Below are 143,005 nucleotides of genomic sequence, written 5' to 3'. Positions count from 1 at the left end.
CCTATTGATTAAGTCAGTCACTCTGGCCTGAGGTTCAAATCTATGCAAAGTATACCAGTAAATTGTCACCTTGATTGCCATTTTTTAAATCACAAGGGTTTAAAAAACACAACTATGTTCGAGTCTTTTGTGCTACATCTATTTCAGAAAATGCTCTCTTAAAGATGACTTAAGGAGTCTCGCAGTACGTAGATTGGTGGTACGGCAGAGGATACTTTTCTATTTATGTGTAACTTTAAATCTCTTGTAATAGACAGTTAGTGATAAGAATTTGGGTGTTAGCTGTATTGTAATTTAATTCTAGTCATCTTTATGTGTTTTTAGGTGTGTTGTTATCAGAGCTTCAATGCAAAACTAGAAATGCTCAGGTGTTACTTATTAATTGCTAGGAAAGAGGGGTGCTTTCCCAAGAAGGAGAATATTCACACTGCAACTGATTATATTTTTTAAACTTTAATTATACTACCAGTTTTTAATAGCCAGTCTTGAAATGATGCTCACCAATGCACTGGCTGATTTATAAATATACCTATTGAGAGGGAGTTTGATTACCATTGCACTGTTCAGTAATTAAAAGGGAGGCAGAATATATATTGTTATGCTGATTACATGTTACCCTTTTAACTGGTGGATTTGAAGATACATAACAGAGTTTGAAAAGAAAGCCAGCATTTTCAGATTTCCATCTTCGCACTCACTTTTCAAATCTCCAGCTCACCAGCTCACCAAAAACATCAGGTTTGTAAACATCTTACAAATATTGAGTGGTCTGATGCTTTATTTCTTAAGGTCAAAATCCTATGAGGGATAAGACCGAAACTGGCAACGAAGCAGGTGACATTTTTCTCCCGCTGCATTCTCTTTTGATGAAGACATTCTGTATTATGCAAAAACCTTTTAACCGAGTGGAGGCTGTGAAAGTCTGTGACAACGAGCCATAGATCCAAGTTAATTAATTATAACCTGCCCACTTATCTTAATGACTCTTTGAAAAAAATGATGGCGTGTAAGACACAATGACCTTGAGGAGGGAATGAGCGGCGGTAGAAAAAGAGGTGATGTCTTTAGCAGATTGTTCAACTTCTTGGGCAATTACTGCACTGCCACATTTCCAGAAGAAAGATCCTTTAAGTGTGTGATAAAAGGAATAACCATCTTTGATAAGACTCTGATGTTCAATGTCAGTGGGAGTCCATTAGAGAAAGGTGGCATTCATCTAAAATGGAAGTGACCGTGTCTTTTCATATTTTAAGCAGCTCATCCATTCGCATAACGTAGTCATGGCAGATTGAGGTGAATAATCCCTCCCCCAGCTTCACATTTACTAGCAGATTTTAATTGAAAGGGGAGTTGTCTTCTTCAGCTTCTTGCATCTCTGAAACATCTCCCACCAGAGCAGTTCTGGATTATATTTTGAAGGACGAGTACTGAGGCAAGAGTCTGTCAATCTATTGCCGAACATGTGTTTCTTAATGAGTGTAAAGGTCAATTTCAGTGTAGGGATTTCAGTGACTCATTACATGAAGAGGTTCATTATCAACCCATTTTGTAATGTTCACCACTGTGTCGTCAGCCAAAACATGTTTTCCCTGTACAGTAAAACTGATCCTACAGAATCGTAAAGAAATTTAAGTTTGAACATATATGGTGGTTTGCAGGAACATTCATTGTTAACATTTATTTGGGTTCATTGTCCTGCCCACTGACACTTGTGGACATGTGGACAGGATGAGTCCACATGTCCTTTACTGTTTACTTTACTGTTAGAGACTGTGAGACTGCCAGATGGATCAGAGAGCATCTTCCTGTAGTGTTTCACTTCCTCCTTTTTTTGTTTTTTGCTCATCCGTGGTTTTGCAGAAATGCACTTAGCTGACATTTGTTCTGGCCATTGAGTTGCTTATTCAGGATATTTTGGCTTCGTCTTTTGGACAGTGGAGTCATGTCGCCCAAAGCCGCTTCAAAAAGTTCACTTTACAGTTTCACGTTTTGACAGCAATTAAATCGTATAAGTTACTTCTTTTTATGATCATCTCAAATGGCACACAGGTAAATACAATTGGAAAGAAATCCTTCTTGTACTTACCATCAGTTGAATCCTGCCAATGTGGAAAAATACACTTGGCGACCCTTTCAAGCTCTTATGAGAACAAGGCCCTATTCTAAGCTGCCTTGTCAACAAAACCAGACAGAGCCAGTTTTCCTCAAGCATATCACAAGTAATTAGGACGCCTCAAGGTCTTATAATCTTCATGGCAGTCTGAACCTTTTCTTGCGCCAAAGAGCATAAGAGGTTGAAACGGGCCACTTTCAATTATTTAGCAGATGATTTAACAATGACTCAGAAGTTTTAAATATTCATCTCTACCACAGAGTTGTTGACAAAAGGGAAAATACAGAACGTGACCGGTCCAACACCAGATCCTCTTATCTGAGTTAGTTTCAATTCTGGAAAGCGTTCTTATATGAATTACTCCACCAGCTGTTCATCAGGTGGGTAATAGAGCTAGTCTAAATCCTTCACAAAGGCAGTCATTTTGTAAAAGCACTTACTTTAAATTCAGCCAACAAAACAAAATCCACTGTGGCATCTGATCTCTTTAAGCCACTGAAGCAAATCAAGCCATGCCAGTGGCAATATTCTCCAATGTATAATACATATATATATATATATATATATATATATATATATATATATATATATATATATACACATATATATATATTCTCAAACACCAAAGCATTGCCTTCAAAACAACATGCAGTAGAGAGGAGAGAGCAGAGTTTAATAGAGGGTGTGCAGCAGTTGACACGATCACTGCTCCCTGAGTGGCAAACAACATCTGTCATCCCGGATTCACATGGAAAAACAACATCGAAACAACTGCTTAAATTGTAAAGAGCTGCTGTGCATCAGACCGCAAACAGATTCAGAAAGAATTGAGGCACAAGTATAACAAAGGCTGCTGAAAAAGAAGAGAAGCCATGTGAGGTTAGAATATTCTTTTTATAGTGTAACTTCTGAAGGTAATAAAATCAGTGATCAGCTTAGCGAACTTTCAAAATGTGCAACCCGACACAGCTCTACTGTACTCCTCCTCTCCCTCTCTTATCGACATTTGACTTGGATTTATATTCACACAGCAAAAGAAAAAAAGACCAAAACACTAAACGATGCATAATGCAGATGCTGTTGCCTTCTGCAAATACTATATGTATATCACACACAGAATAGTTGGCACAATATTCAAAACATGTCTGTGAAAGGTGAGATCGGAACGCTTTTTACAGGGACGTCAGTCTGATTTTGTCTAGTTACTGCATGTCATCGTAATTGCTCGAGAAACTATTTATCAAAAAGTTCAGGCTTAAACAATTACTCAAACGTTTATAGATGATGTTGAAATTGAAGAAACCAAAGAGGGTGAACATGAATATGAAGGTCGGCGTTGATGATGTTATAGTTCGTTCCTTCTTCGCAATAAGCTGACTGGACGTTTACTCTTTCAGTTAAACCAACCACATTCTGCCCTCAATTAAATCAATCAAGTCGATGCCGTCAAACTTTAAATCTGCTCTCCTGTCAGTTGTCATTTACATTCACATTTAGCAGACACTTTTGTTATTCATACACTGATTGCAGTGGCGCCGACTAGCAGATCAGGAGCAGTTTGCGGTTCAGTATCTTGCCCAAGGACACTTCGACATGCAGACCAGGGGAATCGAACCGGCGACTTTCTTTCTGATAACAAGACTGGCTCTACCCCTGAGCCACAGCCACTCCTCAGTGCAAAATTGTTGCGACCCTCCTCTACCCCAGTGCCCATGTCCACCTCATCACATCTAGATCTTCAGCCATCATTTCTTCATCTCTATCCCATCACCACCACCGCCAGCATCTAGGCTCCATCAGGGGGGTTCCCTATACTACTCACGGCTTCACCCTCCCTGCTAAAGTACAATGGGGCCTAATCACCAAAGACACATATTTTTCATCCGATGTGCACAGTGCAATAAATATTTAATCCTCCAAAACTAAGTCTGTTATGAGTGAAATAAAAAAATACAAAAACTTTACCGGTTTCCATCAATAGAGTGGGTAGTAAATATTCGAAGGAAGACTTTTAAACTCAGAAACATAATATCTATAAAGTAATTATACAAACTCAGAGATACATTTTTGATATATTTCCATATAACCAAGCTATCCACGAGGGGAATAAGGTCCCGAGCACAGAGTTTGAAGCAAGAAAGGTAATAGGTAGGGAAAGTGTGTTTTAATTTGAAGGGGGGTTTTTTTTGTTCAGTTAATACGGTCATGAAAATCTATTGGTGGATACTTTTCTCCTCTTACTTTCTCTACTCCCCCAAAACTGCATAGTGTACCAAGCGCGTTGCACTTGGAAAGAAATGTCAATGATGTTGCTGTGCTATCAACTGCTCTTCACTAAGAGAATAAATTCAATTAATCTAATGATAATATATTATGCAACATATTCATTGACAATAATCTAGCACAACTCTAGCACTGATTATCTGCAAACGTATGCACATTTTGATAGAACGTGAGAAGGGACTAACATGGTCAGAGCGTGTTTGTGATGCATTTGAGCTCCTAGAAGATCACTCACACAACTCAGCTGTGCTTGCAGCCAGAATCCGAGCACAGCCTACTTGCAATGTAAATGTAATCAGACTGAGTCATTTGACTAATTGATTGAGCTAATCTTGATCACTTCAGTTGCTCACTTCTGTCTCATTAGTCTTTGTATATAGTCTGAAAAGCATCTACTTTTCCAGCTGAAATTAATGAAAGAGACCCAAGAGTAATAACAAAAGAATCAAGAAATGACCTTCTGCCTCGCTGAAGACATCTCAAAAGACGTTACAGGGAGGAGGAGTTGGCAAACGTCTCACTGTTGGTCTGCTGGAATCGTTGTTCAACAGAAAACTGGCTATTTTTGCAAATACTGAAGTTAATCAGAATGCGTGGAGAAATTCTGGTGAGGTTTATGGTCAGCCTTTCAAGAGTCATAAATCCGAAGTGAAATGAGCAAAAGCAGCTTGTAACAGATTGAGACCATTGTTAATGAAGCAAACATGCCACAGAACAAGTCTTACTGTAATCTCCTGTTTCTGTACAAATAATCAGTTGCCAGAATAAAAAAATTGCATTTTACGTTTCTGCAAAACATGGATAAAGCATTTCCAGACGTGGCTGAAGCAACAAGACTAGGTTTTTTAAGCCAAAGCATGATCTTCACCCGACCCAAACTAAGTGTTTTATGCCTAACCAGACCAAGTGCCAAAGTATCTGTTTAGCAGAAAGGTACGTGGCCGACATTTGTTCTGACGACTGGGTTGAAACCTCCCTGTCATGTCTAATTGTCACGGGCGCTGTTTGTTTGCTGACTTGTCACTGACGTTGAAGTCGACTTTGACAGAGACTTCCAGACACTACTCTTGTGGAAGGGGCACAGGCTATTCGATCTGACAAGACACACTAACACATCAGACAGCAGGTTATGCTCCCGCTGTCTCAGTGGATCCATCATCAGTTGTGGGTGTTACAGCGAACAACAGGAATGTTTGCACCCACCAGTTTTTGACGGTTTGAAACGATGCAGAGACTTTAGTGTCCCTCAAATTGATAAAGACAAATTGCACCCTCTTCTTCTGGAATGAGTGGAGTTAATTAAAGTGCACCACTCCTGATTTTGTGTGTGTGTGTGTGTGTTTCTTCACCTTTTTGCTGAATAGTTCCCACTGAATAGTTGCTACCTGAGTATCAACTAGATTTATAATGCTGCCACTGACAGACTTAATTGTGGGCCAGATTTTGACAAAGGGCATGACCACGAGGGAACAGAAAATTGTGTTAGTGGAGGCCGAAATTGTGCTTGCATCAGCTAATCAGCTATCAGTTAGCCAAATCAATCTCTGACTGAAAGCCTGAGAGACGGATTCAGATTACCCTGAAGAGAAAGAGAAAGACACACAGACATAGACTGATAGGAGAAGGTCGAGGGGTAGCTGCTTCCCCCTTGATTACCACCACCAGCATGAGCACCTACAGTACAGTGCAGCAACACAATTTAGTTTATGTTAGCGGACTCCATTTCTAAACTCAAGTTTAGCCACTGCCCTGTTAAGGTATTGTGAAAGTGTTCAGGCAGATTGCAGGTACACCCTTGAACAACCCCACTTATCTGTACAAGTAGAGGACTTTGAAGGAGGTCCAATCAATCCTGGCAGAATCTAGCCAGCGCCGGTTCAAGAAGTCCAAGGTTCTTCCGTGTGACTGCCAATCACTGATACACTCAAGTACTCATTTGTCTCAGCTGTAGTGTGACTTTTTTTTTACTCTTCTTAAGAGGTTTGTTTGTTACGTGATTACTGCTGGCTGTACGACAAATTGCCTCTCTGGGATAGTGATGATATCTGATGATAGCTTAAAAGCCTATACTGTCATCTTTAGTGTTTATGTGAATAGATTAGTGCAGTATGTGCAGTCTCAGAGCAATAATCGCACATTAGAGTTCTTTCTGAGCCAATATCCCTTCATTGAATCCCTGGTTTGGTTTGTGGCTGAGCTCAGGTTCACCAGCAACTCATTTACGCTGGTCCATGCAGGGCAGGTGTGTCTATATTTCTGAAATGGTTTTAAGAGTCAACCGAGACACTGACCTGAAAGCTTGCAAAAAATGCAAAGACAAGCAGATTTGGATCTTGATTCTATATAAAATTGGCACAATCAGCACTGCTCCCAGTAGCACATAACTCATTTCTCATTTCTCACTTCCTGCAAAGATCCTACAATGAGCTATATGATGTAGTACAGACGTTCAATAATTTTGAGTTATGGTTTCTTTGTTTGTGGCAGATCGGCAAATGCTAAATGTGGTAATAATTAATTGATTTCATATTGTTACACTAATATATACACTGTTCATAAAAAATTGGCAAGGTTAACTGTAGGTTACATTTAGATCACTCAGATATTTGATTATATGCCCACGTTAAGAGAAAACAAGGTAATGGTGTCAAACTCATTTAATATTTACAAGGACTTCAGCCATAACAGAACAGAAAGGCAGCTGTGTTTATAAAGAGATGATCATAAAAGGTGAGTGCACTTGACAAACAATGGACAGAATTTTTTTGTGAATTCTTTCTAGCTCAATGACTGTCGCTGGCTTATAGTAATTATCCTTGTCATGATGTTGACATTCAGAGACAAACACTGACCTCTACTGTGGCTGCTGTGCTAAGTCAAGCACCAAAAGTGTAGTACAGATATGTATTGTACTACCTTACATTAAGCTCCTTTCACTGTGTTTTTGCAGCTGAAAGTACTACAAAGTACTGGATACACTGAGGGTTATGTTTGGTGACATAAGAAATCTGTCATGTTTTGAGGTATTTCTACACTGGATGTCATCTGTGTGGATCTCAAGATACAGAAATTACACAGCTGCTTCAGATTAACGCATCCTGTACCCCGAAATGCTGATCGTGAGCAGTATCCTTTGGACTTTCACTTCAGATCTTTTCATCTGAAAGAATACTGTTTCATCCCTCCTTTGGTCTTCAGTAGTAATAGCTTCCGAAAACAGCCACCACACAGAACAAGCTGTCCTGCGGAGGTAACAATAGGCACAATTAATTGTAAAACAAAAAACTGTCTTTCAGGTGTTTTTTTTTGGTTTTTGTTTTTCACCCCCCACATCGTAATAACCAGAGCAAAGGCACTTACGTTCATGAAAACATCTTCTGCATAGTTGTCTGTGTCAGCATCCCATAAACACCTTGAAGACATCCTGGTAAAACACAAGAGAAGACAGAGCAGAGAGTGTCTCAACATGGATTCATTTAACCCAGAATTAACATCACCATGTTTTAAAGTATACAGGGTATTTATGTTTTAATGTTGATGATGTAAATCAGGGGAGAAGAGCGGAGGCATTATCAGACCTAGATGATACTACAACTGAAATATCTCTTAAATAATGCTTTTGAAACTCTAATCCTGCAGTAAGATGGAAGACCACACATTCAATAATATTAGTTTACTAATGCTGTCAGCTCAGTGGAATTGTTTTATAAAATGTCCTCCTAATACTTTTGTATACAACGGAGTAAAAGTTCAAACCTGCATTCCACAGACAACAGTGTACCCCACTTTGCAAATTCTGACAGATTTTTTTTGTTTACCAGAGCTCAATGATCACTCACTTGACTCCTTGTCCTCGCTGCTCTCCGATGACCACCTGCACAACAAGCTTATATCTTTCAAATCCTGACTCTGTTGAAGAAAAAAAATGAGCTGTCATGGTGTATATCAGGAGTTGCGAAAACACTGTGTAGGGACAATAAGCGGATGGTACTAATATGCTTCATTTCAGTGTAGCATGTACATAAGTAAGACATTTTCCTAGAAGGACTTATTTAACTTTCTGCTATATTTGTGATGACAAAAATCTTGGTTTTACTTGGCAAAAAACGTCTTTTGCACGTTGCCTCTACAATCAGGAGGATAATGAATGCATATAACCTTCTATGCAACATTTTCAAAGTAATCTAGTTAAACCCAAGAGGGAGCATTTGTGTTCCAACTATAGCGCAGTCAGAATTAATTTCACAATCGTGTTTTGTTTACATTTTATTTTGTTGAGGGCCACTATTCTATAGCCATTCCACTGGTATTATGAACATTAAATCAATAAATACACATATTTGCACTGAGAACTCTGTTTTATTTAATCTAAATAAAAAGCAAACATTAATTTTCGCTGAACAATCTGTTTGAAATTTGTGATTTCCTTTATGTGTTTGGTTTATCTCTGTTCCTTGCAAGACAGTGGTGATACAGTATTTTGTAATTCAATTTATTGTGTTTGATTGATATTTGTAAAAGCGAAAGTCAACATACATTTGGTATTATGATTGTGTCTTTTATATATATCTAAGTAGTTATCTTGAACGATCCTTTGAAGCAGTCCTTGGAAGTTCTGTATTTCTTGGTGATGAGACTAGAGGGAGAAAGCATTACTCACGCTTCACTTTGTCTTTAATGGTTTCTGCCAGTGAGCGGGACAGCTCTGGGACTTCCTCTGGGTCGTACTGCATCCCTGACAGTCGCTCCCTCACAATCTCACGAATACACTCCTTCACAATGGCTGGCTTAAACCTCGAAGATAGATCAATGGGAAGATACAAGACAGGAAATTGACTTCCACAGGCCCCAGTGGCAGCAGTGCATCAGACCATATTCGTGTGGCTTAGAGAGTTTACAAAGCGTATAGAAATCTTTAAGTAAATCATGGTTGGGTACATTTTTATTTATGAACCCCATTATATGTGTTTTATATTTTAAACGTATGCGGTTTCGTATACTCCTTGAACTAACGCTTGGTAGCAGGTGGAAACGTTGACCTTACAGTTAACTAGCTAACGTTACTGAACTGACACAAGCATAGTGGCTAGCTAGCTAACTTACAGTATTGACCCTAAATACGGTAGCTAACGTAAATGTGTAAACGGTAGAGACAAATTAGACCAACGCTGGTCTTTATGGTTAATTTAGAGACGGCACTACAAGTTTAGCCACGCAAGAGGGCACTTGGCTTTATACTGTCTAACTTAAATACTGGCTGAAAATCTTTCGTTAGCAATAAACTCGCTGGCTAAAAGCTAACTCCCCCTGTTGTAAATCATATCTATTGGCTTTGACTCACTCACTTGTGCTGGTGATTAGGTCGTATGAGGTATGTGTCCGTGTCCGTCATCGCATATCAACTATATAATGACAATAACAGCGAGGACATGAAGAAGGGAGATGTTGCTAACAAGCTAACCTTTGCAGAGTTGTATCCGTTACCATAGCGACGCCTTTTCCCAACTTCCGGTTTCAAAATAAGAGGGCGGTAAATACGTTTTTTATGGGTTAAATTGAGTATTTATTTATTTTTTTACCAGTACTCATAAGGTATTTCTTTTCATTCATATCATTTCATTTTCTTATTCTTTTTTTTCTTAAATTTCTTTTAGCTATATAAAAGTCTTGTAAAGCCTTTTTTCTCAATACGTGTCTTGTGTCATTCTCTCATCTTTCTGAGAAACAGGAATAGATTCCGTTGAAAGCTCCAGAAAATGCACGAAATTGAGAATTTGGGCTCTGTTTTATTTTATTTTCCTTTTTTTTTTATTCCTTGTTTCAGTGTTTCAGTAGTGGTTTTTCAAAAAAAAACTTTTGTCATTGCACTGTCATCATTGTTTGGTCAATAGACCCATACAAAGCAACTGAGGACCACTGAACCATATTTTTGAAAACTGAGCAGCTCCATCGGCTGAGGAATACTGAGAGATGTGGTTGAAAGCTAAAGCTAATAGCCAATAAACTATTCAAACCACAGAGACGTTGACTAAGTCTTCTGCCTCATCCAAATCGCTATTAGATCCTCAGACTCAATCTGTATTTCTTTTTATCTTTTTCACACTTTTCTTTCTCAGACACGTATAGACTTTGATTGTCACCATCACTTCCACCGTTTCCCATCCCTTACTCCCATGTGGAGTGGTATCGGTCCTGTGTGGTAACACCTATGTATTGGTTCCATGGTGTAATGGTTAGCACTCTGGACTTTGAATCCAGTGATCCGAGTTCAAATCTCAGTGGAACCTGCTTTAGGACCAGTCATTCATAAACGACCTTACAATTAAAGCATACCTGCAATGATAAAATAGGATGCTGATGGCCTATTAGAAGCTAGAGTAGGAGGTTTAATTGAAAATGTATCAAGGGTTAGCGTTACCAGTTTAAGAATTATAAATGAATCTACCACAATGTCTACATGCATTAAAGGCATGCACTGTTGCCATACTGGACATTTCATTGTGTCAAAAGTTGAGGCATGATATATATATACACACTATATCATGACCTTTTTATTTTTCAGAAATAAGCAGTGAAAACACAGTTCAATTTTGAATCAACCTAATGACAGGGCTCACCTTCCCATCTGTATGTGCTCTGCCAAAGCAAGAAGCTGTTAAGTGTGTGTTTGTATATTGGTTAAAGCTGCATAAATCAATTTCTGGCCACTAGAGGGCACAATAACTCCAAAACATAGTGACAAACATTCAGCTTCTGCTTCAAACATTGTTAATAAACCAAGCAGATAACACAGTTCTACAACAGACAGCATTTCTTTAACAATCTCAGGTTCCACCAAGACTGGATCTCAGATCACTCAGATTCGCTCTTTCACCTGTCTTTTGCCTTTTTTGCTGTAACAATACATCCAGTTATACTGGTCAGACACCCTTTGTCAGGCAAAACGATCCTAGAATTTGGAAATGCATGGTCATACTAGGTATAAACAGGGTCTTACAGTTTGTCCTGCTGCTGTGAGGATCTTTGGTGTCGTAGAGGATCCTGGTGCTAGGGCTGTGACAAGGAAATGCCTCTTCGCTGAAACTGACTAAAGCTTGTTTGCCTCAGTTGTGGCTGACCTGAAAGTGCTGGCTGAGTGCAGCAGGGAGTACTCTTGCCTCCTGAAGAAGCCCTTTAGACATAAGCATGTCTGGAGGCACTGCAGTGTCCTGGAGTAGCACAGAGAGCTCCCGCCACCTCCGCCTGTTGTGCTGTTGGATGATGGTTTCATGGTGTAATGGTTAGCACTCTGGACTTTGGTGGAACCTACTTCTGATCATGTAATGAGCAATACAGCAACAGCATACTACTAAATGTATTATTTGTCTCTGTAAAAATCTGCCATACTGTTGTGACATACCTGTCACTGTATCCTGGGCTTTGTGATGTCCAAGGTTAATGTGATTGGTTTGAAGTAACAGGCAAAGAAAAATAAAATTATTTTTCCCATTGGAAACCAGGCCTCTTTTTAACACCCCAAAAAGATAAGTCTTGTTATGCAAGACCAGTTCCTGCTAAACCCAGTAAATGCCATAAGCTTCATGTGAAAGTAGTAAAACACTCAGATGAAACAAACAGATAAAATATGCATGAACTGTTTTGAGACTGTGTCTGTCCGAAGATTAATATGTTGGTTAAAGCTGCATTAATGGAATGTTGGCCACTAGAGGACAGAAGAATAAAAAACAAAAAGAATTTCCTTCAGGATTAATGAAGTACAAGTTTAACATGCCATGATTCTGCTTGAAACATAGTTAATACATCAAACAGTTGAAACTGTTCTCAAAGACTGACAGCACTAAGACAACTGTTGACAGTGTGGGATTAATTTCATCACACTCCTTGCTTTAAATTAGGTTCCACCGAGATTTGAACTCAGATCACTGGATTCAAAGTCCAGAGTGCTAACCATTACACCATGGAACCTGTACCACAGTATTCTAAATTACAAGGTGAGCTCTTGAACAAGATTTCAATAGCGAACGATAATACGACAAGAGAAAGTAAGAATAAAATATAGTGCTGAAATATCAAACATACATACATAAATGTGATGTATGTTCAAATGTAGTGTATAGTGCACGGGCAATACCATATTCTAATCCTGAACTCTGTGTTCCCCGCTGCAGGTCTGAAGTGTAACTTGGGTTTAACACTCTAAACCACAGTTCAGGGCCATACGCAGGATTTTAGAAATACTGAGGTCCAAAATTTAAAGAAATGCTATGTAGTAGAGGATACTAGAAATTTTGATAAATTGAGATAAATATTTCATACACCATAAAATAAAACCCAGTGCCCTCAATGCTGTGCTCTGTTTCCTGTTTTGTATTGTCTGAGAGTGAGGGTGGTCTCGCTGGTCTAAGTGTTTGAGGCGTCTCTTTGTTGAGGACAAGTGGAACTAGACAACAAAACTTCAAACACAAGCAACGACAACAAATTATGATTAATTAAGATGTATAATCGAAGGTGACATAGACTGGTTGCAGGGGTGATTCTAGGGTCAGAGCTTTAGGGGTGCTGAGCACCCAATGAGCCCCACTGCCACCACCCACCCATTTTTCACACAAAAACAAAAACTATGTCTGTTAAAAAATAACTTTATCATTTTAACACTGGTTCAACTAACTCCAAAAAACTCCAAATAAACCTATATCTATCTATCTATATCTATATCTATCTATCTATATATCTATCTATCTATATATATATATATATATATATATATATATATGTATATATATATATATATTATAGTCAATTTATTGTTGTTGTTTCTCACCTGGTTCTTCCTGCATGCTCTCCCTTTCCCTTTCTCCTTCTCCGTCTTCATCTTTCTCTCTTTCCCTTGGCACTGACAATCATACACAAATAAATTGTTGGCAGGAGAGTTGAGGTCAGTTTGTCATGTCACAAAAATGTTATGGAGACAATTTACAGATTCTAAGGATATGATCAAAAGGTTCATAGAGGCATGTCATTTAAAATATCTTTATTATTTGTTATTATTATTATTATTATTATTATTATTATTATTATTATTATTAATAGTGCTGTTGTTATTATTATTATTATTATTATTATTATTAGTGGGTTTAGAAACACAATAATTGTTTTAATCACAAATTCCTTTCACAAGAGAAGCTGTATTCTCCATTGTGGGTTTGAAATTAGAAAAAATAAAAATAAAAATAAAAGCAGGGGACCATTGCCTACGTAAGTAATTTGATACAACATACAAATAGCTGGTTGATAAAAAAAACAACAACAAAACAAGACAGAGATGATTATGGACTGTCCCTAGTCTCTCACCTGAATCCGTCTTTTTTCTTTTAAAGAACTGTTGTATGTTCATTGGTCACTGGCAGGTCACACACACACACATACAGAGAGAGAGTAACGCTAGAAATTATCTTTCACACATCTCATACCTGTGTGTTATAAATAGCCTATATAGCCTATATATATATATATATATATACATATATATATATATATATATATATATATATATATATACATATATATATATATATATATATATATGTATAGGCCTATATATATATATATATATAGGGATAATGTATAGAACGGCGGTCACTATCGGGAAAATAAGTCCCGACAAGACAAACCGATTATTACACGGTTACTTGCCAACATGAAAGAACATTTGACACAGTGTGTCTTTTTACAATTTAAAGGAGAACTTCGGTCGATTTAAACATGCAGCTTCATTGCTCAAGCTACCCTTGACTTGCCAGTACCGAAGACGCGAACGCTAACAGCATGGGGTCAGAACTTTACACTGTGTTTTAAGCGTCTTAACATGCTCCACATCTCACACCAAAAGTTATGCAACATCAGCAGACACCTTAGCACACACCACTGTAGCGTGTATGAGTCAAACTGAATAAAAAAGTAGTTAAAACAGTGTGTTAGACCAAACTAGTCAATCCGTCGAGCGTGCACTTACTCCCTCACTGGTGGAGACGGAAACGTAATCCAGCATTTTCGTGTTTATGTTCATAATGTACATGTCCATGTTACAGCCTGTCATGAGCCATGAGCCTTACAATAGCCTGTGAAGCCTGTTAAGTGCACACTCGATGGATATGCTAGTTTGGTCTAGCTACCAGAACACACGGATGTCAACAAACAGGTAAGTAGCTCCTTGCACAAGTCTTCGGGTGCTCCGGTTAGCCACCTTAAAGTGAAACTCATTTTCAATGGGAGTGCTTGGAGCAAATTAGCGATAGCATCAAAATCGCTATTTTTAAAACACTAAGACGGCTCTTGAAACTTTGCTCGTAGTATCACCAAGGTCTCTACACATGAACACGAGCATTGAGAACATTGTTTGTGTACACTGTGTTTGCCTAAAAGAAAGTTTTTGAACAAGAGACCCTGGTGATACTAGCCTTCTTACTGTTTTAAAAATAGCTATTTTGATGCTATGGCTTAAGTGCCCCAAGTGCATGAAAAATGAAATAAAAAAAAATAAAATAAATAGCCTTAAAAAGTTCAAATAAATAAATGAATAATGTTTGTAAGTTGATATTGAGAATTTAAAGTTTGTTGTAAAGCTTGAACTAGGCAGAGGTCGTTTGACTGCAGAACCTGTGCTTTTACTTTGGATACTTCAAGTACCTTTAGCAGATTATACCTTAAGGTAAATAAATAAAGGATCTGAGTACTTCCTCCACCATCTTCTTATCATCTTATACTGACTATTGAAAAGTGACATGTCATTATATAAATAAATAATTTCTTTAAGATTACAACAGTAATTGACAAGGGTGTAGGTTTGATTTTGACATTGGTGGGAACATAGCCAGTCACCCCTCACCACGCACCACCAGGGGAGAAAAATTGTATGCGTTGTTAAGCAGTGTAATGACACTAATGACAGACGAGGAGGCTGTGTAATAACGATCTGTACTTTACCTCAGTCATAGTGCATTACATTACATTATACTGCAAACCACTGCATTAAACTTTGCAATATACATAGATTAACAACAGCTGTCTACAGCTGGACCAGTTTCCTTAGAAATACACCACATTATATTACTAACCACTCTGTATGACTGCATGTGAAAATATGCAGGCAGGCAACATCACAAAGTTAATAATTACACATTTTATATTTTGTGTATAGACACATTTACATTTGAATTACATTACAGTGTTATAGCCTATGTTGAGTCCTCACCTGTAACTCCACCTGGCCTCTCCCTGAACTAGACCTACAACCAGGCAAGACTGCTGCAGCACCCTAATAAAATAACACATGATGCCAGGCTGAAATTAACTTTGTACAATGCATTACCTACTGTACATAAGCAGTTAAACATATGCAGTAAAACATTTAGTATAGCACCTGTAGCCCTGAATCTTCGCTATATGAGCTACAACCTGGACGGGGTTCCTCTGTCACCTGATAAATAAAATATTGATTCTATGAGCAGTGACACAGCACAGCTCAAATCTCGAGGAAGATCAGTAGTATTCACTAGGCCTACTTTTAATATTACAACTAGCTAACAGTTAAAATGAAATTAACCAGCATGTCCTTATTCAAGTTCACCTACTGCTGTGACCCTGCCACTCCACCCTGTCTGATAAAGGGGACGGCTGCATTGCTTCTTCTGTCACCTGACAAAGTAACAAATCAATCACCATTAAGAGTGAGAAAACGGTTGGAGACAATGTTTTGTATTCATTAGCGGTGGCCTATGAGGGGGGACTTTTTTCCTCAGATAACTTACACTTTTTGAAATAGCTTTTAATGTCTTCCACTAGTGTTGCACGGTAAACCGATACTAGAAAGGTACCGCGGTACCCAGGCGTTAAGAACAATACTTTTTCACGTTTTATTAGTATCGGTACTTTATGACCTTAGTGCGACAGCGGGGCACCGTGTCTGTGTGCAGTTTCTCTCTGCTTCCTCACTGTCTGCAGACAGAGTGGGCGTGGTTTCACGGTGACAGTCACAGAGCAGAGCGAGACGGACGTGTTGGCTCTCTTGGTCATTACGGATTTAAAGCATCGTTTTACAGATGGGCTTTGTGGTGTCCGTGGGCTTGCCCTTACTGTCGGCAACGTTAGCTAAATATTTCCATATTTCTCTCCATGCGTCTGCTTCTTCAACAAGCCTAGGACGGTCGGCAGGAGCACTCATGCCACTTTCAGCTGACAGACATGCGGACTTGTTCAAAGAGTTCAAAGAGCTGCAGGTTAGCGATAGATAACATAAATATCCCCCGGATGGAAGTCAAGCGAACTATTTTCACCATCAGAGTTGCACGAGGCAGTCAGGGGTAAAGCTAACTGTTTAACAGTCCGATGTGGTTCCACACATCTCTGTATGCAAACACAACGTTCACACTGGTAACATGAACTTCACCATAACATGCGCTGGTGTTCGCAAGTATGCTGATCAACAACACCACTTATAAATGATCAGTACTAGTAATATAATCATAGCATGTACATTTTTGTCAATAATTCACAATATATATTATTAGAAAATGGTGTGATTAGAGCACCTCCACCAGGTCTGGGTCATTTGTGTTGTACTTTGGTGAACTAATGTAGTTTGCAGGCTAATAATCCAGGGTTTGAACTTTGAAATGAAATGACATGACATGAAATGCAATTTGCAAATTTCCCCTTTGTGGGATGAATAAAGTATTATCTTACTATATGAATTGCCAGACTTACAGTTTATGTCATTTATGTTCATTATTTTTATGCTGAATAAAATTGTAGTTAATGTGCTAAGCACTGAGCTTTTAATGGAAAATCAGGTTATTTAATAATCTCTGAGAGCAAACAAGACAAATGAACAAAACAAGAAGACACTTGTCTTCTTGGATACAGAAGCTATAAAGCTCAGCAGCTTTTGCAAAATTTATATTTTATTTTGACTTTTGAAGTGTTTTAGTTAATAAAAATAAATAAATAATTTTAAGTTCCACATTCTGTTATCTGATATTTTATTCCATTACTTTTGATGATGTTCTAGTTTTCCGCCATGGTATCGTTTCAGTATCGGTATCGAGATATTTTAGGCAGGTATCGTACCGAAGTCATAATTTTGGTATCGTGACAACACTATCTTCCACCTTTCCTTTGCCCGACATCCTTGGACATGTGTGTCAAACTCATCTTGTCAACACTGGCAAAGCCTGCAAGGGAAACAACTTGGACAGCCTACAGGGAGCTGAGCCAATCAAAAAACAGACCTGTCTCAAAGATATATTTGGGAGGAGGTGCCGAAGTGGGAAACGATTTAACCCTTTGTGTGCCGCATGAGGCGCATTTTTTCCCCTTCAACCTTGATATTGGTGTGGACAATTAGCCATCGTTTGAGATTGGTATGGACATGTCCATACGGTCCATATGCAATTCTACACCTATGGTTATTTTCCCTTGCCACTGAAATGTTGAGCTTTGATAGCTTTTCCTGTAAATACATAACACAGTGGATCCAATTCACTGCAGGTTTCATCATGATTTTTGAGCTCCTGCTTTCATGCCTCTTCAACTGCAGCCACATCAGAGCATATCTCATGTAGCTTCACTTACGTGGGGAAAGACCATAAAATGCTTTTTAGAGGCAAATTCAGATTATTTCTGGCTTCAAGGATCAATCTGTAGCTTGATAGCAGCGGGGATTGCTCTCTCTTGACACATTTGTGCCATGCAAATCTCCCATCTTTGGTTGATTTGACTAAGATAGGGTTGGATTTTAACCACACACATTTAAAAGGAAAAGGCTAGGCATTTTCCACATCACACAGTGTAGTCAAAGTCAAAGTATTTTTTCTGCATCGTCCAACATTTAATGTCGCTAAATGTTTTGATGGACTACACCATCTAGTCACACAAAACTAATCCAACAGTTTTGCCTCAAATCTACAAGAAGATGTATTGGTGTAATTAAAGCTACTCATTTTGAATTCCAGATCAATTGTGCTTGTGTCAGAAAGCCTGAAGGGTAAACACCATGTTCTCATTTTAATTGTCTGTCTGCAGGCCTGCAGGCTAACATGAGGGAATCGTTTGCATGTCTGATAATACCGCACTAATGGCCTAATAGTGAGACACATTACATCCAGTATTGATAATCATTACCTACAGGCCCTGGGAGAGGTATTACAAATATAGTGATTGATTTACTCGCTGTTCTAACATTATACCTGCAAAAGAGGTTAAATGAGCCATTAGACCATAATGTTTTTTGTATTGCTTTTGCCAACAAGTGTCTACATGCATAATTCTCCTGACAGAGATTAAAGATGTAAATCAGTTATTACATTTTAAACACCATTTACTCGACTTGTTTAGTTCCTTCGATGAGAGCAAAATGTGAATCAGGTTAGTATGCAAATAGCGAGGGCGTCCATGACGTTGGCATCCTCAGAATGATTTGGTGCACAACCAAGAACAATAAGCGGTTTTTAATTGCGTTTGATTGTTTTGTTGGACAAAACAGAGGTTCAAATTGGATTCTAAGTTGACGTGGAGCCATGCACAGAAGGAGGCTGAATTTCTTAGGAGCTACTCTACACTCAATAAAATGTGTGCTGTGCCCCGGTTTTAATGTAACGTCATTTGCCTACCTCTCAATAACTAGTAATCAAGCCGGTGACCTCAAATGGCTCCTTCTGGTCCCACTGACACAACGACAGGGCGTGGTCAAGGTGAGATGCATTCGTCAGAATTGCAGCGAGTCGATAGAGAATCTAGTTAGGAAGACTACCATGAAATACTACCATGAAAAACTAAAGAAGGGAGAGGCTTTCTAAAAACGAGTGTGTCTGATCACTGTGGGGCCTGTGAGCTCGGCATCTGTGATTATTGAGATTTTGAAAAAAAATGTAAGTCAGCCTTTTATTATTTATTGTTAAAAGTAGTAGTGTATTTGATCTTGAAGTCTTTATATTTCATCAAGAGTTTTAAATATGTTTTATTCCTAAAAAACATATTAGTAAAGCCTCAGACTTTACCTGCTGCCATTCTGATTGATTTCATTCCCTCCTCTATTCTATTTCTGTAATAATTAAGCCTATGTAATTTTTCTGATTTATTCCTGTTGGCAGTGAATTCTTCTCTTAAATATCGTGTAAGCTCAAATGCAGCCTTCTCATAAACATAAATGTGAAACCTAGCAACAAATGTATTTGTGATTTGTGCTGTGCAGAAGCAGAGAACAGCTGTAGTTGCAACTGTTTATTTTTATTGCCATTGCTCCGACATCACAAGTTAATGATTGCATTATTTTGAGATAACAACACTCCTTTTTTTCTGGGTTAATTATCAAGAAAACCAGATGATCCACATCTACTGATACATAGTTTAATAGTCCAGTCAGACACTCCAGTTTCTTTTCCCTGTGCCAACGGGAATATTTCTGGTTTTAGAGTCCTGAACAATAACAAACCTGCTTTAGGGTGACCTCTGCATGTAAGCCCATTGTTTCTCTCTGCCCTGACTCTACATTACACAGAATTGACAATTAAAGCTTTTTACCAACACAAGTGATACTGCTATTGTTACATCTATCCATGGTGGTTTAGAAATGGCATCCTTTCACGTAAACTAACGACCGCAGAGTGCCTTTAGGAGAATACTGTGGCTGCTGTGTAAAGTCAAGCATCCAACGTTTAATACAAATAATACATCACAGGCTGTTTATATACTGATACACAGATCAGTGGCGTTACTACTAGTTATTACTCTCTGACATCATACCTACAAAAGAGCTTTAATGATTACTGGACCATAGTGTTTTTACTTCCCATTAAGTGTTTGTGTGCTTAATTCTCATGGAAGAGATTAAAGGTTTATGTGTTTATTCTATATTCTTAAACATCATTTACTCTGGTCGTTCCTTCACAGAAAGCTAAATGTGACCCAGGTAAATGTGCAAATGGGGAGGGGCGGCCAGCGGCCATGATATTGGCCTCATATAATAGTCATTAATGTACAATCCACCCTCATCAACACTCTCTAATCTGTCCTAATTGCATGAAAGATGGAGAAAACTGATGCAGCATATTACCAGCAGGGGGCAGAAGAAATTAATTTCAGTTTCTTTTCTCTCATGAAACACATCTTATTTTCAGTTAACTCAGAATTAACTTTGAGTCGGTGATGATCATGAGGCACGCGTCCCAAACAAAGTATTGTGTATAGTTATATAAGTATATTTCCATTGCATTGACTTTCCCTTCTCTTAATTTATGTGTATAATTAATAATAATACATAATAATCAGGCCACTTGTCAGTCTGATAACTGCTGTTTCATGTAATCATCTAAATATCTGCAGTAGCAAAACAAGCTTCACATTCCCCATCACATTAATAGCACAAAAACAAACCTGAAACTTAAGGAAAACACTTAAGTTTCATTTTCTCCAAAGTCGCAATTGGCTTCCACGCCCTCACAGGCTGTTTATATACTGATACACAGATCAGCTGACATCTCTTCAGCTGATCTCTCTTCTGCAGCCACCAGCACCACTGACACTGACAGGATGGCACAAACAGACTGGACAACTATCTTCGGGGATAAAGCGACAGATCTCGAACAAGGAGACTCCTGGCATCTGGAGTTCGATGATTCTGTTGAGCCTAAGTCCCCAAAACCGGGCTGGAAGGAGTACATCAGGAACACAGGTGCAAGGTCGGTGGGCTGGACTGCTGTATAAAAAGTATTCTATAATTAAGCTTAGTAAAATACATATTGAAGTGGTTGCTTTTGGTTTCTTAATGTTTTGCCTGTATATGCATGTTCTTGAACTAACTACCATGTGGCTATTTGGGGGCATAAACTGATCAACAACAGCTAAACCATTCAAATTTAGGGTAAAGATTTGTTTGTTTTGGTCAGGATTAGGGTCAAGTTACAGTTAAGAATTAATAAATGTCAATTAGGGTCATGTCCACTGTGATAAAAAGTGGATTCTTTTGAAGGTAGAGATATATTAAGAGAAGAAATGATCTCACATAAGCTAGTAATAATGTTGGTGAAGTAATGCTTAATGAAAAATGCATTCATCGTTCTACAAAATGATTAAATACTTCATAGACAAACTTTGTGTGAGATTAAAACTGTTCATATCACTGAGGTGTCAGTGTGCTTTGCCCTCGATCTTGACAGGCTGCTATACGATTTACAAACCAGCAGATGTCACTGTGCTGCTGAGTATGTAGGCTGCAGAGCTTTTGAGCTTCATTCAACCATCACTAATTCAAGTCAATAGTTCAGTAAGTGAGAGATGGACAGAGAAATGTAGAGGAGAAAGAATATATCAAAACATTTCCGATGGCCTGGAGAACACAATTCCTGTTTCTCATGTGAAGTTTTAAAGGAAAGGGGCAGAAAATGAATGAATGAAAAGTGATAAATATAACTTGATGCAACAGATTTTAGCCAGAGGGTAAATTATCCTATGTTGTTTTCTGCGAATGCAAAGAAAAATTCTAATTAATTGACATAAAAATGCATTTGCAATTTAGATTTTCGGGGGCAGGGCCTCCAGAGACCTGCTGTGGTTTTGAAATCTTCCCCTCTGTTTTTGAGGTCTCGAGGTTGGCAAGTATGAAGAAATGTGAAACGTGCCAGCGTACGTTTGTTTGGTGGTCATTTTGTCTTTAACTTGGGTCTCCCGCAATTTTCCAGGTTCAGGTGCAGCAAGTGTGGGAGAAGCTGGCCTTCCAACCGGGTGATGGTGGTCTTCCACATGCACCTTATAAGCGGACAGGGCGTGGTCAAGGTGAGACGTATCCGTCAGAACTGCAAGAAATGCGCCTCAGCACCAATGGAGAAGCCTGAGATCCCTCCCGAGAACATCAGCATCCTCATGGACAACCTGGTGAAGAAGATAAGAATAAAATGCTACGGTGAAAACCTGGACGGAGGGTTCAAGCCTCCTCAAACCCTGGAGGTCAAAAGTCCACATGAGCCGGCCCATTGTGAGGCCTGCAAGCTCGGCATCTGTGAAAGAAATTCAGCTCCACACAATCCTTCAACTTATAAGTTTTTCTTTTAAAGAATAATATGCTCCTGTTTCATGGCTTCCTCTCGTGTATATATTGTTATAACGTTCATGTGAGCGTTCAAATTTGTTTTGTTTGAGTTTGGACTTGAAGTTAATGAATGGGCCGTGTCCTGTGTAACAAAAGATGGATTATTTCATAGAAAGAGATCATTTGAAACGTCACACTGCCTTTTTCAAGACGGAAATCTGTGATTATGTGATGCATTTTAGAGCAAAAAACTTTCCCTCACAATGTCTTTGTCGCCTTCTGCTATTGTGTTGTTGTAGTTAATGACTCTGCCAACTTATATAGAAAAAGAAATCACCAAATTTAATAAGGAAAAGTCACAGCGACAGTTTCAATTAAAATGTATGCCTAAACTAATATTAGCAAATTGTTGACTTTCCTTCCTGTCACTCTGTTCTACTGCTTTAGCTTCCTCTATAATGTGAAATAATCAATGCTTATAATATTCTCGTTGGCACTAAGTTAAACATGAATTTGTCTGCTCGAATGCATTAAACAAGCCTTCTATATAACTTATAATAAAGCTTAAACAAGCAAAAAACTTGAGACTCTGGGATTTTATGTTGGCAAATAAATTGATGTCAATCATTTATCATTTAAGTACAACTGGTTTTCAGCTCCATCTGTATTTCCTATCACACACGTGCTGCTCTTCTTACCCTCTTGTCCACAACAGTAACAACATAACAACAGCAACAGTAATCACCAAATTTAATAAGGAAAAGTCACAGCGACAGTTTCAATTAAAATGTATGCCTAAACTAGTATTAGCAAATTGTTGACTTTCCTTCCTGTCACTCTGTTCTACTGCTTTAGCTTCCTCTATAATGTTAAATAATCAATGCTTATAATATTCTCGTTGGCACTAAGTTAAACATGAATTTGTCTGCTCGAATGCATTAAACAAGCCTTTTATATAACTTATAATAAAGCTTAAACAAGCAAAAAACTTGAGACTCTGGTATTTTATGTTGGCAAATAAATTGATGTCAATCATTTATCATTTAAGTACAACTGGTTTTCAGCTCCATCTGTATTTCCTATCACACACGTGCTGCTCTTCTTACCCTCTTGTCCACAACAGTAACATTGGCAGGACAATTTACCAGAGCACAATATGTGTCATGTCATGTCATTGTCCATAACCGCTTTATCCCTTTTATGGGCTCGCGAGGTTGTTGCTGGAGCCAATCCCAGCTGACTCTGGGTGAGGGCAGGGTATTCCCTTGACAAGTCGCCAGCTCATCGCAGGGACCTCACTGATGGTAGAGGCTGCCGCGCAAGGAAGGACTTATGAAGGACTTATTGCTAAGAACTTGTCAAAAACCTACACTTTGGGATGGTGGCGGACCCGTCCTACCATCCCCAAGCGTTGGGAATGAGACTCAAAAATCTATTTTCATACAAATGGGACCTTTAATTGTTCTGGTTTTTAGCTTTATATATGAAAATTCTACTAATGTGAGCATGGAAAAAACAAAATGTTTGGATTTCAAACATTTTTCATTGGTGACACATAATGTATAACATAATGGTGATGAACGATGGAAGGAGAGGCCCACAAGGAATTTCTGCCTTCAACAGGCTCTAAAATCACCTCTGCACTCAGGTGATCTGTGAACAGCAGAATACTTTTTAAAGGTGCATGATTCACTGAAATAAACAGATTCTATTAGTTTGAAAGATTGAATAAACTGACCTTAAAGGACAACACAGTTTCATACTGTTTTATTTTTTCATTACATTTACTCAAGTACTGTACGATTTTGAGGTATTCGTACTTTGAGCATTAATTTTTTCTGCTACTGTATACTGCCACTCCACTCCAGTACGATTATTTTTTTACTCACTACATTAATTTGATTTTAGTTACTAGTTACTTTTCTTATTACATGCAAAAACAAATGAGTTACTTTTTAAATTAACATATATTTTCAACACTGATTGAGATTGTCGGGAAAAGGCTGAATATTGGATCTGATAATTGCCCAGGCTGATAATCGGTACCTATACTACACTATTTACATACATGTAAATATACTGTATAATTAACTTACCTGAGTAACTACATTAATATAACTTTAAGACATTACTGAAGTACTATTTGTATGGGTTACTTCTGGCTTGACTTCTGGGTACTTTTTATAACACTGACCTTAACGATGCAAATACACACAAAGCAGTTGCTTTGCTTTGCATACACACATACAGAGCTGCTCATCTTCGTTCCTGTGTGTCAATAGGCTGGATAGGAAATTAGACAATGCGCAACACTTTGAAACTAGGTGTGGATTTTCAAAACAAACCAGGTGTCCGGTTTCATCTTCCTCAAATGTACTGGCATCTCCTCCCTGCATACTTGACGAAACCAGAATACTTTTTTCTGCCATTCAAGTATTGCAAGTCAAATACCTACAGTTCAACTGAAACTGATGGGGACATTCTTCATCATGACAGCAACAGAGGCTCGCCCTTGTTTGTTCATCCTGAAGTTTCTGTCAGGAGGGCTGAGGACTTTTCCTCATTAAATTTGGTGATTTATTTCTCTATATAAGTTGGCAGAGACATTAACTACAACAACATAATAGCAGAAGGCGACAAAGACATTGTGAGGGAACGTTTTTTGCTCTAAAATGTGTCACCTTGAGAAACCTAATACATCCACTAGACTATGATTTATATTAACCCTATCATATACAATATTGTGAATACACAGCAACAATAGTAGTACAGCACACTGACATTGCACTTGTCCTCCTCATGTACTCCTTCGAGCCCAGATTTGGGCGACAAGGGACAATCTATTCATCAAACTCCAGATGCCAAAGATACCTGACCACACAGAATCCATCCTGTCTATGTCAGAGGTGCTGGTGGCTGAAGGAGAGGCAAACCCTGGCAGCTGATGTGATCTGTGATCCTACCTTTGATTTTGAAAAAAGTCAGCCTTTTATTTTATTTTTATTACTTTTTTTTTTTTTTTTAAGATTTTTGTCTCAGGCTGTAGTGTGTTTGCTCTTAAAGTATGGTATTATATTTTATTCCGAGTATTAATTATGTTTTGTTCCTAAAACCCGTATTAGCAAAGCATCAGACTTTACCTGCTGCTATTCTGATTTAATTCCCTCCTCTATTCTATTTCTGTAATAATCAAGCCCATGTAAGCATTCAGATTTATTCCTGTTGGCAGTGAATTCTTCTTTTAAATATTGTGTAAGCTCAAGTGCAACCTTCTCAGAAATATAAATGTGAAACCTAGCAATTAAATGTATTTGTGATTTGTGCTGTGCAGAAGCAGAGAACAGCTGTAGCTGCAACTGTATATTTTTATTGCCATTGCTCTGACATCACAAGTTAATGATTGCATTATCTTGAGATGACAACACTCCTTTTTTTCCGGGTTAGTTATCGAGAAAACCAGATGATCCACACCTACTGATACATACTTTAATAGTCAACTCAAACACTCCAGTATATTTCCTCTGTGCCAACAGGAATATTTCTGGTTTTAGATTCCTGAGATTACTGGACCATAATGTTTTTACTTACCATTAAGTGTTTGTGTGCTTAATTCTCATGGAAGAGATTAAATGTGTATGTGTTTATCATGTATTCTAAAACATCATTTACTCTGGTCGTTCCTTCACAGAAAGCTAAATGTGACCCAGGTAACTGTGCAAATGGGGAGGGGCGGCCATGATATTGACCTCATATAAAAAATGATTAATGCACAATTCACCCTCATCAACACTCTCTTCATCTGTCCTAACTGCATGAAAGACAGAGAAAAGTGATGCAGCATATTACCAGCAGCGGGCAGAAGAAATTAATTTCAGTTTCTTTTCTCTCATGAGCACATCTTATTTTCAGTTAACTCGGAATTAACTTCGAGTCGGTGATGATCATGAGGCACGCTTCCCAAACATAAACAAAGTATTGTGTATAGTTATATATAAGTATATTTCCATTGCATTGACTTTCCCTTATCTTAATTTATGTGTATAAATAATAATAATAAATAATAATCAGGCCATTTGTCAGTCTGATACCTGCTGTTTCATGTAATCTAAATATCTGCAGTAGCAAAACAAGCTTCACATTACCCGTCACATTAATAGCACAAACACAAACCTGAGACTTAAGGAAAACACCTAAGTTTCATTTTCTCCGAAGTCGCAATTGGCCTCCTCACGTTTACAGCCTGATATCAGATCATCTGTCATCTCTTCAGCTTATCTCTCTTCTGCAGCCACCAGCACCACCGACGCTGACAGCATGGCACAAACAGACTGGACAACTATCTTCGAGGATAAAGTGGCAAATTTTAAAAAAGGACACACTTGGTGTCTGGAGTTCGATGGCACTCTTGTGCCTGAGTCACCAAAGCGGGGCTGGAAGGGGTACATCAGGAACACAGTTGCATGGCCAGTGGGCTGGACTGCTGTATATAAAGTATTCTATAATTAAGCTTTGTAAAATACATATTGAAGTGGTTGCTTTAGGTTTCTCAAGGTTTTGTCTGTATATGCATGGTCTTGAACTTTCACGTGGCTGGCGGCAATGGCCCCGAAAACACAGCAGGAGTCAGGAGCAGAGAAAAGAAAGAATAAACTGTGAGATGATGCCCGTGTATCAGTCTTGCAGGTAAGTCCATGTTTAATCATCCTTAAATACGGGGAATGTGCTGCTAATGTGATGGTTAGCCCAGTATACACCTCGAACTAGCTAGCTGACGTTATTGCTAATGTTAGCAAACTTAAACATGTGATAACTTAGGTGCAAGCTAAATTGAGATTTTACTGTTAAACATTATCTATGCATTTTACAAGTTACTGACGCCAGCTAGGTGTTACTTTACTTTAGAAATTGGGCAGTAGTTTATGGTTTACTTTGACGTGATGGTGTTCAATACTTTCTCAGTAACAGTTAGCAGGCAGTGCACAAGGTAGGCTAATAATTCCTCTTGCTTCAGACCATTTATTACCATATAGTGTGCTGCTAATAGTCTTTAGCCAGGCATTTAGCAAAGAAAGCATATTTTGGCGGTAATGCATAATAAACCCACGACCATCTTTAGGATTGTCATTCAGTAGAATTGAGCAGAATGTAGGCTACGGTCTCACACACACATTAGGTGAGGTGTCAGATGTGCAGTGGGACACAAAATGTCTCTTGATAATGTGAAGTCTGAAGAACACAGACTTTTAGTGTTACTGCTGCAGCTAGCTTAGTTACATCTGAATGTGACAGATGCAACATGACAAAATGAACTGGCGTTTTGATTGCATTCATGTCAGGATGCAAAGGTGGCTGCATGCTTTCAGTTTTAAATGTTTATACATTTTTTTCGGTGTAAGATTCTTTGTTCAAACATTTTGTCTCTTTCTATGCTGATCCTTTTTCTTTGTATTTCTAAATTAATGCAGGGTCAATGCTGAGATAGTACAAGGAGGAGCACGTGGCCAAGAGGAAGATACAGATGATGAGCAACCGTCTACAAGCAGTTCAGGCACACATCAACCCCAGCTGGCCAGCAGGTCTGTAGACTCCACAACAGTACCAAGCCAGGATCAACCACCCTCAACCAGCAGTTTAGGGACAGATACACAGCAGAGACCCACCACCTCTGAAAGCACAAGTCCTGTCATGTAGAGTCCATCAGCAGGCTACAATGTAGAGGCCTGTGTGACCTGTTCTGTGTACTGTGTTTACAAAGTTGATTTTCCTTTCTCGTTTCATTATTCTTAGGTGTTACATTGTGATGCTGTTATTGTGTTATTGGTATGAAGTTATATGTTTGGTAATAAAAAGTTAAACTGGTAAAAACAAATGTTTTATTTCTTGTGGGGCTAGCAGGGGCACTGCATGTTGCTTTTTGGGTGCATTTGGTCAACAACAGCTAAACCATTCAAATTTAGGGTAAAGACTTGTTTTTTGGTCAGGATTAGGGTCAGGTTACAGTTAATGATTAATAAATGTAAATTAGGGTCATGTCAAGATTTTTTCCAGCATAGACACCTTTATTTAGCAGTAGACAGATAGGAAATATGGGAGAGAGAGGGGGATGTGACATGCAGCAAAGGACCTCCGGCCGGAATCGAACCAGGGTCAGCTGCGTACGCGGCATGCGCTCCAACCACCTGACCACCCACGCACCCAAAAAAAAGTGGATTATTTTGAAGGTAGATATAAATTGAGGGAATAAATGATCTCACAGAATATGATATGATACTATATAATATGTGATTTGCACAAGAAAGACATTATCATAGGTATATGAGAACATTTCCTCTTAATATTAAGTAATAATGTCATTGAAGTAATGCTTAATGAACAATGCATTCATCATTCTACAGAGTGATTACATACTTCATAACACACAAGCTTCTTGGACTTTTATTGAAGGCGTGTGAGATTAAAACTGTTCACATCACTGAGACGTCAGTGTGCTTTGCCCTCGATCTTGACAGGCTGCTATACGATTTACAAACCAGCAGATGTCACTGTGCTGCTGAGTTGTGGGCCTCAGAGCTTCATAGGCTTCATCCAACCATCACTAATAACGAGGAAGGAGGCTCTTTATCCTCCCATTTACCATTTCACAACATAATGAAGTCAATGATTCAGTAAGTGAGAGATGGACAGAGAAATTGAGAGGAGAAAGAATATTTCAATACATTTCCGATGGTCTGGAGAACAGAATTCAGTTTTAAAGGAAAGGGGCAAAAGATGAATGAATGAAAAGTGATAAATATAACTTGATGCCACAGATTTTAGCCAGAGGGCAAATTATCCTGTGTTGTTTTCTGCGATTGCAAAGAAAAATTCTAATTAATGGACATAGAAATGCAATTGCAATTTAGTTTTTCGGGGGCAGGGCCTCCAGAAACCTCTGTCCCCATCTGTTTTTGAGGTCTCAAGATTGGCAAGTATGAAGAAATGTGAAACGTGCCAGTGTACGTTTGTTTGGTGGTCATTTTGTTGTTAACTTGGGTCTCCTGCCATTTTCCAGGTTCAGGTGCAGCAAGTGTGGGAGAAGCTGGCCTTCCAACCGGGTGATGGTGGTCTTCCACATGCGCCTCACAGGTAGACAGGGCGTGGTCAAGGTGAGACGCTTCCGTCAGAACTGCAAGAAATGCGCCTCAGCACCAATGCAGAAGCCCAAGATCCTTCCCGAGAACATCGACATCCTCATGGACAACCTGGTGAAGAAGATAAGAATAAAATGCTACGGTGAAAGACTGGACGGAGTGTTCAGGCCTCCTCAAAACCTGGACGTCAAAAGTCCACATGAGCCGGCCCATTGTGAGGCCTGCAAGCTCGGCATCTGTGAAAGAAATGCAGCTTCAAACAAATCCTTCAACTTGTAAGTTTTTCTTTTCAAAAAGTAATATCCTCCTGTTACATGGCTTCCTCTCATGTATATATTGTTATAACGTTCATGTGAGCGTTCAAATTTGTTTTGTTTGAGTTTGGACTTGAAGTTGTGTGGAAAAAACACATTGTGTTGATAGAGGGACGATAACTAAATTAAAATGTTCTGTTCTCAAATGAATTGGTGTAAATCATTTATCATTTAAATGAGAGAATGAAGGCCTGTCCAACAAAACAATGTTATGTTAGGCTTTGAGAACCAATACAACTGTTTTTTAACAAGTCAGCTCCATCTGTATTTCCTTTCATACATGCTGCTCTTCTTCCCCTCTCGTCCACAACAGTAGCACCTTCACCAACAGCACCCTTTTTTGGCAGGACATCTTACAAGAGCACAGTATCTATGAGCAAATCAAGTGTCATATAATCTTTTTATAACAGTGACCCCAACTATGCAAATACACACAAAGCAGTTACTTTGCTTTGCATATACACATATAAAGTGGCTCATCTTCTTCATGCCTGTGTATAAATAGGATGGATAAGGAAATATGGCATGGCGTAAGTCTTTGAAACTAGGCGTGGACTTTCAAGAAACTACTTGTCCAGTTTCGTTTTCCTCAAATGTACTGGTAGGATCACCGAAGGCCATCAATCCCTCTATCTAGTTGACTGTATACTGTACAGATCAGATCAGCTGTCAGTGTTTTGCCTCTTCTTCAGCCACCAGCACCACTGACATTGACAAGGATGGCAATATTGAAAATGTTCTGCTCTCAGATGAATTGGTGTAAATCATTTATCATTTGAATGACAGAATGTAGGCCTGTCCAACATAAAAATATTATGAGGCTTTGTAACCAACACAAGTGGTTTTCAGCAAGGCGGCTCCGTCTTTATTTCCTATCACACACATGCTGCTCTTCTTCCCCTCTTGTCCACAACTGTGGTACCTTCACCAACAGCACCCTCTATTGGCAGGACATCTTACAAAAGCACAATATCTATGAGCAAATCAAGTGTCATGTAATCTGAACACAACATCTAAGCAGTATTATGGAGTCCCTAAGGCAGAGGCACATCATCAGGAGAGGTGAACCAGGCTAAAATTTCAGGCTCCCCAAAGACATTTGAGATTCTAGTGCTGCTGCCTCAAAATGAACGCTTTATGTGTTGATGATCACTGGCCTCATTATAAATGAGCATTTTATTATTCATTTAGATTTTGAAGGACTTATTTCTAAGAACTTGTCAAAAACCTACACTTTGGGATGGTGGTGGACCCGTCCTACCATCCCCAAGTGTTGGGAATGAGACTCGAAAATCTATTTTCTTACAAATGGGACCTTTAGTTGTTTTTAGCTTTATATAGGAACATTCTACTATTGTGAACATGGAAAAAACAAAAGGTTTGGATTTCATACATTTTTTGTTGGTGACACATCATGTATAGCATAACGGTGATGAGCGATGGTAGTAGAGGCCCCCCGAGGAATTTCTGCCTTTCACCCCAACAGACTCTAAAATCACCTCTGCACTCAGGTGATCTGTGAACAGCAGAATACTTTTTATTTTAAAGGTGCATGATTCACTGATATAAAGAGATTCTCTTCATTTCCAGGACTGAATAAACAAACTGACCTTAAAGGACAACACAGTTTCATACTGTTTTATTTTTTAACTACATTTACTCAAGTACTGTACAATTTTGAGGTACTTGGACTTTTGAGTATTACTTTTTCTGCTACTTTATACATCCACACTACATTTTTAAAAGCCAATTTAGATTTCTTCACTACATTAATTTGATTTTAGATACTAGCTACTTTTCTGATTATTTGCTGAGTCAAATGAGTGGCTTTTTAAATTGACATATTTTTTCAACACTGATTCAGATTATCAGGAAAATGCTAAAGTTTGGATCTGATAATTGCCCAGGCCGATAATCGGTACACATAGGCTACTACAATTATTTATTACATGGCTCTTCTTAATGCTGCAGAATGCTCCATTCACTTGAATGGGCCTTCCCAACGTTCGGTGGTCAGTTATTTTTGTATAATAATTATTTTCGTAATTATTATACCGTCAATTATTTTCATATAATTGACCGCTGCTAAGCATATTTGACCGTTGTCAAGGAAATTGGCCTTTTTGCCTCTGATTCACGTACTTCGTAGCACTCCGCGCTCTAAAATCTTCGCTCAACAAGAAGTCCGGTCACTTATCACCCCAGCATCTTCGGTTGCTAAGCGACATCAGCTGATCTGTAGTCTACTTCATATCGAAAAAAACGTACTCCTAGGCCACTAGTATGGATGAGTTTCACATTAACTTTAATATTCTTGGAAGATACTGTGATTTCAACTCTTGGCAAAAGGCTGAGTTGTAGTCACCGGTCAAGAAAAGAAAAAGAGAGGAAAGCAGCGAAGAGGGAGATGCGAAACGGCGTCAGTTTGGCGAACTATATTTCTCTGCTGAAAAACAGTATGAACAGTAACAAATATTACAAAAATTGTAAAGAGACACACTGCGTCAAGTTTTCTTTCGTGTTGGCAAGTAACCGTGTAATAAGGGGGATAATGTATAGAACGGCGGTCAGTATCGGGAAAATAAGTCCCGACATGACGAACCGGACCCCAGCGCAACGCAGACCAGCGTTCTATAGCCTACATTATCCCTTACATATACATACATGTAAATATACTGTACAAATAACTTACCTGAGTAACTACATTAATATCACTTTAAGACATTACTCAAGTACTATTTGTATAGGTTACTTACACTTTTACCAAATTAATATTCGAACACCATCTTTACTTTAACTCAGGTTGACTTCCGGGTACTTTTTATAACAGTGACCCTAACTATGCAAATACACACAAAGCAGTTACTTTGCTTTGCATATACACATATAAAGCGGCTCATCTTCTTCATGCCTGTGTATAAATAGGGTAGATAGGAAATTTGGCATTGCGTAAGTCTTTGAAACTAGGCGTGGACTTTCAAGAAACTACTTGTCCAGTTTCGTTTTCCTCAAATGTACTGGTAGGATCACCGAAGGCCATCAATCCCTCCCCTAGTACTGTATACTGTACAGATCAGATCAGCTGTCAGTGTTTTGCCTCTTCTTCAGCCACCAGCACCTCTGACATTGACAAGGATGGCAATATTTAACGATTATGAGTGGCATAATATTTTCCAGACTCAAGTAAAGAATCTCAAACAAGGAGACTCCTGGCGTCTGCAGTTTGATAGAAAAATTGTTCCTCATCGCCCAAATCTGGGCTGGAAGGAGTACATCGGGAAGACAAGTGCAAGGTCAGTGTGCTGAAATACTGTTGTTGGTGTGTGTTCACAATATTGTATATGATAGGTTAATATAAATAATAGTCTAGTGGGTGTATTAGGTTTCTCAAGGTTTGTGAATGAGTCTGATTTTGGACTTAAAGTTGTGTGGACAAAAACACATTGTGGCGATACAGGGATGATAAACTAAAGTTCAGTGTAAAGGCTAGTGGAGGTAGTAACAGAGCCACAACAGAGGTGAGACGCAATGGTGTGAATGAAAAAGCCAGTATTGCAGGACAGGTGTGTGTTGGTCTGATGTCATTCAGTCTGGCAGTTAAAAAGATCCTTCACTTATCAAATAAAAGAGCAATGTCCCACATTTCAACCCACAAAGCAAAGTTACAAGACCAAAAAACATTAATGTGTTAGCAGGTCGTGTCATCAGCATCTTATATGAGGTAAAGAAATACTGTATTTACACGTCGAAAAGTGGCTGTCATCCTGTCGGTCCTACCGACTCTTCCTCACACTTGCATCTGAAACTTGCGTCTGTCCCTAGCAGCAAGAGCCAGACAGCTGTTGTCTTTAGGTGATTATGTGATGCATTTTAGAGCAAAAAACTTTCCCTCACAATGTTTTTGTCGTCTTCTGCTATTGTGTTGTTGTAGCTAATATCTCTGGCAACTTATAGAGAAAAATATCACCAAATTTAATGAGGAACAGTCACTGCGACAGTCAGCCCTCCTGAGAGAAACTTCAGTGAACTTCCTCCCGGAGGCCAGTATCCCTCTCCGTATGTGGGAGCCAGGCAGGGTTGACTGATGGTGATGTAATGTGATGTAATGAATTGTAATGTTTGTGAGGATGAAAATACAAAGGCGAGCCTCTGTTGCGGCCATAGTGAAGAATGTCCCCATCAGTTTCAGTTGAACCGTAGGTATTTGACTTGCAATACATGAATGGCAGAGAAAGGATTCTGGTTTTGTTATGTAGGCAGGAGGGAAATGACATTAAATGCTGTTCCCATTCACCTTTGTTACTAGCTTCAATCGTACATAATTATTTAGTCAATAACTTGGCCAACTGACTCTTAAACCCAAATCTTTTTCCAAAAAGTGCCTTGAGAGCTTTGGTGGATCGTCATTTTGTCGAAAAGCCACTTCAGACTGTCTTTAACTTGGGTTCATTGTGATTTTCAAGGTTTAGATGCACTGATTGTGGAAGAAGAGAGTGGAATTCCAACTGTGTGACAGTGATCTTCCACATGCACCTGGAATCTGGACAGGGTACTGTCAAGGTGAATCGCCTCGGTCAGGAATGCATCGATTGCTGTGATGGTTAAATGGAGACTCCGGACATCTACTCCCAGAATATCAAAATCCTTGTGGAGAATCTGATGGAGGAGATAAGAATTCAGTGCTACAATGAAAACCGGTACAGAGCGGAGAGGCTTCCTGAAAGTCTTCCCATCACCAGACAACATGAGCCTTCTCATTGTCAGGCCTGTATTGAAGGCATTTGTGATCTGTAGAAAGACTTGAGTGTCTTATTTTTTAAATCGTTTGTTTGTTTGTTTGTTTGTTTTTAATCAAGGCTTTCAATTAAAATGTATGCATGAACTAATATTAGCAATTGTTGACTTTCCTTCCTGTCACTCTGTTTTACTGCATCAGCTTTCTTCTATAATATGATATAATCAAATGCTTAGAATATTCTTGTTGGCACTCAGTTAAATATGAATTTGTCTGCTCGAATGCATTAAATAAGCCTTCTATATAATTACCAAATAAAGCTTAAACAAGCAATAAACTTGCAACTTTGGTGTCATTCATTTATCATTTAAATATAACTGGTTGTCAGCAAGAGAGCTCCATCTGTATTTCCTATCACACACATGCTGCTCTTCTTCCCCTCTTGTCCACAACAGTAGCACCTTCACCAACAGCACCCTCTATTGGCAGGACATCTTACAAAAGCACAATATCTATGAGCAAATCAAGTGAAATTTAATCTGAACACAACATCTAAGCAGTATTATGGAGTCCCTAAGGCAGAGGCACATCATCAGGAGAGGTGAACCAGGCAAACATTTCGGGCTCCTCAAAGACATTTGAGATTCTAGTGCTGCTGCCTCAAAATGAACGCTTTATGTGTTGATGATCACTGGCCTCATTATAAATGAGCATTTTGTTATTAATTTAGATTTGGAAGGATTTATTTCTATTTATTTATTTCTCGTCAAAAACCTACACTTTGTGATAGTGGCAGACCCGTCCTACCATCCCCAAGCGTTGGGAATGAGATTTAAAAATCTATTTTCTTACAAATGGGACCTTTAGTTCTTCTTGTTTTAGCCATATATAGGAAAATTCTACTAATGTGAGCATGGAAAAAACGAAAGGTTTGGATTTCCTAAATTTTTGTTGGTGACACTTTATTTTTAGCATAATGGTGATGAACGATTGTAGTAGAGGCCCCCCGAGGAATTTCTGCCTTTCACCCCAACAGACTCTAAAATCACCTCTGCACTCAGATTAGTTTCTCTTCGTTTCCAAGACTTAATAAGCAAATGGACCTTAAAGGACAACACAGTTTCATACTGTTTTATCGTGTTTATATGTGGCGGACCCTGCCACCTTTCTAGCTTCGAACAGTGTTCTGGGGACCTAATTGTCCTCTAGGAACAGCTTGATTATTCAGTATATATATGTCTTAGTATGTAGCTATTATTAGAGATTAAAGACCACAACTGTTATGCTTCCCTGTCTGTGGTGGACAGGACCACCAGTGTAATGAGTGCTTAAAAGTGTCCCTCCCAATACAATTTCAATATGAAGGAATGAAATTGTCTGCTTTTCTACATTTTCAGTCAACTATAAGTTCTTTACCAGATACCAGAGATTGTAAACTTGTAGCAGCAGTTATGTTATATAAACAAAGGTTGTTTGGAGCCGAGTTATGTAACTTGTTTAATTCTGATAAAATGTAAAAAGGTTGGCAGGCAGGAGGCTCGGTGTGACACCGGAGGACACCTGTTTCTCACAGGCCATCCACCGTTTATTTGCGTACGTCCAGCAGGTGTGACCCCATTGCAGCTGTGGTCAATGTTCACCATCTGCAGGTCACACGCCGCGGTTCAACACCTTAACCGAGGTTTGTCTCTGTTTTGTATCAAACCACTGACAGGGAAAGTAGCCGCCTCGATGAATTTTCCGTTCCCCACATCATTTGCCAGGGGGTTTGTCCACATCACGCTCGGTTTACAGCGGCACTATGTATATCTTTGGCTGCAAAGCTGAATTTAGTCTTACAGGAGTTGGATCGCAAGGTAAGTGGAGGTCATGCTTTAGCTGTGTGTCCGTGGTTTTAGATGCCTTATCTACTCATATAGGAGACAACTTAAAGTAAATATTCCCATAATGCATTATGGTAACTATTCTTTGTTCCTTTCAGATTCTGAAGTAATAACTTCATCTGACATCTGTAGAGAGACGTGTTGACTTCATGACATCCAAGGACACTTCAGAGAAGGTAAAGTATCTTCTCAAGGTACATATTTAGAATTTCACAAAGTTATTTCCAAGGCTAAAAAAATTGTTTAAATAAATAAACAGATACATAAATAATAATAAATCCTCTCTTTAACTTATAACACTTGTTGCTTATATTCAAACAATTGTTGTTTTATTCTAGAGTCTCCCTCCATCAGTCCGGCCCACTCTGGTCATGTTTCTCATTCTTCTGCCCGGTAAGTTTTTTTGACAGGCACAACATTGAAAACTATGCAGGAGGTCTTACTTACATATAAAGGTTTGCTCAGAAACCATAACCAACAGGGTAACAAACCTGAAAAGGTGCATAACAATTTATACTGCATATGTAATGCATGTGCAATATTGTAAGAGAGATACCAGAAGATTTAAATCCCAGTGCATTAAAGCAGACATGAGAGATGATCCACATTTTGACTGGTGGGTCTGCTGTGCATGAGCAGCATATTCTTGGATGTATTTTTAATGTTTGAATCCACTCATCAGCTCTGTGCGGTGCCATCGATGTGAACTGCTCCGAGCCGACCCAGCCGGCCCTGCTGAAGGCTCTGGCCCCCATATTTAATCTGAGCGCCATACGACCCGTCATGAATATGACAACCCCCACCAACGTCAGCACCTTCTTCACCTTGTACGGGATACTTGGAGTGGTATGTCCAGCTCTCAGTAGACAAGTATGAGTGGATGATGCATTGTGCCTCTGGTTATTTTGCACGAGGACGGGCCACTTCTGAAACTCTTCAGATGAACAGTATTTTTTGGTAAATAATTGATTTATAAATGTATAATTAGGTTCATATATTTAATGTTGTCACCAGAGAAGAAAACACCATCTATAGTTCTGTTTTCAATTAAATATAACCTGAATTTAACCAGCTGATTAAATCACTCGTTTATGTTGTGGTACTCAGCTGAGACTCCGTTTAGGATTTGTGTCATCATAAAAATAAATAAATAAATGAATACATTAAAAAAAAATCTTTCTTGTCTCACAGGATGAAAAGTCTCAACTCTTGATCACTTTCCTTTGGCTAAATTATGTAAGTACTGCAATCACCTATCATTATTTCCAAATTTGGCATCATTGTGATGGCATGGTACATCACCTTCTGTGCACTTACACCAGCTTGTTGTTGTTTTAGTGGTGGAAGAACGAGTACGTCAGCTGGGACCCGGTCCAGTGCGGCACCAATAAGATTTCTCTTCCCAGAAACAAATTTTGGGTGCCAGACATTGTAATCAATGAATTGTGAGTTCCATCATACTTGACCATATCAAACCATCCGCTGTGTGTGCTGTACTGTACAATAGAGTCATCTCAACATGCTCTTGCAATACATCTATGTTGAGAGATAAAGCTAATATACTGTATTTGTCTCACTGTCAACAAATCCCATGAAAACAACAAAAGCAACACTGCTGTTTCCATCGTGGAGAGATGAACTACGTCCTTGATTTTGTCTTGTTACCCCTGACGATGTTTTATACTCCACTGCACTGCATTTTTATGCAACTGCATCTGAATTTTGGGTAATGCTCGAAAACAAGGATCCTGTGATAACCATACTTTGAGAGGTGATGAGTCCTTATAAGAAGATTTTTAACATTAATTAGATTGTGTAATTGTTTATGATAACATAATAAACATAGATTTTAAGAATTTTATGAACACGTGTGTGAATGTTTGGCTTATAATAGCAATACAAAGACAATTAGCTGCAAAAACCATATGTGTGTTAATCTAAATAAAGCAGCGAAAAAGCTCAATAAATATCTTTAAAAAGCTGTTATAAACAATTTTATGAAACTCACCAGGTTTTTATTCATTGACTTCTGTAAATTGTAAAGGTACTTATAGATGTCTATAATCTAACTATAACCATGTTTATGATGTGATTGTGAATGCTGATAGAGTCTAACTGATGTTAATTAACATCTGATGAGGACTCACGATGGCTGTACTACCTATTAAGTCGCCATGCCCTCATTTTGAAGACATGACACTCGTGTCTCCTCTGCTTTCTCCCCGTCCTGAAGCATGGATGAAAACACAGCCCCCGAGGTCCCATATGTGTACCTGTACAGCAATGGAGCGGTGCACGACGCTAAACCGGTCAGAGTCGTCAGCTCCTGTAACCTTGACATCTACACCTTCCCCTTCGACATACAGAACTGCACTTTGACTTTCAACTCCTACCTCCACTACTGTAAGGCACCCACTCACCAAGTATCTCACGTCTTTAAAGACCTATTTTGTTGATGCACAGTGTAACATGGATCTGCGCTTATATTGCTCTCAACTTTATAACAATGCTCTGTTCTTCTCTCCCCAGCGACGGACATAGAAATTTCCCTGGGGAAGTCTGCAGAAAACATCACAAAGTACTCCAAGCAGGTGATCACCACCATGGGGGAGTGGGAGCTGCTGGACATCACCTCCCACAAAAACACCTTAAGTTCTTCCACTGGTCCACACATCGCTGAGCTCGTATTTAATGTAGGTTCGATTGTAACGTCTTTATGTTGGAGTTAACGTACTGTAAATTGCATTTCAGGCTCAGGTTTGAGAGTGAAGGGTTCATTTTTCAAAAAACAGTTATCTCTGTTTTGAATTTTTTTTTTCCCTAAATCATGTTTCTTCCTGATTGCAAGTGAAGAGGACAGCGTGTGGGAGAAATTTGTCCTAACTTGAAAATAAAATTGGATGTTTTGTTTGATCATCATTTGGCTTGTGATATATAACTGTGTTACGAGTATCTACAATGCATGCTGATCAGTATGTTCATGTCATGTCAGATGATCTAAAGTTACACCCTCTTTCAACCCCAGGTGTGCACAGAGAAGTTACCTGACAAAGTCTTTATTTAACGTTCCCCCTCTCAGATCAGAGTGAGGCGCCGGGCCACCCTGTATGTGGTGAACCTGCTGATCCCCAGCTGCTTCCTCATCACAGTGGACCTCTTCAGCTTCCTGCTGCCCCCTCAGGCTGTGGACCGGTCCTCCTTCAAGATGACCCTCATCCTGGGCTACACCGTCTTCCTGCTCATCATGAACGACCTGCTGCCCATCACTGGAAACACTATACCTCTCATAAGTCAGTTTCAACCTGCATACGAGATGTGGAATTTGTTTACAGTTTACAGATTTTCTTTGCAGCAAATTTGGGAAATTAGCAGATTTCGGGCTTGTAGAATATGTTGAAATTGGCTGCAGTCATGATTTTCATGTCCATAGTTATGTTTGGACTATATATGCGTCTACAGTGTTTGACCAGCGTACGCAGCTGTCCACCTGTTGATTACACGGTAAAACTGTGGTGAACACGGTGAACACACATTCTGACTGTACTTTTTGTTTTTTGTCTTGCCTTCTCTTTGACAGATGTGTTCTTCTCTCTCTGCCTGGCTCTGATGGTGGCCAGTCTGCTGGAGACCATCCTCGTCACCAATCTGTTGAGCAGCTCTGCTAACTTCTCTCCCGTCCCTCGCTGGGTCCAAGTGTTTGTTCTGCAGATTCTGGCCCTTCTCGTTTGCATGCCTCAGAAGACTAAAGAACCAAAGGGTTCAGGTAAACAGTTTTGTGGTGAGTGAGTGGAAATTTAGGAGTGTAAGATTGCAAATGACTGATTAAGAGGAGCTGATCAGTTGGTTAATGACAGCAGTTTCTGAATTGATTTTGAAAAACGTCAAACTTTTTTTTCCTCAAGAGCGGGACATGAAACTCAACACTGTGGTGGCACAGCAAAAAGCTGCTAACGGGCTTCCAGGGGAGAAGGGGCCAGCGGCGGACAGCTTGGCCGTCCAAGAGCTGAGGAGCCTGGGCAGGGACCTCCAGGCCATCCGCCTCCAGGTGGAGCAGCAGCAGGGGGACAGCAAGAGCTCGGAGGAGTGGATGCAGGTGGGTTTCATCATTGACCGCCTGCTGTTCGGCGTCTACATCCTCTTCATCTCAGTCAGCTTCATTACCATCATGATAATCTGGTCCAACTCATACAATCAGTAGACGACCGCTGTCTGTTTTGAAGAGCTCCATTTGTGTAGCTAGTGACTCAAATGTTTGTTGTTTGATCAGTACGGGAGAATACTGCTGTGTGTTTAGACGATTTCTTTGTTTGGAGCCAAGACATTCACACATACTCTAACGTTACTGTATTATCATTATCATTATCTCATGTTTTTGCTACTGGACATTAAATTAGCTCTTCTAAGTTGACAAGATGTAGTTTTAAGCCTTTTGTGTTATATTGTGCCTGTCAGAAAATGGAGAAAACCGTTGTATACAAAATAAAATCACTTGAAAAAATTCATTCAGCTTTCGATTGATATTCATTTCAAACATAAAAAGTCACGTCCGGTCCACAGGCAACGGGATCAGAGCAACTTAACCATGTGTAATAAATAAGCAGCTGTCATCAGATCTTTTTAGAAGACCAGTTTTAAAGATCAACAACAAACATTTGTGGAGTCACACACAAACTAAAATAATGATTTGGCAGACTGAAAAGGCTACACTTAACTGCAAACTGACACTCAATCTAATCATTGTATACCCTGGCTGCAGAGATTTATTGAGGTCAGACACTGATTTTGGGAGATAAGGCCTGGTTCTGTTCAGCTTTCAAAATCTCCACAAGGTTTTTAGCAGGGCTGAGGTCAGGGCTCTTTGCTTAAATATAAGTTAATGCAACTTCCTGAATGTAGGTTAGTGGCCTTGAAAACAGAAATCTCCATACATTGGGCAATGTAGTGTAACTTGTATCCCAAATTTGATAAAATATATAGTATGTGGCCAATTGCAATAATATAAGCTGATTTTATGTGGAAAACATGTTTTCATAAAGAACACTGATTAGATTGGGAGTAGATATCTTGCATTTAGCTGTCTGATTGTGCAGAGCTCATCAGAGTGTAAGCAGGAGGGAAACATTTTTGTACCTAGATCTTCTTCAGCTGCTAGATCACATTTAAAAGGTAACTCCATCGATTTCACACATTAAAGTGTATTCCCAGGTCATGGGAATTACTACTGCATATGTGAGAATGTACATGTATTACATATCATCTCTTGAAGTGCAGTAAGTCTGCACATTTTTCCACCTATAATGTATTTACCGAACAGGTCTAACCACCAGCACACCATTCAATCTAACGATCACTTTTATCCTGACTTTAATGATTTTAGCAGTTATGAAATGGAACTATGTACATTAACAAATGTCTGCAATCACAAATTCAAGGTTCATGTAATTTTCTTGAGTATTCCCATTTAATGAATCTTTATACTTCTATTAAACCCCATCTCAGAGGAAAACAACGTGCATTCTACAGCTTTAGCTACTAGTTACTCTGAAAACTGCATTTTTTCCTACCCATCCTGTCCACTGAAAACCGTGTATCTAAATTTGGTTCTCAACCCACCTTAGACTAGCCGGAAAACTCATGGTTTCCTTGGTGACTACAAATATGATGATCTTACAAAATATGATGCAACGATTTAGATAAAACTACCAATACTATAAAGTAACCAGTACTAGAACATGAAATTAACCATCTACAGCAGCACAATGTAGCAAACACATGAATGCAGCAGTAACGTTATTCCAAAAACAAGACTTATATTAGTAAGACACAGCAACCAATTTTCTACAGAGTGAGTACTTTTACTTTTGGTGCTCAAAATTAATTTTGCCGATCATTCTTACTTCCTTGTAATACTGCGTTCATGCAGGACTTTTAGTTGTGGTGGAATATTTTCATAGTGTGTTGCTGATACATTTGCTAAGTGAAGGATCTGAATACTTCTTCCGCCACTGCTTTTTAGTGCCGCCTGTTGAAAGTCAAGCCCTCTAAGCTTCTGTTCATCTTCATCTCTGTCCTCATGCATGGTGAGTACAGCGCCTATACAGTGATGTGTACATACCTCCATACATGTTTATTTACGACTACTTAAATACATACACAGTATATTGTATTGGTATATATTGTCATTGTAAAAACAGGATTGACACAGTAAGAATTGGGGCCCTTCTGAGTGGTTTGATGAAAAAAAAAAGTTTATCTCCACCAACAATAAGTGATGATGAAAAAAAGAAAAACTGAAAAACATCGCAACGTCTTACTTTCAAGAAGAACGCATACTGTAATTTGCAGGGGTTACTTAAGTAACTATACAGTTTGGAGTTTGTGAAATTCTCGCTGCTGATACAGCCACTTTGAGTCTACTATTATAATTATGATGGCACATTACTTCTTCCCTCCGTAGCTCCGTGCAACTCCTTAATGCTGAACTGCTCTCAACCTGACTTGCCGTCCTTGTTTGAAGCTCTGAAACCGGTCTTCACCCTGAGCTCCATTCGACCTGTCATGAACACGTCGACCCCCACCCGCGTCAGCATCGACTTCATCATGTACGGCATTTTGGGAGTGGTAAGCGACCCGACATTAACTGAAAACAAAGTCACTGCTAGCAGACTTATAAATAACCGTTTCATTGTATGTCTTTTAACAGCTTTCTGTCTGCGTACAAACTCACTGTGATTTTGTCGCCCAGCAGTTCATCTTTTGTAGTTTCTTAATGATGAAAATGTCAGTGAAGAAGCAATACATACAATCAAATGTTGGTTCTTTTTCCAGGATGAAAAGGCCCAAATCCTGACTATGTATATCTGGCAAGATTTAGTGAGTACTTGCTTTACAATCAACTTTTTCAACACTGTTGTCTTGCAATTACAAACTTGTTGATCTCTCTCCAGCCTTAAAGATTTTGAAGTTGTCAAATTGGATCATGTCTTCATGGTAAATCAATAGAAAATGAAAGAAAACTGGATACTGCCTGATGTAATCTAACAAAAAAGGCCTAACAGACAACATCACAGCAGTTCAACTCTGACATACTGGGACCATCTAGGCCAAAGAGCTAATACGCCCACCAGACAACCCTAACCACCTGAAAACTCTGTATGTAGTAGGGATGGAACAATAAAAGGTTTTATCACTGATCCTACTAAAACATTACAATTAGTTGACTATGGTGAATTTTAATTTTCAGGATAATCGTGATTCAAGATAATCTTGACTATCCTCCCATAACTGACTTGAAAAAGCAGAGTAGCTCACCAACATTCAACATCAAAAGTCTTTGATGGTTTTTCACAAAAAAGTCTGTGATACAATAAAAAAAGTATTTGTTTCCTTACAAAAGGTTCAAGTGATTCCAGTATGTTTTGTGCCATTTTAGGAATATTTTGATGACAGCTGGGATAATATCGGAAATCGGGATAATCATGAAATGAAATTTTCACATTGTTTGCAGACATGGAGAAACGAGTTTGTCGAATGGGACCCAGAACAGTGCGGTACTACATGGATTACAATTCCAAGAAAACTTCTCTGGGTACCAGATGTGGTCATCAATGAATGGCAAGCACCGTCTTCTCTGTAGAGCAGCGCAGGCTCAGCTGTTTGTTCACTTTATACACTCCACTGTCTCACGTCTCATATTCACTGGGTTTTATGTCTTTCCTCATCCTGCAGCATGGAGCAGAACTCAGCTCCATTTGTCCCATACACTTATGTGTATCACGATGGCTTCGTGTATGATGGACAGCCCGTCAGAGTGGTCAGCTCCTGCAGGCTCGACATCTACACGTTTCCTTTCGACACCCAGAACTGCAGCTTCACCTTCAACTCCTACTTACTTCGTAGTAAGTAGAAACTGATCCGAATCCGTTAACTGCGCTTCAACAGTACTTGAGATTAACGGACTGAGATGTTTGTTGCATCTTTTGTGACACACGTTCTGTAAGTTGAATGTTGCGGATTTGCATTTTGTAAATCAAATTTAAAAGGGTTAAACCTCACCAGAGCTTTAATTATATTATATTTTCCTTTCAGTGACTGCTATGGAGATTCGCCACACGTTAACTACAGGGGAAATCTTACAATTATCTAAAGAAGTGATGGCGACCATGGGGGAGTGGTACCTAGTTGGACTCACAGCTGAGACATTACATACCCCAGCCTCGGATGGAGAGGCTTACCAATTTGTTCGCTTTTTTGTAAGGAAATCATTTAGACTGTAACCATTTAGACTGTAACCGTATAACCACACAATACAACACACAACAGGAAAGATGGCAGGCAGAGGGACAGGATTAATACAGTCTTTTAAAAAAGTGATCCAAAAACAAGGGTTTCGTCTATATTTAGTATTTGTTTACTCAATTATTTGGACAAAAATAATTTTAGGAGTGAGGCTGAAGAGAACAATGAAAATATGAATCAATTTCCGTGCAAAATATGAACTATTTCAGTGGCTTACAATTATTGCTGATGTCATACAGATCGTCTGCCTTGTCAAACATTGGTGTATTCTTATTTTCCATGAAATTCTTGGTCTGCTTCCTTTTTACCTACAAGACCACACCTTAAAAAAAGCACAGGGGGTAAGGGCCTTCGCTCTCAGGATTTATTTCTATTAACTGTCCCTAAAGTCCACATGATACTTAGTAAAAGGGCATCTAAGTATGCTGCTCCTTCAGCCTGGAATCAGTTACAAAATTGTCTGAATCTCCGGCAGCTCGCATCACTGAAGGGTGATTCTAAATGACTTGAAAGAAGTGTAACCTGGCCGTAGACTTTTTGAATGTTGATTCATTTTCAATGACTTGGCAGTTTGTTATCTGTCTTCATTTTAACTGATACATGTTTGTTTTATGACTGTGCAGCAGCCTGTCTTGGCCAGATTTTTCATCTCAATAAGTTTTTCCTGGTTAAATAAAGGTTAAATAAATTAAAATATGAGCAATATCTGTAAAGCCATTATGCTGTTGGCATTCAACACACAAAATTTCACTTTTTTACCTGTAAATTGACCTTCCAGGCTTGCATGTTGTGTTAAAATCTTAGTGTATTCAGCACTGATGTGAACTGGTGTTGAACCACCTAAATCTGAATATTACATGTCTTTAAATATGCTGTAGCTTTTAGAAATTCTTTAATGAAATAAAAAAAAAAACTTCTTAGAGTCATAACATACCTAATACTTACATATTTACATACATTCTTTTTTCACAGGCAGTGTTAAAAAGAGAAAAACACATGACTTATGGTAGAAAACTGTGTACATCACCATTAGCACCAGAAAAACGAGAGGTGAGGTTTACAAGCTGCTGTCGACTCTGCTGCAGGTCTCGGTGAAGCGTCGGTCCACCCTTTACGTGGTGAACCTGCTGATCCCCAGCTGCCTCCTTATCACAGTGGACCTCTTCAGCTTCCTGCTGTCTCCCCGTAGTGGCGACCGCTCCTTTTTCAAGATGACCCTCATCCTTGGTTACACGGTCTTCCTGCTCATCATGAACGACCTGCTGCCCGTCACCGGAGACAAAATACCTCTCATAAGTAAGTTGACAATACCAGTGTGAGTTAACCCTGTACTTTGAGGCTGCTTGTACACAGTAGGTGATTCTGTTGCTGTTTTTCTCAGAGTATGCAATCGACATTCACTTCATAATGATACGCTGAAGGAGAAAACATGTTTTTTGCCAATTTGACTTGTACTTGTGTTTGAAGCAACTTTGTAAACACTGATTGTGAGAGAGCGTGTGTTATTATTGTCCCAGATGTCTTCCTGTGTCTGTGCCTGGCTCTGATGGTGGCCAGTCTACTGGAGACCATCCTCATCACCAACCTGCTGTGTGGCTCCGCTCACTACTCTCCGGCCCCCCGCTGGGTCCGAGTGTTTGTTCTCCACATCCTGGGTCGCCTGGTCTTGCTTCCTCCAAAGTCCAGAGAGCAGGAGGACATGGTCATCCAAAACCCTGCTGCTCAAGGTAGGATATCTGACCTGCAATGTGGTTTAACACGAGCAAGACTATTCACGCAGACATGTGCGTTAGAAGATCTTTGCTCAGGTGTCAGAGCTGGCATCACCTTCTACCTCATGTCCTCCGCAACAGAAATAAACGTCTCCTCTCTGGTGGAAGAGAACAATGAGGCTCCGGAGCAGAAGGGGCCACTGGATGAGGACAAGGCCCTGCAGGAGCTGAGGAGCCTGGGCAGAGACCTCGAGGCCCTCAATCTTTGGGTGCAGCAGCAGCTGAGTGGAAGCCAGAGTGCAGAGGAGTGGATCCAGGTTGGTCTCATCATAGACCGCCTGCTGTTCCTCCTCTACATCCTCTTCATATCTGTCAGCTTCATTACTATGATCATTTTCTGGCTGAAATAATACCAATTATAATCTGTTAACAAGCTTTGTCAAATTACTTAACTTATATACTTGACAGAAATACGTGAGACCTCTGTTATAATCTATTTCAATGTTTTAAATGTTATTTTATTTAAAATGATCTTGTTTACAAGTGAAGCACTGAGTATCTGAAACCAATATCGGAGAGAGAAATTCCTGCTGACTCCTCTCTTGCAGCCAGTTCAGCAGCAAATATTTGCAAGCTTCAACAAGCGTGTAGACTTACAGTCGACACTGTTATGCTCCTCAGGGATGGGTTAAATGCAGAGAACACCTTTCACTACATTGTACAGTGTATGATTGTTTGTGACGAAAAGAGAAATTAAATAAAAATACAGAAAAGATTCTTCTGATAATCTCGTCTACACGAGAAAACACTACAGTGTTGTCCTCATGTCGTACAAGTTCTGTCTCTCTTGATACCACAGGTTATGCTTAGAGAGCAATTTCCCAATGACGTTTGTGACGAACATGATTTTTTCCTAACCCTGACCAAGCGGTTTTTGTTTCGCCACAAATACTGAAGGAGACAGACGTTGGGAGGTGTTGAAACACCTGTTTTTCCGCATCCCAGAAATGGTTGGAAATATCCCCATGGTCTCCTCATTAATAACTGCAGTCACCTGTGTTTGCAAAAAAAGCTACAACACTGCCCTCTTGGATTTTCCTATGTTAGATTAAAAAAGTGATGAAGTTCCCTCGACGTCGGCTCAATGTGCAAGGTTCTCTTCCGATGGAGAAAACTAATAAGGAATGTCAATTTTAAGCACATTTTTCCAAACCATGTTTAAGCATCAAGTTTTTCTCAAGCCATTTGAAGCAAGAGTCAGGTGTCAGGTGAAATTTGTTTCTAATTATGGTCAGGTGACCTTCTTTACTATGGTTGGAATGGTCGGTGATCGGCTCGCCTTAGGAAGCAAAACTACCTGATGAGGTTTTGGAAAGATTCATGCTTTGAGTTAAAATGAGTGTGTAAATCTACACAATGTGGCTGAATGTGGACTGTGCAACGAAGAAAGAAAAAATGCAATCTGATGAATGACTTAAGACATTGCCATGCTGTTAACACGCCATTTGTTGAGACCAGGCTGAAAGAACACGATGACGTGCCCTCTTGGTCGTCCTTCCAGTGGTGAAACATGTAGGCTGCCCCACTACAAAGTGTTCAGGACTGATAAACTGGTCAAATGAGAGCTTCAGCTTCACGCTCAGCCCCCTCTTCACAACGAGAGTCAACACAACATCTACACTACACCGCCTGTTGATCTCATGCTCTATTTTTACCCTTACACGTAAACCAGACCCCGACCTTTACCCTTTGACCATCAGGTATTAAGCAGTTAATGCTGACTGTTGATCACAGAGTCACATGTATTAAAATCAGCAATAAAATAAAAAAAACAAGAACAGCAAACAGCCCTGGAGTATGGACTAAATGTGTAACTCCCACGGGTGGAGGTGTTGAAAAATAAAATGGGTGAGTGGTTACTGGAGGTGTGGAACAACAAGTTCTGTGTTGTCCTGTGTGTGTGTTTATAATCCATCTGCGGATACTGTAATTTTGTGTTTTGCATTTCTATTAACGAGAACTGATTTTCCTCAATCGGACAGAAACATCTTGTCAATGTGAAGGCTGAAAAGCTCCTTTTTTTTTACTTGAGGTTTGCGTTTAACTAAAAAGTAAAATATAACCACAATTTTGCTGGTTAACAGGGCAACTATATGACCAGCCTGTTTATCTTCGTTTGTAGAGATTTAATCTGCATGTGACTGTGTATAAGTACTTTTGTAGTTTATCTTGCTGTGGAGACAAAACACACATGTGGGTCTACAAGTTAACCACATTTTATAGACTCATTTTCTTTTTTAGCGTTTAGTGATGATCGTGTTGTGGGTTGGATTTAAACATGTAGTGGAACTGGTTGAGGTGAGTGCAAGTCTCCAGAGAATTGAGGTTTAGTCGTTTCAGTGTCCTGCTAAGTAGCAAAAACAAGTGTGTGCCTTTCCTCTGCTGGTAGGAGCTGTCTCTGCTTTTGTGTTACACATGATTTGATCGGCGGTGGTGCAGAATAGTCGGTCCTTCAAGAAACATCCAGCATGAGTCCGTCTCAGCAGAGAGTCAGCATCCTCTCAGGTTTACTCTTATTGTCAGGTAATGATTCCTTTTATTCACTCCTTTATTGTTTGGACTTATTGTGCAGTTTATTTTTTGGCTGAAGCATGGTTATGTCTGCATCCTGCCATCAACACTATAATAACAGCAGTTCTGTTGTTATTTTAGTATTATTACATTAGTTAACATGTTTAAATGACTCTTACAGTGTGATGATATTGATGTAATTGTTCTGCTTTGCTACTTCAAATTTCACTTTACACATATCATTCCATATGAGAACAAATAAATGGAGAAAAACCCTGAAAACATTAATCCGTCTTACATCTATCGAGTATACATCTCATTTGTGGTAAATCATGTGTAGTGTTGATTTCAAAATAAAGGAATCTTTCACCTAATTTGAGTTGACATGGTACATCATGTTTGAAGAGTCACTGCTACCTAACTTTTTAACCTCAACTGCCATTATTCTTCTCACTCTTATTCTTCTCATTATTCTGTCAGTATCCTAACATCACACAGCAAATCTGATGTTCCCGTTTGTGATATAATGATTATTCAAAGCTCATTTTCAGCTCCATATCCAAATTATTCTTATTTTCAGATTTTCCATCTCAGTTCAAGTCTGCAATAACATTCTCTTTAGTAGCTTTGGAGCTAACAGATATGGTACCATCACTATGTTGCATTTGAACCGTTTTCAATCAAACCTGTAAATATGTGGTTTTCAAACTTTTTGTGTCCAAGGCACAAAGACGTGCCGGTCAAAATCTCAAGGCACACCTTACTGTTGCTTTACATATGAAAAAAAAAAAAACATGTGTTTCTCAAAATTTGAAATGGGAAAGTTTAAAAGGGCAGTCTAGAAGTAATGAAAGCAACTATCAAGTGTTGTTTTTATCAACTTTTTCCTGTCAGTGTCTCTCTGCTATAGTATACTGACCTGTAAAGAAGGCCACAGCGGTCCAACCTACGAGTCCATGCAGGCTGTGTTTGACCTACAGCCCTTCAGACCAGCAGAGAACCTCAGCAATCCCACCATAACCAACATCTCCTTCACCCTATATGCCGTCCTGGGAGTGGTGAGCGTAACGTTTTTTAAATCCATATTAGAGAAGTTCAGTGTCAAATCGTCATGTCAGCAGATGTTTGATGCACAAGAACTGTCAATCGCTGCAGTTGTTATAGAATATTACATTTCTTAATTTACTTGGTAGCAAGAGGTGTCGATCAGCTTCACATGAAGTTTACCTGTTTAATGTATTTCAGAATGAGAAAACTCAGATCCTCACCACTTTCCTGTGGCTTCGTCTGGTAAGTAGCATGAGAAGACATAACACCCTGTCAATAGATGAGATGCAGTCTGATGCAATATCATCATTTGCCTGTAACCACAGCAGGATCAGATACAGAGATTATAAAATTAGTAAGCAGACCTTTTTCATTTCATAATCAAAGTTGAGGATTGCGTTGTTCCTCATTCGTTTCACTGCAGTACTGGCACCATGAGTTCCTGATCTGGGATCCTGATGAGTGCGATGGCGTCACCAGGATTTCTCTCCCTGTGAAGAATCTCTGGTCTCCAGACATCATCGTGTATGAGTTGTAAGTTCTCCAGCTGTAATAAGTCCCCAGGGGGTCTAGCATGCACAAAATAAATGGTTCATTACAGAGTAGTTAGAGCTCCGAGACGGATGGGTGCACTTACCACCCTCTCACATCAAGTTTAAGCTTCAGTGTCACGGGTTTATGCTCACACCAATTCATTAACTTATGCAGACAAATGCAGAATAACTGTGACAGTTTCTCAAAACGTTTTTTCTTTCCCTGTGTTTTTATTTATTCAATCCTCATCTTTCCACTTCCAATGCTCCCAGTGTAGATGACGATGTTTCCCAAGCGTGTCCTTACGTCTACGTGAACCACACAGGTCACATCCGCTGGGACAGGATGCTGCGGCTCGTCTCAGCCTGCAACCTAAAGATCTTCAGTTTTCCCTTCGATGTGCAGAATTGCACCTTTACATTTGGCTCCTACATGCACACCAGTAAGAAAAGGCATCACCCAATGATAAACTCATCCAGTCATTAGCTTCACTTGGACAAATAGAATTTAAAGCTGGTTAAATAGTGGGCCAGAAAATGAAACTGCAGCGTCCTGCACGTTTTTGAGCTTTTTGCCGGAAATATAAATCTATATATACTCTTTGTTTCTTTGTCGCATTGTGTTTTCTCTCCACAGTAAGGGATGTGAGGGTCAGTCCAGCACTGACTTTTAAGGAAATGTCTGAAAACTCAAAGCGTTACCTGGAAGCCAGTGGAGAGTGGGAGCTGGTGGACATACTGGGGGATACCTCCATCCTCCAGTTTGGGATTGACGAGTGGGATATCATCACCTTCTGGGTGAGGAAAACCACTGTGTTTACTACTGTAATGTCTGCAAATGTAACAGGCACAAATAAAATGTCTTCCTATTACACATAGCGCAGCAAAGGCTCACGATTAACATGTTATATCATGTTTGTTTAATCTGTACTGAAGCTAAAGTGCATAACGTACAGACATGATAATGATATCAATCAAAGCAATGGGTGTATTTCCGAAAATGTCAATATATTATTTAAAAAGCAGCTATAACCTATATTTTGCACCATTGCATCAAATGATGAAGCCAAAACAATGTGACAGAGCTGAATGTCACATTCCTGAATCCTAAAAAAAATATATTATATACCTCAACACACATGAAGATGGCAAACATAAGCCAGTTAACACAGAATTAAGAACTTATAAAAACAGATGTATTCTCAAGAATATCCCTTTTTCCCTCCTGAGATAGTTAGGTTGTAACTTAAACATCTGTCAGTTATGAAAAGTAACCTACCATCATTTTTTATTTTTGACCTAAAAGTTGTGCACAGTAAAGATGGTGAGTCTCTTCACACTGATTCTTGTCCACTAGGTGGTCATAAGGCGGCGACCAGTGCTCTATGTGGTCAACCTGCTGATCCCGAGCTCCTTCCTCATGCTCATCGACATCCTGTCTTTCTACCTGCCCCCCCACAGCGTCGACCGCGCCTCCTTTAAGATGACCCTCATCCTGGGCTACACCGTCTTCCTGCTCATAATGAACGACCTGCTGCCCAGCACAGCAAACGGCACACCCATCATAGGTCAGACCACAGACGTGAAAACTCAAAAGAAATCACATCCAACTCTGCCAACTCTCTGTAGATTTATTTTGGCCGTCTCCTGGTTTAACATCAAGTTGATCCTTTTTAATCTCTTGATCTATCCCTCAACAAGGTATCTATTTCTCTGTGTGTCTGGCCCTCATGGTCATCAGTCTACTGGAGACGGTCATCATCACCAACGTCCTCCACCACAACTCGATGAAATATCAAGAGGTTCCGAACTGGGTGAGGGTGGTTGTCCTAAAACACATCGCCAACCTCATCTGCTACCAGTGGCCGGAGGACATCCAGGCCCCGTCTGTGGCACAAACAGATAAAACCGAAAGCTCAAATGTAGGTTCAGGGCCGTGGATCATCCCGCCGGCCAGCCAGGCACCTGCTCAGATCCCAGCCAGCAACGGAGGTAACCTAACATGTACAGATCCCACAACAGATCCCTAATATAACCTTTGTCAGTTGGTTCTAAAGGTTGCAGCTGGCAGTCACTGCGTGTAAACTGTGATCCCTCATCTCGCTATCTATCTATCTATTCTCCTACCAGGCACGGTTGCTATGCCTGAACTGCAACAGATCTGTCAGTACCTGGGTGACCTCCGAGCCCACCTCATCTCGATGCAGAAGGAAAGCGAGCTGCAGGAACAGTGGTGCCACGTGGGATATGTCCTCGACTACCTGCTCTTCCGCATCTATCTGCTCCTCATCTCCTGTTACGCCCTGGTCATCATCTCCATGTGGTGCATCTGGATCAGCCAGACCTAAGTGGACATGGCTTGGATTTGAACTTTGGCTGGTATTCAGTTCGCGGCCAAATCATAAGTTGTCTGAATAACAAGTTAAACAAAACAGTTGGAAAACCAGTGGGCAAAAGAAAGTAATAATTTAGTAATCGTTGTTTCTGTGTTTGTTTAAAGTTTGTTTTCTGTGTTTGATTTTGCAAAGTTAAGCCATTTGCATGCTGCACTGGTGGTTTGTTGTCCTGGAGGCTGGAAGATTTTAACTTCATTATAATTATCATCATCATCATCAACAGACAACGTTAACTATTCCCTTGGGTTAATTGATAAGTTAATTAACCCCCCTGCATTCTAAGCTCCAGACCTCTTCTCTGTCAATGATATCATTTAGCTTCTTTCTCTTGCTGTCTTCTTTCTCTCCATGTCAAACAGCGTAACAAGACCATGCCTGCCACCACAGAAAAATAACTGGCACAAATGTTCACTTTCAGTGGTCCCGATGCTAAAACTCTAGAGGTGCTTGTAGTCGTTGTTATCGTACAGTACCAAGCTGGGTACGGAAGCCCAGAGGGGCAAGATTCATTTTCTATATCTGATCTAAATTATACAACTCATAAACACAGGAGAGAAAATTATTTAGTTCTGGTTTATGTTGTTGCTATTAGTGATCATAAATCTGATGAGCGTCCCGCAGGGTTTGATTCTTGGACCCCTTTTATTAATGCAAAACAGTAATATCATTATAATATGTGGTTATATGACCTACTTTCACCATTAGACCTCTTTTCCTGTCTGATTACAAACAGCCTGATACTTAGAATACATTTCTGTTTCATTCCCATTGCTTTACCTGACTTGATTAAAGGTCATTTGAGCTGAGTCCAAATCAATCGCTTTTGACTCCAGAATTGCTTTATTTTCCGATGGAGATAATTTTGTGGTTTGTGGGATGTGAACCTGAAATGTTTTACGTAAATGAATGAACACAAAAATGTCCAAATAAACCCATGTATCAGAATATTGACATGTGGCATTCTGTCTTCAAATCAATCTGTATTGCTTCCGTTACTTGTCTTGTTTAAACACCCTTTAAACACCCTGATGTCCTGACAGCACGTGAGATGGTGGACGAAATCCTTATTTTATTTCTCATATGTCTCAAACTCTGTTTTCTTATGTAATGAGTAAGTATTATGGTCCTCCTACATAACTATTCAGCTAGCTGGCTAACATGACATTGGTATTGCTAATTTGTGCATGACAGTCCCACATTTTGACCTATTTAAATGTTGCATTTGTCCCTTTCGTGGCAAGTGACGCCAGTCCAGAGGCCTCATCCTGTCCTAGTCAGCAGCCCTGATTGACAGTACTTTTGTTCATGACTAAATCAACAGATAACATTCCCATCAGCCTCAGTTGTATTGTATAAGTGCTTAGCAAATATAAGGATCTTAAGACTATTGAATAACTATTGAGGCAAAGCTACCTACTCAATACCTACAGTCCTATACAGACTGACAGCTACAAGCCATACGCAAACTGTTGTTTGCTTTGGCAGAAGATGACTGAAAAACCTGTTGTACAATTCAAGCACACTGTATGCACACATCAGATCATCAGATGATGGTAATTTGCAAACAAATGCCCTAGGTCACGCTACCGGGTGATATATATATACTACAGTCAATATTGTCCTCTGGAGGTAGTTTCACACCTCACCTGTTAATCGGTAAAGTCATGTCTCTCTGTCAAAACGTCTCAGTCTGATGGAGACAACTGAGGACTACTTTTGTTTTGTGCTTTTCAAGATAAAGGCTTAACTTAGACTCAAAATGGGCGAGGTAAAGCCCACTGAGCTCATCTTCATCTGTTTCATGCTGCTTCACGGTAAGACATTTTGACTTTCCACAAAATCCGCAAAGACGAATGACCTGTTGGCAGGTCAGTTACTGCTGCACCTCCACGGTGGGAACTGTTCAAAATACAGAAATAATGATTAAGTTTTATTGAAGTCTCCTTAAATTAGATTATACACATTTGTCTAGATTAATTGTATAACAGCTACATGGCACATTAAGAAACACAGTTTGTGTTTATTCATTAATTATTTCTCACTTTTATTTTTCAAAGAGAAATCTGAAATTTCATGTCTTTCATTTTGTTTATTAAAAGACTATCAAAGTCTGGTATTTATTATATAGCTGGACTGATTTAAGAAGCAGTACCACCTATTTTATCTGATAAGGCAGCCTTTATAAACAGTTAACACGTTGTAACTGATGGCTTTTTTAATTATTCATTATTATATATACTAAAGTATTATTTTTTGTTTTGGGGGACATTTAAAAATATGCTTTTATTACTGGCAGGAAATGAGGGACAGAGAAAAACACAGAAACAGGCCATTAATAAGAACGAATTTGGTTGCCAGGTTGTGGAAATTAACGATTGATAAAGCCTTAAGCTTTAATTAAAACGCTTTTGTGTGTGACTCGAAAGGAATTTCAGTTTACAGATGTATCAGAGGAAAGAGGCAGTATAGTGACCAAACTACAGTTGCGTTCGTTTCATTTTTACCCCATCATCTCTGTTGCATGTGCTAATTATCTCATCATACGAGGAGCTGATGAGCTGGCGAGTTATTGTGAGACCATATTATTGTCGTACCAACAGCCATATTTGGTTCGCTAATGTGCACAGCAGACAAATAAAGATCTGCAATGCTACTTCTATGTACATGAGCAACCTCATAAATCTTGTTTTCTACTTTTCCTCTCATGAACTCAGGTTTTGTTGCTGCATTGAACTGCACCAGCCCAACCCCTAAAGCCCTGATACACGCACTTGAGCGCAGCTTGTTACCTGATAAACTGGTGCGTCCTGTGAAAAGCTTTTCAGAGCCATTGAACATAACCATCAGCATCACTGTGGTGGGGCTTTTAGGAGTGGTGAGTTCACACAAAACATTTTCATTCGAGCTTTTAGAAAGACATCGATTTAAATCCGTACTCGATGTTCATTACTGGCTCCGTCTCACTGACAGGATGAAAAAGCCCAAACTCTCACAACGGTCTTGTGGCAAGTTCTGGTAAGTTGTCAGTGCACTGACGAAAAGAGCAATTTAAAGTCTTTGGCCTTTTTTTTATGTGATAATATTGATTTTTTTATTCTTATCATCATTAGGTAACTGTTTTCTAACACAGTGAATATATCTTTGTTTCTGGATGAAACTTAGGAGTGGAAGATAGAGGGACTGAGCTGGGACGAGAAGGAATGTGGAACCACAAGGGTGTCCGTCCCCCGGGAGATGCTTTGGACCCCCGATGTCATCATCTCCGAATTGTATGTTAAAAGGGAGTTGAGTAGTTCCCCAAATTATCATCCAAACTGGAGTAATGAGTAAATTAAAAACCTGAAATGTTTTCGGCATTTGGTAAGCAATCTTAGCGTGGCGGAAAAACAGTATATCTACATGCATTTTTTGCTTTTTAAATGCACTTTTTCCATCAGTTTAATGCAAAACAAATAGGGCATTTAGTTGGAGTTCTTTGAAAACGACAAAAATGAGTGAACAGCTTGAGAGGGATTCTTGCCTTCACTTTCCCCTCTCCTATTAGAAATTAAACTAATTATTCACACATGTGCATATAGTTAATGTTCGTTTTTATTCTCTTCTTTTGCAGCATGGAAGAGGACAAATCTCCAGGAACTCCCTACGTCTACTTATACAACACAGGTCATGTATTTGATGACAAGCCAATGCGAGTGGTCAGCTCCTGCCAGTTAGTGATCTACACTTTCCCCTTCGATGTCCAGAACTGCTCTCTGACCTTTGGGGCGTATCTACACTTTGGTATGGCTGATGGAGTACAAACACACCAAAAAATCACCACGGGACGAAATGTAGCTGTGAATGCTAGAAAAAAGTCTAATGCAAACAGTGATTGGAGTTGGCAAATGTTGACTGGAGATTAACACAATTCTTAATCCCTAACTTGAGGCGTTGTGTTAGTGCTGGTAAAGAAACGACGCTGCAGGGATGATGTATTATTTCTGTAGGCCCCGACATCATCGTTCCCCTGACAGAAAGGGTGTTTACTTCCATTTTTTGATGGTTCACATAGCTTAAGCTAGCATTAGCCACTAAACACTGACACTACAAAAATAGCAACGCGTCAAATTTTACGCTTCAATGCATAAACTCATCAGTTCTCACACCAATGTCATGTCAGTTTACAATTTTACTGTTAGGAGTTAACTAGTTAGCAGTAGTGAGAGACAGTTAGTTTAGCAATAGGGAGAGACACAGTTAGCTTAGCATCCCTGCTGGAAAAACCAGCATAGACCAGCATATGTTGTGTTTTGGTGCTGGTATGCTGGTGACCTGCATCCCATGCTGGTGCTGGTATGTTGATGCTGGTATGCTGGTGAGGAGGAGTGAATTTGGCAGTGAAAATCCAATACAGGGCACAGAGTCAGTGAGGTTGTCACAGAACACCAAGTTTATTGAATATAAGCTTCAAACCTTCAAGATTTTGGGCTCATTTGAGGGCACCCGAAACAAACTGCACTATAAATGCAATACTTAGTTTGTTGCTTCCATTTCCCTCACAAGTTTAAGTTAACAATTTTTATAAAGTTTTTCTTTTGTATGTATGTACAATGTATGTATGTATGTATAATTTCTTCTGTCAGATGTTGAGCACACATTTGTTAAAATCCAATAAAATAAGCCATCCAGCTGACAGGTGTGGCAAATCAAGATGCTGATTGAACAGCACAGGTGTTCCCTGCTAGCATGGGCAGGGAACTTCCCATGCTGGTGCTGGTATGCTGGTATATTGGATTGGTGACAAGCTTCCTCAGCAACATCACCAGCAAGACTATGCTGGTAGGCCATCATAATTAATGGGACCTTGCTGGTGGACCAGCTTCTTCATGCTTCATCCACCAGCTAAACCAGCACCAAACCAGCATATGCCTGCATAGACCAGCATGTAAAATCGTGCTGGTCTATGCTGTTTTTTTCAGCAGGGATTAGGGAGAGGCAGTTAGCAGTATGGAGAGACACAGTTAGCTTAGCAGTAGGGAGAGAGACAGTTAGCTTAGCATTAGGGAGAGGCAGTTAGCTTAGCAGTAGGGAGAGACACAGTTAGCTTAGCATTAGGGAGAGGCAGTTAGCTTAGCAGTAGGGAGAGACACAGTTAGCTTAGCAGTAGGGAGAGACAAAGTTAGCTCAGCAGTAGGGAGAGGGACAGTTAGCTTAGCATTAGGGAGCAGTAGTTAGTAGTAGGGAGTGACACAGTTCGCTTACCATTAGGGAGAGGCAGTTAGCTTAGCAGTAGGGAGAGACACAGTTAGCTTAGCAGTAGGGAGAGACAGTTAGCTTAGCAGTAGGGAGAGACACAGTAAGCTTAGCAGTAGGGAGAGACAAAGTTAGCTCAGCAGTAGGGAGAGACACAGTTAGCTTAACCTTCCTCAGAGGACAAAGAGCAGCATTATAACATTTGATACACGTTATATGATACAAAAGCAAATACTTTTAAAGATACTGATTTTAAAATATAATAACACACATATATAACACACAGCTTGGACACATTTATTTAAACCTGGAAGTAAAAAGCACTGGATGTAATTAAACAGTAGTGTTGGTTGAATGCTAACGTTAGCTAATGGGCTATCTAATATGTTTGGTCATTTTACCTGTTAAATCTTTTAAATTGCTGATCAGTCAGGAAGTGTTGAAGTAATCACTTTTCAGAATGCGGTGTGTTTACATGACTTGCGATGAGGAACATGCTCTGGGTGTCGATGGTTGTGAACACAAAACTTCACTTTGAGCTTCGAGTAACTCAAAACTAAAACTGTTCTTCAAGCTTCGGACATCAGGATGATTCAGGGCTCCACAGCTGCAATGATGCTGCAGGAGTCCAAAGCAGTGCTGCAGACCAACGGGGAGTGGGAGCTGGCAGACATCGCTGTGGGTCAAACCACCCTGACGATAGACGTGGGAAGTTACTCTGAGATCAAATACTATGTGAGCACTTTTAATCATCCTTTATGACCCCAAAGCAAATCTCTGTTTGATTTGAAAGAAACACGTACACGTAAATCAGAAAGAGTTAACTGCATGTTTAGCTGTGTTCTGGAGCTACAATCATGATCATTATGAACATTTTAATGATATTTTTTATTATGTTATATTACACACATACTGTATAGAATTCACATTCACAGTCACATTAAGAGAGAAAATATAACTTTAATACTAAATGAAATATGAGTGGCCTCAAGGTCCAAAAGGTCAAAGAGGTTGTGTTTTCTGAAATGTGGTTGTGTTTTTTTAGCCTCAGGGCCACCGTACAATCCCAATCTTTTGCGATTATTCTGTTATCATTTTTCTGACAAGACATCAGACTTCATGACTGACATGAATACATGACTTCAGCGTCATTTCTAGCTCTGGCTTCACACAACACATTAGGGATGTTGGAAGTACCAACAGAAAAAGAGGCTGCCTAAGCCAAACCTTAGCAGTTAGATGGTTGCAGCGCATGTTTTTGTATGCCTTTCATAGTAGGTTTTTTACATGTATTCACTGGTGATTTATTAAAGCAAAAAAGTGAAAATCCACACAAAAATTGCCAGCGGTTGCAGGGTAACCTACCTCCAACATCAGAGAGAATTTAATCTTGATGCGTTGTTCTTTCTGTGCCTCCCTAAGATCATTCTGAGACGGAGGCCGACCCTCTACGTGGTGAACCTGCTGATCCCCAGCTGCTTCCTCGTCACGCTGGACCTCTTCAGCTTCATGCTGCCTCCCCACAGTGTGGACCGGTCCTCCTTCAAGATGACGCTCATCCTGGGCTACACGGTCTTCCTGCTCATCATGAACGACCTGCTGCCCGTCACCGGGGAGCAAACACCTCTCATGAGTGAGCGACACCTATGACAGTGTTACTTCTTTAAACTCAGTGAAGGGTGAAGGAGAGTGAGGGAGGAAAAGTTCTCTGGATATGGTACTATTTCTTCATTTGAAGTTAGTTCCAATTAAAGTGTACAGTGACAGTTTCTGAAAAATATATACTGCTGTTGAACGTTAAAAACAAACAAACAGAAAGTTCAGCAGTTTGGTTGCTGATTTGGTTTCCTTTCACATAAAACTAATCCATTCATAGTTGTGTTTGCATCTATGGGTACATTGCAAAAATCAACTGTTACTGGGTCATTCGGCAGACTTTTACTGGTGCTAACTTACCAAAATGTAAAGAAATATATTCAAACAAAAATATTGCACTACCAATATTTGCCTTACTGAGACATTGCATTTCCCTTTTACACATTACTGATATTCCGTAGTGTGGCGATTCTAGACTCTGACGGGGCCCTAGGCAAAACTTCACAGGGGGCCCATTGAGCAAGCGTTCATAACCATTATGTCATAAATAATATGACAACAGCTACATTTCTTTTTATTTCAAAGAGTGCCACTTTTGTGAATCTACGCGAAGTTGTGTCAGTATGTGCACTTTTCCGGATGGCTCAACACCTCTGGCCATGGTGCGAGGTCATCTGATATTAGCAGATGAGTGGTGGTATTACCTCCATTTTTTGTTTGTTTGTGGCTTTGTCTCCACTTTGTTGACATTAGGTTTGTTGATAATGCGATCAAGCACATGCCACATGAAGAGGGAGTAGGTGAAGTCAGGCGGGGCCCCCCAGCACGCACCATCATCTCAAACCTTATGCATTGACACTGCTGTTGTTTGAAGTTCGTCATCTTACGGGCCCCGAGCAATTGCCTGCCTTGCCTGTTGGCCGCCGGCGCCCCTGGTAGTGTGTACACTATGTCAAACTGAAATAAACCTCTGCACGCGAGGCAAGAGAGTAAACATATTCACCTGGATCTTCACCAGCAGTGGTACAACCCTAAATGCGTGCGTGCCACTGAGCTCCACGCTTCACTGAGTGTGTTTGCTTGAACATTAGGCGCTCTGGTTCTGCTCCAGGTCTCGTCATAAGACCTGCCTCCGGGCATATGGTCAGAATCCTGGCAGCTGTGATAATTATGTATACAGGCAGATGAATGAGCAGGTTTCTCAGGTTTCTAACATAAACATCATTTCCAAAAAAAGGATCCCCAAAAAAAAAAAAAAAAAGGCATGGCTGAAAAAGGTAAAAGCACACAATACTCACTGAAACGTCCTCCTCATTTTTTTTTTGCTGTTGCTGTTTCCCGCAGATGTCTTCTTCTCCCTCACCCTGGCACTGATGGTGACCAGCCTGTTGGAGACGGTGTTCATCACTAACATCCAGTTCAGTTCCAGCCAGTACGGTGCCGTGCCTCACTGGATCAGGATCCTGGTGCTGCGGTATATGGCTCTTTTGGTTTGTCTCAAGCCACAGAAACCGAGCAACAGAGTCACAGTCAACCTCAACTCATCTCCCACTGGTAGATATATAATTATAACTTGATTTTCGCTATAAATCACATGAGAACTTGACCAGTTAGTTGAGTCAATAACTGAAAGAACAACATGTTACGCACCAGGGAAAATGACACTGCTTTGTTTTCGTCACCCCCCTCTTGTCGAACAACTTCTAGGAATCATGATATTTTGTAAGAACAAATCTCCACGTGAAGTTCCTCATGTGTGAGCTGCAAAAAATTGTGTGTGTATATAAAATATTAGGCCTGTAAAAAGTGTTTTCTGTAGAGCTGCCTACATTTTCATTTTCTTTATCACCCCATTTTAAAGTGTAGCAACCCCAGTAAGCAACATTCTTAACTTGGTGTAAAGATGGCACAGGTTGGTGGGAAACTGTACAAAAGTGGTGGAAAGTGTTCAGACAATCTGTACTCAAGTACAAGCACGGTTACATTTCCTGAAATATTACTCAATCATACACATGCTTTTTCTTTGTTTTAACAGAGCCAGCCATGAATGCCAGCATCGCCAGCATCTCAGTTCAAAACATCTCTGATAATGCCACCCCTGAGAAACCCCCCGCGGCCCCTCCGGACCCGGGCCTGGTTGAACTGAGGAAGCTGAGCAGAGACCTCACGGCTATCCGCCGCCAGGTGGACCAGCACTCCCAGGGGAACAGTTCCTCCAAGGACTGGCTAATGGTCGGGGTCGTCATCGACCGTCTGCTGTTCTGCTTGTACATTGTCTTCATCAGTGCCAGCTTCATCACCATCATCTGTATCTGGGCCTTCAACGACTCCATTGGAGCATAATTTTTTTTTCCGGCAATAGATGCATGATATTGCGTTTGAGTCAAAAACACGCACTACAGAAGATGAAGGCCTGTGAACACAAACAAAAAGAGCCACAACCTGAAACCTGTAATAAAGTCAGATTGGCAGACTGACACAGTCTAACTGTAATTTACGCGTTAAGACTGAGATTTGACTACTGATTTCATTTTGTATTTTTTAAAGCATAAAACCAAAAAGAAGGACAGCATCAACAACAAACACAACTAAGAGAGAGGTTAATTGCTCATGAAGGTCTTTACATTATTTATAGAAAAACTGCAGTTACTGTGTTGAGATTTGAGAATGTCTTTTAATTTGTTTTTGGTTCGTGTTCAAACACACCATGGCAACGTAGCAACATAGCATTTCAATGCAAATCCCTCCACTTATGCGATTGGCTGCAGGCGCAATGAACATTCCGTTTGCAAATACTTGTGATTGGCTGGTTGGATGCTGGGTGACTAGCCGACTGTTCGGTCGGACCGACTTAATTCTAAATGCATGAAGGAAGCCTGCCTTTTAATATGTTCATTATAATTTCTGTGTGTTTGTTCGATTTCAATCAAACTTATAATGAATTAAAATCGTCTACTGCTGCTTTAATTGTATTAATAGAGGCGCTAGATAGAAACTTTGGGTTGCCTTTAATAACGTGTACACTACATACTGAAAATCATCCAGATCATCGTCATGTGTTGCTGTAAAAACAAGCAGTGAATGTTTAAATACTGATCCCAAGAAACATTTTCAAGATTGTCCAGCCCACACAGTTCAGCTTTACTGCTCGTCAGTTGTGGTCATTGAGGTTTAAGCTCTGCTGAAAAAACGATTATGTTGCGTTACATCCACTAGATCAGGGGTTCTTAACCTTTTCGACCTTAAGGCCCAATTTTTTCAGTGCAGAGTGGCCCGGGGCCCATTAAATATTAATACTGTATATGCAGTGGGGAAGCTAGTTTGCAAGCGTAGCATGTAAAACTACATGTAGTTCAGCCTGGCTGTAGTTTTAACAAACTGCATTTCTACTCCTGGAGAAATGTGGTTTGTAAAACTACTGCTAAAAAAAGTAGCTTTAGCAACTACTTATTCTCATTATACTCATTTAAATCAGCGTTAAATAAATCAACATATGATGTATATGAAACAAAATATAATAGCCTACAAAAAATTCACATACAAATATGCCTCTCAAGTTTTATTTTTTAAAGAACAAAGCTGACATTTTTGGTCAACATCACAGGAACTTCAGAGGCACTAACACTTCGGCACTAGAACTAGATGTCACATGAGCAGTCTCTCAAAGTTTTTATCAGACAGCTGGATCCATTTGGCACTATAAACATCTTTACCAACACTAAAAAGCCGCTCACATGCTGCACTAGCTGGGACACCAGTGTTGAACTTCTTCAAAGAAAATAAAATAAAATGTATATTATATAGATCTTTTATTTCTATATTTCTATATATATATATATATTTATATATATATATATATATATATATATAAATATATATATATATATATATATATATAAATATATATATATATAATGAAAACTCGTCTTATTTGCCAAAATTGTAGTTAGTACATTGAGTGGTTAAACTACAAAAAATTACCCAAAAAGTAGTTGAATTACTTGACGCAGCACAAAATATGAATGTAGTTTAACTACCAGCAAGTTACAGCAAATTGTAGTTAAGCTGTGTAGTTCAACTACATGTAGTTTAAGTCTCCCCAACACTGCATATAGGTTTAATTGATCTCACTCTTGGTTTGATTTGTATTCAATAATAAGTCAAATCCACTTACAGTTTAACATGGTAATACGTTAATAAAGTTGAATAAATAATACAATTACGTGATTATACGTGATAACCACAAAGATTTTTAATGAACTTCTGTCAACATATTGTGGGCATGGGCAGAAGAAAGTTTCACAGAACAGTTTCTTAATTTTAAAAAGGGTCCTGAATCGTCAACGCAGTAACATACAGTGACCACAGTTTAACTCACCAGTTTACCAGTTTAAGGCTGGTATGTAACACTGTTACTGTGACGATAAATGACTTAAATATTGAATCTGTGTCTATAATAACCACACCCTGACATGTAAATGTGACATCTGTCTTGATTCATTTAATTTAACTTAAAATATGGACAACTGACTGCATAATATATGAATCAGAAACAGAAATGATTTACAGCAGCTCCCATTCAAAGTCAAGAATATGCAGAAAAATAGTAGTAGTAGTCATAATAATAATAATAATAAACTATATATGCTGCATATTTATAATAGAAGCCTACTGCAACTGTACGTTTTTTTTCACCGTTTAACATTACTTTATACATTATCATTTTTTATAATGTTCTGTCATGGAGTACATCACTTCACTGCTAACAGAAAAGAAAGCAGCTCACTGCCAGTTACAGCTTCTTATCGTGATCTGCAGTCTTTGTTAATTTTTTGTCATGATTGTTATTATTAGTACCCATCAAAAATCACAGTTACATGTCAGGATGTGGTTATTATAGACATATTCAATATTTAACTGTCATGTATCATCACAGTAACAGCGTTACATACATTAACAGCTGTAAACACATAAAAACATTAGAAAACACATCATGTGGTCCCCTTTAAACGCTGGGTGGAGGTGTATATTTGGGTAAATAACCGCCAATGCAGAGCCTAATTTATTTTGAAAAAACATCAAGGAAGAAAACGTGACCACTGACACTGCACGTTTTTCTTCTTCGCCTTTTTCACGTGTTGCGCCCAGAAGGATGCCAGAGAATTCACAGAGAAGCTGGGGAAGTTTGTGACATTTTCATCCCGGAGTTTTGTGAGGAGGGAATTAAACGCCTGTCCCAAATAAACGCCTGGTCTGTTAAGTGGTTGAAACAAATAAACGGGCTATTATTTGGTATTTTACGTTTGTTCCCGCAGCTGAACAATAAATCTAACACAGCAAGAAAGGCGGGACTTAAGGCAGAACAGCCAATCATCAGCCGGCCAGTCCCAAAGCCGGTGTCATGTTTGTTTGAAGCAGCAACAGGAGAGGGAGGGGGAGAGGAGGCAGCTGCAGCGAGCGCAGATACAGAGCGGCCAGAGAAACTGAGCGACTGTAGTGAGGCGTTTGTGCAAAACTGCGGATAAACGGCAGAAAAAGTGAGGGTGTTGAACCCTCTCACCGGGAAAAGTGTGGGTGTTGAAACACCGACACCTCCCACGGGTGCGAGTCACACCGTGCGACGCCCCTGGCTACAGGTGAGCAGCAAGCTGAATGTCTTCTGTTCTTCCGTGAGCTTCTTAAACAACTTACTGACGCATTACCGCCACCGTGTGGTCGGAAGCTGCATTGTAACTGAGCGTCTCATGGATAACAGCATTTCTCTGGTGTCTTCAGTTGATAACCTATGCAGTCCCGCGGCCCTCGCGGCCCACAGGTGCAAAACTGAAAGTTTTTGGCGGCCCTCTAGGTGGCGCTTGCGGCCCAAGCTTGGGCCGCGGCCCTATGGTTAAGAATCACTGCACTAGATGACGCCATTGGTTGAGCGTACAGTGTAAAAAGCTGAATTTAGGCATGAAGGATTACACGAGGTTAGATTATAACTACAGTACGTCTCTCAAACTGTCAACATACCTTGTTGTACTGGAGTCTCAGGACACGCAAGACATTTTTGATCCCTACACATAGGTGTTGGACGATCAATGGTGGAAAGACGGTACATTTACTGAAACACTGTACAGTTTTGGGGTACTTGTACTCCAGTATTTCCATTTTCTGTTTACTTTATACTTCTTCTCCGCTACATTCATTTGATATCTTAAGATTCACAGCCAACCAGCAGGAGGTGTTTTGATTAAATAGCAACATTAACACAAGAGTACATTTTTTTGTAAGAATTCATGCATTATTATTGTAGCACACACTGCATACTGTATGTAAGTTATTGATTGTTCTTGCAGAATATTTACTGTGAAGCTGTTTTTTTTTTTCTTCTACAAATCGTGTGAGAACCACGGTGAACTTGTTCAGTTTGTATCTGCACGATGGACTGTACCAAATAACTCATTATTATTAAAGTCTTTTTCACCAAGTTTCATTGTAGACCAGTTAATTCATCTGTCAACTAATATGCAGCTTGGCTGTTGATCAATTAATTGATTCAAGATTCTCATTTGGGAGAATTTGCCCATTTTCTCTGTTTTACGGAAAAATAAATCTATTTGAGGATCCGACTGTGGGAAGAAAAAGTCACATTAGGCTCCAAGAAATTTCAATTTGCAGTTATAAAGACCAAATGAATAATCCAGAACATGAAAGTCAGATGATAAATATAACTGTTAAATACAGTCCTGCTTCAGTTCAGCATTATTCATTATCAAAAATTAACCGTCTTATTGACTCGACTCTTCTATCAGCACACAAAAGCAAGAACCCTCATCAACAGTCTAGCCAGTCTTTTATTATCAACATAATTACAGAACAAAGGCAAATGAACACAAATAATCATAATGATCACAAAAACAATAATTAACATTTTTTCTTAATAACAGACACTTTAATCTGTAGTGCACTTCAAACCTCCGCTCGCCTCCGTGTTAAAGGCAGTCCGAGGACAAACAGTCTGCTGAGCTGAGGAGGCGTTTCAGCGGTCACTTCGTTCAGGAGATGAAGACATCAGTGTTTCATTCAAAACACACAGGCGCAGTTAGTCTCTCTAACATTTCAGGGACATGAATGTCTCATTTATTGCTCTGAGTAGTGTCTCCTAAGAGTGTGATCATCTCATGGGGATTGTACACATAAGGCAAAGCCTATTGAGGATGATATGCACTTATCTATGAATAGGTTGGTACAAGAACCCAAGATTTAAATCTAAAGTTGTGATTAATTCAGAGGGTTGCCAATTAGTTTGCACACAACATTCTCATCACCATTAACTACTGCATTCATTTCACATATTCATTTTTTCCATGTACACACTTCGTTGCCTATACAATTCACTAAAGAGTCGCTTTTTAGACATTTGTGATTAGGTATTTACTGGGCAATGAGACATTCTTAAAACTTTCAAATGAGCCATAACAAGTGAAAAGGATCTATTAATTGTGTACAAGATCAATGGTGCCAAACCAAAGAGGTCAAAGGATAAATCTGAGGGGGCACCAGATGATTAAAAGTGCAAGAAAGCAAGAAAGCATTAGTTATCAATCAATCGATCAATAATGAATTGATTGATGTTTAATTCATTAACTCCGCCAAGGAGATTATGTTTAAGCTCATGTCCATTTGTTGTTTGGTTGGTTTGTCAGCAGGATTACACAAAAACTGTTAAACAGATTTCCACGAAACCTGAACGGAGGACGGGTCTGAGCCCAGAATAGATCCCATTAACTAACTTTAAGGATCTTAAAAGGAAGAAAAGAAATCTGGCGTATTCAGGAGGCTGGTATCTATGAGTGAGTACTATTTGGTGCTGATCCAAATAAAAATCTGAATCCAGCAGATTTTTAATAGTTTTTTTAGGCTTGATTGAATTAAAGGGAACTGTTGGGCCTTGGCGGAGGTATGCGCTTTACCAAATGTCTAACTTTGATAATGATGTTTGCTACACTTTAAAGAGTATAACCTATCATCTACTTAACAGAGGCTCTTTCAGTTTGGACCCACAATGTGTTGCAATCCAGGTGACAGGAGCTTCATCAAAGAAACATTTCAAGGTGAAATTTCACTTTCCTAAAAAACGAAATCCTCAAAAAGTGACGTCCCAATTGCCCCTCCAACAACAAACAGACGAGATCAGTGCATCTTTCTCTCTCTATTGTTCCAAAGTGCACAACATTAGAAAACAGGCAAGTGCTGATTAGGCTGGTGCAAACCACCTGTGCATGGCTGCATGTACAGCAGGTAGACATGTGCGAACACACACACACACACACACACACATCCGCACCTCCACACAAACACATCCACATCTACACACACAAAGCAGCACAAAAATGGTGCATTTGCAGTTTTGTTTAAAATATTTGCAGCACTGACACTGAAACATCTTTCTGAAGTCCAGTCTCTCTATAAATCGTATTTTCAATGGAACTCTACTTGCTCCTCCAGTCTAAGTTCATTGGTCCCAGAGGCACATAAGCGCAGCTAAAATAGCTTAAAACAAGACAGTAAGGAGCAGGGAAACTTAATGATTAGTAAAAAATCTTCAAATCAAAATAAACACCTCAACATAAAGGACAGGGTTGCTCAAATACAGTCTCGACACTGAAAACCAGTCAAATCATAAAATGAAAACTAAGAGTCTATTTGATTCTTTTAAAAAAATAGATCCTGCCATTTTAGGTCACAAAAACAAACTTCAGCTAAGCCAGTAGCCAAGAAAATCACCAGAGTTGAAGCAGTTGCCAAAAAGCTGCAATTGTAGGAAGGAGAAATATCACACCTGGGTACAATAGTCTAAACTTACTTTTCTGATCGACTTCAATCTTAAATATGCAAGTTTTACAACAGAGGAACTAAGTGCCAAGATGTTTAATGTAACTGCAACATGACTGCGGTCAAATATCCTCCGTTAGGCAGAGGATATTGTCATTCACACTCTCTCATGTGGAACAATTCAGTGTTGATTTTCAGTTTTGTTCAGTGCTCAAAAAAAGGTGGAAAATAATTACACGAAATAAAACTTGAGCAACGAGGATTGGTGTCCGGCGTGATGACTTTTTTGATACTGCCACTAGGTGTCGCCGATGTATATAAAAAAAATTAATACCCATTATGAGCAAGGAAATCTAATTTAATAAATATTTTAAGAATTAAATATTCAGAATTAACCAAAGTCAAGTTGCTGTATTTCCTTTAAGAAATTCTGAATAGTAAACTGTAGAACCTGAGCTACTTTTTTCACTTTCATGGAAATTCAACCCCACAAAATTTCCAATTCAAATATGACTTGGACACAAAAAACTGCCAGTACTCACAGAGTAAAGTGCATGTGTGAAAGGGACTTAGCTTCTACTAAATGCATCTGAAAATCAACATTAGACATGTTCCTGTTGAAGGCACCAACACGCCTGATGCCCTGACGTAGGTAAAACCTGCACATCTGGCAATGTACTGAGGTCAGAACATCTGTTTGCAGCGAGTACTGTCACCCAGGTCTGAGAGGACTGGATCGGAAAGAGAGGCGGTCAAGTCACTACAATCATGGTCGCATTGTGCTCATCTTCTTTAATCTCTGAGGTTCTTCTGTTACCAGCCATAGGTCACCCGCCGCCCTCGTCTTCCTGTTCCTCCATGTTTTTGCGTGCCATCCTTTCTCTCCGCTCCGCCAGCCGCTGACATCGGGGGCAGTCTTTACCTGCCCGGAAGCAGTTGCGATGGTAACACGCGTGGCACTCTGAAAAGAGGACAGAAAAGAGTCAGTGATGTGACAACACAAAGCATTTACGACACGCCGAGGAAGATAACAGTATTTACAGCTCTCATCTGCTAAACCAAACAATGCAACAGTGTTCACAAGGGTTAACCAGTTTGACCAGTTTACTGACAGTGACATGCAATGTTTCAGCCAATCACAATCAGGCCTGAGGGAGGCAGGGTGAGAAGGGAAGTATAAAAGGCAGAGAAGTTGCAGGCAGCAAGGCAGAGGGCGCGCAGGTATGAGAGAAAGCTGATATCCTGAGAAGCACACACCCTCTAAACCTGTTCAGACTCATCCCATTCTACACAAGGGAGGACACCAGAGTGTTTTAAAACTCTTCTGTGTCTTAACTTATGTGCTCCAACTGAAAGTTATGAGTTATGATTTTTTTTTCTTAAATGTAATGAAATGAAGATGAAATGACAGGAAACTCAAATTCAGAAATTGTGTTTATTTCATGTTCACATGAAGATGAAGCTTAAATAAATAGCAGGCAGATGTAAAAGCAACTAAAAGCATAAATTACACATTCATTCTGACACATAACAGTCAGTCAATCAGCTCACATAATAAGACAATCCTCCTTCTATAAAGCATATAAATAAAAACAAAAATGGCTTTAAAAACAATCACAGATGAGGCAGTGAGACAACAGGCAACGTCTCCTCTCAGATGGAGGAAGAGGCGAAGAGTCAGCTACAGTAGTGTGAGGTTGAAATACAAATAGGCTCCTCCACTGGTTCAAGGCAAACAGGTTTAACAGACCAATCATACAATCATCCAAAGCAAACTGAAATGTAAACGTTCATGAGCGATACAACACACGCTGGAATCATTTATCATCCCTGTGGGCGAGTCAAAAGCCACACAGAGCTGAGAACCAAAGACAGGAAGCTAAACCACTGGTGACAGCTTCAATTTCCGTTATCAAGCTTTTACACCACAACACCAACAGAAATAAAGCCAGAGGCATCCACCACCAAACAGCTGCCAAATATCGACCCTCCACCAGCCGTGCATCAGTCAGAAATAAAGAAGAAATACTAGAAAAACCAACACCACCAAAGTGCAAGGAGCTACCTGAGACAAGTAGAGGAGTATGCTAAATTTTTACAAACCAGCAGAATCGTTTTAATGTGTGAAAACAGTGACAAATTGGGGAGTCAGAAACACAGAGAGGTAGGAGGACTGCACAAGTTGAGTTTCATCTGATTCTCGTACGCTTCTAGCATTAAGGGAAATATGCAGATTTGTTAAACTCTCATATCTCTCTCCTGAAAGTGAAGCTACAACCACAGTGTCACTGCAGGAAATAGTACAGCACACAGCTCCCCGTCAAACAGCCTGATGATCTATTATTACATATTTTTGTACGGACTAATCACACAAGATATTACCTGCCAATTCATGATCCTGTTTGTTATCTCTGGACAGATCCAGGCTGTAGTTTCCAGTCTTTAGGCTAAGCTAAGCTAACCAGCGCGAGCGTCACATCTATTAGCATATTTCTCAAAATACTGAACAATTACTTTAATGTTACTTGAACACTTATTTAATAGTTATTGTAAAAAAATATAGATATACACTGTCTAATCTGCCACAATGTTCAGCACTGTCAGTGAAGTTGCAACTGTGCAGCCCTACAGAAAACATATTTGAAATGTACAGACTCCCAAACATGGGAAACAAGAGTGGACTTTTCTTGACGATAACTAATCCTGAAGTCATCCGTTTTTTCCAGCAGATCCATTAAATATGAAACTTTCAGCATTTTTGTGAACTATAACTTGGTTAGCCGTTTGAAATACTGTACATCTTTACCTTGCTTTCACTCTTGCCCTCCACTCTCCTCACTGCATTCATCTACCTCTGCACTCTCTCCTCCACTCTCTGTCTTGCTTTCCATCTCTGTCCCTTCCCTGTTTTTCCTGCCTTTGGTTACTCTCAAGGCTTTGCGAGTTTTCCGACCTCTCCATGTAGTCCGAGTGATGACGGCTGGCTCTTCCTCCTCGGTATCTATCCCTCTTTTTTCATCACTCTCCCCACTTCTATCCCACTCTGCCCTGCTCCTCCCTTTGGAGAAAAGACCAGACATCCGATGAGGTTTTAACAGTTTCTTAAGTGCGTATTTCTCGCCTGCACCAGGTTTTTCTGTTTCAGCCATTTGTCCTTTTTCTGAAATGTCATCATTCTGCTCATCCTCCTTCCTGGATTCGCCTTCATCCTCAGTTCCCCTTTCGTCCACTATGTCCATAAATCTTTCTTCTTTCTCTTTCCCTTCATCCTCACTATCTCTTCTTGAGAATCCTTTGGCAAGATTCGCTAACCCTGATACCTTCCAACGTCCTTTCCTCTCTTGTCCGACTTCATCTAAACTTTCCACGCTGCTCCATGTTTCGCTGTCACTTCTGTCTCCTTTAGAGATTCTCTTCTTTAGTCTATCTATGTGAAAAACCTTCAACAAGTTGACTTTTTCCTTTCCCCTTTCCTTACTCCTTGCCCTCTCTTTGCAATGTACCTCCCTCCCTCCATCATCTTCTTCTTCCTTATCACACTTTGTCTCCTCCCTCTCCGACTCTGTCCCTCTTCCCTGTCTCTCCTCTGCTGTGTCCACTTTTTCCTCTCCACATATCACCTCCTCGTTCACAGTTTTCTCTAAATCCTCCTCCCCTCCCTCTCCCTCTCTCCTGTCTTTGGAGAGGGCCTTTGCCAGCCTACGGGGATTGGAGATTTTCCAGTCTCTCCAGGTAAGTGGAAAGAAGGGGCGGGGAGAGGGGGCTCTTGAGCCGCCCAGGCCTGCCACCGGCAGAGAGGGCTCACCTTCGCAGCGCTGGCACTTGTTCAGCTGGAAGGGGAAGATGATATCTTTGTCGTTGCCGCAGAACTCGCACACAAAGCCCTTCGCCTGGCACAGCTGGGGAAGTTCATGGCAAAGTAAAAGGGAAAAAAAACATGATTAAGATGGGAATGTCTGGTCATTTCCTGACATTACAGCAGTTCTTAATACTGCATGATTGCTCACTTTGTATTTAAGTTGTGCGTTTTATCACTGCTATTACTGGATAAACTCCACATCTAAAAAGAGGATGGTTATCTTACCACACAGCCTTCTACGTGCATGGTACCAAGTTTAAGCAGCTCTTTCATTCGGGGAGCCAGATCACCGTTGCGCACAGCAGTGAGGTCATTGAGGGAGAAGAGGTGAAGGTCCTCGGTCAGGTGACCTGGCAGGCTGTCGAACTGGTCAAGTACCCTGACACACACACACACACACACACACACACACACACACACACACACACACACACACACACACACACACACACACACACACACACACACACACACACACACACACACACACACACACACTGTTGATGGTGTACTTTTGAGTTTGAAGATTTTGAAATGGTTATGAAACTCAAACGTGTACGAGCAGACATCTTACTCTTTAGCAAAGCGACAGGTCTTGAAGAGATTTTTCATGTGAAAGAGCTGCACCCTCAAAACCTGAAACAATAACATGGAGAAAACATCAAATTGTTACTTTAAACTGTCACTGACAGACACACACAGTTTAATACATGATGGAAGGAACAGGAAGCGCCCCTGTGTTCAGTGTCCCTGCTTATCTGGCTGAGGTCCACAAACATTCACTTCTCCTCTCTATTTGCTAGCAGGTATAAACTGCCTTGTCACACCTTTAAAACAATTCTGACCAAAGTCCTTATAGGTCTTGCCACACAGCAGCCACCTTGGCCATAACTATATATAAAACAGAAGGTATATGATCAACAACTGCAAAAAAGGTTTGGCGACTTTGCCCAACAACAAGGTTTAAAACTCTTTTTTCCCCTCAATCCAAAGTGCTGTGATGTGATGCCACAAGCTCATCCTACTCCTAATGTTATTCAGCTAATAGGACCACTTATAGTTGAAGATTGATTGATGGTTGATGACATGATATTATTGGTTGAATTTGGTTGGTTCAAGCTTACATAAGCACACGTGACATTTTGTTTTACAGAGAGAAGACTGGACTTTATTTGTTTTTTGTAAATCAAATTGATTTGTAATTGTCCTTTGTCATAAATTGTTAAATCGGTGCACAACTTGTAATGAAAAATGATCAAAAGGTAATTTTCCATTTCAGCTTGACTTTAATGGGCATTAGCTTGAGAGCCTCCTCTTCCATGCTTATTAAAAGTCCATCCGCACCCGCTCTTTCCTGCCACCAAATCAGTCAACACTGTCAGGAATCTCAACTGTACACCTGTGTTCACGCAACTACACAAATAGCTGATTTGTCTCTGTGGCTGCTACAAACCAAACGATTGGCTTCTGGGGGTAATAGAAGGGTTGGAATATGTTGCATATAACGGCCATCTCTAGTGTTACAAACTTTAAATCTTCGTCTTGTCTGCCTATCTCTCTGTATCATAAATGAAAAGGTTTCGCTAAGTACGCTTACTCTTTCAGCACAATTCTGCCTAAACGCATGACTTCATCACACTGCTGTGCACAGAAGAGGCCCCTAATTCAAAATAAAATAAATTGGCGTACAGGAACATTTCATTTTAAATAGATTAAATTAGTGGTTATAGACTAACGACCAAAAAAAAACAAAAAAAACATGCAATATATTTCTCATGTCACTGCTTTAAAAGGATTACTGTAAGATTAAATTGTAATATTTAAGTTTCTTCATGGGTCAGGCAGTCTTGTATCCACGATGCATTAACTACAATGTTTTTAAACTTAATTGAAACTAGTTATTAGGCTGGGATTCCACCCAATCAATGTTAAAAAGAAATGAACACAGCCAAACATTTGCATCCACCTTGTTAATGTGTTATTGCTCACCCTGACGGTCTCCAGAGATTTGTTCTTCTTGTACAGGCCACTGTTGATGTCATTTGGGTTGAACAGCGGGTCTCCAGCGATCTTGCTCAGCAGGTCCCGGGCAAAGTTGCTGACGTAGTATTTGCTGAAGTCCCACTTCCTCAGAACTCTGCCGGGAACCACCGCCTGGGCATTCTCATGGCAGCACTGGCAGAAGTAACGGCCGAGGTATTCACAGTAACGCAGTCGCTTGATATAATCTGAAGTGTGGACAGGAAGCAGAAAAAAGATTTTGAAGCAAAGTTGTTTGAACAAGAAGGAAAAGTATCTCTGCATAATATTTCCACACATAAAGGGAAATGCCAGAGGAAAACACCAAGTTCTATGCCAGCTACTCAAATTGGAAAGCAAGTATCTTAGGTGCACATGTGAAATTAAACTGAAATCAAAAACTGAAACTTTAAATGGGAATAAGACATTCAGTGTTTTGATGCTACTGACTATATGTTAAATTGTGTGTATTAACAACATCTGTTTCCAGGGTTTGCTGGTCATACCTGGATCGATGCGAGTGCCACAGCCAGCGCAGCGGTAGTTCTGTTTGGCCACAACTATCTTCCTCCTGACAGTGAAACAAAATATGTAAGTAATATTTGTAGCACAAAGAGCGCAGACAGTCTTCTGACCTTTATTAAAGGAAATATGTATCGTACAACTTTAGACATGGCCCACTGGATCAATACCATGTGATCATAATTTAGGTACATAAACAGTTTTATGCCAAAATACTAAGAAAAACAAACATATTAGCAACTAAATCATGTCACATACAGCCACTTATGTTGGTCTTTTGCTTATTTGTGCTCTTGCACAGATCAAAATCAATACATACGTAAAGTTTAGATTAAATTTCCCCACTTTTAGAGCATGATGTTGTTTCTCTCTGTCCCTTTTTGGAAGCCTTTTTATCTAAGCTGTAGATAAGCTGAGATAAGCTGTAGATTTCACATGAATGTGAAACCAGAAACCAGAGAAGACTCACATTTCTGCCTTTTTTTGTCTCCACACAGTTACTATGAGAGGTGTCACATAATCAGATGACATTTGCAGTCTCAGTCACTTCTGGACCAGAAAACTTCTTACTTCATCATTTAAAATGCCATAAGATCACCCACCAATTCCACTGTGATGTACCTTTTATCAGCAAATATTTGAATATATTTAAGTACATATGTATGTCATGAAAAACAAAGACTGCAATAATATAGCACATTAAAACAGGAACAGAAATAGAAAGTGAGAAAGTCATTGAGGGGAAGGTAAAACTTGGTTTGAACCCACTTGGGGGCGGGATGAATGTTGAAGATGATCTGCGGTCGGGGCGGCGCCCACTCCAGGTTGCCTCGGACCCGAATCCTCAGTTTGTAGATGTCTGCGTGTTCGCCATCATCGGGCGAGATCGGCAGAGAGTCGGGGATGGGCAGCAGCTACGGGAGAACACAAAAGTTGAGTGTGTCTAGTTGCGTAGATCACAAGGAGTGCCATGTGTGGACAACTGCTGATCTGTTAGGTGAGATATAGTACCTTCTGTGGAGCGTCGTGTTCTGGAACCAGCCAGTCGAGCTCCGAGGCTGCAGGAAGCTGCATGCCCTCAAACTGCCTGAGTAAACCCATAGCTACTGACTCAGCTGAGTTAGACTGCAGGAAGGATGGAGAGCTGAAAATACACAGAGGGACAGAGAGGACAATTAGCGACAATTAGTGAAGTGGGGTATGGTTTTAAGGTTTTAAGTCCCTGTTGAATTCTGATTTTGAAAGATGACATGGTTATCTATTATCAGTAGTGAGCAAAACAGGAAGTGGCTGTGTGACTTACATGGACTCTGAGCTGAGAAAAGACCTGCCACTAGAGTTGACGCTGCGCTTAATGTCTGCATCTGTAAGACAAAGTAAAAATAAAAGAGACTTTTTATCCACCAGTTACAGACACCAAAAGACTCTTAATACTTGCAAGATAAAACCTAAATTATTTTGTAGAATTTGAAATAACGGTCACATTCTGGATGAATTTGAAAATAAAGCAGCAGCTGGCTGGTGGATAGCATTAATTTGGCCCACTTTCTCCAGGTAAGCAGCATTCAGTGTTTTGAGATGAAATCATTTGAGAGAAATAAATAAAATAAATACAAGAGGACAATTTCTTCCCATTGATCCCCAAAATGACATCACATGAAGCATTTTTTAAATGTAATTTAGCAGACAACATGCACAAAAGCCAGGGACATTCAGAAGCGGAGCACTTCTGCCATATTTTCTTGTCACACTCCACAAACAACATCTAAGCAAAGACAATAAGCAGCACAGGTTTGGTAGAACAGGAGAACGCCTGTGTGAATTATTGTATGAATGCTTCATTCTATCATTCTATCAGAAGATAAACACTAATCAGGGGACCTGAACAGTGTGTGAGGATCATCACACATAATCTGTCATTCATCTGACTTCATTTGCATTTACAGTTAGTGACACAACAGACAGTGGCTGATTTTCATCAGTTGCCAAAGCAAAAAGCAGATGAAAGCAGACAGGGCGCGGAGATTGATTCTGTTTCCAGAGGAGGGAGGTGTAATTGCAGCACAGTTAGTGCAGATTAATTCAGATTAGGAGGAATATTCAATCACTTGCATTAGGCGAGAACGCAGTCTGTTAGAGTACAATTTGTATCTAATCAGCACTGAAATGCAATCATACACATGATTTCAGGTTAAGTTCAGTCCGGTTAGGTTTAAGGGTTTTGGTTAAGGGATTCATGTTGTACAGATCATTTGAGATTATTAGGCTGGACAGATGCATTCAACATTTATCTGACAAAACTGAGAAAGTTGGATATAATCAGTAAAACATAACCTTTTTATCAAAATCACAATATTACCACAGCCAAAGTTCCAAGCATGTCTGGTTTCATATTGCATCGCAATGTGATATTAGTCCAACCATAATTAGGTGCAGCCATTTTCATAATATATGTTGCAGACGTAACGGCTTGCATGCGGCTAATAAAATCATCACTTTTTCGGTGCTAGGTTTTGACATAAACAACCACAACAGAGAATCCGAGTCGTTCAAAGAGGAGCAAAAAGGTGTAAGGGAGTGTATGTGACAGCAATCACACCTCATTCTCACTGGAGTGGAATAATGAATAATGGGGTGGGTGACAGATGAATGAATCTAGTGGATAATGCCTGTAGTTACAGTCGCAACAGAATGACACTTGTCAACTTGTCTCCACCATGAACGCTAACGAGTACAGGCACATTTGTCCTGCTGCACCACCAAAACCCAGAAGCACTAAAGCAACAAACATCAACACAAACAGCCAAGTGCACAATTCAGCTGCGGTGAGGAGGCAGCTGGCTCATCTGCAGACTGAGAATTTACAGTGCTCCCTGCCCTGCTTCAAAACAGTTCTCATGGATTGCTTTGGGGCCATACTAGAAAAACATATCTTGTCATCTTAAGAACACAGCCCTTTCAGTATAACATCAACGGGGTTAAAAAACATCTTGTCAATAACCAAACATATTTTAAATAATTTAAGCAGCTGGCCAGATCATTTCTGACTTCAAAATGTTTAAATGAATACAGGAACTCATCACTTCTCCTGTTGATTCTGATCATCTCGTGAAGCATTCTGGAGTTTGGATATCGGCTCGATTTGGAACTTGCACAGTAATGGCTTGGTTCATGTTGCATTGTCTTTTTTCCATTATACTTCATCATAATCTCTGTCCAGAATTGCTTATATTATCTTTAAACAGTTTGTTTTGAGTCCTCAGAACACTCCTTTTAAAAAAGGTATTAAATACATTAGTAAATTATCAAAAAGTTACATTTTAGTAAAAAGATAAACAGTTAATCCCAAAAAACTGGCTCTCACATCATCATATCACCATTCCCTTTCTTCAGGATGGTACTGCAAGACCTCAAGTGCACATATATGCAGTCATGCGAGTTAATTTAGTCAACTAATTATCATTTCATTATTGATTAATCTCTAAAATGTTGTAATATGCTCATCACAATTTTCCAGAGACCTACCATCAACCAGCAGATTAAACAAGAACTGTACATAGCCAGAGTTACGATTTAAGCAGGAGGCATTAAAAGAAAGAAATTCTCAGTTTGGAGTGGAGCCACCAGCTTCCTCTCAGGAGCACCACCACAGCTAACAGTCTGTGTGGAGCGGTGGAGCCTCGCCCACCCGTCCCGCCTGCAGATACCTGAGAAGAGGGAGGCGAGTGACAGGGAGAGGCCGTTCTGAGACACCGCCAGCAGGGACTGACCCTCACAGCCATCTGAGAGACAGAAACTAACACTCAGCACGACCATCACCACAAGCACACACTCATTTTCAACAGTCCACACAGCTGTGTGTGTGTGTCGGCGTCACAGTGTCCTGCACTGACGCAGTACAAGTGCAAGTCATGCAGTTATACAGCTCAAAGATACAACAGAGTTTGTGTGCTAACAACTCAGTGCAGATACACACAAACAGTCAAACACATTAAGTACATGCACATTAAAATTCCCATGACCCACATTAATAGTATCAAAGCTATACGTGTTCAGCAATGTATACATGTTAGTGATCAGACTCTCAGTTACCATTTGTCACACTAAACAGCAGTTTTATGTCTATTCTCTTAGTTCGGAGAAAAAAATATTCCTAGTAAACTGTGCCTAGAATATACCAGACGCTTCCCCAGATCAAACACACCCTATCAAGTTATCATGACCATATAAATCCTAGATAAGATGACTCGCATGATGGTCTGTATGAATAGTAACTCTAATAGAAAACATTTTACAGTCACAAACACTGCAGACATTCATTACTGTGACTTTTGAACTTCATGCTGTTCATGTTTATGGTCCAGAGCTAAATGTGACATGCTTCGTGAGCAACATGAAGCAAGTGTGGTGATGATGTTATGAATAATGACCAAAGCAGAAACAAAGTCATTCACACAGACCAACTATGAATTCTTTAGAGGCTTCTTACACATTTAAAATAAAAAAAGGCAATACTTTTTGTCCAATGGCGTTCGGTCAAAATGAATAGGGAAAATCTGACATTTTTTTTTGCTCTTTTCCCCCTCTGGTTCCCTCATTCCCTCTCTCTACCTCGTAGTTCGCACTCCTCCACCTCCTCAGCTGAGCCAGAGTCCGACAGGCCCTGGTAGGAGTCCTGAGAGCTCCTCCTGGAGCCTCCGCTGTCAGTGGAGTGGAAAACTGCAGGGGAGGAAGGAGACAAGAAGGAAAACAAAGAATAAGACAGAAATAAACATCTAGCAATTGACACAGAAACGCAGCTAAGCTAATCGTCTGGCAAAACTCTTAAGACCCAACCTGGGAAAATTTGTGTCAAAATATTTTCAACATGCCAGAAATGAAGAAAGTTGTACCAGAACTTTGCACAATCACATATAACAGCATTTCCCACAGGATTATCTGCACTGATGGACCTGACAATACATTAGGGGACACTGTCTGCACAGATGTGTCAAACTTGAATAAGAGCACAATGAAGTCCAAGCTGGGAACTGCTGGGAAGCAGTTAGCTGGCACAATTATTCACTTTTAAAGGATGACATTTATGGTCACTTAAAAGATCAAGAAGCAAAAAGACAGCTCGCACACTGCAGGGCTCCAATTTCCAAATTATTTAATTCACCCAAGTAGACAACAATATATTAAATAATTGGTTGCAGTGTGCTAGCCCTCTTTTTGTTTCATGTTTTGCCCTCTCTGGCTTGTAAAAACACATCATGCTTCTACACAGGGGACTTCTTTTCCATTCTACAGCTGTTAACGTTGCCTTACTGTGCTGAGAGGTTGCGCAGGGCGGCAGGCGGCTGCGTCGGATCTGCTGCCTCCGAAGGCGGATCTTCTGTTTGAGCTGCTGAATCTCACAGTCGCTGTCTCCTTCCTCCTCGCCTTCCTCCTCCTGACGCCGAAGGTTATACTTCATCAGCTCGATGGCTGCAATAAGGGACTCGGAAATGCTGAAATGAGCATTCTCCTACAAAACATGGAGGAAATTAGAAATCTTTTTAGTCATGCCACAGCGCTGTAGTTTTCGTTTTGTTGATGTTTTGCAGAATTCTAATACCCGATCTCATTTGTAAAGCACTCTGGAATGTACCAATTTGTACAAGCATCTTGAGTTCAGATGGAATGCGTCCTGACCTTCTCAAGATCAGCACAGCTGCCAAAGTCCTGCTCTGACAGGTAGCTGATGAGGCTCTGACCCTCTGACGGCTTCCTAAACATCCCATCTGAAACACCGCTGTGGTGGGACCCATCTGAAAAGACCAAAAGCCAACAAAGAAAATGCACAAATCAGAAAGTTATACTGAACAGCATTTTGTGTTGGATTTTAATGTAATACATTATTTTTTTGTTATGAAAATGTCTCGAAAACCCAAATGCCCCAATCCTGCTAATAGCCAGCTTCATGCTATCAAAATTTTTATCTTCTACACCATAAGGTCTTCATTGAGTCAGATAAGCTTTATTATAAATATTGTGTCCAATAAATCATTGACCTTACTATGATCTTCCGGCTCGAGTCCAAAGTGTTATGTTTATGGATCAGCCGACACGCTGCTCGCTACATTCATATTCGGGAAAACAAATTTATCCTCAAGACACTTTTCATGTCAGCTTTCCTGTCAAACTTCCTCACACAGTGAAGTTTGCTACAGACGGATTGCACCCTCCTCGAACATCTAGCAATCGCTGGATGAGAGCACTTTTCCATACTCTTGGAACCATAGCTACAACAAAAGCTTTTAAATTAGGGCAAACACATAATCAGTAAAACTCACGGGACTCCATGTAGAGGGACCCGGGGGTGCTGGCATCGCTGCACTGAGGTGAAAAAGAGCCGTAGTCCTTCATAGGGTCGTCTCCTGCCGATTCTGACAGACAAACAGTCCATGTTAAAGGCCTGTCTTCACTTGAATGCCACATGCCCTAAAAGAAAAAATCCCTGAATTCTGATGGAGCATGCGTCCTCATTTATATATAAATGTGATTAAAAGCTGTGTCAAACAATCAGTTAAATCTATGAAGGTGGTTGTATTTTAATGCATGCAGAAACAAAGGCATGACCGCTGACCTCTGTCAGGATAACGACTCGAATCAGGACTTTATAGATTCAGAAGTGATACGCTATGTATACATTGGTGGAGTGTGACTGAATTCTCACTTTAACTTGAGGAAATAAGCTATATTTCATATTTGCATTACACTGCACAGCTGTACTTTTCTGACAGTATGCCCACATCCTCTACACGCAACAAATACAGGAAAACACCTGCTTTGCTCAATCTCTGTACACAAGGATTTTTTTAAATTATGGCATTAGATAACATTTTAAAAGGCAATGCCAGTATTCCCATTAGGACATAACTAGCATTACTGTAAAAAAAAAAAAAAAAAAGAACAATTTACGCACAAAGTTTATATATAACATTCATGATAGTGATGAAAAATGTATGCATGAACAAAATGTAACAAAGCCATAAAAGAGGTACTTTAAGGCCTTGTTGGGTACAAGAAGGTCGAACACCAAAAGACATTATGAGCTGAAGGCAAGACTTGAAATGAGAGAAAATTGTGGCGAGTTCATCAGCATGCAGGAGAAAAATGGGGGGGGGGGGGTCAAATGATGGAGCACAGTGGAACTGCGCTGCCAACCTGCTACCGGATCTTCTATTATTATGGTGATTTTTCGGTGGCCTCCTCCTTTGCACAAACGGTAAAAATAGAGAGAAGAGAGAGGGATAGAGCAGAAGGAGAGCAAGTTACCTCAAGCCAAGAGGGGGAAACAGTGAGCAGAGAATAGAGATGTTAATTCAGAAGCCTTCAAACAGGAAGTGTGGCCGAGCTACAAATAACTCAGACTACGTGGGTGCGTCCCCATCTAAATCGCACCTTCATTTCATGCAAATGTCGTGAAAAAACAAAAAAGCTGTAAATCCGATATGTTTGACTTCATAAAGCCTCACTCTAAAACATGCCACCAAGAACCAGGCAATATCAACTGATTACAGCAAGTATTACTAACCATGACATGTTTTAATCTGTGACATGCAGCACAAAGGAAGAAACCATAAAAAGTTCACCAATTCAGTATGTATTATATTCACTCTCATGTAAAGTGTCTGCTTAGGATGCAGTCATTACAATTGGACAAGATTATTCAACACTTTTGCTGCAGTTTGAAAATGAGGGATGCATTACTGCTTTAATGCACAAATATGCTTTGAATTCTACATTAGAAACTATTTTAAAAAACTAAATAAATGAACGAATAAAGTCCTTCCTTATTTTTGAAGTATCCTTTCAACCTTTATAATTCAATACAAAATGGATGGAGGGTAGCCCAGCGATTGTCCTCCGAGTTAACTCACCATTCCTGAGTTTCTGATTGATCCCTGTGTCAGAAAATGAGCGTGTATGCCCTCGGGACCCCCGGCCCTGCCCCCTCTGAACCTCTGAGAAGGACGAGCGTCTGGGTGGGGGCAGAACCAAGGAACCCCGTTGTGGGGTCAAGTCTGGGGTCTCGCTCTGCTCACTGCTGTGGGTGGAGCTTCGGCGACTGCGTTGTCCCAGGTTGCCAATAGCCAAGTACTCAGGTCCATCGTCATAGTCGCCGTCACACGAGTCCCCAGCCTCAGGCTGAGGGGAGGTGGACGAGGGGGGCTCTGTGAGGGAGATGCAAGGGACCAACATGGAGCCAGGAGGGGGCGTCACAACTCGCTCGCTCTCCCCTGGCTGGGTCACAAACACCCAGGGAGCTCCAAGGTTGCTAGATGGAGAGGTAGTGTCTGCGACACGACAGGTAGAGAAGGTGAGAAGGATTAAAACAAATGCTGTTACAGGTCTGCTTCTCTGTCACTTTCCTTTCATTTGCTCAAGTTTGGCTGATGTGGAAAGGAGATTACTAGAGTTACCTTACAGATGTAGGGTTTACCTTATGATTTAAATTTTTTTAAAATTACACTAATGTCAAAATATGATGAGGAAAACAACTCTGAGACAGTTGTATCTACTTTGTTGAGCACAGCCAGATCAGGACGTTGGGTTTTGGAGGCTGCATCACCACATTCTTCAACAACAATCAGGCCTCTGTATGGTTAAGTCAGTCAGTCTATTCACTTACAAACTGTAGGGCATTCATGGTGCCATCCGCCAACCTCACCCTCTATAGCTCTGAATCTACAGTTTGCAAAATAGCGACATTTCACTCAAAATCCTTGAATTGCTAAATATGTGAAGTCTGGTACAACATTAAACTGTTGATTTATGATTTGATCCCTCCGTGTCCCAAAGTGTTCGAAGCATTCAGCTGACTCAGAATACACTACAAATTAAAAGCATAAAATTATTAAAACTACATGTGTCATCCTCCACCCGTTCCTCACTTGTACTGTTGCTGTTGCCGTTTTGGGATCCGCCCCCGGTAGTGTTCCCAGAGTTGTGGCCTGTGGAAACTGCTTCTCTGAGGGAGCAATTGGAGGTGGTGAGTCTGCGATTTAGAGTATCTCCCCTGAAAGTCGAATCACTGCTCTTCCAAGCACCCCCAGCACCTGGCAACACACACAGGCTCTGACTCTTCAACAGGCCCAGACATGGAGGGCCCTTCAGAGGGGACAGCTGGAAGGTAACCATGGACAGAGAAAAACATTTAAGGTTAAATGCCAAATTTCCTGTTTTAACATAACCCCCATTTTTGAGAGACCCTCTAAAGATGATGCTTCAACGGGTGGGGTTAAGACAACAACATTCATCGAAGGCTTTGAGGAAACACTGGTCGACAATAAACAGAGATCATGTCAAGAACTTAAAAAAGTCATGAACAGATGATGAACAAAACATTTAGAACAAAAATAATCATGGATGAGATATAAATGCAGCCAGGTAGACTTAATTTCACCAACCCCAACAGTGTCGACTTGGGCCAGCAGTTTGGGGTTGTTCTGCTCCACAGCTTCCAGACACTGGAACATGGCTGTCACATGGGGCTCGCTCAGCAGAAAGGCATCATCTGAATGACAGAGACAGGCATAAAAACAAAGAGGGGTAAGGAGATAAGACAATGACGGAGATAAGCAATGGGACAGATGTGGGTAAAGACAAGGAAAAAATTAAAGTGAAAAGAGAACGTCTTTTGGAAGGAGGGAAACAATAAGCGCACTGGGGAACAGAAAGTATAATTTTGCCCACTTCTTACTCTAGCACACACTTCAACTGAAACTCACCATTATAGTATTTACGCGTGTGTCCCAGATGCCGGAGCAGAGGTCGCAGCTGGGCCGACAGCATGTGAACCTGTAAGCTGTGAAGCAGCCAGCGCTCAGCCTTGTAGCTTTCACCGGCACTCTTCGTCCCGCTGCTCAGTACAGGCTCCAGGTGACTGAACTGAGGACAGGAAGAGAGAGCGAGGGAGAGAGACAGAGCAAGAGGGAGAAAGTTGTGAAACATGTTGTGTGGGGAGAGGTAGATGGGAAAGAAGCTAGCAGACTGACAAACACTATTTTTTTGATTATAAAGAGCAGGTTTGTTAGTTAAACAGCATGACAGCCTGTATCATGGGATCGTATTGACTTCGACATACTGATGTTTGTCTGCAGCCAAAGTAAGTCTGCCAGTTTGGATGATACTTTATCTACTTGTATAAAAAAGGCCATGTGGGAATGGTGTTCCCACAGACATTTCTGATGAGCAATGAGGAGTGAGGAGAAAACATATCAGCAAAAAAAATAAAACAGATGTCAACAACCAATCGACACATGAAGATTACATCATGGTCAGGAGTGATATAACTCTGTCTGGTCAGAAACAGAGGGTGAAATGAAGATAATTCAAGTCCAACTATTGTCAATCTTTTTGTTGTTGCACAACCAGGGGACCAAAGTTTAAGGGTGACTGTTCTTCACGACAAAAAATAAATAAATACTGCATCTAACAACTCTGCAAAAGAAGGAACTGCTATTTGGCAAGCAGTTTAAGAGTGTCATACTACCCATGTTCACTCTCAAACAGGTTTTGTCACACACAATTAACAGATAAATGAGTCAGTTTCCTGCCACAGCGGCTGGTGGAGCAATGAAATGAATTTGCCAATGCCAAAATATAACAATAAGCAGTATATGGATAATGTGAGTTACAAACTAACCACCTAGGCTAGTGCTGACATGATGATGAATTTTCTAATTCTAATAAAAAGCATCAAACCTAACTAAACGACATTTAATAGATTCAACAGATGTGGTTGGTCCCAAATGGACTTCTTTAGCAAGTTTTGTCTTAAAGCTTGGGTGTTGCTCATTATCATCTGCCCTCGCTATTACATCTTTTTGACACTGTTATCACAATAATAATGGTCAAAAATGACGTGAAACAGTATTTAATGGAAAATGTAATATTAACTTAGGTCAACAAAAACCAAACATGCACGTAAATCTTCCACAACCCTAGAGAGAACACTATGTTCTCCTGAAATTGAGGACATCTGACCATCAGATTGAATTATCAGATTGAATCAAACGTTTGCTGTGCCTAAATATGAATTAAAGAACTGAAACACACCAGCGCTCCCCCTCTCCTCCCCCCCTGCAGTAAATATGGAACCTGAAAGGTTCTCAAAAATGCCAACACTGATTTAAGCTTTGAAACAAACCAGGCAACAAGCTGCCTCGTGATAAGGAGACAAATAAAACTGCTGTGCCTAGGACTGATACATTCCAGAAGAAATGTGTGGGAAGATTTTATAATCACATTTATGGCTCATCACAGTCAGCTTTACAACTGCTGTCATTGTTTGTTTCTTTATGTGGGAGCGACACATGCAATACTGATTACTTTACTGTAACCGCATTTGTCTAGTCCCCAACATTAATTGCTCAATGGACACTCATTACTTTCAGTTGGTATAGACTTGCCTGAGAGTTTGTTTAGTGCCACACACCATATTCTCATGCAAGTTTTGCTGATAACATGATGAAATCTGCAAAGTCAGTTCACAATCTGACAGCTCTAGGTGAGTCTACCTCACACTGTTACATGGGATATAAATGAAAGGGGGATAAAAACAGTGTTCTGAGTCAACATGTTTAAAAACAACACTGCACATGACTGGCAGCATCCTCACCTGTTCGACGTGCGATGCGAGGTGGGGGCTGATGTAGCGGACGCACCACACAAACGGCCAGTAGTCTCTCTGCTTGTAGTACACCTGCAACACAAACCCAGCTGTTAGCACCACCCAGTTCCAGTGAACAACAGCTTCAGCAAACACAATCAGCTGTTATGAAAGTCAACGGGTAATGGCTGGTAATACCTGTCTGATGTTGTGCTGCAACGATTATTGGATAAAAGACAAAAATGGTTCCCAGCCAGTTTGATACTCATTTAATCATTTTCTAAGCAAAAATATCACACATTTGCTCTTCCCAGCCTTTGAGCACAAGACCTTGCTTTTACACCCTCTTCTTTTTTTTTAAAGACATCAAACCTGGCCTATGTGAAATTGTGATGAGTATTTTATTTGTTTTACATTTATAGACTAAACAAAAAAACACTGAGAAGAATTTTTAGCTGCAGCCCTACTTTTGTATCAAGAGTTTAAAAGTCTAGGCATTTACAGACTTATTTCAGAGCAATAAAGCTGGCCTTCTCTTCCCACCAAAGTAGAAATGGGTTGTTACAGGTGTAATATGGCTCATATGGGAAAAATGAAAGAACTGATATTGCAGTTTTTTGTCTGACAGTGCAGTATTGTGGGGTTATGGGACACACCTTGAATCAAGGACTCCTTCATGTTCAAACACAGGTTGTTTCTACTGACCAACCATGCAGATTTTCAGGGCAAACTTTTACAAATGCTAGCATTGGCCTGCAAATCTTCCAGAACTGGCAGAAAGTGATCAGTTATCTGCTTAGAGACTGGATTAAAAACAAATAAATACAAGTCAGATCTCTTGAGCTCTGACCTGCTCATTCTTCAGCCCATGGCTCAGGATGTTGTTCATGTCCTTGTGGAGGCGCTGCAGGCCGCCGTAACGAGACCACACATTGGGGTTGTTGGTGGACAAAAGACCCTCCACCGTGGTCTTCAGGCTGGACAGCAGCTTCCAGTGCTCCTTCCTGTCAGGAAAATAGTGCAGCAGGATGGAGGAGGCGGGTGGAGACGAGGGAAGTTTAGGAATGAGGAAGGAGGTAAAGAAATGCTGGTGTTAGCAGTGACTCACGTGAACAAAAACACTTTTCCTGTAATCAAAAATCGAGTTTTCAGCATTTTAGTTACAATAACATAGCTATACACTGAGCTCAGTCACTGACAAGGAGTGCTGACATCAATTAATGTGATGGCAGTATCGCCACATCTTAGCCTAAACAGACACTGTCCCACTCCTTCCCTATAAACAAGATGTTAAGAAGAGTCTGCCAGTTAGCAAAGCACAGGCAATTATAATTTTAATCATTATCCGTTATTGTCCTTATTAATTTAACTTAGAAGCGTACTGAGCTCAAGTGTGTGCTCAGTAGTAGCTTTAAAGTTATTTCTTTCAAGCAAGGGAAGTCTCAACATTGATTTACCATATAACCAACCACAACTGCTGATATGGAGCCACTTGGCATTGATCCACATGGCAGCAAGTTGCAAGTCCTTTTCTCAGAGAGTCAAATCTTATCTTTAGGATATAGCTATGAAACACTGTTGTATCAAAAGTGTCTGAAATATAGGAAAATTACATAAGGGGACATTCTCTCAGAGACATAAAGCTCTGGCTCATATGCTCCTCCTTTCCCCCGAAGTCAGCAGTCAAACCAAACGCCATTGAAAACCTGTCACATAACTGCAGCAACAGGACAAAAACTGCCCTGTGACACTGCACAAACACTTGTGGGTGTATTCTGAATATGGGACAATTTAACTTGATACATTACATTTTATTTAAACATGTGGTGTGTGCTTTAATGCATTATAATATATAAGAGTCAGCTTCTTAACTTAATGTATTGAAGTCTAAATCATCACCTCAGACAGTGAAAACAGAATGTTAGAATGAAAGGCACAAATAGCACACGTATCAACACAACAAGCCTGTCTTTATATATAAAAGCAGCTACATCACGAGTTCAGCTACTAAGCTAACTAATCAAATCACATCATGGAACATGGAAAGAGGGAGGCTGAATGTTAGACAACATGGTCCACACTTTGAGTGTGTGTGTGTGTGTGTGTGTGTGTGTGTGTGTGTGTGTGTGTGTGTGTGTGTGTTGGACATCATGGCATGAAATTCTACAAGGCTCAGCGAGGTTGCTGAGGTTAAGGATTGTTTTCTTTCTGTTTAGTGTGCGCGTGTGTGTGTGTGTGTGTGTGTGTGTGTGTGTGTGTGTGTGTGTGTTGGACATCATGGCATGAAATTCTACAAGGCTCAGCGAGGTTGCTGAGGTTAAGGATTGTTTTCTTTCTGTTTAGTGTGCGCGTGTGTGTGTGTGTGTGTGTGTGTGTGTGTGTGTGTGTGTGTTTACACGTGTATCACAAGCCCTCATACTACTGATACATTGCACACGCTGCTGATATTGAACCAGTACGTATAGTGTATGTGTACTGTTCACTGTTAGGTCTGTTGTAACAGCTAATTCGGTAGAAACTGAGTGTTCTTATGCAGCATTTCCTCCCAGCAACAAACTTCAAGTAGTCGTGTTAACAAATGCTAATAATGTAATAACTTCGGGTGCTTATTGGGAACGTGTTCGTTGTATTATTTCCATTAACAGGTTGTGAATAAACTACACAACAGAATCAGCGACACATCGCAATGTCACCTGACTGCTAGCTTCAGTCGCTAACACAACCTAGCCTAGCTCGGAGATAGCTAGCATTAACAGTTTGCACTATTAATGCTAATGGCTCTCGCGGTTGGCCAAAACATATGCGGATTCCTTTGATGAGACAAAACGTTCAGTAATTAGACAATCAGCTGAACTTTCGTAATAGCCAGGTTGACAAACATCGCAGATAATGTTGTCCAGTAGAAGCTGTCAAACCCTGATATGTCATGTTAGCATAGCCTAGCTTTAACGCTAGCACTCCGGCGTCGGTAATCCACCGCTGCTATAGCTGTCTATCTAGCTAGCTCCTTAACATTACAAGAACAGCTCAGTTTAAGTGAGTTGCAGCTCGAAAAATCGTTTCTTGTCGTCATTGTTTAACAAGCGAGTGGACTCTGAGTGGTACGGTTTCTAAGTTGTGTTGTTTATATAACCACAGTCGCTCTTAACCCAGATAGCCGGATAAGTTAAGCAGCCCAGCCCCGGCTGTCACTCTCACCTGAGCTCCTCCGCCTCTCCCTCTGCCGAGATCTCCATGTCATCGGGCCGGAATCGAGTACCGTACAAAGCTGCCAGCTTCCCCGATAACTACGTCTGTCTTATGAAGGGAAAGCGGTGTTTTAACCCAGCAACAGGGCAGCTTGAAAGAGTCACCCGGACTTCCAGTCTTCTGCCATGTCTGCCCTGCCTGTCCGAGCTGTGAATCAAAACAGTGCAGGCCGCATGAGCCAGTGGGCGGTGGCGTCGTCCTTCTTCACGAGGGTTGGACGGCGGCTGGCGTCCTCAGTGTCGCATCACTGCCACCTGCTGGAGGAAGGTGACTCCTACACTCACACCGACCTCGACACTACTGCTTCACCCTGCTCCTGTCGGCCTCCTGTGATCTTTCATTAAATGTAATGTGATGTCCACCATTCACCTCCAGTGTTGTGCAAAGTACCCACAGTTGATTTTCCAGTAGAAGTCAAGATATTGTGGCAAAATGTAAATTTGGTAAAAGTTTAAAAAGTATTTGATATTAAATGTTCTTAAATATCATATAAGCCAGGCCTGTATACAACATACAAACATACATACATACTTGTATTTTGTTTTTTATCTTATTGTTGATCAAAAAGAATAAGTTCATTAAACTATGGCCTAATTTGCTCAAATGCAGCTAATAATTTGAAAGGTAACTAAAGTTCTTCGATTGATAAAGTGAGTAAATAGTTTAATATTTTCTTGGAATGTTGAAAATGAAAAAATCAAGTGTAAGTACCTCAAAATTGAAACTTCTGCTGGACCACAGCCCCTACGGCAACCTCTCTCTCCTGGCTCCTGCTGGACTGTCATACTCTCGGGCCCTGATGGAACATCATCAACGTAACAAAAAATATTATACATTCTGATATTTGTTTTGTTTGGCTAACGATCTTGAGTGGCCTGTCCTCTTCCAGGCCGCCACAGTTGATGGAGGTTGTGTGGCTCGCGCACCTCTTGTCGATGCCTTGGCCTGCTCAGTAGTTTCAGGCAACTTTATAAACAGCTTGCATTGAACACCAAACCATACAGTAACATGTGGACACAAAACTGAATAAAAATATAATGAATTGATTTAAAAAAAAAATGAATATGCCATGGATCCACATTCTTCACATATATTTTCTATAATTTACTTGTATCAGATATTCTGCCAATTAAATTTATAAACTGTGTGATGTTATTCAGTTCTGTACAGCTCACGTTTATTGCATGTCTGTCCATCCTAGGAGACGGATCCCTCCTCTGTGGCTCTTCGTCCATCTTTTTTCCCCTGATAAGTGTTTTTTTCTTTTCATTATGTGACGTTTTTCCTCACTCAAATTGAGGGTCTAAGGACTGAGGGCGTCATTCACCTTGCAGATTGTAAAGCCCACTGACACAAAACATGGCTGTGATTTCTGGCTGTATCAATAACATTGAATTAATTTGTCATGGCAGGTAAAGCACCAGTGTAACTGATAACATTCTAGATGGATCTGCTACTCTCAAGTTTGCAGTTTGATCTTGAAAAATATGACATTTATTAAGCACTGAACCTACGTGACTATGGTTATACAGATAAGCAGTTTTTGGTGGAGGCCTGCTGCCAAACCTGTAGCTCTATGGGAGATAACTGACAATCAAACAGCTCATTGACATCCTGTGCCGTGTGATAAAAGACCAGGTATTTTAATGAGCGGTAACCCCTGATCTGTTCCTTCCACTCTGGCAGGCACTTCCATGTCGAACCCACAAGATGGCACCACAGTCTGGAGTTATCGCTCGTCTCAATGGACTCTATTGGCCTGAACCAGTTGCATCGCTTGATGGCAGTAGGGAGTCAGCAGTGTCTGGCTCTTACAGTAAATCCCATCAACAGTAATTGCTGGGCGTGGTTGTGTATGACAGACTGGTGAGTAATTGTCCCTGCATAGCCCACACACACACACACACACACACACACACACACAGAGTGAGCAGTTCCTACAGAGCACAAATGACCGCTGTGCTTACACAAGACTTCCTTCCCTGTCCTGAGTGACATGAAGTGACACTTGACATTCTGTGGAACTAACCATATCATACTAGTGACATTTTTTTTTTGAGCAAAGGGTGAAATCTTTGAGATTGTATTTCATAACTCTCTGAAAGTAATTTAAAACACTGTGCCCCCCCCCACACACACACACAGCTGTACATTTCTCTGAGGAGAGCTTGCAAGCAGCAGTTCAGCAGACAACCTCTGATACAATACACTGATAAATCTATTCAATGTTTATCTAGATGTTTTTTTGTCTCAGTCTCATTAAATCAGTGTTGGAGGAAGTATTCCATTCTTAAATACTGTAATAAAAAAGCTGTAATATCACAATGTTAAAATACGTATAAGAAAAATGTCTTTAAGAAAAGTAAAGAATTTGGTCTTCAAAATATAACTACTGATTATGCAGAACAGTCCCTTTATTTTGTCTTATTACTTCTGCCAAGACTGCTATGTTTTCATGTCTGTTTGTTGGTTTGTAACCAGGATTACACCAAAACTACAGAACGGATTTCCAAAAACCTTTGAAGTAAGATGGGTGTTGGTCTACAATAGACCCCATTACGTTTTGGTGTGGATCCAGTAAAGGGAAAGATCCAGGAATCTTTTCTCACCTTCTTCAAAGGTGCAATATGTAACAATGCTAGTTGGAAACAAATTTAGCAAAGGAATGTGAAGAAAAAACAGTTTTGATCTTGTGATGTCTATGTTTTGTGTTGCAGAGATATATACGAAACTTAGCATGCTTACCAGCTTACCAATGTCCCATCATTGTCCAAAGCTCATGTGCTAGCACTGTAAACACAGACGCTACCCTGTTTCGCAAAGCTCCCAGTCCAAATCACTAGCTGAGGCGCAAACTTACTCGATTAGGTATCGGCAGCTACAGTAAGCAGCAGTTAGAGGTTACTCTGGTTATATACTTCCCTAATTTGTTTTTCCGTAAGAATGTGGCCACATATTCTTACGAAAAACAAATTAGGGATGGCTCTTTCAACATTGCGATATAGATCTCCATGAATGTTTTACTAGGCTTCATTGAATCAAAGGGCACTCCAGTGAGTGCAAGTCTAGTTATATAAAGTCATTATTAGATTGTTTTTATTGATACGTTAGCATGTGAATAGCATTTTGATTGTATTCTTCTTCCTTCATCCATCAACAATGATTTAATCGTATAGTTGTGGAGTTTACGTGTAAAAGTGTAATCTGATAAAGTAACTAGCGACTGTATCCTTCAAATAAATGTAGAAGAATGAATAATAATAAGTACCTCAGAAATGTATCAAACTGTAATGTGTGGATAAAAGCTTCTTTCAGCAGCTGCATGATAAGTAAGTAAATAAAAGTTAATCTGTGTAGCCTAGCACCTCTCTAAACCCAGGTTACAAAGTGCTTTACATCTACAGAAATGTAGAAAATAATAAATACAACAATAACACTAATAAATCATAAGAAGAAGAAGAAGAATGTATGGGAGAATTACAAATATGGGGGCCCATCTAATGCGAAAAGTAATCAAAAATACACTCAAAGACAGCAAACACACGCACGCTCAGATCATACAGGCACATGACCTCACATTACATTCTGTTGAACGTGCTCATATGACATGTAGCCTTTTTCAGTACGTGTCTGGAGTCGACAGTCCAGTGACGTGGAGAGCCATGTCACGGTGTTGCACTGAATTCACTCTATTTGCTCACAGTGACGTAAAAAACACACCCGGCTCTTCCCACAGCTGTGGACGAGCCGCTGTGACTCAGAGCCGTAACCTGCCGCAACATGAACACACATGACAAGTGGGAAGTGGGCAAGGAGGAACTCAAAGCCCGGTCGATCCAGTTTTTTAAGTCTCCAACAAAGGAGCTGCTGTAGTTTTTTTTTTTTTTAAAGTTATTCCTTCGTGGAGGAGACGGAAAATTGAAGACGCACTTTTGTTCTGTGCTTCAGTCAAGTCAGACGTGCACAGTGGTGTGGAATTCAGGTCATACTAAATCTATCAGCTAGTGTTTTCTGAGGTCATTCCTGTTACATAACACAAATTATTCACCACAATTTGGATTATACAACACAAAATTGATCTATTCCAAAGGCATACGGGGACTGTTACGTTCAAACGATAGGAAAAAAAAAAAAACTAAAAACTAAGGCCATCCAAATGTCAAGCCAGGATACTGCAGTGTAAATTAGCCAGCAGGGCCGGTCCAGCTCTGTTTGGACCTCAGCAACGGGTGATCTGATTACGTGTAACTTTGTAAAACTCTAAAAGGGAGATTGGACTCACATGGTGGTGCCGCCTGCGAACATAACAACCAAGCGAGCCTTGAAAAAAGGAAAGCTGGTGTTTTGTTTTTCTGCAATGTACAAAACTCTTTTCCTCTAATTTTGTATCAATAATGAGGAGTATAAAACTACGGAAGCTTCTTTTTTACATTGTATCATTTTTGACATATTTTTTAATTTTTAGTTTATTTTTCTATATTTTATTATATCAAGATATTTTTATGTTATATCGAGATGTTTTTCATGCTATAGCAAGATATTTCATGCTATTTCAATAGATTGTCTCGTCATATCAAGCTGTGTTCTTGTTATGGCAAGATATTTCCACATTACAACAGAATATTTTCAAGTTATGTAAAGATATTTCATGCAAAAAAATAGATACTTTAACATTATTTCAATATATTTTATTGTTCTATAAAGATCTATTCAAGTTATATCGCCATGTCTTCTGTTATATTACCATATATGACAGAGAAAAAAGGGTTTCTCAAAAGATCGTTGACAACACAAAAAAACACACGATAAGTTTGTGTTTCGTGATAACACCGGAAAAACCTCTTGTTATAACGGCAAAATGTCCAAGTTAAAATGGGATAGTGATCTGTTTTTGGCAGCAAGAGGCTTCTGTATGAAACAGATGCAGAGGTCTTCAGAGGGAAATAAAGCACATGTTAAAGGGTCAGTAGGTCATGGGATTGTGACTCAGTTAGTTGGAAAAGCTGCTGATGTTTGTTTCTCAAGAAAGCGCTCTTCGTTGGGGGGCCATGCGCACACTCACTGGAACGAAACTTCCTGCTAAAAACGTGGCAGTCGTCTGTAGCAGCAGACGGCTAATTCGAAGGAAAAACAGGAGGGAATGAATCAGGTTATCCACGTCGTTGCATTTTCTTCAGGTCACTGGTGAAAGGTGTCAGATTATTCAGTTAGTTTCTTAGAAGCTACAACCTTTTTGTTGGCATCACTGGCTTTTTTTTTTTTACCCCTGGCGATCATTGCCTGAAGCCTGGTTTACCCACATTTATCTCCACTGCTGCAGGCCCGCGCAGAGAATACAGAGATACAGAGTGAGCCGACTGACACTGACTATTTGCATGCTGCAGAAATTCTTCATCTTTGGCCTGCAGCCTTTTTGACTGCTGACACGGAGGAGTTATTACAGAGCGCGTATTCCCGGTTTGTTGAAAAGCAACTGATGACACGCGCTTTGATTTAAGACGCGACAAACGTGTCAGAGTCTCTGCCAAACACAACAATCAGTCAGTACCTGGAAGGGGAAAATGAGCTGAAAGATTACCTACGAGCTCAGACAAAGACACAGAGAGAGAGAGAGAGAGAGAGAGAGAGAGAGAAGATGTTGGCACCAAACAGCTGCATAAAGAAGGCTCAGAACTGGCTCGCATTACTTTATAACACACACAAACGAACACACACACACACACACACACACACACACACACACTTAAAGGATCTTAAACGGAAAGGGGTAGTATACAAAACATTTCTGGGGTGTTGCAGCCTTCACCTAAACAACTGAAGTTGATGGGGAGTTGAAAAAGGAATGAATGAATAAAACAAGATAAAATGACTTCATATAGCTTGTCCAGTGCAATCCTAAATCTAAGGAAGCGCTGAGATCCGTAATTGGGACCAAATCTTCGCTGTAGCTGCTGAGCTCAAGGTGTTTGCACGAGCTCAATCCGGCCATGTCCAATCCAGCAGCACTTTCCATACAGCGAAGTAACGCGAATAAAACATATAAGCGCTCTTGTTAATAGAATACATACAGAACAGCGGGGTCAAAAAGTCTGACACCACCCGTCACAACACCCCCCTCTCCACCACTGTAGGCCCGACAATCAGGGTGAGAAAGGCAGAATTCTTGAAAAATGCACATGAAGCTTACAACATCTCAGCTATCTGAGATATTTGGGCTTCCGTAGACTCGACTACACCCGAGGAGCTGTACGGAGCCATTTTATGTTTTGCCATTTTATGCATTAGTTTGAGACAATGAGCGAATTTTCTTTATTTTTTTTGGTGAACTTTCCCTTTCAATGAAGATTTAAGCTAATCATAAAAAGGGACAAGTTCACTTTTGGGTTAATATTTCCTACTTGATTTACACACCAATAGTGTAGAGGTGACGTCAGCTGTCAGTGGATGAAAGATTTGAAAATTACCACCTTTCTGAGCAGGAACGTCATAATTTATGTCTGAAGTGATGACAGGCAGGTGATTACAGAGTCAACATGTCGTCACTTAGGGTCTCACACATTCTTCCGTGCCGATATGAACTTCCATTCCTGCTTCAGAAGAAGCAGATTGTTTTGTCTCGTGTTTCCTTCAGGCGAACTCACCGGGGTTATTTACTTCCCTGGTGGAAAAGATAAATTCTTCCAAACTAACAATCAGATTCCACAAAGGAGCTTTATCTCCTGCTGTTCTGAGGAGCTGCGGGAAGAGGATTCGAGCTCTTTTACAGATGACTGCGATTTGGAAATGCCGTGTCAACAATCTGAAAAGCAGAACCAGAGTTTCACATCACAGACATATTGATCAGATGGATTTTTGTTGGTATTATGAAACATTACAGACAGACACACTGTGAAAAGTGAATGTTAGTGATTTGTCATTCACAGTTTTGAATGTAAAGGCCAAACAATTAACTTTATTGCAAATTTGGGGATTTTAATAGAGAAAATAATAAGAGACAATGTTTACACTTATTCCTTCTACACATTGAATCAGCTCTGAACTGAAAGAGACACAACTAAATGTTCTTAAACTGTATTTTTGAAAATATTTAGAATTTAAACTGCCTTTTTCTGTTGTTGTTTGATTGTATCTAATCATTTTATAAATCAATTGTATTTAAATGTTCCTCTCCTCTGCTGTCCACGGCCAATCTGTCTCTTTGTTCTATTTTTCCTTTCATAAGATTTTTTGTTGTGATTTACTCTATTTAACACTTCTGTTTGGATAAAAAGAAAACTTTTTATTTTGGGAAAGAAAAATATGTCATTGAAACAGAGTGTAAACTAAAACATACAATGTCACAAAATGAATCCCAGATTGTTTATCATGATGTCGGTCCGATGTTCTGCAGGAAATTAAAAAACAATTGGAATAACCCTTGACCCACTTTCTCCTGGTGTGCTGGTTTCCAAACACTTTCTCTATATTCACCAAGCTATACTATAACTTCAGATTCTTTTGTTTTAGGACAAAGCATATTCCTATCATAGATAACTCAACAATACATATCATTATACTTTGAACTAACTGTTGTTGTGTTTTAACAGAGCCGTTTTATTCCATAAGAAGCTAATCTTAACAAATGTTCTGAGGACAGTAATGGGTTTCAACCTCACCCGCACGTGTATTCCACTTTTATTAACTTTCTAACTTCTCATATATTTATATATATATATATATATGTATGTATATATATATATATATATATATATATATATATATTTATATATATATATATATATACACTACTCACAGTAAGTTAGGGATATTGTTATTTACATGAGTGCTTTTCCTATTTGGTCAGAATTTTAATGAAATAAGTAAAAGTTCCCTTTGATATTACTAATAATGAATGAGAAGAAACACCATTTTCATTAGTTTAATATTTATTACCCCAAAAATTTAGACAATAACAAGGATAGCCCCAAATAACAAAAATTGACAATGTCAGTAGCGGGTGTTTCCACCATTTGCCGCAATGACAGCTTGACAGCGACGTCTCATGCTCCTCACTAGCCTCATGATGTTGTTCTGAGGCAATGCGTTCCACTCCTCCACAAGTGCTACACGCAGTTCTGCCAGGTCACGTGGGGGTGGGGTACGATCATCCAGTCTCTGCTTCAGCTGGTCCCCGACGTGCTCTATGGAGTTCAGGTCAGGGGACATTGCTGGCCATACCATATGAGGCACTCCGACTTCCTGAAGTCGAGCTGTGACAATTCTGGCACAATGTGGTGGAGCATTATTATTCATGAACAGAAAGTTGGGGGTGTGCTGGTGGAATTGGGGGATGATGATGGGTTCTATGATGTCTCTGAGGTAAGAACGTGCAGTGACTGAGCCATCTACAATAACCAAATCTGTTTTGTGCTGACTGGTGATGCCTGCCCAGACTGTTGCACCTCCTCCACCAAAGGGAACCCTAGGGACCATGTTGACCTTGGCGTATCGCTCACCTCGCCTTCTCCAGCAACGCTGACGACCATCATTTCTGTGCAAGGTGACCCGACACTCATCAGTGAACAGGACGGTAGACCACTGCTGCATTGTCTAGGTCACATGGTCTTGTGCCCTCTGCAAACGTTCACGCCGGTGTCTTGGTGTCAGTGGAGTCACCTGCAACGGTCGTCTGGCATTCAAGCCAAAGCGGTGGAGTCGGTTTCGAATGGTTTGTCTGGAAACCCTAGTACCCCTCACACCTCGTAACTGGGCCTGCCGCTGTGTGGCAGTTGCATAACGATGTCTGAGTGCATAGGTCCTTAGGTACTGGTCATCGTTGCGGTCTGTCACTCGTGGGGCTCCACTCCTGGGTCTGTCACGAACTCTGCCAGTAGTTCTGTGTCTTGATGCAAGTCTGCTGATGACACTTTGAGACACACCAAGTTCACGAGCAACATCTAAGTGCCTGCCACCAACCCGAAGGCGCACTATGGCCAGGTGGCACTGCTCATCCGTTAAGTGACGTCGTGTGTTCATGGCTGTTTGAATGATGAACTTGGAATGACTTACTGACCATACCACCTTTTTATACCCACAGAATGTTGAAAGTGATGCCACATTGAAAAGGGTTGTCTTTTAGTTTTTTGGTATTGGCCTCAATATGTAAGGCACACTGTACACAGTGAGACCATTACATGGAAAACACAAAATGAGGTGTGTCTATCACACCTCTCTGAAGGGAAACAAACACCGTATGTATGAAATCCACTGAGTCTCTCACAATATCCCTTACTTATTGTGAGTAGTTAATAATAATGTCTGATGTACATTCAGCTGCCTCAGTTTCAGGCTCCTGGTATTGTGCACCCTGGCTCACTTTTAGACTTAGTGGGAAAATGTGTTCATGACACTATTCTGTATTTTGCAGATCCATGTTTGCAGTCTTACTGCTGTGAGGAGTAAATGTAATGAAAGAAATACAAAAACAAGCATGAAGACATTCTCTTAATAAAACAGTAATTTATTTTTGACTGGAAACTAAAATTGTCCGAAACAGCACATTAACAAGGGCATTAAGATATTTTATCCAAGGCTCAGTGATCACTTTCATACAGTACACCTGGCATGTACACGGCATCTCCTTCAAACGAAAGAAAAACGAAAAAAAAAAGTCTAAACGAGTGAAGAAATAAGCCCATTTGCAAAAAAAAAAAAAAAAAGGAAATCATAAGAGTCCATCCTGTAAAAAGATGACTGATTGTACATTTACCAAGCGTTTTGGTTTGGTTCTAAGCCACAGAGAAACCGACTCGCCTGGCGACAGCAGGCGACGGCACAGGAGGCACAAAAGACGTGACACAGACAGGACATCCCATAATATGCTCACACACAATCGACTGGGTTCCAGCTTTTAAAGTGTGAAATGTTTAATAGTTTCCATTGTTTTTGTTTTCTGCAGATAATGTTCGTCTAGTTGTTGTTGTTTTTCCTTTGTAAGCAAAGTGTTGGTACACTACAATCGAAATCTAAATGCTGCATTCATTAAATACATTAAAATCGGCAATGTAACAAAACCTTTTCTCTGCATATGAAAGTCAACACAGCATTTACATGACAAGAAAAAAAAGATGGCTCCTTTTCTGACCCTTCCCTCCACCCGACACAAACACCTTTCCATTCTTTGTCTTGTTCCTCCCTCTCGACTCTACCCTCTCTCTGCCCCTCATTGTTCCCTTTCTCGTTCATAAATCCTTTCAAAATCATTCACAGACTGACAGAAAAAAAATAAAGAGTGCTAGATAAAAACATGAGGTAAGAAAGTGGTTTGATTATAGATCATGCAGGACATGCAAAACAGCGACAAAAAAAAAATATAGGGAAGGAGAGAGTAGAAAAAAGTATGAGTGTGCATTTAAAAATGAAAAAAAAAGAAGACTTACACAGCTTTGCGTCTTTGGTTATAAAGTAGGTCAAACAATTTTCACAGCTTTTCATCCCCCAACCAAACCCACAAATTATTTATTTTTTTGTTTTGACAAAGAAAGTCTAAAAAAAAAAAAAAAAAAAGTACATTAATAGTTTTCTTTATAGAAACATCCCATCACATCTTTAACAACAGGCGTTCTCCTGTACAGACCCTCCTCGCTCTTAATACTTTACACTTTACAAAATATACATTCAACCTGGATTTCACCTAATGTAAGCTCGGCTTTAGTGTTAGCACTATTTCATGAGAAGAAAAACTTTTCTAGTATGGAACTTATTGCCTACTTACTGAGATCTAACTTGTTGCAAGAGAGACTACCAAATTTAATACCTGACAGATTCTAAAATACCAAAAGACCAAAGAGAAAGGTTTTTCTTTTTTGTTTTTAATAAGTATCTCCATGACACTGTTCACTTACATTATGAAAATAGCAGCCCTGAAATAAATAAATGCAAATACTAAAACTGAACTAATGAAAAAAAAAAAAAAAAAGGTATAATGATTCATGTCAAAGAACGGTGGCTCTGAGAAAACAACACAAGCATTTGTTGCAGCATATTACAAGCCGAGGCTCTCGACTTGCTCCACTCACGCCGAGGCAACCGTTGGTGTCCTCCACTCAGGGAGGACGAATACTTCCATCCCCACCCTCCCCAACTCCCCCCACGACCTGCCCCACCCCCAGTTCTCTGGACTCTTCCGGGCCAGAGAGTGATGTGGCATGGGGATAACGGGAGGACAGTCCCAGCTGGATGTTACAGGACCTATGTCAGTCCTCTCACAGGATTGCACCGCCCTATTCCACCACTTTTGCCCAGACAAATCAAGCTCTCTGCGCCCTTTGACACCGTCCCCTGCACAAGAACAGCATGCAGTTTTATGATGTGCACCGGCTCCCCTGCCACTCCTTCTTTTTCAGCTTTCTTTGCAGCCTACCACGGGGACAGAATAAGACTTTGACAGGGTGGTAAATGTCTTAATAATGTGAAGGCCCGGTGACGGCGGCTTGCACACACTGAAGCATGGCTCTTGGTGGCAAACAAAGATGTTGCTGTTGTTGATTTTTCCTCGAATGGAGCATATTGAACGCAGAGCCAAGCCTTTTGCTTTATGGAGCTAAGGGGACGGGAGCAGTTGTTGTCATTACTAACAGGATCTTCCACTCCTGTCCGTGGGTGGTGTGTGTTTGAATGTGTGTATTGAAGAAGGGGGATCACGCCGACGTGATGTTGGGCTGATGAGGGACACTCTGGCTCCCCTCGTTGTTGTTGTTGTTGTTGTTTGTGACAAGTGGGTGTTGCTGCTGCTGCAGAAGCGGCGGCGACGTGCTGCTGCTCTGGACGAGCTGAGTGGACAGCTGACCGAGCTGATCCGAGTTGGCCAGTGACTTCAGCACGGCGTTCTCACGCTCCAACACCGAGTTCCTCTCGTACAGCTCCTTGATGTGCTCCTTCAACACCTCCACCTCCTCGCGAACGGCATACATCAGGTGGCTCTTCACCAAGTCCTGTAACACGAGAAAAGGGAAACTATAATAAGCACATAAATAGTTTTTAAACAACAGAAAAGGTCACCTGACAGCTTGTGAGTATGTGTTGACATCTTAAATCTCGAGGTGAGGTTCAAGTGGTGACCTGTCAGTCAAATTGCATGAACGATTAATTTATACAGTATTTTGTTTGATTTTCAGTTGTGTTGTTTTGAAGAGAGGCCAAAGGGAGACAGGGTGTTCAGACCAGGACATGCGGGAGCGTTCGTGAGCTAAATATAGGTGAATTTGTCATGGATTATTAGATGAAATGTTCTTCAGAGTGAGTTTTACCTTCATCAGCTCTGAGACAGTTGTGTAACTGGGACAACTTATTGGTTAACAAGTCACTGTCGAGGCTTACAGAGAATGTGTGTCACCTCTTGTTTTAGCTTTTAAAATGTGTGGAAACTCACCATTGCCTGTTCAATCTTGTTATCGATGGCGACGACGCTGGCACCGGATGCGCTGTAGAGACAAAGAGCGACAGTTAACAACAAGATAATGATCTCATGTCTTCTGCGTGCTTTAGATGATATCAGCTCTTTGGCATTCACTGTCAACTGCCAAATCTGGTCCTTAACTTGCCAAACATGACCCCAAACATGAATTGACTGGTGCCTCGGGAGGCTAAACAAATATCTGATGCCTAGATTAACGGTCAAATCTGTTTCCAGAGAATGAGATGAAGAGATTTGAGATGGAATCCAAAACACATGGACCAAAAATAAAAAAACATGACTATTTTTAGTGCACTTAACAGGAAGCGTCTCAGATGGTTTCTTTCTGAACTTTCCAAGAGCTGCTTTTCAATGGAATGGTGTTGTTTTTTTTAAGGTGAGGGGGGCGTGTGAGATGTTAAGATGTCTCAACTGTAAATCAGCTCTACGATTCTCTGAACAATCAGTTAAATAATGGTTGCAGCTCAAGCATCAAGGGGAAAACCTGCAACTTACACACATTTCACTGACAGATTACTGCACAAAGACACAAAATGGATAAAAACAAAAATCGTAAACAGGTATATCTTTTACTTTAGAGGTGTATTTGTAGGCCCACATTGTCGGAAGGCTAAGAGTAAATTTCCACTACACAGCAGCAACTGATGCGCCTCATGTGACGTATTTCATCAGTGAAACCAGACATCCTGATGCTGATGAAACATTCATGTCTGAATCACAGCATGATCATCGTGTTGTGCTCGTCTATAAGCGCTGTTTTCTCAACACCTCTTACTAAAAGCTCGGATAACAAAGCTCCTGGAGACTGTTCAAATCACGACATCTCAACCATACGCGGTGGCATCCGCTTTAATGTATGCATGCCTCCTCCACTGCGATAAAACCAGATTACAGGCGAGGAATGGGGTTGGAGTTGTGCTCCGGGGTGCGGCTGATGTCGCTTTCCACCTCTCATAAATCCGGCAAATCCCAATCAATAAACCCGTTTTCTGTAGCAGCGTTGAGGCTGTGTGCACCCACATTATCTACATGTCGGCTTGAGAGCAGCGCACATTTTGTTTTCCACCACCCCTTCCCTCCTGAAACAAAGAACGAAAACGCTTCTCCAACCAATTTTTGGACATAAAAAAGATCGACTTACTAAAGCCACGCACACGATCCTCGCGGAAACAGAAACGATGCCAAGTTTCGGGATTCACTTCGCGGAACGGGAGTATCTTTTAAAAATCGTGATCCGCCTCGACAAGACCCGGCTGCTTGCACAATCACCGCCCTGCTGGGATGTGGACGCACACACAAAGACTGACCGACGCGCTTTTGCGTCGCTAGAAGGAGCTGTGGCGTGAATCTGAGACGTGAGGGGAACCGAATGTGCACACAGCATCCAGTGATGTTTGGAAAACTAGTTTGGGACTCGAGTCCAGCAGAAAGCACGCGTTAAAAACAAAAACAAAACAATACGATACAAAGAGTTAAAGCACTCAAAGTCGGACAAATCTTTCCTGGATCGACTTAAAAACACAAACGTGAATTGGAGATGTAGGATTGATACACGCTAAATATAGAATGTAAAATATATTGACGTGTTTCAGTCTTTGGTTTGTTGTGCGTAAATTCTAGCCGATTGGACTCGAAACACGTGCAGGCAAAACGTCTTCTTAAAAGCTGAAGCCAACTAGAAATGTACTTCATTCAAAGTAACCATCTCCACACACCACCAAATGAATCACCAGCCGTCTCTCCAGCTTGTCCATGTAGCTCCCCTGCGTGCTGGAGGGCACGTACAGCGCTCCAGATCACAAACAGATGCAGGGAGGAGGGGGGCACATAGCCAGAGCAAATGGACATCGTGAAGATGGGATTCCAACCCGAGCTGCATCTTAATGAGATCACTTTAGTACCTAGAGTGGGAGCGTGTCACTAAGTTTAAACGCGTATATAGGGGGGAATTCATCCTATACAATAACACATAATACGCACTGCCAAAGGGACATAACCCCCAAGCACACAGGACAAATGCAAGCCGACTTGTCCGATCGTAAAAAAATGACACAGATCGTATATGAAAGTCGTTTACCCGACGCATCTGGCCCTGTAGGTCATCAAACGTCCCGAATATGTCGGCGAGGTTCCCGGCGAGCAGGGCAGGCTGTAGCTCATTTTGCAGCGCATGTTCCTCTAAAAGTTTCTCTGTCGTACGACTCCTCTGATTCAGTGTTCAAACACAGATGCTTCTCGCTTGAAACTCGGAGCTGAGCGTGTGTCTCTTAAAAGCACTCTCAGTCACATGGCGACAAAACAGAGGGGCGGGGTTGAGCTTCTCCCTCCTCCATTCTCCACTTAATTTACTCCAAGAGAGCCGCCTGAACAAACTACATTATTAACTGTAACCGTCAAAAAAATATTTCACACGCCAGGACTCCTGAGGGACAGGACGGCTTATTTAAAAGCTAAACGTTAATTAAAAAGTGGTTTTGCATGTACTGACAAAGAGGCTCCCGTCGAACAACATCATATAATCAACATCTGGTTATACCTGTTCCCTTCTGTTACAGTAAATTACATTTATTGAGTTTGGAGCTGTTTGCAGTCAAATGAGGCATTAAATCTGTTGATAACTGCTTCTGCACCACAGTTTTGTGTTTTCTCCACACGCTGGACCGTCCATCGCCCTTTTAATGTGATTATTTTGTTACTAGTGTTCAGGAAAAACAACTCCAAGCTGTGAAATCACCAAATCTGTGCAGGCGACATCAAAATATGATATGATGAGTATGAAATGCAGATCAAGCGACATAAAATGTATATTAGTGATTAAAATCTTGCACGTTTTTTAACGCTCACATTGACATTAAGCTGACATCAGTGAAATGAGACACCATAACAAGTCATAATCAAATTTGTAATGCAGCATTTCACATTTCCACTTTCTCTCTCCTGAAGAGCACAACACGTGAGGAAACCTAAGAATAAGCTTATTTATCTACTCAGAGCCTCTAGAGATAGCATACATGCGGATTGGAGGTGATGTATGGCATGACAGATCGACACTGACGCGACGACCGCGGGGTAAATGAGTTACATTCCACAACCAGGGACTCGCTCAGTCGTGCGATCAAAAGCCAGATAAACAACACGAGGAGAACACATTCCTCGCTTTGAACTGAGCATTTACACATCTGGGACAAAGAGACATGACAAGTGACCGGGAGATCTGTCCCGAAGCAGTTAGGAGAAATGTTAAAAGTTAGAGGGACAGAAACACATTTGTTGCCATTCGTTGTCCAAGCACAACAAAGCGAACTGTACATTTTATTCAGGGAGGAAGACATGTGGTGGTTTATATAAGGAGCTCTCGCTGCGTTAACCTCAACATGGGCCTTCCCCACAGACTTCAGCAGCGCAACACATGCCCCCAAACATCTCCAGGACCTCAAGGCAGCACATTCCAACTCCGGACACCTCCGGCCCAGAGGCCAGCGCCTTTAAACCCAGACATCTGTGTCACAGCCACTATCACGCTGTGTCAGCACACAGTCGAGTTCCTCACTATCAAAACAGTCCTGGAACCGCAAAGTTTTGGTTTTGATACCAGCTGAAGTCTTCCCGGCTTTGCTCGCATTCTTGCAAGCAGCTCCAAAGAAAAAGGCTCAAGCTCAACAAGCATTTAATGTAGATATGATGACCGAGACGGACTCCATGCGTCGCTCTACATCACGGGAGACACGTGCACAAGCAAAGTGTGGTCTCCTCCATGGCTCTGGGTTTATCACATGATGTTTCATAGCATACGAAACCCAATGCGCTCTCTCCTTTGAGGGCACACATGCACCGGCACACGTCCCCGTCGCAAAGCATACAAACACTCACTGTGGGGGGTGGCAGCTGAATAAACCAGACCTCAGCCTTTAAGTGATAAACCCCCCCCCCCTTGAAAAGTGTATTTCACAACAATACCTAGAGGGTGGGGGCTGTAACAGCAGACGAGTGCACTCACTAACGACTAACAGTTGTTCTCTTTTAAGACGCATTCGGCCCAGTTCATAGAGACTGTTCCTTAGAGGTGCACTTCAGCTGGGAAGCCAGAGGAGGTCAGCAGAGGCTCCGATTAGCTGCGACACAAATTTCACAGGGCTGCTTCGGGCCAGAGCAGTTTAGTCATGTCTAAATGATCACAAAGAATTCATTGTCAGGGCCCCGAAGTGAACTAGAAGCTTCCATTTTACAAGCTCATTCAAAAAGTATGTTGCTTCAAATTATTACCCTTCATCATCCATGTTAATGAGTAAAAAACAGCTCAACAGACACAGGGATGCTGTCATCGCAGCCCTGACCCTTCATTAACATTTGTAGTTGTGATCTAGCAAGTTCAACTTTTGATACCATCGCTAACTTATTCTGTCGTGTCAACCGAATGCTATAAATGAAAATGGCAATGTCACATGTTTAGAAAAAGGCTCAGAGAACCGAAAGTGGCCTCTAAATCTGACTTACTGACATGCTCGAAAACAACTGTGACTGAACTAATGATCACTTTGGAAACAAAGAGACCATTATTTTTGAAAGACTGAGCTCTTTACAGGGATCTACGAACTTCTCATGTTTACCTGTCGCATTTGATAAATTAGATCATGGCAGCGTTCGCATCCAGTTTTCCACAAAAACTCCACTGTGAATTGTTTATTTTTCATAAAATACACACCAATATCAGTTAGACGAGGGACTGAAAAGTTTTTTACTTGAGATTAAGTTAATTCAGAAATATACTCTTACTTTTTGTATCTTTAACAAGCCATACAATTCCTAAAAGTGCCCAAAGTTACTTTTTCAAACTGCTTGTTTTATCTGACCAACACTTTAAAACTAAACACTATCAGGACCAGATGCATCATTTGAGTGTTTGACTCCGTCAGCTCTGGAGGCTGAGAAATGGTTTTAGTCAAAGTTTTTCAGGCTTTAGGAGGCGTTATCTAACAACACGTTTAATGGGCACCCGTGGTCTTAATGGGTTAATCAAAATATTAATTTCATCACAATACGGCCAAGCACTAGATGAAGGTACAATGTGCCTACAAATCATTTAACCACAAAAAAAGTCTGTTTGGTAGAGACCCCAGCAAAAATCACCAAATGGTATTTATTTTTTTCTCTTCAGAGCAAACAAAATGGAAAATCATTCACACAATATCTGTAAAAATAATCGCAATATGATTTTCTTTTGCATATTGTTCAGCCCTCATTTATAAATACTTCCCAAAAAAAAACACATCATCACATGGGAGAAAATCTGCAAATGTTCAGAATTGAAATTTTAAAAATGACTAAAGTGATGTGCTGGCTTTCAAAACAGTCGCACATAAATGTTATGTCAAATAATCAACCAAGTATGTCTTGAACTCAAGATAAAATATCTCATCTTCTTAGCCAACATAGTTGAGTCTTTTTGAAAAGTACAATGCCCTGACAACTTGGCCAACTGTGGAAGACTTGTGATGCAATTAAAAGCCACAAACTGCTCCTACATGAATCTTGTGTTGAAGCAAGCTTAATTTCAATGTTACATAACAGTTCACTTGCGAAGTAGGAGTCAGTCTCATGCTAATTTTCATAGTGAGATGTGAAACTAGGGACATGCATGTCATGCCATCAACACGCTTGTCACAAACAAATGGCCTGAAACCTGAGTAATTCAAGGGGGAAACAAGTGACTTAATACATGAGGCCACTCGGTATTTAGTGACGTGCCCTTGACATTCCCCAAAAAGATTTTGAAGCAACATGCCATAGAAGAAAGATTCTTGACAAACCGCTTTTGTCCTAAAGCTTCCAAAATGTTTTGACGGCTACAGGATGCGAGTCCCTCTGAACAACACGGTGGATTTTTCGAATGCCGCATTGTTGAGAAGTATCGACTACATAAAGGGTAAAGGGTGGTCCATACTTGCACAATGGGAGACTAAACAAAATTAGACAGACCGAAGGGACCTCCTGTCTGGTGATGGAAGTCTTATTTTTCCAGCACTAAATCAGAGTCATGAGTAGGTGTGTCCGCTGCCACCAAGCTTCCTCGTAAACAGTCTGAAGGAACTGTCCCACTCGCCTGTTACATAAACCCCAGACTTGTGCACAAACATCTCGGCATGCATATGACGTACTCAAAGACCACCAGCATGTCCTCCCTGAAGACACGCTCACCTCCAGCAGACGGATGAACCGGACAACAGGGAGCGTGAGAAGGAATCAAGGCCCTGATAAAATCTGAATTCTTGAGACAACGGATCATCATCGTTGATTACTTTAGACTCTAAAATAACCGCCAGCAGGGGTGTCTGTTAATGGTCGAAGAGCCCCTGTGTAATGAGACCATCAATGTCCATATGCAAACACAGCGGGGGCTCCAGGCAGGCTTAAATAATCAGGGCCAAAACGGTGCTCAACTTAAACCAGATCTTCAGCATGTAACATGCCCCTCAAGATCACATTTCACTACCTTTTTTTTTTTTTTTTTTGAGCGATTTGGGCCTATGCCACTCGTTTGGCTCAATGTGGACCCCTCTGGTATGTGTTAAAAGTAGTAGTGTTACTCCCGAGACTTTAATGGGAAAATCCTGGCACCTCGCCGTTAACGACCTTCTGTATTCAGCAGAGCATTTATCACGGGATCAAGGACTTAGCCTCATTTGGGCTTTCTCTCTGAAGTGCGTGGTTTGGGTCAGACTAATGTCATTAGGGGCTATGCTGCAAAAACACTGACACTAATACGCGTCTCAGCCCACCGTCTTTCACTCTGGTTTCGTGAGGCTTGAGCTTGAATCATTACAGTTATCTTAATGTTTAGAAAAGGGGTTTAAGGTCAACACTAGAGGTGAAATGCGCAACCCCTTCCTAACTATTTGGCTGCTTATTAGTGCGCGTATTAGCGCAAGTAGACGCCTTTGGTTATATTAGGTCTTTCCCAGGTGTGAATGTCTCTGTCTGACTGTGAAGCAAGACGATGCTGTAAAAGAGGCATGTATGCTAAGCAATCATTCCCTGGATAAATACAGGTCAAACATCTATGAAGTTTCCAAAGATAAGTTGACGGGATGAAAATGTTGCACTCGCACAGTGCCGCCTTTGAGATGTGAGGTCTGTTATGCAAGTGTCGGAAAAATCTCTGATGGCTATGATCTCCATCCATCATTCATCAGATCCTCCCGCCTCTTCACAATGTCAAGTCACGTCATGTCCATCAAGGCTCTGCTTTCAGAGATTTGGCTGGAGGGGGGAACCTCCTGTACAACCACTAAGTAATCTGTTCAAAATGATGTTCTTACCATTGTGTGTGCCTCAAAGAAAGACCTTGAAATTGAATGTGGCTAAGTCATGTGTATATGCCTCACAGCCCGATAGCAATTACATTGTGTGTTTTTTTTATGTGTGTGTTTATTTGCAGACAGAAAAGGCGCGTCCAATCAAGTTTATGCCAAGAAGGATTATTTGGTAATAATTCACTAACAGATGTTGAGTTAATCAATTGTGTTTTTATAAAAATACAAATTGCTGTGATTTATCAATTAATCCAAAAAGAAACACATAACTGGCACGGTTCTTTCCTGTCAGAACTTCAAGAGTGAGGCTGCAGCTTTCCCACGTTCAACTTTCCTCCTCCTCCTCCCTCGTTTCCCAATAATGAAATGTTTGTTTCTATGCCATAAACAGCGACCGCATACCTGGTCTGGATCAAGTAACTCTCAGTGGCTGAGCGTGGGGCCACTGATCAGGTGCACTCAGTCGGAATATAAATCTGTCTTTTCTTTATTGTCCGTGATCATAAAGTTGATCATTGTGGATGGAGGGCAGTAAAAGGGCTGCTGTTGCCTTGCTTGGGACCAATCGCAGCCTCACAGTGTTTCCATTCAGCAGACCAACAAATCGCTTTCCTGGAATGTTTACAAACGCAGAGTGTAACTTGTAATTTAGTTCAGCTAAAATAAATTCATCTCTCGCTTGTTGCAGTTGAAATACGAGCTGTTAACTAGAGGAGACTGAAGCGGAGCCACATGGGACCAAATGAGGGTCATTAAGATTTTGAGCTTGTGAAATAATGTTCAGAAATAATTTGAAAACCTGTGTTTGTATATCAGCTTTTGTAAACCTGTAAAAAAGCTCAGAATGGGAAATGACAAGAAATAATATGTGGTTGTACTAAGAATTTGAGCCTGTCAAATAAAACATTCACAAATATAGTCAACTGCAGCTGTAAGAAAATTGGGAAAATGAGGGATGCCCAGATCCATCAGCCGCTGATAATTATCAGCCAATATTCTGCACAGTGGAGGACAGAGGAAGCACCCAGCAGATCACTACCTAATCCTTCCTCTAGGTACTCTGCTTTAACTTATCCATCCTGAACAAATCAATCCATAGGAGTTCTTTATACAACTGTTAACTGAACCAACTAAGTAAAATCATAACCAAGACCACCAAAATTGACTTTGCGACGTTCTTCAAACCGCACAGTCATAGGTTATTCTTTTTCACTTGCGCAGTAAAATGTGACTACAGGGTTTGAGACTAATGGGATCACGTTGTCGGGGATGATAGAAAATGTGATTGGAACAAACAGAGATCTTCCCTGTGACGCCTCCAATATAGCTAACAGCTAACTATAGAAACACACAGGAGAGTTTTTGTTCAGAGGAACATAAATCATAGTACACTACTTTAATATGACAACAAAACAAGTAAAAAACCAAGTAAATATAATATTAAATATAAAAATATTTTAAGTTTAGTTCAATTTGTCTTTCAGGACAGTTCTAGGATGTTTGTAAAAAGTAAGTCTTAAGTGTCATGCCAGTAAAAATATTTGCATAGTGAGATGTATAAGTGTAGGAATCGACATGCTATCTATATGCTTGTCATGATCCAAACAATTACCCTGTAACGCAAGGCATACCTGGCTGGCGCACTTAAAAATTCCCCATAAACACATATTTGGCATGCTGAACCGAAAGTCATAAATCAAATATTCTCAACTGCTTCTGTCCCTACTGCATTGTAAAGCTTCAATGTGCCTTTGGACATGGTGGATCTTAAGTCCAAGTACAGGGAGGTTACTCACCGCAAGATCTAAAAAAACAAAAAAAAAAAGTTTTATAAATTAAAATCTGAAAAAGGATGCAGTAAACTCACTACCGACAGGGTATGCACCCTGTGTTTTGCCAGTGCTGATGCTGCATTTGAAAAATACTAATTTGTGTTGAAGCAGGAGAGTAAGTTAGCTGTTAGCAGCCATAAGTCAGCATAGTCCTGAAGCGTGTTTAGCTAACTGAGCCAGTAGAGTTTACAGAGCTAACCTATAGAAACGCACAGGACTGAGAGGCTGTGTTCAGAGAAACATGAAGAATTACACAGTTAACTACCGTTTAATCCGACGGCACAACAAGCTTACTGTAAATCAATTAACTGAAGTTCAGTTGAGTTTGGAATTAAAAGTACTTTGGATGCCAATACTTAAATAACCAAATAAAAAAACAACAGATTTTTTTTCACAAAACAGTTTTCAGGTAAAAAAAAAAAGTTTGTAAATTAAATGATCATTTCCATAGCAAGATTTTTTAAAACAGGAACATATGCATGCCGTCAACATGATCTTAATGATCTATATCCTGAAGCAATCTTGCAGCCTAGTGGACTGAAATTGTCACGCACAAACCATCTTGACAAACTGCTTCTGTCTTTATTGCAATGTAAATCTTCAAGCAATCGAAGCATATTCATATGTGCCTCTAGACATGGCTAATTCTAAGCCTCTCCAAGGAGAAGAGGGGCTTTTTTTTTAGTGTTGGTGAGAGAGACAAAGAGAGACTCTGAGTGAATCAATGCTTAGGAGTTCTTTAAACTGCTCGCAATATTTGTTTCTCCCAAGGATGGCGAAGGCATACTCTTCTCTTCTCTGATGGTTTTACCCTAACCCTAACCCAAAAGATGTAGTCAGTACTTGCCAGTCCAACAAGACTTACTTTGAGGTTACTTAATGCTGTATAGTCAGAATAGATCCTTATGCTGCATCTGGTGGAGACTCCCAATACACTACAAGGCAGTCAAACAGACCTAACACTGCAATAACTACACAGAAAAACAAGAGATATCCGCAGATGTGCCTCGTAGGTGTTCTGTTATCAGTATCTGAACAACAACAAAAAAAAAATGTTAATTTGTTCAACAGCAATAACATATACAATATGGAGCCAGAGAATATTAAGAAAATGACTGAAATGTATCAATTAACATATATAGTTGCAGATTAATTCTCTGTTAATCGATTAAGTGATTAATCAGGTAATCGTTACAGCTCTAATATAAACAATGAGGCAAAGAAAAGTCTGGACACCAAACAAAAGCTGTTTTCATAATCGTCTTTTCCTGGTTTTAAAGGCTGCATTACAGTAATGTGATGGCATTTTCTGAGATTACCAGACTCTTCTACTTTTGCTAATACTTGCCCACCAACTCATTATATTCATATTACCGGTGCTTAATGATGATTGGTCAAAAATCTCATTGTGTTAATATATGATTAAAATAAACCGTACCAATAGTATTGCTTTTGAAGAGATTTCAAAATATGGCGATATAGATGATGTTTCATGATTTAACCTATCATTTTATGGCCATATCGCCTTGCCCTATTCCAGATACCAATTGATTGCCCAGATGTTAAAAAACGAATTTACATTGCCAATAATTGTTTAAAAAGGTGCAAAAAGTGTAGATTCTGTAGAACGATGGTTGATTAATGAGTCAACTCGACAAAGTGACAGCATTTGACAATCTGGGAATGAGACTCAACTATAAACCATCTTACACATTGAAATTTCAACTTTCTGATTGATAAAATTTTTTGCACAAATATAATTCAGACATTACACATGGTATTCTACAACAACAAATATTTCCTAAACATGAATTCAGTGTTGCCACAAGGTTACAAAGACTGATACAGAACCCATTATTCTACAAGTTTAATCTTTTTGAGCCATATTTGAGCCTACAGAGCTGCAGCACATGTGTCCTTTAAACAACCAAGCATGGTTTGATGCCCACTACATAGTACAAACGTGCGCAAATCATCACAGCTGCTTATGAAAAAGAAATGTGGGGGCATGCTGCCCAGTTGAGGTTTCACATACTTCACAAAGTAATCACTTTCAGGAATGCTCCTTCATGCCCTTAAACTGTTTGTGTGCAATCCCCCCTTCACTTCCAACAAGTCCGACCTTGCAGGAGAGCAGGCTCTGGACAAAGGGAGGTGAAATGCGGCGCCTCCCTTGGGTTTACCTGCGGTTAGTTGAAACTTTTTAAATAAAGCGGCACTGTTAGTCACAGAGCCCACAGGCAAACATGAGCTGGATGAAGAACAAACAGGAGTGTTGAATCTTCTGCCAGATTTGATGCTACACCCTTGCTCAACTGCTACTGTTGTTAGATATCTGCATCTCATGTGGAGCAGCTCACTTTGAAGAAGAATATGGTCATATGGACGTCGGGTGCAAAATTAACCACCAGCCAAATGATTAGTAAATGTTAAAAAAAATGAAATTACCAGGCACTTACATATTTTACCAGCATTTATCTTGTGGCTGGTGCCAATTCTGTGGCCTGGTCATTGGTAAATTTTGTGCTGACTCCAACGCATTGTTCACACCCCAAATTTGGATTCATGACAGATACATCTGTTGTAGTCCAACAATTGTCTTCTTTTACCTGCCAAAAGCTGTCCCAAATCCTGGGAGTGTAGATAAACTATGATAGTAATATGCTATTTAGCCTGAAATGATCTGTGTTAATTAAATAATTATATCATTAAATAATGCATGTTTCTAATCTCTTTGATCACATTAATGATATAAAAATTAGAGACCAACACAAACTGTACTGCCTCACTATGACATAACATACATTTGTAATTTTAGGAGCAGCGCTTGTTCGTATCAAATGCTGCCAAATGTAAAATTTGATCAAAGGATTAATTTAGTTAAGACAGGTTTTGTTCCAAGAGCAGCCATGGTCTTAAAAGGAATTTGTCAATTTTACACCTGAATAACTCTAGCTGGGTCAATTTTCGAGCTATAACACAAAGCTCACACTGTTCAAATTTGGCTGAATATGTAAAAGACTAAATTAAAATGACTAAAATCCCTGACAATGCCCTAAAGACTCCCCTAAAAAAAGAGTGTCCTGGGACCCAACTTGGGACTTGTTTTCTTTAAGATCTTTGATCAGACAACATCATATCATTTCATGAATTGACAAGCCAACCGCATTTGACATAAAAGACTTCAATGAAAAATGTGCTGCCACCTTAACTCCAAAGTTTGTTGGGAGCCAATTAAATATCCTTGGCAGAGAGTCATTCAGCCTGCCTGACAAATCACATGGAAATAAAAAGTGGTCCTGACTAATGCAAACCACCTAAACCACGGACATGTTGACTCCCAAGTCAAAACCACCAAGCATTTGTTTCCCATGTCAACATTCCTCGACAGGTAGTCACATGCTTTAAAATGATCAACAATCCATTGATAACATAGCCCAACATCTGATTATGAAATGTTTGATGAAGCAATCCAATTACAACAGAAAAGTGTTTTTGTATCATAAGCAAACCCCCGAAAATCAAATATATAGTTCAAATATTAGCTATTTGATAGCAAAAGAATGTGAATTTCACAAAGACCGAAGACAGACAGTAAGGAAATGAACCATCCCAGATATTAAAAATGAACAACAGAGGGAAGTATACCAGCATAAACTGGTATTTGTACGTATAATAGCAATGTTAATGAATAATGATTCATCGCTGTTAAGAATTTAACCTATTAAAAATGTATTTACTGACAATAAGAAGGGCAAAAATACATTAAAAAGTATAATGTTATAATGTAGTAATTTCTAATATATAAAATAAAGACATTCTATACAAACGTTAACACATTATTATTAAATATCATAATTACATTCTAGCCAATTAGAAGCCTAAATTTGTTGGAGTTTGTTGGGCTAGTTGTTCAATACTGACTGACGAGAGTACTAGAATCAAAAGAAGTCATTATTTTGTGTGAAAAACGTCAAATATATTTCATGTATTATTAATGATTAACTGATAATCGATTGTTAAGATAGCCAACAATCAAGTAAAGATTGATTTAAATTATCTTCCTTAATAAAGTAAAGTATAGCGGCGGTTTTATGTGAATCATCTTTTTTTAGTCACATTTTTGTCCAATTTCAAACTTTTATCATGACCAAGAAGTGTTAGAAGCGATTCCTTTTTCATAGTTTGGAGATCTGCTCATGATTTGGCAAGCAAGTCAATAAGAAATTGTGAAAATGCCCACTGTAATTCCTCCAAGTCATCTTTAAATTGCTTATCTCCAAAATCTCCAATCTCACTGTGCTGAAAACAACATGATGAATTAAAAGGAAACATTCTTGTTATTTAGCTGATAGCATTTCACACAGAAAGTGCCAACAGTCACGACAGGTTAGTTAGTAATGCAGCTGCAGCTCAGTTTTTCATTCTTTGGCTTCAGGATGAGTTTTTACAGGATGTGAATTCACTTAAAATCACAATTCCCTGAGTCAAAGAATCTGGGTCAGTAATCAGCAGCTTCTCATCTGAGCCTACAAACAAGTCTTCTGAGAGAATATGACATAATATAACACAACCTCTGTGCGTCTCTCTGTGTGGTCTGCTATTTGCAGTGCTAAAACCCCCTGGCACTGTGCTTCACGGGTTGTAGGGGCAAGAGAAACCTGAGCACCGGATCCTCGTGACGGGCATAACGTAGACACTCAAAGTGTCGCTGAAAATGTCACTAACTGCACCCTGACACTTCCTCCAGTGCCATGCTCTCTCCATGCACTACACACTCGCAGCTGCTTAAATGTCCAGCTTGACAAGTCATTAAGTCAGTATTTCGTCAACACCAAGTCTGCTGATAGAGGAAAATAACGATTGACAATGACGTTATTGATAGCCAATTCTTACAATCTCCATTTGATAACTTTTCCGGTACAGTTAGTGTTTTTATCCTTTGGTTCAATACTTATTCTTTGTTTGGTGTCTCTGTAGGAAATCGCGCTATTTGCTTGCTTGCCATTAAATCAACTATCAAATATTTCAAGTCTTAATGCAGCTGAAGTTAATGTGAACATCTTGATATTTGTGTTTAACTGGCAAACAATGCAAGTTTAATGGAGGTGGTATCTGTTGTTTGAGTCACCTTGTTGGTATATTTTTAGAAAAATGACTACAAGCGACATGTCAACATGGACATTTACTTGCAAGGTGCACACGGTTGAAGGGGTGCAGGGTCTGGTTTTTAGTCAGCCAGGCCAGGCCACACACATACATGTAAACACACCCGAGCTCATACCTATCGTTGACAGGCTTTGACCCTCGTAATCTGCTAGGCCGGAAAGCCTGGTAGAAAGCAGTGGACGGGTTCCTGCATTTTAATGGGGGAGGAAACAGAGACAGGAGAAACATGAGTAAAGGAAGGGAAACATGTAAGCTGGGAGAGAGAGACATGAGGGAGGGAGAGAGAGAGACAGGCTTTAGAAGAGACAGAGTGTGAATGAGAGTAGAGGAAGATCGGGAACCACACTGAGAGGTCGAGAGGAAATGATGATATGATCCAGATTGCCCAGCTCTTTTCAGACATGATATGATGAAGTAAGATCAAGTGCATTATGGGCATATCAGTGTTTTAAACCAAATAACTTTAATGCAAACATTTCTGTTTCAATGTATTTGTCTGCTGTAAGATGTAAGAATAACATCCGTTTACCTCATCAATAGTTTGAAGTCAGATTTTGTAAAAGTGTACATTATTACTTTTAATGAATGTCAGACCAACGCCTCCCCTTGTATCCTCTTCTTAATTACAAAGATGCAAAAAAGGCCACCCTGACGATTAATTTTTTTGTTTTATAATAAATGTAAAACTACTATTTGTTATTCTATAAAACCAAACCAAGTAAACAATGTCAGGAGGCCACCACCGTCACTATCAGGGAGGATCTGGACAGTAGGGTTAAACTTTGCTGTGACTACTACTCTACATTACCTGATCAGAAGGATTTTAGAATTGAAAGTGAATTTAAAACAGAGGTGGTTGTCCTGGCACAGTGGCTGAGAGGAGATAAAATTACAAACCAGATCAACTATTTATCAGCAGCAGCATTTATCAGGTAAGTGGCAGCACAGGATGTTAATGATACACCAAGTTCATAATATCACTTGGACAGTTTTCAGGACTGAGATTTGTCACCAAGATGATTGACCACAAACATATATACCAATACATTTACTAATGAAAATGTTTTCTCTTCATTTGGTTTATTGCTTCACTTCAAGTGCTGCACGTTGACTAACATTTCATCTCATCAGAAAAATGTATTGATTTAATCTCTATTACTAATGTGTCTTATTATATCTTTAGATAATTCATTGTAAAGCGCAACGGCTGATCCACAGAGGCACTCTCTCCTGTAAATAAACTTACTTACAGGAATTTGTTGAGCCATTTTAGTCCATGTGCTGACATTTTTAGCATTTATGACCACATGCTTTCCGGACAAAACAGATTTGTTTTCACTTGCAATGTTTGCTCTACACTGATCTGAATTTAGTGCTTAGATAGGCAACTAAAATGTTTTCATTACAACTGCATAGACAGCATGTAATTAATAAAAATCTAGATAGCCATGTAACTGAGGTGCAATGTAAGAAACGATTTTCAGCTCAAACCAACGACCATGAACAACAAAAGAACGGCCAGACGAGGTGAGGTGACATGAAACAAAACATGTGACTGAGCAAGTGCTTGCTCCTGCTGGGTTCAAGTTCATGTCAGTCAGCCTTCTGTCTGCAACCTTAATGTTAGACTTTCTATAGGCAGCTTGTTTAATAAGAGCAGGGGTGGTCTACACAATCGTTAAGTGGACAGTTTCATTATATACGAGAGCCTGGAGGACTGATAAACAAAAGCAGGCGGGAGAAAGGAATTCATTTACGAAACAAGAAAAGCGGGGCGAACCATCCACTACCGTATTGGTGACCTGACACGAGTGATTTATAGACAAGTTTCTCCATATCTGAGGCCTTGACAGATTTATTTCCACCACACCCCACAAACAGCAGCTCAGGACCTTCGAGTTTCCTCATGCACTGGTGAGGTATTTAGACATTGCAAGTTTAAAGAGCTCACAAACAACATACTTCTACACAGCAGCTGTGAGCTGGGCTCTCTGAACTAGCCAAGATAACTGGTTTTATGAGGCCTTTTTTTTCGCATGACAAGTTCATCAGGCAGAGAGGTGACAAGCAGAGATACCTGCAGAGAAGCTGAGCAGTTCAGAATCAAGGAAGAAGAGAACGGGGAGGTCAGGGGGCGTGGCGTGTAAACTCACCTGAACCCCTTTTAGTAACCTCACCCTCTGCAGTGGTAATTGAAGGATTGAAGTGGAGTGAAGATTGATTGTGTGTGTTACAGTAGTATACAGTAAACAGCACTGTAACAGCCACTTTTAAGCTCTGTGTTTTATTTGTGTTCTGTGCACAGGCCAGTGCAGGTTATACAACTAGAAATCACTCATGTTTTAGAGCAGGTGCTTTATGTGTTATAGAGTTTAAATTTGGCAAATAAGATAAGAGCCGTCACACTTTTGCCTCCATTGAGTGACATCCCTTAGGCTGTGACCTCTGGGCTTTTTCAGTCATATTATTGGGAAACTGCGCATGCTTTCTGTCATGTAGATAGATTATGAGATTGTGATGTGCGTTAGTGCAATTTCGGCAAAATCTGCCGCCTTTCCTTTGAAACACAGCACTACTCGCTCACTGTAGAAGTTACATTTAATTCATAGGTTTTATGAGCATGAAAGTTTGAAGATTTCGCATCAAATCATATTTGTGATGTGTACCCAATTAGACACTTAGCAAGACTACAAAATGGTGACTACAGACAGAGAAAGGCTGCTACATTAGCACATTTTTGACCCTGACCCTTTTTTTTTGCTGTTCCGATACATAATCTAATCCATTACTCAGTACCGTAATACAAATCGAAACGTGAGGTTTGTGATCCATCGCACTCTTTGTAATCAATCATTCACCAAATTTACTCTAAATGTATCTTTTCCGGATTTCCTTTCAGCTCAATACACAATCATGCACTTCACAGCTCAATGAAAAAAGATGCTTTGGGTCGCGTGTATAGCATGAGCGAAGTCGAGACATACTGCGGCTATACATTAATCGAGGCATTCACTACAATCATCCTGTAAGTTGACGTTACATGGCACCGCCTCTGTTCTGACGCGTTGCATCTTTAACAAAATTGACCTAGTTGAGCTGTTCGAACTTGCATCGTTGCCAAAAGCAAATATTTAAGCAACTACATTCATATTAGCACCTTAGTGTATGTTAACTGCTGGCCTACAGCCTCAAGCCTTGCTAGAAAACGTGATGGAAACTCACGTGCACACCTCGGGCATTAATTTAGGACTCAGCAGTTATCCTTCAGTTTGACTGATGTGCATATGACTGCACTTGACCTTAAGGTGAGTTTCTGTGGCTCAGAGTTTAAGAAAACCCTGCAGAGCCTTCACATCAGGCCACTGCTTGTCCACTGTTCGCGTGACTCCTGTAAGAGCCTCAACCTTTTGGAGATGTTTGGTGTTTGTTTCGAGGTAATTTCTAAATTTGGTGACACATTTCAGAATTTGATGCTTGTTTTTTTTTTCCTAATCCATCCGAGACAACGATGCCACCGCGATCGATAAACTAGAGGGCTCTGGTAAACTTGCATCCCTCCTGTAAATGCACTGATTCTGGTGCGACCTCGCCTATTCAATGCAGGTCTGCTTATGCCGTTGTTTTGTACAAACCTGTACGTGCACCTTGTTGTTGCACTGTTGTTTGGTACATGTTGGTTTTGATCTGCTACATAATCAACAAGCTTCCTCCACACTGCTGTTATGACAAGGGATTTGCGGTTGAGAAAATCCTAAATTTGAGGTGTGTCTGCTGAAAAACAAAGCAGAGAACATTACTGGTGGAGAAAAACGGTGAGAAGAGAGAAACAGAAAAGGGAAAAAAGTGGCCAGTTTGTGTGCATTTAGGTAGACAATTAAAGCAACAGTGTGTAACAATAGTGTAGGAAAACTCTGATTCTGAAAAGATTGAGTCTCACGCTCAGGTCGTCTCAGGTCCCACCAAAAGTCCACAGCCACTTGTGGGAAACACTGTTTCTGTTGGCATCCAGTTAAAGGCCAAGGTAACTGCTAATATTAATAATAATAATTGTGTTATACTGTGACACTGATATTTTCTCACATGTTTATCATACTGAGAAAAATCTCATACCGTGGCAACCCTTGATACAGTCATTATGCTGTGATATATTTTGGATGAAAGCACAATGAAAACACTGTCACGGTGCATGACAACGTGAGTAACCACCCAGCAAAATGATGCCAAATAATGGGTCTCACATTAGGATGAGTTGCCTGAAGCAAAGACACACCAAACAGTCAGAACTGAGAGACTTTTCTCTGCTCTCATATGTGATTGACAAGGGATTTAACAGCCAGAACTTCTGTCAATAAAGACACTTTGTCGATGTCACAATCCTTTATCACACAGAGCGAGCCCATAAACTCGAACATGTAGAACATGAAGTGTCAAAGCCTTTGGACATTACAGAATTTGATTAATGATGACAGTGTTTTAAGAACATAAAATAGGCATTAAATAAATATCCACTACATTTGATAGAACTACAGTGATATAACCATATTGGTTTGATGATGTTCCAACTTCCTGCTGTGGAACAGGAACTTATAAAAACAAGTAGGCCTATAAAAATCCCTCCGCTCTGACAGGTTAATCATGGCACAACACACACAAGGTAAAGAACAGAGTCTCAAGTGGGATTTTGCCTGCAAAAGCCGAATCAATCCTTAAACTGAATCAGAAAGGGCTGCTGCACAGACCTGAATGAACACAAGCTCCCTCGGGTCACTTGAGGAAAAGCTGCTGCTTTTAATGGGAGGCAGAAGAATTGAATTTCCTTCCTTTAAAATAACTTAAAAACAAGGAGTCTTTAGTACATAGACTCAGAAACATAAGGACAGGCAGCAAGCCAATCACTGGGTTTTCAACTGCAGGCTTTTTTTTTCTGGAGTTGTTTTTCAAGCCACCGACTCTTTGATGTTGCTGAATGCACGTATATCTGGGTAGACTTTATCCCCACATACATATGACAATACATCTTTTTCTTCATGTCATGCACACAAACTCTCGCCCTCTTTGTATCACACAAGTTGAATTCGCGGACTCTTTTGGCTGAAGCCTGATACGGAGGGAGGCTGAATAAACTGGACACAGGAGGGATGAGATATGACCCAGCGGCTGGAAGAGTTCTCCTCATAATGCAGTGATTAGGAGATGCCGTGGGAGAGAGGGGGAAAAGGCTCAATGGCAAACAGGGACGTGACCCTCTGCATGGGGCTGAGTCTGCAGTCATACCCGAGTCAGGCGAAGTCCCAGCTGTGCAGCTAACCACCACTGACAACCCAGCTCTCCTATGGGACTATATAGCATGTATGACAGAGACGAGGGGTTTGCTGGTGTATTTATGCGTCAACTATAATAAACACGGCAGAAATGATCACAGCTTTAGCTTCAGGGATGTAAAAGGCATGCTTGAACAACTCGGCAAACAAAAAGTCAGAGAAAGACTAGTGAAAATATGTCACACTGATATGAGCATTCTCGTAAGCAGCGGGTGTTAATTTCTGCTCTGGTTACACATAATTGTTACCATGAGTGCCGTCTTGTCGGTACACTTCAGGACCCATGGTGGCTCGTTCAGCTGGGTGGCAGCTGATCGTGTCAGCCTGGAGCTACACCGCCTCCCTATCTCTGCTCAATTTCACTTTGCAGGGCTCAAGTTCATTGACTCAGCCGGTTAAATAAAGTGTAGAATTGGTTCCTGAAGCGTGACGGCAGCCAAGTGAACCCTGCACAATGGCCCTCAGGTCGGTTTGTGTCTCGGCTTGTCAGCTGCTGTGAAACAACACTGGTCTGTCACTCTCCGGTGACTTTGCCACAGGTTGAATGGGCAGGTCAGGCCGATGCGGAGCACAGATCTGACCACAAGTACAAAGAACATGTAGAGCAAGACACAGAGCGTTAGTTTCTTGGTGGCTTTGGACAGGGCAGGTGATCTCCCTTAAGAATCTTTCTAGCCAAGAAAACCTAACATCACAACATAACCATACACTCCTGCAGCTTATTATACATGCTCTCAGGAGAAGCCACACTTCCAAACATGGAGGTGTTATTGCAACTGTTCAATACCACACTCTGGCTTTGCTCCAAGATCTTCCCGGCTGTTGTATTGCTGGTTACCCAGGCATTCATATCTCTGTGCAGAAAAACACTGGCAGATTCCTGTGACAAATCACAACCAACTCCTTTTACATACCGTACGCTGGGTGTGTCTTGTGGGCTTTACATCGACTGCCCTAAGGTAAACTTTCCTTGATCTAGAGTGCGCTCTAGTACAGAAAGTATACAGTGCATACAGTGCTTTCCACAAGCGCCGGCTGCCGGCCATATAGCCGACTACACAGTTAACTCCAGCCGGCTACTTTAATGACTATTATTTTTCGATTTTAATAAAGTTAAATGTTTTTCTAACAGACTGACAATAATGTCAAACTGAACCGCACTCATTAAAATTGTGATTCGCTGTGCTTGTACTGATAATAATCACAAACTACTCCGATCATCGCCGACTTCATTGATCACAAGGGAGAGAAACTCATCCGCGGCCCCGACACGCGGTGTGTGTGCGCACGCACTCAGCGGAGTCAGTGTGTCGGCCGTCGGAGGCGAGAAGCAGGGCTCACCATAATACGCTTATTTTGTCACCGGTAATCCACTCTTCTCTTCCAGCGTCCATTTAGCAATACCTGCGACACGTGCTGGCATCAAAAAACACTGTCGGTTGTACAAATGAAACCAAACGGACTCTAAGAGTGTATTTTCATTAGTTGCTAAGGGAGAAACGTTCACTGAGTGTTTAATTGTGTAGCCACCACTGCAGACTGTGAAGGTGTCATGCACCGACAATAAGATATTTACAAGCCCAGAACGCCTCATGATGCAATATTATGTGAGCTTGTATAGCCTATTATTTATTATTTTCAGTGCGCAAATCACAGTTTTTATTGGTGCATTAGCGTCTGGCATACTTAGTTACACTAATGAATAAAAGAAGATGCGATATTTTGTAATAATAATAATATAATATATAGAGTAGATATTGATGCTGATAATAATAATAATAATAATAATATGAATAATAATAATAATAGAGCAAATGTCTGAGAAATTAATATAGGCTGCCTGCATCACCTGTTCTACACTTAGGCTAATAATAATAATAATAATGTAACATTATTATTATTATTATTATTATTACATTTAAGACCAGTATATAAGATCGTACCCCCCCCCCCCCCCCCCCCCCGGCTGGCTACTTATGTATTATGGCTGGCTAGTCTGTGTCTTAGTGGAAAGCCCTGTGCATAGGCTTCTTTTACAGGTCTTTGTATGAGAGAACAGAACCACGCAGATTAGGAGGGCCTTAATCCTGAATGTAGCAAATGTATCATTGTGAAGTTTGTGATTTCTTTCAAGACTCAATCCTCTATAATGTCTGAAAAATAAATGTTATTTTACTGCATGTATGCTAATCACAATTCAAGATGCCTTATAAATATCTGATATCTTTGACTGATTGGAAGATTTTTTTTTTCTTCTGCCAATTTTGTCTCATTTTTGAGTTGTTAAAGGTGCACCAAAACTTTTCACACAAATGGTGAAAACCTTTTTTTACTGGTTTTGCGCAGACAGGGCAAACTGGCTTGCTACCACCTCCTAAAGACCAGCCCCGAAGGAACGTTTCACCTTCATGTATGAAATTCAATACAAATATGTATCACACCTAAACCTACAGGTATTTAATTTCATAGCTTTTACACTTTCGATTATATTGAATGTGGTTATAACCTAATCTGTCACTGTTCTGTCTCCTGCAAAGAAAGGTTCCAGTACCTCAAAGGCACGTAGGTTCTACTGTCGAGTTTTTTTTCCATTGCTGGCACTTCAGAGCAATGTGTTTATGAGCAGGTCCACCTGTATTGGCTCCACTGTATTTGCTCTATAGTCTTAGCTTCCCTCTCACATCCAAGAAATGAACAGAACAGTGACTGTTGCACAGTCAGACATATTGGTTGCAGTCCTACATTAAATGCCAGTGCATTATCCTTTGTGGTTTCAGCTGCTGCGTCTGCTGAGGTCCATTCATGGACAGTGAGGGAAGTGCTCGCAGGATATTTTCCATTGTTTGGAGTTTTTTCGATGACCTAATTCTGAGTCAGAGCAGAGGGTGGCAGCAGGGCAGAGCAGTGGCAGCAGGGCAGAGCAGTGGCAGCGTTTGACTTGAACATTTATAGCACATTCACTCAAGTGCTATACTTAAGTAAAAATTCAAGGTGCTTCTACTCTACTTGAGTGTTTTCATTTTATAAAACTTTATATTTCCACTCTACAATATTTTGGAAGCCAATATTGTACTTAACCATATATAATAGGAAATGGTCTTTGCTGGGCTTTAACTTCACATGTTGTTACTCTGTCACCTGTGTTCCAGTTTCACGGTTTTATGATTGAGAATGTAAGTGAAATGTTTAAACGTGTTAAACTTGGAGGCTGACTCAGATAAAAAGGCACAGCGGTGTGAAAGTTTCGTATGAACCAGTCATCACACCTCACCAAAGTGCTAACCAGGAGGTCAACAATGCGGATGATGACTGCTTCTTATAAGGCTAAAAGAGAACCAACAATGTCACAGAGCAGTTAGGAAAGCTTCAAGAGGAAGAAAGGCTTCTGGTTTTCACAATGACAACTAAAGTTTTTATACATTTCAGCATTTCTACTGAATGACTCGCGTGAGCAGAGAATGAATCACAACAGCATGACGCAATAAGGTCAACAAAGAGTTATGAAAAGGCTGATCATTTTCTAAGCAGTAAAAATTACACACACACACACACACACACACACACACACACACACTCAACTATAATCACATAATTGCAGGAAGTTATTTGTTGGTAGCTAGGAGATAAATTATATGATCTGGGTGATCTTCACTGGTTGAAAAAGAGGACAAGTTTGGGCACTTCTGACAAATCCAACCTGATTCAGTAATAACAAGCCAAGGTGTCACCTATTCGATACCGGCGTTTCGACTGAGTGAATAAACCGTTATCAGTCTACCTAGCCACAATGACTCACGTCCGTTTCCTTGCAGAAGCCTGCTCATTGTAAAACATAAGGGGGGAGGTGGTGGGGGGGCAGAGAGTGGTTCACTGCTGACGAGAGGAGACACTCAAGACGAAGTCAACTTCAGAGAAAGAAGAGGAAGAAGACAACGGCGGAAGCATTTGACAGAATATGAAAGCGGACATCAAAGCAAAGCAGGAAACCTCGGTTCTTACTAAACCTGCGCCTTTCTCAGCTGAAGGCAGAAAAAAGAAGCACACTGAAGAATTTGCAGTGTCTGCATGGATGTTAGATTCAACTTGCAGAACTGATATGACCCAAGATGGCCTTTAGAGCAGGTTGTGTCCATCTTTACTTACTTGTTGGGATCTTTAGAGAACTCTAAATCCATGAGCATATTAATATTGACACCTTATGTATTATCAATGTATTGTTTAAATAATGTTAGAAGCAAAAAGCCAAACTATCTCCATCTACAGCTTCTCATTTGGGAGGATTTGCTGCAAGATAGTATGGCAGAGAAATTAGTTTGGGACTTTTGTTAATCTGAAAAACATCATCTTGGACTTTAGGAGGTTGTGATTACATTTTTTCACTTTAATCAAAAAGATAACTGCAAGATTAATCACTAATGAAAACCTTCTTTCATGTCTGCCCTTTTGACACCTGAGACCAATATCTTCTCCATCGGGTATTTGCAGTGAAATGATTGATGATGACTGAAATGATTAAAGTTCTGCTAGGATGCCAGTATACCACCACTTCTAGTTCAATAAGCAAAACTTTTTAAGAGTCGACCAGTTGATAACAAGGGTTATCAATACAGTCATGGCAAAGATATGATTGCGGTAATGTAGAAACCTCTTCTCTACTACAGATACAGAGAGAAATTTCTGTACACAGTACACAGTCCTAGACAGTACATTTTGCTCATCATTCTTTAATAATCAAACACTTTATAATGGTATATGCTGTGTGTTTATGTTAGCAAACGTTAATGGATGATATATCGCTCTGGTCTTTTATGTCACAATTTGCAGCAAATTAAATGTATAAATCACCTTCTTACTGGCCATCTGTGAGCGGATTGTGAGGGGACATAAATAAATGGTATCTCTCAGTTGCCTATGTAATCCTGTGAACGATTTGTTTTAAGTTGTTTAATGCTGCTGGACTCGGGTCAGTTCCTCTGCGACAATGAAACAATTGACTATCACATGCCTCGTCTCAGAGCTTCACTCCGCTCCGCTAGCAGAGAGCAACAGTAGCTAATGTTAGTTTGGTAATGGTTTTCTGCTTCGCCCTGGCTTTTCAATTGAGAGAGCTGTTCAGTGGAGAAATGTGGCTTCCATAAACATAAAACAGTAAAAACTGAATTCAAAGATGAACATCTGATCATAACTGACAAATCTTAGCCTTTTATTTTCTTTAAGCCAAAACAGGCCAGGCCAAATCTGCTTAAGTTATGTTGTTCGTCCAAGAATTGATTTGTCTCTCTGTGTGTGGACTTACCCACAGACAAACCCTTTGGAAAAAATTTGGGACAAATTAGAAAAAACAACGCAGGCAGTGATTGAGTGAAAAAAAATGCTCCCAGACTCTGGAGACGCTGAGAAGAAGCCAAACATGAGAATTCCCCCTAAGATTTCAAATTCAATCTTCTTCAACTTGAAGCCTCTCTTCAGCCAATCCCACAATGTCACTGGGAGACAAACACACACACAGGACTGGAGAACAGATGAACAGTCACAGGCACCAGTTAGCCAGATCAGTCGACGACACCCATTGAAAGCGAGCGAGAGCACGGAGAGAGGATGGATGACTCAAATGCAGCTGCCTACCATGCTTTCCACACATCCTCATTACTCACTATTCAGTCATGTCAGGCTCCGGGGGGCTCTATGCACTGAAACCTTGTTGTTCAGGCATTGCTTCCCACTCTGGGAGACTGAAGGGCTGCAATAGATAGCTTCACATTTTCTATAGCAACTGGTTAGCTTATATAGAGCTGAAAAGCAATCTTCTCTTCCATGCTTAAAGAGTAAACACTGATCTATGGTCAGCTTTTTTTTATTATTTCATTACTTATTGTATTAATGACATATCAGAGAGCAAACAAGAAAAAGAGAAAGTCTGAGATGAGGCCAGTTCTGCCCATCGGTTGTCCAGAAACTGTACTAGACGTTTGCAAAGAAATGTTCCCCTAAATGAACTTTCCTCTCTCTCACTTCCTCTATTTTGTATCAGAATATCTGACTTTACCGTAAACCAACAGGGTCTGAGACAACAAAATCGGAAATATGTGATACGCTTCTAAGAAGGCTGAAGCGAGAATGTTGTCAAGAGGGGTTTTATTTTAAATATATTTAAATAGCTCATTGACAGAAAGTTGAAACAGATTTAGGCCCTTAAAAATGTCTCTCTCCATTGTAAGTGGACGCTGCTGTCTTAGGTCAAAAGCAACATCATTTCAAATATGTCAACGTCACAAGAACACAGCATGAGTGAGCACGTTAAAGGAAGAGCTGCAGGCAACAGGTGCTCGTGGGAGAACTTTGTAAGATAAGTAGTTAAGAGCTTTTTAACAAGCTGCTGTTGCTGTGGTATGTAAATAACACACACACCACTGTTTTTCATGGTAAACACTCAGTCTGCAAATAATTGCTGTCATAATCGATTTAAGGTAGGAAGGGCAATTCTGCAGAAATACAGCTGATTGTTGAGTGTCATTCCGAGGGCGCCCCTACCTTCAATTTGTGGATTTTGTTTTCACAAAATTAGTGATTGTTTCGTCCATAATAAAATATGAAAAATAACCATCACAAATTCCTTCACAACAAGGTGATATCTTCAAATTACTTGTAGTTTCTAGCCAACAGCCCCAAATACCAAAGATACTTACTTTACTATCACAATGAGTGGGAAACGCAGCAAACCCTCACATCTGTGAAGCTGGAAGAAGACAATGGATGGCATTTTTGCTTGAATAATGAGCAAAGAAATGATTATTAATAGAAATATGAATGACAGAATTATTTCTGCTGATAAACTTACTTGACTAATTGTTGCAGATCTAAAGGGGCAAGTCTCACAATAAATAAAAAAACATGGCTGACAAAGGAACCTTGTCAAACCAAGTAGAACTGAAATGCTGTGGCATCTTAATGTGGCATCTTTATGTGGCAGGACTCAGTGCTTCTGCTAAATCACTGGAAAGGCCCTGGATACAACAAAAATGTCTTCTCTTCTGTATATTTCCAACAGATAAGTCCACTCTCTCAAAACTTGTATCAAAAGAGATTTTTATTTTTCCATTTGGTACTACAGCAGCTGTCAATCATTGATAGCATGGAAACATGGCTCTTGGTTCCAGGCTTCAAAAAGTCTGTTTGATCTTGTTAGCAGCCCGTGATCTTTTATCTGGACGAATAACTGTCAATCTTGTGAAAACACAATTGGAAATGGTGTGTATTATTTAATATGTTCTTGATTGACTCAATTCTCTAACATCACTGGTGGAAGATACTGGAACATGACACGGTCCTTCAGCTCAAGGTAACCCTTTTCTCCATGTAGAAAGCACAGAATGGTAACAAGGACCTGTCAACAGGTTTTCTCTTTGGTCAGAGTGTTAGAAATGAGTCGTCGCAAACTTCACAAGCTATAACTAGGTCTAGGGCTAAGATTGGGTCAAACCTGTTCTGTACTGACACCGTTTGGGAATAGACAACAAACAGATACAGTTTGCACACACTGTCCTTATTCCTGGAACAGCCAGCTACATACTCTGTGACTGATTCAATGGCCTTGCTTCCAGTACAAACTGAGTTAGCTATGGTAGGCCGCCAGGAGCTGGTTGTTTACTTGCTTTGGCAGGTCCACTCTAATTGGAAGTGATCCCCTGACCGCATCTTGCTGAGATAACAGGGTGGGTCCTGCTATGCTAACTTAGTAAACCACTTTGCCTCACACCACTGGCCTCTTTGGATCTTTGAGAATGTATAACAAGGAGGGAAAAAATATAGCAAACCTGACATGTTTCAAAACCAAAACACAATTGACCTGTGCTATTACAAAATGAGGATGTTAGTTTTGCTCTGCCTCTGTGCAAGAAAGTCACGCTGTCTTTTTCTGCACTATGAGGGTCCAGGAGACATCATTCAAAAGTAAACTCTGGTCAATTTTTAGTCTTGTAAAAAAATGCTGGAGATTGGTCAACACTAAAACCTCCAAACCAAATTAAACAGTAAAGAGAATAGTTTGTGTATGAACTGAGGGTTAATAAAAACTAGAAAAGACAAAAAGATGATGAAGGGTAATCCGCAGTTTAGAAGAGGAGAGGGAGAGTCTGCAAACAGGTCCGTCAGGGGATGGAAAAAACAAGAGCCAGAGACAGAACAGCCACATTAGAGGGATATAGACAGAAGGGCAGGGTCAGTGATGCAGCCCAAAAACAGAGCTGATGCAGACCCGTCTGCTCAGGCCGCAGCCCGGGACGTCCCACAATCGCAGCCATTCAGGGCTCCTGGAATGTGTCCACTGGAGGTTCAGGCAGGTCAGCTATCAGTGGAAAATAAGCTGCTCCCTTGTTTCCAGACACTGTGGCAACCAAACTACGACCCCCCAACACACAAACACACAGACACCCCATCCCAAACCTGTCCCTCCATCCCACCCTGTCGTCAGCCCCCTCCCCTTTTGTGTTAAACTGTCAAACAGGAGGTAAAGAGGTAAACTGGAGGGAGGTGCTACAGTACAAGCAGTGAACATGTGCACATTCAGACTAACATTCAATGCAGACACGCTCTTGAATAGTTAAATGGAGATACCTTTTGTGTTCTGTTATATCTATGGAACCAAAACACTTTCAACCCAAACAAGCACACATTTTTAGACTAAAATATCAGTCAATAACAGCATGAACCTTTGACATTTCACTGCACTCCAGGCTTGTAAAACACGTGCCTTCACAGCTTTTAAAGCCATGAGCAGCAGTGGGGGTTAAAACCCTGCTCATTTCTCTTGCATTTAACACTAATCCAACTGAACAAAAGTGTCTCTTCACTGTTTCAAAACAAATGACAGAGCAGTAAAATAATTGCAATCATAATCTGCGTAAGAGAGCCAGAGAAAAAACTAAAAGACATGAGGAACATTGATCCTTAAAGGCATTCAACAAACTACTCTCTTAAAGACCACGCTTATGCATGCCACGGGTTCAGGACTAAACAATGACAACAAAAACAAATATGATCAATTAAGCGGTGACAGTAAGTTAATTAAACGATTAGTCTGTCTGAAGAAAATGAATCAACTATTTTGCTAATCGATTAATCATTTCCGTCACATTTGCTGGTTTCAGTTTCTCAAATTTGCAACTTTTCTTTGTCAATTATTATAGTAAATGAAGAGTCCTTGGGTTTTGGACTGTTGGTTGGATAAAAGACGCCACCTGAAGATGTCACATTGAGCTCTGGGGAATTGGGGCCATTCACTTGCTCAGCTAACCAGTGAAACAATATTTTTCTGACTCTGACACAACACAGTCAGCTGAGAGACATTAACAGCTAAACATCCGCATACCAGCTAAGCTCCAACTAAGCTTCAAGGCAATCCAGTGTTAACGTATATTAGCAGAAGGCTGCTTGAAAGTCCACTGACAGCAACAAAGACTGACACTTTTTCATGTGAACACCAACAAAATCACTCTCCCTACCAGTGGAACCATTGTGTTTACAACTGCAGGAGTGTCTGCGCTGGAAGACTCAGAATTTCCAACAAGTTGAACTCGCACACCCTTTGCGGCTGACCTTTCATAAATGTTCCAATCAGATTACAACTTTATGTGGCATTCAGCGTGTACTAGGAGAAATTAATCTTGTGTGTATTTGAGTTTCCGAAACTGCATGGTGACATCATATGTCGGCTATCAGACAAGTCGAGGAGATCTGGCTTACTCTCCTTTTGTTGACCCAAGTTCATCGGATTGTTTGCTGATAAGAGCGGCAGGCTTTTAATCTGCCGGAAACAAAACTTAAGTTTATGAAACCATACTCGTGACTAGAGGGTGCTCGGTCGAAATCCCCCATACTGACTGTGAACAATAGTCTTCACCCAGGCTCTTGTATTTCATGAAGTAGCACCGACTCAACAACCAATACCACACTGTAACTCAACTAGGTCACTCTCAAGTTTGAATGTGGATGTATGTACAAAAGAGAGGAGGGGTCTTTTTGAAAAAGCCTGCATGTGCAGACCCACTTATGGTCATTTAATTAATTTCTACTCACCCATACAAGATTGCTACAACATTACTGACAGTGTCAAAAGTCACAAATAACCTATTCTTCTGAGGGAACTACCATTTTAGGCCAGCAAAAAAAGTTTTCCAGTAAGACTGGGATGTTGTAACTCAAGTAAAAAAAAAAGCTGCCTACAAATGTCAGACTAAGGGAGGGTGAGAAGTGTTCAGGCCTGTGGCCACACTTCAACCAGCAGAGGAAGAGACAAATGAAGGCAAGACAGTGTACTAAAAGCTGATTCTTGCCAACATACAAATTCAGTGAAGAAAAGGTTAATAATGATAATATTCGAGTGCACCAGTAGTGCTCGGTGTGATCTGCATCAAAAGAGCAATATGACTCAGCACACAGCCTAAAGGAGGGCACATTACATATTCCTCCTTTGGCTCATCATAAATATTTCCAGCAACAGCATGCAAGATGAAAGTGATCAGTTTAGATGTTTTGGATGTTCAGACCTTATTCATTTAATGACAACTTATTACTTCACATTAATCAAATTAATTTGACTTCAGGTGAGTTATTGTGCTCCTCCTCTGTCTAAAATGTAATGATATACAGTGAACTGTGTGCCAGAATTACTGTCAGACTGCATTTCTCTCCCATGTGCAATTACGTTACTACTGTTCTCCTGCTTGAGAAAATGTAATTAATTGTGGATTAATAATTAACATCCCTAATTGAGACAGTACAAGAGGGAGGGAGGGTGTGTCTGTCCTGGGAAGAAGTAATTGAGTTTAAGGTCAAGTGCCCCTATTGAAGGAAACAGATTCCTCCCAGGGGGCAGCTTCATCACTTTATTTGGCAGAGATGCAGCATGCTGAGCAGAGATGTTAACCAGTCCAAGCTGAGGGGAAATCATTCTAATCTCACAACTCCACCCCCACAATTTTTTGTTCCACTTTTGTGATGCATGCTAATTCAAAACAGAACCAAACAATGAGACTTGGAGCAGATTTCTCGTGGAGGTGGAGGTTCTGCACAGAACAATGCACCTCTGACAAGAGGAAAAAGTTTGAAAATATGTGTCCCGTTATGCTGGGGTGTGTTCCCTGAAAGACTCTTTTTTTTTTTTTCCCTTTTTTCCCCTCCTCCTTTTGGTCCCTACTGAGATTCACAAGAACGTTACGAGTTAACAAGGCATTTTAATTACAACTGATGATAGTTAAAATTATGCCTGTGACTGCCAACCTGCCTTTGGGCCCCACAACTTAATTTAAAAACTGCACAAGATTTGAGGTTAACCAAAATGCAGCACGTGTGTACATCTGTGAATATATGCTGCAGGCATGGTCTATATAGAAAGTTCCGCAATTCCCATTATTTAGGAAAAGTGCATAAGAGGTGGGCTAATCCAGGCTGAATCAGTGAAACAGTTTTCTTTACGCATTTTTCATTGTTGATTAAAATACGTACCAAGTTTAGTTAAAAGAACCTAAGAACCTACGTACGGATTTGTGATTTCTGTGGTTCACTGTCCAAATACGCTGGGTTTATATTTGCCAAGCTTCCTGGTACATTGTACAAAGCAAAACCATCAGGAATGTTTTCAGCAATATTCAAAATGACAGAGACTCTTTTCCCATGGAGCAATTTTAAAGCTTAGATGGCTTAATCTGTCAACCGAGTTTTGGTTCTGGCACTGTGTCAGATTAGGCCTTTACATTTTTGGAAATGTCAAATTGAAATTCCATGAAATGTGGCACACATGAACTGCATTTCTAGAGACAGTTATACAGTTATGAGACAGTTATGACATCGCAGCACACACCGTTCAGGACAAAATTTGAAAATGCACCTTGATCCACGTCATTGGAAAATATCATGTTTATGCAGTGCCTCCTATTGGCTGTCTTAACTAAAATGAAGCCATTTGGTAATCTGAAGTGGTGGTCCACTGGTTTTAGTGAAGATTATTTGCAGATGGCAGTGTTACTGTTCATCTTATTTAGCTGTAAAAATGTTATAAAGTGTGTCTGAAGGAGCAATTTTGTTGCAAACTGAACAACAAACAGATTTTTAAAACTGGCTCCAGAAACATTTATGAAGACTAACCATAACCAATGTGGGAGTTAAATCTCATTTAAAAGGGCTTAACATGCACTTTAATTATAGCTGTCCTATGTGGCAAAGTGAGCCCCCATTTCGCAACGCTTTGTTTAAATCTTATGATGCAACTTATTTTCACGGCTGATTAATCTGTTGACTGTTGATCATTTTCTCAAGTAGCTGATCAGTTTTTTCCTGTATAAAATGTCAGAACATTTTGACTATTATCAATCAGTGTTTCCCAAAGACCAAGATGAAGTCCTCAAATGGCTTGTATAATAAAGGAGGAAAGAAATCAGAAAATGCTTAAGAAGCTGGAATCACAGAATCTTGACTTCAATCGACTGTCAAAATAGTTGGCGACTAATTCAATAGTGGACAATTAATTAATCATTGCAGCTTTAATGACAAGTGGGGAGTTTTAAGTCTCTACAATTCACAGTCTCGTGAAAAATTGAGCAAGGGTGAAGAAAACAAGAAGAAGGAGCTTAAACCCCTGAAAGGGTAGGAACAAGTCAGCACTTTAAGATTATGTGTCAACATGTACATGGGGAGGTCTGACAAGGAGTCCGAGAGCCACAGTCAAAGAAGGCAAACATCATACTGCTGATTCAGTCTGGTCATGTCATTGCTGCCAGAGACACAGTGGCATTAATGCCTGCAATCATTCCCACAGGTGTGTGTCCATGCACCCGTCTGTCTGTCCTCTCCACCTCTCTGACACGTCCTGTCCTGTCCTGCTGCCACCATCACCATAGCTACGCACACAGCCACTGATGTCACTCCTCTCTCACACACACACACAAAAATGGCTAGGGAATGGGCACTGGCTGTTCCTTTGATGAAATCAGGGACACACAACGCAACACTGTTTCTGCCCTCGGCACATTAGTGATACTGCTGGGATAAGGTCTGTCTGCAAACAACGATAAGCTTCTGGAATATCTGGACTATGAGCAATAAAAATCAGACCTCAACCTCTTAAAACACACACACTAGCACCTCCTCCTCCTGGCTGTGTCATTCATAATAAGCACTGAAGAACAGAACAAGAGCACACTGATAAACACTGAGGCCTACATAAATACAGGACAGACTATGCACGTGTGTGTGGGTGGACTCCAGCTCTCATCTGGGTCAAACATCACCTCTCCAACTGCTTGCTTGGAATGGCGAAGAGTGTGTTGAGGGCCATCTGACGGACCCTAAAAATAGCTACAGTATGTACATTACAGGAGTACAGTGAGTAGGTAAGGGAAGAGTCGGTATTTACAAGCTTTTCAGTTTCAAGTCTGGGATCACTGTCTCTCCAAGGCAGACAGGGGAATAAAACTCACTGCCTACGTTTGGAGAGGTTTTTTTGTCATTTCTCTGCTACAAAACACAGCTACTGTGTGTGTGTTGTAACATATCTGAGTGCTTGTTAACGCCCCCTAAACCCAAACAGCCCGTATGGTTGAATGGAAGCTTGAGGGAGGGGGCTGTGGGTGTCTAAACAGGCAACGCTATCCAGGGTTTTGTGGGTTGGCTATTAATGAAAGAGACAGAATATTCTTCCTGTCACAGCCAGATTTCATTGGCTCAGTACACTTCTAATGCCTCCTTCCTCCCAGTCTACAACTGTAGACTTACAAACAGAGGTAAAATGTGTGTTTTGTTTTATTGTTCTTTAAGTACAAGTGAAGACTTCTAGTTAAAGTGTGCCTAATTTGAGCGCTAGTGAAGAGAGAGCCATTCTTCAGAGTTTGGAGTATGAGCACACTGCTGTAGAATGTAACAAGAATGTTTAATATGTGGGCAAACTTCCAGATACAAACTTACTACCTCCAACAATCTATCAGACAGCATCACCAGGTCGCTTTTTACCCCTCAGACTCGGGCAAACTGATATCCACACTGAAATATTGCATCACTGATGGCACACAGCTGAACAAAAAAGATGCAAACAATATTCATCGATGTGAAATCCTTTAACACAAGCTTTTTTGCATTATACTCTCTTACCTGTCGTCATCAACATTCATGGTTATTTGGATGCCAAACAGGCTGTTGACAGAAGGAGTGGGCAGGTTGAGGCCTTCACCAATAAAAGGCTTTACACCATCTTTCCCTGGCACCACAAGGGCACTGGACTGAGGTAGGACATCAGACTTCTGCCTACTATCGTCTGCCTGGATATTGAAGCCAGAGGGAAGGCCTGTTGTGGCTCCTCCGTGGGCTCCCTGGGGCTGGACAAGTCCTCCACCCGGAGGGGCGTTGGTGGTACTGGGCACTGCGGCAGGCGCGTTCTGGACACCGCTTTGGGAGTTGGTGGGTATCCCTCCTGAAGGCTGCGTCTGGTTGACATGAGGATGTTGGCCACCTGTAAGAATGGGAGCCATGGCTGCTGCATTGCCCACTTGTAGGAGGAGGGCCTGTACTGAGCCTGCCTCTCCACCCAGCCGGTGGGCCCCTACACCAGTGCTGGTTAATAGAGATGAGGGTACCTGGCTGGTTGAAGGCCCCAAAGGGAGGGTCGACATGGGAAGGTTCTGAGTGCTTGAGCCAAAGTGCTGTTGTCGATAGTCCAGCTGGCCAGCTGAGAGGCCAGTGGGATGAGAGGAATAGGCAAACTGCTGGGCCTGCGTGACAGGAGGCATAATGGGAGACTTCTGCTGCATGGCACCTTGGTGCACACCATTGAGGCTGTTGGAGAGGAAGGTTTGGGGGGCACCAGGCTGCATATTGACCTGACCCTGTTGTGGCTGCTGTGATGCTGTAGATGTATACCCTGTGGGCTGGAAGGCACTTGCCCCGCTCCCTATCTTTGGAGCCAAGCTGTAGCCTTGCTGCAGAGGCTCTGAAGGGTGGGGGTGGGCAGGGTTCCCGATGGAGTAACCACTGTCCGCGGTGTTCTCCAAAGCCTGTGCACTGCTAGTGACCACAGAGTTGATAGTAGCCCCTAGCCCACTGTCCCTGTCGGTACTGTGATCAGTGGTTACAGTTGGCTTTATGCTATCCACAGTTCGATTAACATTTGAATCTGAATCTCTGTCATAGAACTCAGTGCATGTCCACCTGCCCCGTCTGAAGGGCTCTCCTGTACCATGGTCAAGTTTAATGACCCTGAAACGGGAACTACAGCTGGTGCTCACAGGGGCAGTGTGAGCCACACTGGTAGAGACAGTGACAGCAGGGGCTGAATTGATGACTGTAGATGGATGGGTGGCTGAGTTTGGAACAAAGGGTTGAGCTGTAGCTGGCACAGGCACACTTCCTACTAAATTATGTGGGGTGACACGACCAGTGCCTATACTTTTGTAAGAAAGTCCCCCGTTGACAGGACCTGTGGTCGGCGGCTGGCCCTCCTGAGGCTCCGCTACGTTGTTAAGAGTTTCCTCGGATGAACTCCTCTCACACACCGCCATGTCGGCCCGAGAAACATCAAATATTTCCGACGACACGTCCTCTGTCCGGGACTCGTCCGGATCGTCCAGGCTCTCGGTGTCGTCGGTGATGCTGCTGGCCGCCACCTGAGCCTGCGTTACACTCGTGATCTGGAAGCAACTTTTCTTCTTCGCTGGCATTTTCGACATGTTGACTATCTGCGTCAAGTCTGTCTGCTCCCAGATGAAACGAAGTGCTGGACTAATGTCTTAAGTAATTCACAGCTGAGGGATATGACACAGACACGTACCGTCACAGGTCATTTCCATACCGTTCCTCTTCCTCTCTCTTGTCGGAGAAAAGTGTCACAAGCGGAGCCAGACCCTGCCAAAGTCCCAAAATGTTCCGCGGTGTCCGGTCACAGCACACAGGCGACTTCTGTTCTCCTTCTCCGGCCTCTCGGACACCCGGCCTTCCTTGTGTCCCGGCAGCGGAGTTGCAAAGAGGCCCTTGTCAAAGTTCTTGTTCAGCAGCTGCCACCGGTACTTTAGTCTGAGGCGGGCCCGGTCTCACAGCCCACTCTTCTCTCTCAACTATATATGTATTTCTCGCCGACTAGCTAAGTTAGCTGATGTTAGCTAGTTTTCCACACCTGGGCACCAGCGTGTGCGATATCATGATGTAAACAAATCCATTGGCTTGTCAAAAAGAACAAATAATCCAGCGGTGGACAGAGAAAACGTCTCAAAGTCGTTGAAGTTTTGGCTCTCTCCGTGTGGACAGCTCACTTTTGGCAGCTGCTACTAGCAGCTAGCTGACAGATAACCACTTTACTACAGAGGCAGTATGCTAACAGGCTGCTAACCCCTGCCTGCCGCTCTTCTACTCGACAAGATGGCAAGAGAGCGAATTGCATCCTGGGTATGTAGGTCAAACTATTTTTTTGTCGTCACAAAAAATATATTTACGCATCAACGTCACCACAGACTTTTTTAGAAAATTGTTTTTGAAGTTTTGTGGCTGTTAAAAAATGTCAAATAAAGCTACATTAATTTTATACCGCTGAAACGGTCCCTGACGTGTCTTCCGGTTGACGTCCCACCCGGTGGAGACAGCAGAGAGCGTACACCTACAGTCGACAGATGTTCGTTTTGGGGGTGATTTGGGGTTCAAAATTCACCGAATGTCTTTCAGATAACTTCACGGATTACGAATACGGTTTATGGAATAAAATAATATATTTACGGCTGCTTTTATTACAACCGCCGTGTGCAACATCGCCCTTTTAAATCGTCTAAACTTCCCTGACAAAACGAAGTATTGTGGAAAGATCGTTATTTATCTTTTGAACTGATCTCTGTCGCTATCTTCAGTTGCTATCAAGTATTCAAATCTGAGACATTCACTCTTAAAAATCGCGGTCAGAAGTCGCCTGTGATTCAAATCAAATGAGTCAAGACATGCGTTGTTTCTGAATGAATCATTTACCTCCGGGAAATCTTAGAGCCTCTATCCAGACACAGCTTAGCTGGCATAATTCTGCCTAACAGGGATGACAGTCATGATTATGAATGATGGCATTCTTAATTAATGACTAAGTTGGTGTGTGATTATGAAATGATAGATAGATAGTTGAGATGTTGAGTAACAGTAGCAAAGGTACAATGTAAAAAACAGTTTATTACGTAAAAACCTGCATAAAATCTTCCTTTTAGTATGAAGTATTCATTATGAAGCCCTGACAACTTGACAATTAGTTTAATCTATAGAAATTGATCTCATCTTTTGTTCATTTTCTCATATTTAAACTCTTGCATGGCAGATGCAACAACAATTTTCCTCTGGATAAATAGAGTGATATTTTACGTTATAATTTAAAAGCATATCATTCAGTTTGTGTGTATCTGAGGGCCTCCTTTCTTAAAGAACTTCAACCTGAAAAACATCTCTGATTCATTTAAATTTTCACAGCCACAGTTGCTGGTGAACAGTGTAGCCTGATTTTTGAACACGACACAGTCAAATCAATTTCTTTTGAGAGCCTAAAATCCCAATTTTTCCACATGGGAGTACAATTTGTACAACATGCTACAGCTTTAGACCCTCTAGATAGATAGATAGATAGATAGATAGATAGATAGATAGATAGATCTACTCACCAGTCTGTCTTCACTTTAGTTTCAAATTATTCTAAATATAATTTTACATCTTAGAAATATAGAAACGGTTGTAGTGATTGTGTATTAAGACTCTGGGTGGTGATGTTTAAGTCATGTGCAGTCTGTTTATTGCCTAACATTAGCTTTTCAATTCAATTTACACTTAAAAGTTTTAATCTGTGAAGATTATTTTGCTGAACAAAATTTGTAAGTGTCATAAATGGGTGTTTGCTACTGAGATGATAATTGTGGCAATGATCCAAAATCCAATTAAAAAAATTCATTAAGGGAACCAGGACCAGGCTAACTTACAGGTTAGCCATGAACATACGTCATCTCTACTCCACTCTATTCCCTTCCCTCTGTTTACGCAGCTGTACCTCTGAGCCTCACCTCACTAAAACCCAGTCTGTTCTGACTAGTCAGATCCAGCACCACTAACAGCTCTTGTGACGTGGTGACATCTTGTGATGTCACAAAGTCACAGAATTAAAAGCGGGACTACTGACGTAGTATTCCAGGAGCAGCGTTTTCCATTGGAGAGATATTCTTAATGCACAAGAACTTATAAGAAAAAAACACTGAGGTAAAGAACAAAACAAAAAACATTTTAGGATTGATTTAATTGAACCATAATTTATAATAAATTGGACTAAAGAAACTACATAAAAAGGGGGGAGATGGACTGAAATCATCAGACAAATCTTATGAGACTGGAAAAATCATCTCAAATTGTTGTTGATAGAAGAAAGTAACAATCTGATGTTTAAACTTGAAATGCCTAAAGCGTTCACATTAATTTTCTGCCATGTCAAAACAGACTTAACTTCCCTCGTGTGATAGTCAACTTCACCTTTCATCTGCTTGATCGTTAGTCACCATCATCAGGCTTGGAAGACATTAACAAACGTTTGATCGCAGAGCCAAGTAATTTAACGATTTCACCTGTCAGACCAGTCATATTAAAGAAAGCACTGGTTCAGCTCAGGCTTGTCATCTTCCAATCCAACTACACATACACAATCTCCAGTATAATATACTGGTATTTGGCTGGTGGCCAGTGTTCACATCCAGTCATGTCCAGGAAGCAGGAAATACCTCATACATATGGCCCATGACTATGGTGACCCCTAAGGGTTTAGCACAAAGCAAACATATTCAATCATTAGGAGAAAATATACTCTTGTCAGTGTTTTGGTAGAATTTGGACTGCCTTTCTCTGCAGTATAGACTGTCATTCTTGCATGTGTTTTTTTCTCACTAGAGGACAATGTACATCTTCCAAAGATCTAGTTTGACTTGCTCCAAAGACTTAAGCTGTGTGATTACTCTACCTTCCTTCAATTGAATTTGTTACTTGACTTTTAACCCCTAGTCCAGCTTTGGAAGGATAAAAAAAGATTTATCATCACACTATACTTGTGTTGTACCATCAGTATCGCTCATTAATGCAAACACACACTGAAGCAGTACAGGGGACTGATGAAAGGACAGATATTAGTCACATTTTGGACAGAAATGACAGATGAGATAGAAGTTAAGGAAGTTGGTCTCTTAACATGCCCTTGATGTGAGGTGTGTCAGACGGCGTTACCTTAACGATTTCACAATTCAAACTCTCATTCATACAGCGTGACCATGATGACTCACTTTAATCTGTCTAAAAACATGTAGGGTGTGATCGACCCATAGAGATTTAAATGATTTGGACTTCACATCATTAGTCAATCCGATAAGACCTTTGAATAAAAGGACATTTATTTTTAACAAACGTTGCATTTACCGTGACACTTTAAGACACTGAAGAAACTTGTTGACCTGATTTCACCCACACTGTATTGATGACCTTATCCCCCGATAGTGACTCATTAGTAATGAACTTATGACTGGAGCTCATTGCTTCAATAAAGGCCATCAAAGGCTACTGCTTGACTGTCGGACAGTCTATCACAAGAGCAACACATGACACAAAGAAAAAAATGTGTCATGGTGTCCTGTGAATGACGTCAGCTCCGATCATGGTTTTTAGCCTCACCCAGAGCCATTTGTTTTCCGACTTGTTTGACTGCTAGTTTGAAAGTATGTCTAAAAAAAACTTGACAAAGTTTCAAATGCAAATAAAGTGAAAAATGAGAGCCAGTGCCAAAAGTGATTCAGACACAGATACGAAATTTCAGAAAGAAACATTTCACTGTGGAACATCCTGGTGACCTTCGGGTTAAAGACCATATAATTGCAAAAGTACCCTGTTAATGTTCAGCTGAGGCCTTTTGTTCCATATCTCTCCTCACATTTCCTGACAGCTCTCATCTTATGAAGGCAACAATGCCCTTAAAAAAACATAATCTAACTTTTTCTCCTAAACTACTGTTCTAGCCTGCTTAGATCTGTGTCTTTTGTCTGAGCCAAAACAAAATTCAACATCCAGAGAATGTTGATAAGGCAAGTGTACTTGCCATGACAATGGAGGCAGAGGTGTCAGAAATACACAGAAGGAAATGTCCAGCCAATTTGGCCTCAGTAAATGATGACAGATGAGGGTATCAAATGTAAAAATTTAAATTGTACACACTTAGAGAGTTTCTGGAAGTTTTTGTTATACTGAAATCCAAATTTGGAAATTTGGAAGAAATGTTGAGTAACAGTAGCAAAGACACAATGTAAAAACACTTTATTAAGTAAAAACCTGCATAAAATCTTATTTTTAGTATGAAGTATTCATTATGTAGCCCTGACAACTTGATAGTTTAATCTATAGAAACTGATCTCATGTTTTGTTCATTTTCTCATATTACAACTCTTGCATGGCAGCTGCAACAACAATTTCCCTCTGAATAAATAGAGTGATATTTTACGTTATAATTTAAAAGCGTATCATTCGGTTTGTGTGTAAAATCTGCAAGAAAGGGGTGATGATAGCTTCTCAAGGACAGCCTGTCAGGATAAGAGACTCCAGGGACCAAACTGTATCCTCTCAGCCTCATCACTTAAACCAACAGTTCACTTTCTCATTCTGTTTTTCAAAGTTTTATTGATCTTAAATAACTATGTAACAGCGTGAGAGAGGAATACTTCGAACTATCGTAGTTTCATAAAGCTCACTGCACGGGTGATAAAAAATGGGGTTGAAAATAGCTTTTCTGTATTATTCCCCTGACACGACTGACTAATCATTGAATTACACCGTTACATAATGTCCGGCTGCCGACTCACAAGGTCTGTCTGACAAA

General features: G+C 40.4%; 9 protein-coding genes, 2 non-coding genes and 1 pseudogene across 16 annotated transcripts; 8 read left to right on the top strand and 4 right to left on the bottom strand.

The window, feature by feature from the left end:
- Window positions 1-7,038: 7,038 nt before the first annotated feature.
- dynlt2b (dynein light chain Tctex-type 2B) lies at window positions 7,039-9,906 on the bottom strand. The gene is made up of 5 exons (XM_030432444.1): window positions 9,742-9,906; window positions 9,057-9,190; window positions 8,236-8,305; window positions 7,757-7,820; window positions 7,039-7,638 (listed from the first exon to the last, which is right to left on the bottom strand). Exons 1-5 carry the CDS (start codon window positions 9,786-9,788, stop codon window positions 7,591-7,593), a joined length of 363 nt encoding a protein of 120 aa, XP_030288304.1. The 5' UTR covers window positions 9,789-9,906; the 3' UTR covers window positions 7,039-7,590.
- A 705-nt stretch (window positions 9,907-10,611) lies between these two features.
- On the top strand, window positions 10,612-10,683 carry trnaq-uug (transfer RNA glutamine (anticodon UUG)). Its single transcript has one exon. It is a non-coding gene; the product is annotated as a tRNA-Gln (tRNA).
- Window positions 10,684-12,289: 1,606 nt separating this feature from the next.
- Window positions 12,290-12,361, bottom strand: trnaq-uug (transfer RNA glutamine (anticodon UUG)). Its single transcript has one exon. It is a non-coding gene; the product is annotated as a tRNA-Gln (tRNA).
- An 8,555-nt stretch (window positions 12,362-20,916) lies between these two features.
- On the top strand, window positions 20,917-33,811 carry LOC115590941 (receptor-transporting protein 3-like). Of its 3 annotated transcripts, XR_003985862.1 has the most exons (3): window positions 20,917-21,129; window positions 22,129-22,695; window positions 33,772-33,811. XR_003985862.1 is itself a non-coding variant. In XM_030432435.1 (2 exons), the coding sequence occupies exons 1-2, from the start codon at window positions 20,981-20,983 to the stop codon at window positions 22,496-22,498; spliced, it is 519 nt and encodes a 172-aa protein (XP_030288295.1). In that variant the 5' UTR covers window positions 20,917-20,980; the 3' UTR covers window positions 22,499-23,278. The 3 variants fall into 3 exon arrangements, 2 of the variants coding, with proteins under 2 accessions (XP_030288295.1, XP_030288297.1); XM_030432435.1 differs by lacking the exon at window positions 33,772-33,811 and having other exon boundaries at window positions 22,129-23,278; XM_030432437.1 differs by lacking the exons at window positions 20,917-21,129; window positions 33,772-33,811 and adding an exon at window positions 21,520-22,037 and having other exon boundaries at window positions 22,129-23,278.
- LOC115590940 (receptor-transporting protein 3-like) lies at window positions 27,036-29,906 on the top strand. The gene is made up of 3 exons (XM_030432434.1): window positions 27,036-27,158; window positions 27,941-28,051; window positions 29,527-29,906. The coding sequence occupies exons 1-3, from the start codon at window positions 27,040-27,042 to the stop codon at window positions 29,882-29,884; spliced, it is 588 nt and encodes a 195-aa protein (XP_030288294.1). The 5' UTR covers window positions 27,036-27,039; the 3' UTR covers window positions 29,885-29,906.
- LOC115590942 (receptor-transporting protein 2-like) lies at window positions 32,879-34,924 on the top strand (annotated as a pseudogene).
- A 1,728-nt stretch (window positions 34,925-36,652) lies between these two features.
- Window positions 36,653-40,956, top strand: LOC115590900 (5-hydroxytryptamine receptor 3A-like). Its single transcript, XM_030432383.1, has 10 exons — window positions 36,653-36,713; window positions 36,876-36,930; window positions 37,220-37,383; window positions 37,729-37,773; window positions 37,876-37,982; window positions 38,771-38,940; window positions 39,067-39,230; window positions 39,617-39,827; window positions 40,115-40,315; window positions 40,440-40,956. Exons 1-10 carry the CDS (start codon window positions 36,687-36,689, stop codon window positions 40,733-40,735), a joined length of 1,440 nt encoding a protein of 479 aa, XP_030288243.1. The 5' UTR covers window positions 36,653-36,686; the 3' UTR covers window positions 40,736-40,956.
- A 2,055-nt stretch (window positions 40,957-43,011) lies between these two features.
- On the top strand, window positions 43,012-46,957 carry LOC115591558 (5-hydroxytryptamine receptor 3A-like). The gene is made up of 7 exons (XM_030433663.1): window positions 43,012-43,158; window positions 44,045-44,151; window positions 44,266-44,435; window positions 44,626-44,789; window positions 45,921-46,131; window positions 46,353-46,562; window positions 46,644-46,957. The coding sequence occupies exons 1-7, from the start codon at window positions 43,012-43,014 to the stop codon at window positions 46,955-46,957; spliced, it is 1,323 nt and encodes a 440-aa protein (XP_030289523.1).
- Window positions 46,958-48,581: 1,624 nt separating this feature from the next.
- LOC115590901 (5-hydroxytryptamine receptor 3A) lies at window positions 48,582-53,347 on the top strand. The gene is made up of 10 exons (XM_030432385.1): window positions 48,582-48,905; window positions 48,997-49,130; window positions 50,013-50,176; window positions 50,364-50,408; window positions 50,590-50,699; window positions 50,972-51,141; window positions 51,336-51,496; window positions 52,056-52,266; window positions 52,400-52,690; window positions 52,829-53,347. The coding sequence occupies exons 2-10, from the start codon at window positions 49,076-49,078 to the stop codon at window positions 53,044-53,046; spliced, it is 1,425 nt and encodes a 474-aa protein (XP_030288245.1). The 5' UTR covers window positions 48,582-48,905; window positions 48,997-49,075; the 3' UTR covers window positions 53,047-53,347.
- A 1,464-nt stretch (window positions 53,348-54,811) lies between these two features.
- Window positions 54,812-62,883, top strand: LOC115590902 (5-hydroxytryptamine receptor 3A-like). The gene is made up of 9 exons (XM_030432386.1): window positions 54,812-54,908; window positions 55,809-55,969; window positions 56,065-56,109; window positions 56,257-56,363; window positions 56,705-56,874; window positions 58,901-59,061; window positions 59,749-59,959; window positions 61,267-61,476; window positions 61,958-62,883. Exons 1-9 carry the CDS (start codon window positions 54,854-54,856, stop codon window positions 62,263-62,265), a joined length of 1,428 nt encoding a protein of 475 aa, XP_030288246.1. The 5' UTR covers window positions 54,812-54,853; the 3' UTR covers window positions 62,266-62,883.
- A 3,857-nt stretch (window positions 62,884-66,740) lies between these two features.
- On the bottom strand, window positions 66,741-90,238 carry rubcn (rubicon autophagy regulator). 3 transcript variants are annotated; one of them, XM_030433159.1, is made up of 22 exons: window positions 89,979-90,238; window positions 87,631-87,784; window positions 86,790-86,873; window positions 84,898-85,057; window positions 84,577-84,683; window positions 84,061-84,292; window positions 83,047-83,463; window positions 82,331-82,378; window positions 81,457-81,549; window positions 80,816-80,931; window positions 80,450-80,648; window positions 79,751-79,858; window positions 78,847-78,921; window positions 76,443-76,503; window positions 76,151-76,283; window positions 75,908-76,053; window positions 75,124-75,188; window positions 74,588-74,826; window positions 73,173-73,234; window positions 72,824-72,977; window positions 72,545-72,638; window positions 66,741-69,700 (listed from the first exon to the last, which is right to left on the bottom strand). In XM_030433159.1, the coding sequence occupies exons 1-22, from the start codon at window positions 90,014-90,016 to the stop codon at window positions 69,567-69,569; spliced, it is 2,919 nt and encodes a 972-aa protein (XP_030289019.1). In that variant the 5' UTR covers window positions 90,017-90,238; the 3' UTR covers window positions 66,741-69,566. The 3 variants fall into 3 exon arrangements, with proteins under 3 accessions (XP_030289019.1, XP_030289022.1, XP_030289021.1); XM_030433162.1 differs by lacking the exon at window positions 78,847-78,921 and having other exon boundaries at window positions 89,979-90,237; XM_030433161.1 differs by lacking the exon at window positions 82,331-82,378 and having other exon boundaries at window positions 89,979-90,237.
- A 9,269-nt stretch (window positions 90,239-99,507) lies between these two features.
- Window positions 99,508-138,534, bottom strand: tsc22d2 (TSC22 domain family 2). 2 transcript variants are annotated; one of them, XM_030433552.1, is made up of 4 exons: window positions 136,255-138,534; window positions 116,910-116,981; window positions 102,439-102,490; window positions 99,508-102,001 (listed from the first exon to the last, which is right to left on the bottom strand). In XM_030433552.1, exons 1-4 carry the CDS (start codon window positions 137,823-137,825, stop codon window positions 101,708-101,710), a joined length of 1,989 nt encoding a protein of 662 aa, XP_030289412.1. In that variant the 5' UTR covers window positions 137,826-138,534; the 3' UTR covers window positions 99,508-101,707. The 2 variants fall into 2 exon arrangements, with proteins under 2 accessions (XP_030289412.1, XP_030289413.1); XM_030433553.1 differs by lacking the exon at window positions 116,910-116,981 and having other exon boundaries at window positions 136,255-138,533.
- Window positions 138,535-143,005: the final 4,471 nt, after the last annotated feature.

This window comes from Sparus aurata, chromosome 11, assembly GCF_900880675.1.
Source record: "Sparus aurata chromosome 11, fSpaAur1.1, whole genome shotgun sequence".
Classification (NCBI taxonomy): Eukaryota; Metazoa; Chordata; class Actinopteri; order Spariformes; family Sparidae; genus Sparus; species Sparus aurata.
The sequence above is the reverse complement of the archived record's forward strand: the minus strand, read 5'-3'. Positions and strand labels throughout refer to the sequence as shown.

Coding starts and splice junctions, on each gene's coding strand:
- dynlt2b (XM_030432444.1), bottom strand. CDS start 9,788: ATGACGGACACGGACACATACCTCATACGACCTAATCACCAGCACAA. Junction 7,821..8,235: donor CAGCGAGGACAAGGAGTCAA/GTGAGTGATCAT, acceptor GTGTTTTACCAG/GATGTCTTCAAGGTGTTTAT. Junction 7,639..7,756: donor CAGAAGATGTTTTCATGAAC/GTAAGTGCCTTT, acceptor TTACCTCCGCAG/GACAGCTTGTTCTGTGTGGT.
- LOC115590941 (XM_030432435.1), top strand. CDS start 20,981: ATGGCACAAACAGACTGGACAACTATCTTCGGGGATAAAGCGACAGAT. Junction 21,130..22,128: donor ATCAGGAACACAGGTGCAAG/GTCGGTGGGCTG, acceptor GCAATTTTCCAG/GTTCAGGTGCAGCAAGTGTG.
- LOC115590940 (XM_030432434.1), top strand. CDS start 27,040: ATGCATGGTCTTGAACTTTCACGTGGCTGGCGGCAATGGCCCCGAAAA. Junction 27,159..27,940: donor CCCGTGTATCAGTCTTGCAG/GTAAGTCCATGT, acceptor AAATTAATGCAG/GGTCAATGCTGAGATAGTAC. Junction 28,052..29,526: donor CAACCCCAGCTGGCCAGCAG/GTCTGTAGACTC, acceptor GCCATTTTCCAG/GTTCAGGTGCAGCAAGTGTG.
- LOC115590900 (XM_030432383.1), top strand. CDS start 36,687: ATGACATCCAAGGACACTTCAGAGAAG. Junction 37,983..38,770: donor GACATTGTAATCAATGAATT/GTGAGTTCCATC, acceptor CCCGTCCTGAAG/CATGGATGAAAACACAGCCC. Junction 38,941..39,066: donor CAACTCCTACCTCCACTACT/GTAAGGCACCCA, acceptor TTCTCTCCCCAG/CGACGGACATAGAAATTTCC.
- LOC115591558 (XM_030433663.1), top strand. CDS start 43,012: ATGCTGAACTGCTCTCAACCTGACTTGCCGTCCTTGTTTGAAGCTCTG. Junction 44,436..44,625: donor CAACTCCTACTTACTTCGTA/GTAAGTAGAAAC, acceptor TTTTCCTTTCAG/TGACTGCTATGGAGATTCGC. Junction 44,790..45,920: donor ACCAATTTGTTCGCTTTTTT/GTAAGGAAATCA, acceptor ACTCTGCTGCAG/GTCTCGGTGAAGCGTCGGTC.
- LOC115590901 (XM_030432385.1), top strand. CDS start 49,076: ATGAGTCCGTCTCAGCAGAGAGTCAGCATCCTCTCAGGTTTACTCTTA. Junction 50,177..50,363: donor TATATGCCGTCCTGGGAGTG/GTGAGCGTAACG, acceptor AATGTATTTCAG/AATGAGAAAACTCAGATCCT. Junction 52,267..52,399: donor AAACGGCACACCCATCATAG/GTCAGACCACAG, acceptor TCCCTCAACAAG/GTATCTATTTCTCTGTGTGT.
- LOC115590902 (XM_030432386.1), top strand. CDS start 54,854: ATGGGCGAGGTAAAGCCCACTGAGCTCATCTTCATCTGTTTCATGCTG. Junction 55,970..56,064: donor TGGTGGGGCTTTTAGGAGTG/GTGAGTTCACAC, acceptor TCTCACTGACAG/GATGAAAAAGCCCAAACTCT. Junction 56,875..58,900: donor TGGGGCGTATCTACACTTTG/GTATGGCTGATG, acceptor CTGTTCTTCAAG/CTTCGGACATCAGGATGATT.
- rubcn (XM_030433159.1), bottom strand. CDS start 90,016: ATGGAGATCTCGGCAGAGGGAGAGGCGGAGGAGCTCAG. Junction 84,293..84,576: donor CCCAAGTCGACACTGTTGGG/GTTGGTGAAATT, acceptor GTTACCTTCCAG/CTGTCCCCTCTGAAGGGCCC. Junction 72,978..73,172: donor ACCTGTCGCTTTGCTAAAGA/GTAAGATGTCTG, acceptor TGTGTGTGTCAG/GGTACTTGACCAGTTCGACA.
- tsc22d2 (XM_030433552.1), bottom strand. CDS start 137,825: ATGTCGAAAATGCCAGCGAAGAAGAAAAGTTGCTTCCAGATCACGAGT. Junction 116,982..136,254: donor ATGAATGTTGATGACGACAG/GTAAGAGAGTAT, acceptor ATTAAAATGCAG/GAACCCGTCCACTGCTTTCT. Junction 102,002..102,438: donor ACAAGATTGAACAGGCAATG/GTGAGTTTCCAC, acceptor CTCGTGTTACAG/GACTTGGTGAAGAGCCACCT.